Here is a 144,179-nt window from a genome sequence, read left to right as displayed (position 1 = left end):
GCTGAGCTTTTTATCAATCCTTTGCTGTAGGCACACTGGGGGATAGAGGGGAGGGGATAGAGTCTCTGTGAGTTTTGTTGCAGGGGTAGCCAATCTGGTGCTCTTCACAGGTAGGTAGCCGTGTTGGTCTGAGTCGAAGCAAAATAAAAAAATTCCTTCAGTAGCACCTTAAAGACCAACTAAGTTTATATTTTGGTATGAGCTTTCGTGTGCATGCACACTTCTTCAGATACACTCTTCAGTTATTCTTGGACTCCAACTCCCATCAGTATAGTCAATGGTCAAGGATGATGGGAGTTGTAGTTCAACAAAGGTCTGTAGTGCACCCATATTGCTATCCCTGCTATATAATCTAATATAGCTACTCTTTTTATGCTTTGAATGCTTGGTTATACTGTAAATCCATACTTCTGACTAAAAGGCTAGGTTCAAAGCCAAAATATGTGCTATGCTAATTGTGTGGAATGAAAGATGAAGATCACTCTCTCACAAACTTAGCTCCACAGCAGGTGGGGGTGGGGTGCCTGCAACCCTCCAGATGTTGTTGGGCTGCAGTTTCCATCAGCCCCAGCTACCACGGCCTAGAGTGAGGGAAGACAGGAGTTGGAGTTCATCAACTCCCCTCCCACAACGCAGCAATGCTAAACTGGCCTTTGCTGTTCTCTGCCCATCAAAGACTCACCCGCTTCTCTATGTATAAAACAAGAGCAATCGGTCCTGTTACGAACAACCCTTTCAATTCAATGGCAACATCCCTAATACCAGGCAAAACACCAAGAGGATCCACAAAGGCAGCAGACCTTGGCTGTGAATGGAATGGGCAGCAAAACACTGCTGATGGCTTCACGGCTGTTTTTTTTAAAAAAATTTAATTGCACCACCACCACTGAAAGTGGTGCCCATTCCTGAACTTTCAGGATTCGGTAAGGCTGAAAACTATAATTATGACACCGTTTGGCTAAGGGCATTGCCTGTGTAAATGGAAGAAAATCTTTGTTTACATTTTTCAGCTAAAGCTAGCAATGATGCTAAATGCCTCAGGTTTTCAAGGAAAAATTAGCTGGGTTGCAGCAAAAACCATTAGCATGAGAATCCAGGCTCATTGCCACCCCAGCTGCGTACACACCATTCATTTAAAGCACATCCCCTACCCCCACCCCTGCCAAAGAATACTGGGGACTTCAATTTGTCAAGGGTGCTGGGAATAGTAGCTTTGTGCAGGGTTAAGGTACTGTTCTCAAGATTCTTGGGGGCCAAGAGAGTGCTTTAAAGTTGCAGAGAGAATTGGCTGTTTTAATTTATTTACATGGAAATAATTTGTTCCCTCTCTTTCCATCCAGACATAAACAATGCACCTGTACCAAAAGAATGGGTGATAGCAGACAGAATGATTGGCAGAGTTAGAGGGAGTGACTGGTGTGGAATGTCTGTTGGGTTACACTTAAAGCAGAAGTTGGCAGCCTCAAACACACACACACACACACACACACACACACACACCAACTTTCTATCTGCCCCATGGGATTCCCCACCTCCCCAGGCAACACATCACCTCCTGAAGCCCTGCCCCTCAGCAGCCCTGCTTCAGACCCTCCTTGAGTGTCTTTGCCTGGCTAAACACCTTTAATTCTGATTATTGCTCCTGTTTCCTGGATGCAGCAATGCTTCTGAATGCCAGTTGCTGGAATCCAGAGGAGGGGCAGAAATGCTCTTGTGTTCAGTTCCTGCTTGTGTGTTTCCCACTTGCATCTAGATGGCCACTATGAGATCAGGATGCCAGACTAGATGGGCCACTGGCCTGATCCAGCAGGATCTTCATATGTTCTTATGTACAGAGAGCAACATACATATTTCTGTGGCCCAGTACAGTCGTACATGCACACAGACTCTGGGGAGATTGGAGGTCTTCCATTTCAGAAAATAAATGCATGTCAAAGGAGCCAAGAGGAGCAGGGGTGACAAAATCTGCTGAGTTCAACTTCAATTCCTGAGCCAGCAAAAGACCCAAGAATTATTTCAAAGCCCCCAAATGGATAAGTGGATTTAGATATTGAGATGAGCTCCAACTTCCACTCTGTGTGTGTGCCTCTCTCACACACATACAGCTCAGCTTTCGTCCAAAAAGATGTTCAGTCAGCTTTATGAACTAGCATCACGGTGTCAAGATTATGCGTGTTTCTCATAAAGTCCTTTTATCCAGAGAGGATTGAGGAATGATGTAAAAATAAAAAAAAATCCTCATTTAATTGAAATTTGTGCCTTGGATTCGCTTCCAAGGGCTGGTTACTAATCCAGTATGTTTGCAATGGCTCTGCTCTGCTTGTCCTTGCTTAAGCTCTCTGCATCTTTCCACGAAGAATTCATCGACTGCCTATACGCCATATGTTTAAAGCACCACCACAACACCAACAGGACACAGCATATACACCCTCCACCGTCTAGAGAAAACTCCTTAATCCCGATTTTATTTTATTCTTTGGTAGATTTCCAAAAGAAAAACACACACCAATAAATAAATGTTAGAAAGGGGCGAGATTAGATGCAGACACACAAAGCATTAAAAAAAAACCAAGACTCCTTGCGCTCCACTCCCTGCCCTCTGCTTGCCCCTCAGAGCTGGCATGTCATGAGCTGCCCAAGGGAGGAGGCCAGCAGTGGCAGCCATGGAGAGGAATCAGGATGCTCACACAGCTGCCACGGCTGCCACCACTGCTTGGGAACATTCTGGGATCAAATTAGAAGCTGGGATGGCTTTCATAATTCTGGGGCTGTCCCTGGAAAATCAAGACACTTAGAAGGTATGCCATTCGAGCAAGTGGAGCATTGCCCCACAAGGGTCAGTCTGTCCTCAGCCGGCATCCACTTGCCAACCTCCTTACTTGCAACCAGTCCAGGGAGTTACAGTGCCTGTCAGGTACCTCTTCCTTCGACTCAGTGTTGCCCTTGAGCAACAAAGAGGATGGGGGCAAAGATAATTAGTAGGTTCCACCCATCATTGGCTCTAGCTCTATCCATTTGCTTTGGTCCCCCCTGCTGTTAGCCTGCCTGCCTTCAGGCTGGAAGTGGTATAGTCCTCTCTGCCATCTCTAAATCCAACCACCTCATTCAGTGTGCTGCATGCAGAGACAAGGGCCACACCTACACCATGCATTTAAAGTTTGCTTTAGCACTTTAACAGTTGTTTAAGAATCCTGGGAACTGTAGTTTGTCATTGGTGGTGGAAACTGTACCCTTGTGAGGAATCTCCTAACAACTCTAAGCACCTTTAACAAAATACAGTTTCCAGGATTCATGACAGCTAAAGTGATATAATAGCACTTTACAAGTTTAGTGCAAATGTGGCCTAAGCCTACTTTTATCCCATATGGAACTAACTACAGTCATACCTTGTGTTGCATCCGCTGCAGGTTGCGTTTTTTCATGTTGCAAATGTGGGGGACCCGGAAGTGTTTACTTCCAGGTTCCGCTGCGCACACATGCACAGAGGCATTCTGTGCGCTTAGCGCATGCGCAGAAGCACTCTGTTGCGCTTTCGCGCATGTGCGAAAGCTCCGATCGGGTTGCGGACTTTTCGAGGTGCGAACACCACCCCCGAACGGATTGGGTCCGCAACCCAAGGTACCACTGTACTAATTTGCACTGCTTTGGAAGAGAGAAAAGGCTGAACTTTCACCACTACACTCACTCACTCTCTTTAGATAAATATTAATTGGTTCATTAAATTAAGATACTCCTAATAATCTACTCGTACTGTTCTCAAGATAAAGGTGATGTTACACTATATGAAGGCATACAAAAACTCTTATTGTCACCCGAAGAGAAAATATAGGCAGGTCATAAAAAGCAACAACTAAACTGTTTTGTATTGGCTTGCCCGACAGATACTGATGAGGAGAGGAGGAAAGGTGTGTGTATTGACATAATGTATTGATTTAAACTCTCCTTTTGACTCAATAAAATGGGAAGACCTCAAGGAGAAGTTAGAGTCTCGGGGCAATGCGAAGTTGCTAGGGAAGGGCCATAGCTTTGTGGGAGAACATCTGCTTTGCATGCAGAAAGTTCCAGGTTCAACCCCTGGCGTCTCCAGATAGGAGTAGGAGTCCCCTGCCAGGGGTTGAACCTGGAGATACTCAGTTGGATAGACCAGTGGGCTTGATTTGACTTAATGCATATGTTCTATGGAATGAAAGGGAATTGTACAAGAGCACTTGCAGGGCTTCTATTCATTTCAATGGGCTGAGGTCCCACTCAGTGGCAAGGACATGTGTCAGTCTGTGGCCTGTTTCAACTCTTATGCCACCTGTCCAATATTCCAGGCCTGGTTCTATAAGCTGCTTCAACTGCAGGGTTCGGGAATAGTGGGGCACAGAGCAGAACAAACCAAACAGGGGCTGCAACTAAGTGGAAGACGACCAGCAATGCATGAGGACGGTCATGGATTCAATCCCTGGAAATCTCCAGGCATCACAGGGACATTGAAAGCTGCCTTATGCAAAGCCAGACCACTGACCCATCTAATTCAACATTATCAACACTGTCTGGCAATGGTTCCCCACAGTTTCAGGCAGGAGTCTTTTCCCCAGTCCTGCCTGGAGATGTCAGAAATTGCATCCTGGTAATTTTTGCATGCAAAGCATTGTTCTACCATTCAGCACCTCCCCCACCTGTGATTTCCAGTAACTTGTATTCAGAGGCATACTGCCTTCAGCTATGGAGGTAGCTAAACAGTTAAAATTGGTGGCCATCGCTACATCCTATGGTACTCGTAACTATGTACTGATTTGTTGCATATCTCTTGAACAAATATATTATTATTATTATTATTACTACTACTACTACTACTACTACTACTACTAACCTGTGCTTCAGCTTAAGTTCCCAGGGCAGGGTTACAACATGAAAGCACAATATTAAAAACAGCTTAAAACAATTTGCAATCACAAACATAATATGTGACCTCAAAATATACATCTCAGGTGTCAAAAGAGCCAGGGTAAAAAGCAAATCACACACACCCCAAAAAAACCAGAATTCGCCAGAAGCTGCATAGTGAAGGTGCCACTATGTGGGGAGGGAGTTCCACAACTTGGGGGCTGCTACAGAGAAGGCCCTCTCCTGGGGCTGCCACCACCCCAAACGTCTGATGGCAGCGGAAGTAGCAAGAGGGTCTGCTTTGCCAGTCTTAGCCCCTGAGAGGGTCTGTAGGGAAGGAGACGGTATTTCAGGTGTTTGCTTTATGCAGCATATATAACTGTGCATTGCACTGTAAGCTGTTCTACATGCATGTCCTGGTTTTGCACTCTTGCCGATCATTGCAAGAGTCCAGGGCACGTCATCCAGCACATCAGCATCTTCCGCTGTCCACTTACACTCAGACTGCCAAGTGTACTTATTTGAAGGACATTATTTTAATGAAGTCATTTATGCCATTAAATATTAATCTGTCAAAGCAGTTAAAGTCTAGTGACTGTAACAAAACCAAATAATATATAATGGAGAAAGGTAATGAGGAAAAAGAAACACAGCCACAAGTCAAGGTTAAGTAGCTGACTAAATGAAATCGCAAGAGAGGCTGAGGAATGGAACCAGCTAAAATCTCCTTGGCACAACCAAGGGATGAAATATGGAGTTAGTGTTCATTGCAAATATTCAGGCACTGAGTGCAACGCCACAGCAGAGCTATAGTCAGTGGGTCTGGAAAGCCTTGAGCTAAATTAGGGATGTAAGAAAGCATAATTTTTCACTGCATTCTATATTTGTCATATGTGGTGCTGTTTCTGTTCTGCTGCAGCTTTTCTTCTGTGGAAAAAACCCACACACATTAGTCATCTCACTGTGCTATGGTGAATTATTATTATTATTATTATTATTATTAAAACATATTAGTTGCTCGTCATACTTGAGCACCTTGCATGTCTGAAGGGATTTGCCTTTTCCTAGTAATTTAAACTGAAAAATTATATATGCACATCGTATCTTTGAAAAGTGAGGGGGGATTATATAAAACAGTAATATTCCATACAACATATTGGGGAAACAAGCAAACAAGAAAACCACCAGCCCCCACCTAATGGCAGTAAAAACTCTTAGCAGATAATAACAATAAGCAAAGCAATACTCCCATGCACCAACAGGTAAAAGTAAAAATAAAAACCCAACAGCAACACCCCCACTTCCCGTCGGAATGCGCTCCTGGGGGGGGGACGGCAGGCCCCCAGTACCTCTGGGTGTATCTGGGAAGGCACGTCTCTGGAATGGCATTCCCCTTCACTCCAGAGTGCCTCTCTGCGACACTCCTCCTTGGAAAAGTGCACACAGTTCTTCTGGCATGTCGCAGCAAGAAGAAGAAACATCCATAGGGCTAAACTATGTTTTATTTATAATATATACAGTACAGAGGATCCATAAGCACATCTGTGTTCTCCAGCTCCGGAAGAACAAGACCTAAAACATACACTGCAGAAGTGAAAGTACAATCCAATAACACTCTCAGATGGAAGAGATAAGACAGTCTTCCATTCCCACACTTTTCTCAGACAACTCATGTGATTCATACCAATCACACTACCCTGCATCGGGTACACAAAATCCTAACACTTCCTAGTCCAGAAATAACTCACATCTACCTGGCAAACTATTTATTATTTATGTATTACATTTATATCCCACATAAGAGTTCATAGTGGCATGCATACGGTACTTCTCCTAGTCTGCCTTTTATCCCAACAACCCTGTGAGGTAAGTTAGGCTGAGAGGCAGTGACTGGCCCAAGGTGACTCAGTGAGTTGGGGTTCGAACCCTGGTCTTACACTCCCTCCCCACTACCCCATACTGACATTCTGTCATCTCCCCACACCAACCCAGAAGTGCAAGGCCAAGGTCAGCTGCTGCAAATCAGTGGTGGGATAGAAGATTCCCCCAGGGGTGGTCCAGCATGTCTTCCTCTCCTTGCACAGGGAACAGCAGCAAAAGTGCTTACATTACATTGCACTGCCATCACTTTTGCTCCACCCCATTCATTTCAATGCAAAGGGAACACAAAGCAAAGGATGCGTGTATGTGTAAAAGTAATTAGTTATGTATGGTTTGTAGACAGAAAGCAGCAGCAATAACAACAAACAACATCAACATCAACAAACAGCAGCAGTGAATACTGATCACATCCACTGCATTAATTTCTATTACAGACGTGGGACGAATAAGGGAGCATTGGCAGTTTCTAGATGGACCATTACTCTGTGTGGTATGGTAAATTGTGACTGAATGGGTGAGGGGCAGGGATATTACTTGAAGGGAAGAATGTTATTTATTTATTTTGTTTTTTAAAAATATCAGTTTTTCTCAGTTACATTTTTGCAAATAAAAACAAATACCTTTTCACAAACCTTCTCTTTGAAATTCTTTAAATCCCTGGACTTCCCTCCGTATTGCAAAAAATAAAATTTGCAAAAAAATAAAAATATATTTAAGATTTTTAGGATGGATATGTTCTGATCTCGAACGCGCAGCCAACCTTTGCTTTTGATAGGATGATACGCTGGGATATTGCAATTACAGGGTGCACCCCTGCTGATAAGGACAGCTGCATTCTCTAAACATTCAGATAAGAAACCATAAACTTAAAATGCATGAAGATGCAGCACACTTTGCCTCTCCAAAAAAAATAAAAAGGGGGTGTGCCCACATTTGCACAGCCTTCTTTATGACTGCAGCCAGCAATTTCGCAGGGAAAAGAAAATGCAGTCAACAGTTTTACAGCAGGTTGTCATCTTGTAACGTTTAGCACAATCTCACTGCATGTACATCAAGAGCCTGGAATGATGAACACAAAGAAAAGAAAGCATGGAGTGAGAGAAGGATCAGGAATTGCCCTGTCTCTGTATACACAGGGGGCCTTGAGCATGTGGTGGTTAGGAGCAGGGGCAGAACAAATGGACACAACTACACTCTTCCGCATGCACTCATTCAGAAATGTGTGTACCATGCTAAAAATAAACCTGGCTAAAAATTACATGAAGATACCAGTGTCCACAATTCCACATGATCATCTTTGTCCAAACTCCTGGTCCTTCTGATTTCCTCATCTTGCTGGTGTGCTGTGGCCAGGCACCGTTCCCCTCTTAGAGTACTTCCGCTTTTATAAGCATCCACTCATTGCTACTGTTTTGTTGGAGAACTGCATCACAAAATTCAGATGTGTGATTTCTGAAGGATAGCTGTATTTCAGTTTGCTTATTGTTTCAAAGGGTGGAGATTTGGCAGATTTCACCATAAAATGTGAACTAAAATTTCTCACCTATCCCTAGCTATAACACAGTCACTCTAGCTCAGGGGTCAGCAACCTTTGTCAGCTGTGGGCCAGTCCACCGTCCCTCAGACCATGTGGTGGGCCAGACTATATTTTTGGGGAAATAAAATGTAAAAACAATATGCAGGCCATACAAATAACCCAGAGATGCATTTTAAAGAAAAGGACACATTCTACTCATGTAAAAACATGCTGATTCCCGGACCGTCCATGGGCCGGATTGAGAAGGTGATTGGGCTGCATCCAGCCCATGGGCCTAAGGTTGCCTACCCCTGCTCTAGCTTAAGTGCATTAAATGCCATCTGCAGTGGGACAGGAAACTATTGTCCTGATTCAAGCCCAAACAAATAGAATCATACTAGTTTTGTGGAAGTTGTTACAGAGGCTCTCTAGATACCAAGTCTACTCCTAACTTTTGTGTGGGAGTGTGTTCAGAACCCTTGCTTGTGTGAGAGATGGCTATGAACATGGCAGTATTTCCCCGATCATTGCAGTCAGTAGCCTTGATAATATTTTAAGTCATTTTGAACTTTGTTTTGCCTGGCAGAATCAAGCAATAATTGCTCAAAATATATCAAACAGCTCATTAAACTGCCCAGTAAACTTGAAGGTTAATCTGAATCAAAGGGTGAGAACTCAAGTCATTTATTGGTGAGAAGAAGAATGGCTTAATCATTGGTGTGCCAAGCAGAAGCAGGCAGCGACAGGCGACACAGCTTAAAGCCAAAGCTGTTAATTTACACTTCTCAGAAAGTGGCAAGCGGGGAGGCAGGGCTGTTATACTGCAAGCTCCTGCGCTGGATGAATGAAGGTTCACTCTAAGTAACTATAATGCTATGGAACAAGCATTATGCACATCCTCAAGGCATCCTCATTCTGCACATTACTCAACAGCAGGGCTAGCCCAAGACATTGTGCTGCCTGAGGCAAAGGACAAGATAGTGCCTCCCCCTTTGAATGTGCAAAAGCTAACCAGTCTTGTAACATGGGAAACTGCCTTATACCGAGTCAGACCAGTGGACTATCAAGCTCAATACTGTCCGCACAGACAGGCAGCAGTTATTCAGGGTCTGAGGCAGGAGCTTTTCCCAAAAAGACAAAAGGGATTCAACTTGGGAGACACCACTGAGACACATACCTTCTCAACATACTGTATATAGTTCTATATGTACTGGCCACCTAAGGCCTGGAGAGCTGCCACCAGTTCATGTCAACAATACTCAGTCAAGATAGAACAATGGTTTGGCTCAGTGTAAGGCATCTTCCTTGGGGAAGAACACCCTGTTTATACACAAAAGGTCCCAGGTTCAATTCATAGCTTCTCCAGAGCTGAAAAGATCACAGAATCATGGAATCAAGAATTGTAGGGTTGGAAGGGGCCCAAAAGTCCCACCCCCTGCAATGCAGGAATCTCAACTAAAGCACTCATGACAGATGGCCATCCAACCTCTTCTTAACAAACCTCCAAGGAATGAGAGTCCACCAGCATCTAAGGTCATCCATTCCACTGTCCAACAGCTCTTACTGTCACAAAGTTCTTCTAGACATTAAGCTGGAATCTCCTTCCTTGTAGCTTGAAGCCATTGGTTTGGGTGCTACCCTCTGGAACAGGAGAAAACAAGCTTGCTCCGTCCTGTGACAGCCCTGTAGATATTTGAAGATGGCTATCTTATCACCTCTCCATCTTCCCTGCTTCAAACCCTGGAAAGTAGCTGCCAGTCAGTATTGGCAATGCTGAGGTAAATGGACCGAACAACCTGACTCAGTGAAAGGCATGTTCCTGTGTGTTTCCCTGTGTTCCTAAAATGTATTTGCCTGCTGACAGGAGGTCATCAAAGATAAGAGTTGGCCAGGCCTCCTTTGATGACCATCTCCTAGAGACAGATATGGGGAGCATAGAGACCTTATGCGCAGCTGCTCACCTTTTCTGTGAAAAATCCTGTTCTGACCCTCCTTCAGTCCAACCACTAGTAACTGTTACAAGGTCAGCACAGGACAAGCACCAGCTGTTCAGTTTGTGTGACTGTTGCCATGGGCTGTGTCAAGGGGACACTTCCTTCCTGAACATCTAATCCTAGCACCAAGAACATCTGTATGATGGTGCCTTTCCATGCCTGATGAAATCAAACTACTCTGGAGCAGAATTTTCTCCCTTCCCAACTGCACTTAGACTTTTTCTCCATTTGAGCAACTCAGAAGCCTGCCTCCAAGTGTAAAGACACTTCCCTCCCCCCTCCCCACTGGAACATCTGGGCTCAGGCTGGTGCACTCTGAGCTCCACTGCACATCGCCCCATTTTTCATAAGAGGATCCTGCTCGGGAACCTCATTAGAAACCAAATTACTACCTGCATCAGGTTTGCACTAATGTATTGACATCTACAGCAGTTGTTAAATGAACTGTAAATCCAATACACTAAAGTCATTTTCAAGTGAATCAAATCAGGTTGCAGTCAAAAGAATTGTGAAGCGTGAGAGACTTAATGCCTTGTGCTTTGCAAGGCATTCCCCAGCTAGATGATTTTAGACACATACAAAAAAGAGAATTGTAAAGCCATGAGAGAGTGTGAGCTAGATTGGATGCCACTGCAAGCATACTAAGCAGAGGGCTAAGAGTTTAAGGGCAATAATGGACTCTAATTGAGTAGTTGGTAAACCTACACAGGCACCCATGGCTGCTTGTTTACTGATCGCTTTCCACTGATCTGTTTCCTTCTCTGCCATTAATTTAGACCCTCTGATTTGAAGCGACATTGCTTGCGTTTTTGAGTGCTTTGCATTTAAGATCTCGCCACCACCACCACCCACCTCCCCCTACCCCATGTCTTCAAGGATAATGAATGAAAGGGCAAACGCTTTGGGGGTCATTTTGAAGTGGGAGAAAAGGAGAAACATCTGTTTGCTCTCCAGCATTTGCAGAGGAGTGAATGGCAATTATGCCTCCAATGTCTTAGGCAACAAATTGTGTTTCAGAGGGATCCTTTCCCAAGTTGCTGTTGTTGTCGTTTCTTCAACTTGGCCTTTAAAACAAATATTCAGCTAGCATACTTGAAGGGTAGGAGCACTTTATCCAACATGTTCTTTCTGACCTTAAGAACACCAGAATAGAACCACAGAATTGGAGGGCTGCTTGTGAAGCCATTTACTCCAACCCCTATTGATTGTAGGAAATCCTGAGCTAAAGGCTCCCCAGCAGAGAATGGCTGAAAGTCTCCAGAGAAGGGAAATTCTACCCTAGCCCAAGGGAATTGATCCTGCTATTGATCTGCCCTCACTGTTAAGAGGTTTCTTCTAATGTTCAGCCAAAATCCTGTATCTTAAGCCCATGAACTCTAGTCGTGCCCTCTGGGACAGCAAAAAAGGAAACAAAACAAAACCCAGATCTTCACCCTTTTCTAGTAGAGCCATTCATGAATTTGAAGAGTGTGATCATGCCTCCCTCAGCCCTCTCTTATCTGAGTGAAAGCTACTCGTTTTCTTCAAATTAATCATTTGGGTTGCGTTTTACTGCAAATCTACCTTATCTGCACTTCCTGAAAAAATATGCAAAATTAAGAATAGCTATCCTTAAAATTTTACACGTATTTTGTGATACAATTATCCAACCAAAACATGTGTACAAAATTGCATATTCTGGGGAAATGTGTGCATTAAAATGCATATTGTTGGCATCCATCTGTCTCGATGGGGGTGAAGTCAAACAGCTGCATTAGCAGTACCAAAGTGGCCTCTCTGGGGCACAAATCTTGGCAGAGTGTATGGAGGCCCTGGGCTGCCCAGATGTTGTGGTCCTAAGGAAAGCAGAGGCTGCCTTTCCAGGTTGCCAAGCCCCATTTGCCCCTCACTTCTCTCTACACACATGTAGAAACAGCAGTCTCCACCATTCAACCCACTTTTGGTCTCGTCCTCTCAATCCAATACAAAGATGAATTTTACTAGGCAAAATTGCATCCATATATCCATATATTTATATATTAGGAGAACTCTGCACTAAAAAGTTGGCGAATTTTCATGGGGATCTTTTTTAAAAGAGGGTTAAAAAAATAATGCAGAGATGTGGCAGACCAAATTTAAGATTGGGAAAGTGAGAAACTCATATTGACAGGTTCAGCTATCCCTGTCAGTCAGTGCAGACCAGGGGTTCCCAGACCACCAGTGAGCTTCATTCAGATGGTCTGGAGTGTCTTCTGTGAAGAATGGCAGGAGCAGCTGCTGCTCTAATTCAGCAGTCCACCTGGAAGGACAGCAGGATGGGTCAGTCGTGAAAGGAGAAGAAGGAACATGAAAGTAGTGGAGAAGTTTAGCCACAAAGCTAATAAGAGGCTAGAATTAAGAGGTTTGATCTTGAATCATGGAGATATATTTCTTACATTGTCTTTTTACTGCGTTACAATTTGAATTATATAGGGTGCAAACTGTAATACAAGAAAATGAACAAAAAACAAAAGAAGCCATTAAAAATATAATTAAAAACCACACAGCATCTAGCACAGCACATACCTCACTGTTTCTGAAAGTAGCAGGCTTGTGCAAAGCAGTGTCTGTGATCTGGAACTGGCCTCAGGTGCTTTGTTTGCTCCTATAATCAAAGTCCATTTGTAGCAAATCCTTCCCCAGCCTTTTATAAAAACTATTCTACAGAAGCCAAGCAGATGGGCAAAATGCTGCAGTTCCAAGTGATAGACCCTTAACGATTTACGAGTCTGGATTGGGTGGGAGAGGGAGAGGGGGAGAGAGCATTAACCTGTGCACACAAAATATGTCTGTTGTTATTATTCTCTGTAAACTTGTCATATGCTGGTGGAAATATGCACAGTAAAAACCCGGTGACTGATATACTGTGGTAGTAAACAGCCTGTTAAATAGAAACAGTATACTCAACAAAATGTACTTGATCTTGGTCAGCTGTAAAATACAGTGTGGGCTCAATGCTTGCGAGATGCACAGCTAAACCTTCTGAATACTGTCCACAAACCCCTGATGAAAAGGCAGGCAGGCACTTAGGAGCACTTTCTTTTTGAAATTGTGATATTTTTTCCAGCTCCAAGCATCTCTGCCCATTTGACTTCCAGAGAGCTTTTGCTCCTCTTCCTGCCACTGAATCAACTTGTTTGTGTCAGGTGAAGGTTCCCAAAGCTTCTCATAGAAAGCTGTTTTGATTGCCATTGGGTTGCATAATTGGTTTCACAACCTTCTCATACAAACTTGTTTTGGCCACAGTCATGCTGCACCATTGGCAGCACAAATCATTTTCATATGGTAATACGTGAATTTAGGGGCTAAATGCTCACAATTTCAGAAGTGATCTGGTAAAAGGAGGGGGAAAGTGGGGAGAACTATTTTTTAATTACAGTATTTGATAAGATTACAGAAGGTGTTCTGGACAGAGAATGTTAAAATATTTGAAAGACTCGGGGTGTTCATTGCCCTGGCAATCAACAACAGCAGAGGTCTTCTTGGGTGTTGATTTGTGCTTTGTAAAGTCTGCCAGCTGTTAGGGAACTGCATTCTGCTTCAGTGGAACTGCAAATTTCAAACCAAATTTGGAATTTGGCAGCCATCCTAATAAACTCACTCCAAAGATGTAAGAAGTGAAGGTTATGCAGTGCTTTAGGGGAGACTAAATGCCAGCTTCTTTTGAAAAGAGTTTGTCGGGATTGTTGCCAAGTTCCAAATAGATTTGAAATATAGATTAGGAGCTGCAGCTCATATCTCACCACTGACTCCTGGGGAACCCTTTTGCACTATTCCTCACCCACAACCCCTCATTAACCGGTATATGTCCAGGAGATCTGTACATAAAGAAGCATTCCAGAACAAAATGCTGGAAGAGTGCTGGTCAGAAGTGAGCAGCTTGCCCTGCTGGTAGAGGTCACACTGTGGCTGGAACAGCAATTGCACTTAATGTTGGCTAACAAGAAACCTTGTGACAGGTAGGTAGCCATGTTCGTCTGCCATAGTTGAAACAAAATACAGTGGTACCTCTACTTACGAATTTAATGCGTTCCGAACACACATTTGTAAGTTGAAAAAAATTGTAAGTCGAATCCCATAGGAATGCATTGGGAGAAAAAATTCATAAGTCGAAGCAACCCTATCTAAAAATTCGTAAGTAGAAAAAATCCTATCCAAACCGCATCCAAGATGGCGGACGGAGCTCCATTCGTAAGTAGAAAAATTCGTAAGTAGAGTTATTCATAAGTAGAGGTACCACTGTAAAAAATTTTCCTTCTAGTAGCACATTAGAGCTTTCGTGTGGATGCACACTTCTTCAGACACCTTCAGGTATCTGAGGAAGTTTGCATGCACACGAAAGCTCATACCAATAACAAACTTAGTTGGTCTCTAAGGTGCTACTGGAAGGTGTTTTTTTGTTTGTTTGTTTGTTCCAAGAAACCTAGTGCTCATTGTCCCCGGACAGGGAACGCCCCTCCCTAGTTGAAAGCTATCATATTGTAAATGCTATCAACTGACTCAGACTGTGTGGCAGGTACTGCCCTGGCCTCGACACCTCTGGATCCGAACTGGGGGGTGGGGGTGGGAAGAACACTTCCGGGGGGGAGGGGCTGCTCTTTATCAAGGCCAAGACACACATAACTGTCACTGATGGCAGAGAGGTGTTGCTGCCCTTAACTGCATTATACAAACTGTAACTTTCAGAGCATGTGCTTGAGCTCACTTTTGCCTCCTCCCACCTGCTAATTTTTTTCTTGCACATCAAGAGGGATAAAAATGTCTTTCCATCTACGTTCTTCACACTGTGCATTTTTTTTTAAAAAAAAAATCTTCTATCTTGTCTCCTCTTATTCACATTTTCTTTAAGGTAAAAAGCCCCAAATTCGGAAACCTTTCCTCAAAGGGAACTCGTTCCATCCCTTGATCATTCTGGCTGCCTTTTCCTGAACTTGTTCTGGCTCCACAACTTCTATCCCCAACATTTGCAAAGCACTACCACAGGTAGAATGCAAAATTTGCAGTTTTCTGTGTTCCATCTCCTAGCATGCAGAAAAGCGGAGGACAAGGCAAAGCTGTTGGCTTCTCCAAACTGCAGAGTCTGGGTAGAGAGCTCTTTTTTCCATTCCCTATAGCTCAAATCCCTTTGGGGATATTCAGAGCTCACCCTGCCCCTACTGGAACAAAAGGACTGCGGTCCCCAGGCAGTGCTGGGAGGCATCAGAGACAATCATCCTTCCTGACTCAACAGGTGAGAGAATCAAAAGCTCAGCAGGCCACCTTTTGAGTCTTTGTCCTGGCTTGAGACATCCAGCTGCTTTAGAAGGTTCACAGCCTTGGCAATTCAGTAGTCTTGGAAGCAGCTGTGCCTGTTTGCAGTGACCCACAAAAAGGTCAAGGAGGAAAATGTCTTACCTTATTTGAATCCTCCCTTTTCTTCACATGTGCTTTTGTAGGTGTCTGGAGGTAGAGCCACTTCAAGGAAGCACATGGAGAGGCTAGCCTCATGAAAACTCATCAGTACTTTAGTGTGAATCTCTCCCAAAATACACATTTTTGCAAAGTATATTTCCCATAATATACATTCATTTTTTAAGCACACTATGCCCCAGTATATACATTGTTGTACACATTTCTTGGCTTACTTGGCTGGAGAAATGTGTTTATGACATGTTATCATAAAACAGCTCTCTGTATGAAATAAACTGGGATGGCTCAGTCAGAGGTAGAGCATAAGAATCTTAATCTCAGGGTCGTAGGTTTGAGCCCCATGTTGAGCAAAAGATTCCTGCATCGCAGGGGGTTGGATTGGATAACCCGTGAGGTCCCTTCCAACTCAACAATTCTATGATGCACTTTGATGTATTTCAATATATTTTGATGTTTGGCATGTGTTTTGTTATTGTGATTCTTAGTTGTTTTACTTATTTACTTATTTACTTATTTACTTACTTACTTACTTACTTACTTACTTACTTACTTGTTTGCAGATATTTATTCAATTACAGTATGGTACTTAAAATGTGGACTAGGTTGACACTACAGTACACTGGTTCTCAACACTGGTTCACCATAACTCAAATATGTGTTTCAGTCAAACCCTTAAAGTGTCCCTATTTTCCAGGGACAGTCCCAGATTTACAGAAGCCATCCCAGTTTCTGATTTGATCCTTGAATGCCCCTCTTTTCCATATGATGTCCCTATTTTCATCAGAGAAATGTTGGAGGGTGTGGAGTTATGCAACCCCGAGCCAAGGAGGTAAGTAACTATACAATCTGGAAGCCGCCCAGAGTTGCTGGGGCAACCTAGTCAGATGGGTGGGGTATAAATAACATTATTATTATTATTATTATTATTATTATTATTATTGAAGGAGACATCCCTGTTTTCATCAGAGAAATGTTATTATGACATAGAAATATTCTGTGACCAGTGGCAGCAACTTTCCCAGGCAAGGACAACAGGTTTGTCCTCCATTGCTGAGAGTCACAAAAGACCAGATCTGCTTTCCTGATTGTGCTATCCTCTGCGGAAGAAAGTAACTTTTAATAACGTGCGCTAGAGCCAGGGAAAAATTGATCAGATCACGGTGCTGGTATAATAGGATTTAATTCTGCTTCAGATGTGCTAGTTTTAATAAAAAAGGATTGAACAAAGCTAAAATAAATTACACAGAAAGGTCAGGCTTATTGCTTGTACAGTTATGTTAACTCTACTAGGGACGTTTTTAGAGACTGTATTTATGAGACCTTTTGATTTTTGGAAGAGGGATATAAACCACATCTATGGTGCCTCCATTATTTGCTACTGTGATTCATTTGCAAGTGTCAGCCCTCCACACTTAAACACAGCATCTTTAAGGGGAGTTCATATATACTGATGACTTGTTTATAGAGCAAGTTTCCCCAATATATTAACTAAACTATCTTCCCTTCCACTGGAAAATTAGGAGATCTTAACTGGTTTGTTGCATATGAAATATGAGCTCAATTATGTGTCCATCTCATTCAGCAAATGTGTGCTGGTTTCAGTAATAATACCTCTTATATGCTAAAAATGTAACACTGTGAGTCATGATAGAGAGTGGCCATACCATAGAGATGGAGAATGTTTGTGGCCCTGTAGACATTGTTAGACTCCAACCCCACATGCCCCAGCCAGCACAGCCAACTGTCAGGGATGAGGGGGCTTGTAGTCCAACAGCACCGGAAGGGCACACATTCCCAATCACTGTGACAGAGGTTTATAAAAATAAAAATATAAATGGATAGGAAATGTATCCCCTCCCTTTCATTGTTAAAGAACTTGGGGTACAATTCCCAGAATGGTTTGACAATCATACTTCCCAGGGAAATCTGGGGATTTGTAGCTCTGTGAGAGGAATAAGGGGCCTCTATAACAATTCTCAGCACCCTTAACAAACTACAGTTCCCACTATTTTTGGGGGGGGGAGCCATAGCTGCTAAAGTGGTATCAGGGCGCTTTAAATGTATGGGGCAGGTAGCTTCTACCAGCTACATGGGAGAACGAGAGAAGATTGTATGAACTTGAGGTTTGTACTGGGCTTTCTTCTACCTCTAGCACAGAGAAATGAACACATGCAAACTTGCCTTGTGAAGATCACAAACTATACACTATGGAGATTGCTAGCTTTATACAGCCCATTCCTTTGGCCCTTATCCAAAACCCCAAAGCCTTGAGAATTCCAGGTAAGATCCGTATCTCAGTGGGAAAATAAAACAAACTAGCGCATGAGCAACATACTGTGAAAGTCATGGAAGCCACATTAGTGCATATGCTCAGCCACCTGCCTCTCCGAACACTGATGATTCATCTTGTCCCACTGGTTTCAGCTGTATTGATCAAATGAGAGTGTCTCTCCCCCCCCCCCCCGGCAGACTAAAGAAAGAATGGCTTTCTGTGTAAACGCCTGGGGTGGCTTTGGATGAAGGGTCCGTGGGTATAGAAAACCCTGCTTAGCCCATTAGTTTTTCTTCCTTTTTTCCAGGACCTGTGACTAGCCTGGGTGGCCACAGTCACTCTGCTATTTGGGAACAGTCCAGCTCCAGGTTTAGGGAGCCTTCCTTGTCCCCTCCTATATTCTTCTCCAAGTTTTTTTTTAAAAAAATTAACACCCATTATTGTCTGTTTCGACTGACAAATGATCTCCAAGACAGGGATAGAAAACCTCAGACATAGGGCCAAGTATGTACTTACATTCAATGCTCCACCCACATTCGTCTCTGGCCCCACCCACTACAATCATGTGGCTCCCAGGTGGTTGCCTAGAGGGGAAATGCAGCTCTCAAGGCTGTAAAATGTTCCTGTGCTACAGTGAGTCAGAGACCTTGATCAATATCTCTCTTTTTTTGCTGGAGACACTATACCCTTTGTATGGTGTTCTGCATGCCCACTGCATGCTCTGTCACTGATTTGCTATGATGGTGCAATGGAACAACCACATCACTTGTTCCCACTTGTTTGGAATAACATCATGGTGTCAAAAATGAGCTGCCCCACCCTGGGAGGCATTCGCATTGAGGCTTTCTGCTTCAGATCTCAATGTAAACTGTTGAACTGCTCAGTCATACGTAGGAATGTTGCTGAGGGGAGAGAGAAAGAGATTCTGTTTGCATTGAAAGCAGAATCCACCACATTCACACTTTCTGGAACAATACACGAACCAAAACAGCCGTTGTTCTAAATTTGCACTTCCCTGAATTTTGCAATGTAACTCTCCTGCCAAGCAAGGGTACAAAAACGTATTGTGTTAGGGAAAGCTGCTTTGCAAAAATGTGCATATTACTCAAAACTGCATGCAAACATGTGCATGGTAGGATAAATTTGAACTAAAATGCTGAATAATTTTCATGAAGGCTTTTAAAAAAATGCTAATTGGTGTAGAAATGTGGAGAGCAAAGCTTAATATTGGGGGTGGGAGCAGGAAATTGAAAGCATAATTGACAGATTTCCCCACCCCTAGTCGCACATCAGTTGGGACTATACTTAAACACGCATATAAAAAACTATTATAGGTTGCTCTCAGCATTCCTATGGAAACCCCACTGCATAGCTCAAGATGAATCGGGCATCTTTCATGTCTTTGATCTTGTGCTTACAGCTTCATAGATACTAGAATAATTTTTCATACTATTAAAAAAAAAACCACCAAGAAAAACATGCCATGCCAGGAAAATCTTATCCATTCTCTTGCTTCGTGTGACCACCAGAATCAATAATTCCACCAATCGATTGTGGACATAAATTCAAAGCATTAATTTACATTGAGTACTATAACCTAATAAAAAAGCAACAACTGAATTTGCCAAAATTGATTTCCCTTTTGTTTTCAAGAGGGGGGTGGAATCTCGAGGTCTGTGTGGAAAACAAAGCATCAATAAGTTGTAGCATGCAAAAGCAGTTAATTATCAGTAAATATCAGAAAGTGAAGAACTAAGCAAGAAGAAAATGTGTTATTCTTGGGTTGGAGAAATTTCACAGATTATGTAAGGGGCTGAGTAAGAAAATTGTTCCTTTACTCAATCCTTCATTCAGGGACAGGCAGTAGATCCAGGACTACTGGTAGATCTCTGGTTATTTGCAAAGGTTCCTGAAACCCAATCCTTTAACAATGTTATTTATTTTCAATTCAAATATTATACCGGGTAGGTAAAAAGCTAAAGTTAAAAGACCCCTGGACGGTTAAGTCCAGTCAAAGGCGACTATGGGGTTGCAGTGCTCATCTTGCTTTCAGGCCGAGGGAGCCAACTTTTTTCTACAGATAGCTTTCTGGATCATGTGGCCAGCAGGACTAAACCACTTCTGGCGCAACGGGACACTGTGACGGAAACCAGAGCACACGGAAACGCCGTTTACCTTTCCACCGCAGTGGTACTTATTTATCTACTTGCATTGGTATGCTTTCGAACTGCTAGGTTGGCAGAAGCTGGGTCACAGCAACAGGAGCTCACCCAGTTGTGCGGATTTGAACTGCCGACCTTCCGATCAGCAAGCCCAGGAGGCTCAGTGGTTTAGACCAGTGTTTCCCAACCTTGTGCCTCCAGATGTTTTGGGACTACAACTCCCATCATCCCTAGCTAGCAAGACCAGTGGTCAGGAATGATGGGAATTGTAGTCCGAAAACAGCTGGAGGCACACGGTTGGGAAACACTGGTTTAGACCACAGTGTGACACAAGGGCAGAGTACAGTCATACCTTGGTTTAAGTATGCCTCAGTTTGAGTATTTTCAGTTTAAGTACTCCACGGACCTGTCTGGAACGGATTAATCCACTTTCCATTACAGTGGTGCCTCGCTAGACAAATGGTCTTTTCTTATAATGAAAAATTCGTCTAGCGAATCCCATAGGACTGCATTGATTTTTTTTTGGATTTTTTTCCCCATAGGAACGCATTAATTGAATTTCTATGCATTCCTATGGGACACCGCGATTCGCTAGACGAATTTTTCGTAAAACAAATTCATCTAGCGAGGCAACCTCCACTAGAAAAAACCTTTCATTAAGCGGAAAATTCGTTAAGCAGGGCATTCGTTAAGAGAGACACCACTGTACTTTCAGTGGGAAAGTTCACTTCAGGTTAAGTACGCTTCAGGTTAAGTACGGACTTCCAGAACCAATTACACTCATACTTCGGGTTAAATACGCTTCAGGTTAGTACTCCATGGACCCATCTGGAACAGATTAATCCAATTTCCATTACTTTCAATGGGAAAGTTTGATTCAGGTTAAGTACACTTCTGGTTAAGTACAGACTTCCGGAACCAATTGTGTTTGTAAACCAAGGTACCACTGTACAGTCAAAATTTAAGCCATGAAACATCTCCCAACTACAAACCAAAACAACAATAAAAACAAAATACATAAGAACATTGCAAGCTCCAAGGCAGCAGCTCTCAGCCTTGCTTGGAGATGTGGGATTGAACCTGGGACTTTTGGCATGGAAAGAAGTTGTACCACTGTGCTATACTCCATCTTCAAGCATCTCTATGGATGCACAAATTTCTTAATTACTTCCTTGCAGTGTCGCAAAAATATGATGGGCACATATCTACTATATTTTAATAAGGTGCTTTTAATTTTCTGACAGTAAACATACCATTTTCTTGTAGTCACATGTGTTCCTCATTTAGGAGACCTTTAGGAGGCAACCCTACTAGATCATAACTGAGGGCTCAGTAGGTTTGGTCAAGTTGGTTGCCGTAGAATATGTCTTGATGGAAGTTAACGCACGGACCAACAGAGACACAAGCAAATGCCCTAATAATCTGAAGCCCAGCTTCCCACTTACAGATATTCCTGCGTTAGTTATCTTGCATACTAATAGCAAACTCATTCTCCCAAGTGAGAATCATCCATGCATAGCAGAGAAGTAGCAGCATGTTTGGAAGCCCAAGATTTGCAGAAATGCAAAACAAAAGAATCCTTAAGAGAGGGAAATCCCAAAACACTCCAGCCATGCTCAGAGGCTACATAGTCTGACTGTTGTAGAGGGGGAAATGGAAAACTAAGGGCGAGGGGAATAAAACGGAGTATCCTGAAGGAATGGCTGTCTACTCAGCTAGCTGGCCCCCTTTATAGGAGCACTCTGTGCTGCAACATTTTGTTGAATTTAGCTACAAAGAGCTATCATATTTTCCAACCATGATATTAAGATCTATTCAAGTAAGGCAGTAGATGATGGAAGCAATCTTAAAAGACAAACCCGACACAGTGGAAAAAGCACTGTCAGGTTTTTGAAAATATGCAGATGAAGAAAGGGGGGGGGGTGCACAGTCTATTGGCATAAAGATAATAAAAATGTTTTTTTAAAAAAGCTTATGGCTTACCAATACAATCATTTTACTAAGTTGCTGACTTTACTGTAAAATGCTAGCATTTTATATCCAGTTCCTCAATTGACTGACACATAATTATAATTTTACTAGGTTAAAACTTCTTGAAGAACTCTCAATTGCATTCAAGTCATTGCTTCAGCAAAGGGGGAGGCCAAATGTTACGACTATATGAAATGTAAGGGTTGATCATTTATTTAAGTTGTACAAATTGCCTGGAATGTGAAAATTTCAATGGCCATCATATTTTGTGTGCAAAACTCAAGTGTCCTCACATTTTGCCGCAATGGTTTGAAAGCTTTACAGTAACCAGTACTTCTGTTGTGGACTAAAGCAGAACATTAAGAGTGCTATACTTAAAAAGCATGTTGACCTTGCTATTACTTTTTCATAAAGTAAAGTAATAAAGTATGAAAATGTATTGTTACTGTAATTTAGTACTAATTAGCTTTTTTTCTTAATAGTCACACTGAAAGCAGAGACTAGGTTCACACAAGCACACTTGAAACAAATGGGGTTTGTGCATGACTGGTAGTTGAGCCAGACCACTGGTCCATCTAAACCAAATACTGTGTACTACTGAGAGCTGCTCTTCAAGGTCTGAGTTTCTGAGACTCGAGGTCCATGCAACTCCATATGGGTGCAGACAACTTTCAAGTAACCTGATCACAAGCCATTGAGGGCAGCCGTCCTTAACCTAATGCCCTCCAGATGTTTTTAGAGTATAACACTGATTTGCCCTGGCCAGCACAGCCAGTGGTCAGGAAAGACATAAGTTCTATTCCAAAACATCTGGAGGACACTAGATTGGGGAAAGGCTGGCTTAAGGTGTATAAATCAGCCCTTTAAATTGAACCCCAAACCATATAGGCAACCAATGAAACTACAGTGGTACCTCTACTTACGAATTTAATGCGTTCCAAACACACATTCGTAAGTCGAAAAAAATTGTAAGTCGAATCCCATAGGAATGCATTGGGAGAAAAAAATTCTTAAGTCAAAGCAACCTTATCTAAAGATTCGAAAGTAGAAAAAAATCCTATCTAAACCGCATCCAAGATGGCGGGCGGAGCTCCATTCGTAAGTAGAGTTATTTGTAAGTAGAGGTACAACTGTAGTACGGAACTGGAGCCCACCTGACTTCTTCAAACAACCTAGAAGGCTTTCTGTGGTAACTGAAGTTTCTGAAGTCTTTAAAGGTGGCCCCACACAGAATGCACTGCAGTAATTTAGCCTGGATATAGCCAGAATGTATGCAAGTGAAGCCCCTCAATGACCACCCATTCCTCCTGCCCACAAACTACAAACAGTTGACATTATACTTTTACTTGGGCAGGCACAATGAATGTTATTTGCAAACCCTGTCAGATGACATCTCATCAAACTAAAAGGTCCCTGTGTTTTCCAAACTCTGGAATTATTTAGTGGTCACTGAACTTACTTAATCCTTTCATTGCACTTGGGCAAGCAGCTTCCACCTGCAGAAAGAGCCTTTATCCAGCTCTGCCAACAGACGCTGTGCCCAATCACAAAGCCCTGGCAGGATGTAAAATATTGCCACAGCATGTTGCCCCAGACATCATCTCCCTCAGGGATGGAGGGGTCCTGATTAATTTGTTTATACTGTTGTGTTCACTCCCCATTTCAGAAAAAGAACTAGATCCTTTCTTGCACACCTCTGTGCAGCATTCACATCTAAGCAAAGCATAATGTTAATCCAAAATAAGAAAAACCACCTCAGCCGACACTTCATCTACCAATGAAGATCAGAAATATAAAGGGATCCCGTTGCTTCAGAAGGTTAGAAAGGAGCACACTGGGCTATTTCGTCTTACTTTATTTTGCACAACACCACAGTCAATTGTGTTAAGATTTTGCAATTATATATATAATAAATGTTGGGCTGGCTTTTGTGTTGCAAACACCAAAAAGCTAAGCCTGATTTTGTTCCTGGGAACATCTAAAGATTGTTTTCCAACACTTGTGTGAATTATTTGCTTTATGGACTATGAACTGTTGCTGTGGGAAGGGGTTTGAGGGAGGTAAATAAAATGCCTTCGGATGAGGGAGAAGGAGTCTAATCCAGCCCATTCTCTTCATGTTACCGGTAAGTTGTCTATTTGCAGGGAGCTTTTAACATGGAGAGGCGTTTTATAAAAACAAAAACCATACTTTTTGCACAACCTTTAGTTTGTAGTTTGTACAGCCTGTTTACCACCTACTTCTGCTTCTGCCTAAGAGATACCCAGGAAGTGACAGATCAAAAGCCAAAACGGGACCATGTTCACACATAAAAAAGAAACTTCCTCTTGTAGTCAATTACTCTAGCACAGGCATCCCCAAACTTCGGCCCTCCAGATGTTTTGGACTACAATTCCCATCATCCCAGACCACTGGTCCTGTTAGCTAGGGATCATGGGAGTTGTAGGCCAAAACATCTGGAGGGCCGCAGTTTGGGGATGCCTGCTCTAGCAGTAAATGTTATCTAAGCCACTGTATAGAAGGGGGGGACTACAAGATGGAGTGGGTTAAATAGAGAGAAAAAAACAAATTAAAAGTGTATTTCTCCTCAGGTCATTTTTATTCATTTTGGTTTTCCACGATCATATAAAGTAGGAAACAACAATAATACAACAACAGAATAATCAAGCTTTTTTTTTTGTCAAAGCATATAAAACATATGAAAGCTATAAGCCCCAGCACAAACTTCAGAAGAACAAGGACTGAGTAAAATTTTGCTCAAGAAATGCAAAAAAAGCATAAAATACAAGTGCACAAAAATATTGGAATGCATAAAATAAAAAACTACACATTAGGTAAAGCATTATAAAATATACAGGTTTGCAAAAATTGAAACGGGGGGGGGGTGTTGGGGGGGAAGGGGTATAATGAATACACAGACAGTGTCAATAACACTGGAATACAGGGAAGGGGTGAAATGGCAGTTTTAAACTGAGCTTCCTTTCCCAATTTTACGTCTTCACTTTCTTGGCATCCTTTTTTCCAGAGCTTTCTATGGCAGAGTCTGCTTTTCTTTTTTGTGACTGGAAAAAAGGTGGGAAGGGAGAGAACAAGTCACATTTTTGTCCATATTAACAATGCTTGATGCTAAATGTATATAAAGGTAATGAAATCCAATAGACCATGAAGTTGCCAGTTAAAATAACAACGGATCCTAGATTTCTCTGGATTTCATCCATGTAAGTTCAAAAGCAATCTAACAGAGGCATTGAAAGAAGATTTAGTTTTAAAGAGTCCTAACTTCAGTTTTAAGTCTTAAGTTTGCAAGGTAAGGTACCCAATTTGAGTATTGCACAGCTATTCCCAAAACCAGTAAGAATGGATGGCGTACAAAGGATAAGGTTAAGACTGATAAGGCAAGGAGTGGCTAACTTGGTGCTTTCCAGATTTGTTGAACTGCAAGTCAAATCAGCAAGAATACTGACCATGCTGGCTGATCAGAAACATACACCATGCTGTTTTATTGTTACAGATGCTGCTGCTATGTCATATGTGGTTATGCTTGTTAAGTGGCATTTGCCATTGACTGGGCAATGAAAGATCCATCAAGAATTCAGTTTCTAGGTGTCAGTGGTCTAAGTAGCACTAAGGAAAGTCACATTAAACCACCTGTGCTAGGAAAGGTAAATGTAAAGGATGGCACATGGGGTTGCCCCTGTCATTCTACTTTCCTATTATCCTTGTGGAAACCAGTGCGTTAAGAGAACTGAGGACAAGCCTTCACCAGTACTCTTGTTTCTGACTCTAGTATTTTATATATATATCACAGCTCTATCCAAAACTTTCCCACCTTGGCAGGTACACTGGGCTCAATGGTCTACAACTGCGGCAAGCTTTAAAATAACCAGGAATGCCTCCCCCAACCCCCCCCCACTTGCCTTATTGTCACCAAGTGGAACAGAGGAGGGGAGCTGGAGCAAAATAAGTGGGATAGGAAAGTGGCAAATGCACAGAGCTTTCCTCCCCCCATAAAACACTTCATAGTGAATCACCTAGCAATTAACTACTCCAAGTCAAAGATTCTTGTTTTCTCTAAAAGTTGGTGTCCATTCAACTGGTCGATTGGAACACAAAAAATGGAGCAAGTTAAATGCTATAAATACTTGGGTGTCACCTTTCACTATAACTCAAAATGGGTGACCCATCGCAATAGAACAGTTAATTTAGCAAGATGCTCGGTTGCTCAAATCAAGCGCTTTCACTTTCTTGGTGGGAATCAATTTGTACCTGCAGCAATTGGTGCCTATAAGGCAAAATCCGCCTCCCAGCTTCTATACAGGATCCCCTTATGGATATCCAGCTTTAACAACAAAGTAGGAGTCCAATCATCCTTCTTTCGGCAAATCCTTGGAGTACCAAAATGTGTGCCATACCTGGCTATCTGTGCAGAATTGGGCCAACACCTTCTTGAGACAAGAGGTTGGATCATTACTTTTAAATATTGGCTAAAAATTCATTTTAATACCGATCCAGATAGCCTGATATCCTATCTTCTGAAAGATAGCCACAGCTTTATATGGTTCTCTAATATTTCCAACAAACTTAGGCAACTAGGCCTTTCAGTGGACTCCCTCTTGACATATGAGGACTCATATATCTTTACTCTTATTAAGCAGAGACTGCTTGATATTGAATTCCAGAAACTTCATCCTGCCCAACCTCTAGTATGCTCGCCTGCCTTCTTGGGGCTGCCACCGCACCAAGGATTGATACCTAATTATTTATATGACCTGGTATGTCCTTTTTATCACAGAGTATTTATGTTGGCCCGCCTAAATGCTTTTCCATCCTCTGTGTTAGCCGGAAGACTCAAAGGCATCCCCTACTGGAATAGATTATACCCTTGTGGCCAGAAAGAGGTAGACTCTATGGCTCACATGATCCTGGACTGTCCCCTTTCCAATTTCTTTGACTTTGGCCCCCCTTTATCCTCTACGAGACTTGGAACCCTCCCCAACAAGGAAACAGTGGTCCAGCTCTTGTTGAGGGATGACTTCCCCGAAATTACCAGAATTATGGCCCACTACTTGTCCAGAATATATGTAATTAAAATCAATACATCTAGCCTTCAACAACGATAGCTGTGGATCCCTTGTGTGCCGTTTCCTCCTCCTCCTGCTCTCCATTATTTCTGTATGATGTAGTCACTATTTATACTAATGACCCATATGTGTTGTATGTTTTGTCCCTGTTTTTATATTATATATATATGCCAATAAAGGTTTTGAAATTGAAATTGACACTTCATAGCAGTAGTCAGCAGTTGGTTTTCCCAGAAACTATGAAGAGGAGTGGTGGACCAAGTTTACACAGAAGCCACCAATATGACCTTCATCTATTCCCTTTCTAGCAGAGACCTGAAAGCAAGCTGTGGCCTGATGTCATATCAGCAGGTCTCTTTCTGGCAAAGGAAAAGGAGAAGGAAACCTCTAAGCACGCTGTGCTATGATTAGTTTCTACCTCAGTAATTACAGTACTTTCAAAGTAAGTTATAGTTCATCTACAAAGCCTGAACCTTGAACTTGTAAAGCCTATGACCCACATACTTTAGAGACTGTCTCTTCTCCAAGGTGGGAAACTTGTGGCCCTCCAGATATTCTAGGAAGTGGAACTCCTGTCACTCCAAGTCATCATGGCCGAGGGTCAGGGATGATGGGAACTGCAGTCCAGCAGCATCTTAAGGGCCACAGGTTTCCCAGGCCCAATTCAGTTAACATCTACTCTGTGTAATCTGCCACTAAAATCAAGGACCCTGGAACTGAGGAATTATTCCACCTTGTTTTCATTCCAGAAGGACTATAAAACCTCCTCTCTACTCATCCTTTGGACTTCCTAAAGTGACTTTTCTCACTCATCTGCTGGCTATTTATGTTTTTAAAATCCTATTTATTTTTTAAGACTATTGTTTTATGTAGTTGTTCTCTGCATTATAAGCTACTTTGAATACATGTTGGAAAAGTACAATATAAGTATTTAAAATGTTTGGAGAGGGGTGTTGATGTTTGATTACCGCTGGAGCTTTTGTTCCCCGCTTTTTCTTTTCAGCTCTTTCCTTTTCCTCAATTTCCATATTTTCTTTTTCAATGAGTGATATGAGCGTATTGCAGCGTCTCTGGAGTTCCTGAGAAATAAGATTAATATATATGTATATATATATCAAATTCTGTGACAACCTAGCCAAACATACAGAGACATTAAGCAAGCAAGACATTCAGAGGAGAAGGTGCAGATCACTCATACCTGTCAAAATTTTAAAATGATACCCACAAAGTCCTTTGAAAATGTGTTTCATGTTAGCAAAACAAATTGTTGATTGTAGCTTTAGGGTGCAGTACAGAGTAATTAAAATCAATGGGTATTTAATGATTAAATTCAATAGGTTGTTAACTTTTTCTCTAATTATGTCCTATGAGATTCTACAGCAACTTAGAAAGAGAAGTATTATAAGGGCTTTACAACTTACAAAGAGACAATACAAATTGCCACAGCTACTAATTTCAGCAACTCTTCTAGAGTTTTGCACTTTAGACTTGCCGAGCTGGCTCATCTAAAACAAACTTCAATAAAAGCATGACTAACACCTAAATGCACATGAAAATGTGCAAAATGTTTTCAAAAAGTGCATGCATGCAAACACACACAAAGAAAATTCCGTTATTATTCATTTTATGGCAGCCTTTTTACCTTTTCATTCAGTTTCATATAAAACACAGTATCTCTTAAAATAATTAATATAAAATAACTCAGAAACCTTCTGAAAGAGCACTTCAAATCAGCAAGCAACACTTAATTTATATCCAATTTCAAGATACTGCTAAAATAAATTGAGATTATGTTTTAAAAAATGGGTTGATTCCACTGCCAGTGTGGTATAGTTCTTAAATCTGGAGACCCAGATTAAAATCAATCAGTCATTAAGTTCACTGAGTGGCCATGGTCCAGTCACTCTCTCTCAACCTAACCCACCTCACAGGGCCATTGCAAGGAAAACAATGGTGATGGTAGCAAGCTCCTTGAAGCAAAAGCATATACATGTAATAAGGAAATAAGTTTTAAAAACAATTAAGAGTACAACTGCTGTACACTACACCTGGGATCGTTTTGGGATGAAGCACGTTTATAGAAATTTAAATTATGTATAAATAAAATTTTCAGCCTGTTTTGGAGTACAGTACGAACACACAATATGTACATTTAACTTGCATGATCTCAACCATGTGTAGTAGAAGGCAGGCTGGTTGTTAAATTCAAGCAAGCCGGAGAGCTTAAAAGCTATTTACATGCTGGGTCTGCCTGCATTATCCGGCGTATAAAGAGCTCTTAGGCTCTCTGAGAAACATCTTGTAGGGCCATCAGTTCCCACGAGAGCATTCCTAGCCTCCAAAGTCAAGCAGGCCATGCCCAACAAGCAATGCAGAGTGCAATGAATCATCCCTAGCTAACAGGAGCAGTGGTCAGGGATGATGGGAACTGTAGTCCAACAACAGCTGGAGACCCAAGTTTGAGAAACATCGCCCTAAGCTCCAGGTGGTTAAGATACGTTAAGTGAAGATATCCTGAGTCTTACAATGTATAATGGATTATCACCAATAACATCAATCAACCAAAGAATATAATTTCCTATCGTATGTTAGGCCCATTAGGTTCACTGTTGTCTTTGACGGGCATGAGTTCTATGAGGTCTCTCTAGCAGAGGTCTTTTCCACTGCCTGCTACATGATCCTTTTCAAAAGTGATTGCCAAGGATTGACCCCAAGACCTATGGCATGCAAAACACATGCTCCAACTTTCCTCATTGTAACCCACAGAAAAGTTTTCAACTGCTTTTCTCTTCAACCTCTATAAGAAATGTCATTTGTAGGAAAAAAGGGAAAAGCAGGTAACCTAATGATCCCTTGAAGTCAGTCATTTTCAGCTCAGTCTCTGACCCCAGTGCTGTGGGTATAAAAGTCACACCGTTATCTATGCAGCTGTCTCATACAAAGGAGTTTTCTTAAAAGCCTCTATTTCAGGCAGAGGACAGAGAGGCTGTTCTCAGTTATTTTTGGCATCTTCTGAGTTTAAGAGCTGCACGTCCGCATCTTCTTTGCACTGAAGCAAACCAGAAACTGGGCCCTGCATGTACAAGCTATAGGATTCACTGGCTTCTTACATCTTTTCTTAGGAGGAAAGACCTCCTATTAGGAGTTGCTCTGTAACAATATAAAACTTTCTGGAATATCAAGCACTTCACATTGCCTCAAAAATTACCCACTGTTCTAAGCAAGAAACTCATTTTCAGTTGTATATTTCATACACGTAGAACAATCCCAACTGTCAAGGGGCGATGAGAGGAAGAACAGGATCAATTAGAGGCATGGGCACTTTCTCCAGTGAAACCAACATCCCAACAAAATCCCACTAATGTAATCTGTGAAATAAGGCATTAAAAAAACACCTAAAAGATTGTATTCTTTAAAATGCGACTAAAATTTGGGATACATGAGAAATGAAAACACATTGCTTATATTGTAAATGTCACATGAAGTTCACATTACAAACCTTTTTTTTTTAGATATGGTTATAAATGGTTGTAGTAAACTAAAACCTACTCAGAGCATACCAAATGAAATGAATCATGGTCATTAACTTCAATGAGTCTACTGAGTAGGATTAAGATAAAAAACCATCCATGGGGATGTAGCTAGCAGTATGCTTCCTGCATCATTTGAGGGTTTCACTTGATGACAAGACTCTTTTTCTGATTCTATGATTTCTCTGGACAACAAACGTTCTTCCATTGAAGTGATGTCTGCAGTTTAGAGCACAGAATCTTTCTTTTCTCTCTCTCAATAAAGCCACAACACTAATTTGCACCAAGGGTGTGTGTCAGATATGTAGGGAAAGCAGCGGGGGTGGTGGTGCAGAGCAGAAAAGTGGTCAGCAGAGAAAGGGTTATGAAACTCCTGTCAGTGGGAAAGACTTTGGCAAAAGCTGCTGAATCTTGGCTTAGCTTTTCTCACAGGACAGCTGTGAAGATACAGAGATTACAAATAGTAATCATTTGCTTTTGACTTACATAAGGATCAGAAGTGAAAGAGCAAGATTGACCAAAAACACAACCACCTCAAAACAACAAAGGGATGAAGGGGAAAGGAGAGACTAGGCAACTTATCTGCACTTACTGCCTTTAGACTTTTCTCCCGCTGAACACCAAGAGTATTGATACAAAAATCAGTTACAGCTGTTTCTTTTTGCCTCCCACAAATCTGTACCTGTGTGTTTGATTTTGACATAAGACGACATGGGAAGTACAAGCAGGAGCACCTTTGTTCTTCCTCAGAAAAACCAGAGTAAGAAGAAATTTGGTCTCCCCAATAGCTTAGAGCTGTTTTATCTTCCCATGTGCTTAACATCATATTGTCAGAACTGTTGCATTCAAAGTTATCAAAAGCAGAGAGGTGATAAGACTTTCTAGAATACTTAAGTTTTAAGCTGACTGTGTGACTGAAACATGCACTAGATTTTTTTGGGGGGGGTGCATGCATGATGGAAGCATTCTGAACTTGCATCAGAGACATGCATGAAATCATTTTATTCTGTGTAGGCTGGAATGTGAGAGTAAACACAGACAACACAATTTCTTTAAAATGTTGTGGTTTTCAGGTGCTCTTTCTCTTCCTTACTGGTATACCAACATATACACTGTTTGCGACAATGGATACATTATGTATGGCCAGGGAGAATTCGTGATTTACTGAAGATTACCAATGTCACTGATACCACCACAGCAATTTATGTAACAAAATCATCAATAATATCTGCTGGTGCTTCCAGAAAGCCTAACGCTCTGCCTCAGGAAAAGAATTTATGAGGAGCACTGAATAGGACACCAACTCCCAAATGTGCTGAAGTGCAGGGCTTAAGGACAGATATTTCATTCCAGTGCCAACCACAGTCTCCGTTTCCGAAGGCACTCTCAATTCAGGAATTTTCACATTTCCTAACTGTTAAAAAGTAAATACAGCACTACTTCTTTTGGTCCTCCTTGTGTGAATTAAACCTATGAAAACCATATTCCCTCCTGCTCAGCACTCCATAGTCAATGGAGTAAGAAGAGGAGGCATCATAACAGGCACAAGGCTTAAAAAAACATTATCATTTAACTTATTAAAAATTTGAACTTCCAGAAAATGCAGAAGTATAAAGTAAACCTCAAAGGAGGAAGTTCTGTTCTCCACTGCCATGGACAAAAGCCAGGGTAGCCAACCTGGTTCCCTTCTGATGTTGTTGAACTACAAACCCCATCATCCCTGACCACTGGCCATGCTGGCTGGAGCTGATGGGAGTTGGAGTACCACCACATTGTCTCTCTCTAAACTAAACCACCAATGAAACAGAAAGACAAAAGAACACTGAATCTTCAAAGGAGAAATCACAGCCCAATGATTCTGCACCAATGGAAAAGGAAGTATACAGAGAACTGTCATATGCCATGCCTTGAAGAGAACAGATATGCGATTCAGTGGTGCGCTTACAATTCCCCTCTCAATCAGTCACAAAGAAGGGCAGTTACGACAGCAGAACATCTAAATGTGAAGTACAAAGTCTGGTGCAGAAAAACTAGAATTTTATAGAAACTATCAAGCAATTTATGGGCTCATACTGTGTAAGCCATATGCTTGCATGAAAATAAGAAACAAAGAAGAATTTATATTGGCTTCTGAAGAGAAGTTTCCTGAAGAATTTTTTTCAAATAAATACATAAGAGGGGGAACATGGAAGAAAATCAATGTATTTAGGCAGAACCAGGGAGACATCTAGTGGCCATCAGAAAGTAAAGATGAATTTCTAAGTAAAATACATAGAAGTCTTGGTTTTTAAGTATAAGCATTTTCAAATACCGGTAATTGTAAAAAGATTCTAAATTTTCTACCTAGCAATCCTTTACAAAAAGAAAATTCTAGGAAGAACCTCCATTGTGATATGATATCATGGGTTAGTGAGGTGTGACAGACTAGGACGGGGACAGGGCAGGACCTCTGGTTACATTCCCTACACAGCCATGAAGATTACTAGATGGCCTTAGGCCAATCACGTATAAAATCAGCCTAACCTACCTGACAGGGTGCCTGTGGAAATAAAAAGTAGGAAATATATGCTGTCTTGAGCTCACTGGAGGGAAATTGGGATATAAATGTTATAAGAAAACAAAAACATACCGTATTTTGATTGGATAAAGAAGGTATGAACTTTAAGCCAGACATTTCTGACAAGTAAGAGATAAGACAACATTTTGAAAAAACCTACAAACCCAACGTTATCAGAGACCAGAACACATGGCTGAAAAACCATGCCCTGAAATGCAGTCTGTAAATCAGGTTAAAAATAAAATATATATTTTTAAAGTCCTTTTGCATCAGGCAAATGGTCACGCAAGTCGAGCATCCAGTATTCCCAGCAGCTAATTGGATGTCCACAAGCAAACTAACAGTCCTCTCCTGCTGCTGTTCCCCAGAAATTAGTCATTATGACTAGTAGCCACTGATGATCACAGCTTCCATTAATTTATTTACTGCCCTTTTACCATCTAAGCTAGTGGTCAGCTTCACATCATGTGGCAGTGAAATCCATGCTTTAACTACGCAGCATGTGATTCTATCTCCCTGTCCTGAATCTCCAGCCAATCAGTTTCATCAATGATCCCAATTTTTTGGGGGGGACGGCATTTCTTTATCCACATTCTGCATAATTTTGTATACCTCTTCCATAACCTCCTCGTGATCTTTCTGCAAAACCCAAAAGTTGCAACTCATAGGGAAGATGTTCCAGCCTCTTAACCATTCTGGTTGCCCTTTCTGCATGTTGATGATGTTGTTGTTGTTCTTTTTACATTCTACAAGATTTGAGCTGTGACCATGAGAATTGCATCCCATCATGATCAGGCTTGGAATTTCAAGTGGAAGAATAGTGACAGGCAGGACTGACAACTCCAACTGAAGTGGTATGTACCATGCATAGGAACTACTTGTCCGCAGAACATGCTAAAAGGTATACTGCCTGCCAGTCATAGGTGCTCAGGCACTACTAACCCTTTGGACATATTTGATCCTAAGCATTCTCAAAGTAACCCTTCCTGGAAGACTTTAGCCAATTAAACAGCATTGAAACCATCAATTTTCACACTGCTTCTCCAACTTTAAACCACCAAAACATTGGCCTTTTAAACTGTGGGGGGAGGGTTGTTTATTACTATGTTCTATATTTTTGTAATTTTATATATTGTAAATCATCTTGAGATCCTTGGATGAGGGCAGTATAGATTTTTTTTTAGTAATAATAATAATAATTTAAAAGATATTCCTGAACATTAGAGAAATCGTCCATGCAATAACAAAAGTGGACAAAAAACTCAGCTTAGGCTAAATGAAATGACTCTTGGGTGCAAAAAAAAGAAATTCTGCTCTTAATGAAGTGGCATATCTTTCCCTCAAGGCTTTAATTAATTACCACGAGAACAGTTGCTAAATTGCTACTGTGAAAAGTATGTCATCCTTGAAACAACTCTACCATACAGTCTCCCTTCAAAAAACAAAAACATTACAGGATCAACCACACATAACAGATGTTAGTTGCGCAGAACTGCATGCTTTTGGGAAGTACTCAAATTATAATAGCAAACCACAGAACTGCATCAGACACCAATTTTAAATTAGCACGTCTATTAACTAACTTTTTAGAGCATACCCTCCTACCATCCCAACTTCATGTTTTGCTATAAACTATTGGCTTTAAGGTCTATCTTCCTATTTTATGGTTTGTCAGTTTTTCTGGGAAGAATCATTCTATGCACCAGCTGATCCTGGAAAATGAGAGTAATTTTGTTTACTTACTGTTAGAGAGTGAATGTACAATTGTACCACCAAAATCGGTCTTTAAACTAGACACTGTATCTGTGACTAATATTGGGATCAGGACAAACTTCCAGATGGCAGCTTCTCCAGATATGGTAGTGCCAGAAGAGAAAGCAGCCAAGTGGTACTTCCTGTTCATGTGGGCTTGGTTTTATATTGTCTTCACATTACCACTGCTGCTGAATCTGTAGTGCACCTACTTGTCCATTTGTGTAGCCACACACACCCCATAAGACTTTGGGTGTCGCAGTACTTGCCAGCATCTTGACTGGACAGGGCTCTTAGGCTAGGGACATGCAAGAACTCTAAGACTAGGGTCACTAGTTCTCATACATATTTGCCCTACTCATTCTGGTGCTCTTGTAGAGTGGTATAATATACATATAGACCAGGGATGCAGAGTTTGGTATCCTCCAGATGTTGTTGGACCACACCTCCCATCAGTCATGATCATTAGGTCATGCTGTGGGGGTCTGGTTGGAATTGAGTCCATCAACATCTGGAAGGGCTCAGGTTCCCCATGACATAATGATTGATTTAATATCTCTACATTGCTTTGTGATAAAAGTTAACAAATTCAAAACATAAATCAGTTCCCCCTTTGGGGGGAAAAACCCATGCAAAAACTAAGCTCATGTAAATCAACACTATCTACCTACCATTGCTGTCCTAGATTTGATAAACCAGTCAAATCTAAATTGGGGTGCATTGCGTACACACTGTCTCAGTTCTTCATACACATTTTCTTTATCAAATCCCATTTTATGCAACATGCATATCAAGAATCTATCTTCTTCTTCTGTGTAGTTTTTGCCTTTGTTTGTTCCATACTGTATACGCAACTGATGAAAAGGTGCTTTGTATCTTGCAATCTAAAGGGAAAAGAGATTTTTTACTAGCAATGTGCATATGAATATTATTCAATGGCCATTTATGCTATTTTAGCTGCAGTGGGATTATACTAAAATCAGCAGCCATTAAATCAGCCCCTAATCAAGACTTTATTCAGCCAGTTGTAAGACTAAAATTGTTACAGCTGGTATAACAATCCTAATGTGTTTATACTGGGAATTTCAATCCATATGGCTTAATAAAGTTAAACTACTTATCATAGAAAATAATAACTTTGTTCACCACTGAATTAGTGTAAGCTTTGTACTGAAAAATTAGAAAAACTTTATCAGTGGGGAACATAACCATATGCTGGTTTCTTAGGGGGAAAATTAATCAGAAGAAATAAAAATTTGTGGAAAAATTACTTTGACATCCAGGGCTTTTTTGATGCTAATTCGCCTCTGTATTCTGGCCTCCCCTCGTTCAATCTGAGCCATGATCCTCTCAATGTCCTGTAGTTCATTGCAACGTTCCCAAAAAACAGCTGAAAATTTCAAGCATTAAAAAAACACCTTAAATGCTTTGTATTAAAATAACATTAATAACTACTTTTTCAAATAATATTTATTCATTTTATAAGAATAAAAATACAGAATATGAAAATACACAAAAAAGAAAATAAAACACAAAAAATTAAACACAAAAATACAATAAAGAAACAGAAAAAAGATATTCATATTTTGATTCTTATATCTTAACATTTGTGACTTCCTCGTGTTCCCCCTTACTGTTTCCTTGTAAATCATCTTTAGTAATTTATATATCATAATTCCAATCATCTTATATCTTCTTAACATTCATTTCACTTATTCTTAATTAACACTTATACCTAAATCCTAAAATACTTAACATATTTGTCCTCTACAACCTCTATGTACTTCCAAATCTAAATCATACGCTTCCAATATTACAATTCTTTTTTATATAAACTTTAAATTTCTTCCAATTTTCTTCCACCGACTCTTCTCCCTGATCACGTAGTCTCCCGGTCAGCTCAGCCAGTTCCATGAATTCAATCATCTTCATTTGCCACATTATTAACTACTTTTATATAATTAAAGCTTTTTCCCAATATTGCCTAACACAGTTTAAACAAGGTATATTATCATATCTATATTTGGGGGGGGATTTAAATCTTACAATGTAGTAAGTTGGACTTCATACAGAAAGTCTTGTTCCACAAAGGCTCTAAGACCCTTAAGAAATTTGCAACAGAAAGCAAATGCATAATCTGAATCTCCTACAAGAAGGAACTCCAGATGCTTGCTCCAGAAAAGGCCCACTGAAAACAACCAATGCTACATATAGAGCTAACTGAGTTGTTTCACAGGAAATAACCGGGGAGGGGGGGGGGAATTGAGCAGAAAACAGACAGAAGCAAACTGCGCCTTAGGAGTCCCCACCTCACTCTCAATCAAAGCCTCCGATTACAACTTTTCATTAAACATGAGCATGCAAATATACTATAAGCTCTGGCACAGGATGGCTATCATGTCATAAAATAAGAGAATTGTAGAGCTAGAAGGGAACCAAAGGGTCATCTAGTCCGAAGCAGACAAAGATGTACAGGTAAAGGTAAAGGGACCCCTGACCATTAGGTCCAATCTGGGGTTGCGGTGCTCATCTCACGTTATTGGCCGAGGGAGCCGGCGTACAGCTTCCAGGTCATGTGGCCAGCATGACAAAGCCGATTCTGGCGAATCAGAGCAGCACACGGAAACGCCGTTTACCCTTCCCGCTGTAGCGGTACCTATTTATCTACTTGCACTTTGACGTGCTTTCGAACTGCTAGGTTGGCAGATGTACAGATACAGGTTCAAATTCCTACTCAGCCATGACACTCACTGGGTGACCTTGGAGCAGTTTGCTTCCTTTCTTTTTTTCCAGTGCTATACCTCAGTGCAACAGGCAGTCAGTCAGCATGTGGTTTTATGTGCGTGTTTGTAGGGAGGCAGGAGCAATTTCTAGTGTTTTCCAATAAATGGCTGAAACTATTTAAAAACACACCTCACCCCTGAAAAGGTACGGCTGAGGCTGCAAAACACAATTATGTCTGCATACATTAGAACTGCATTTTGGGTTCTTCCAAATTCCTATCACTCAACAAAATCATTATCAGCATTATATTGCTGTCAAGAGAAGGGAAGAATAAATCCAGCCGCTCCGCCCCTGTTTTGCCATCCACAGCGGTGGCAAATGAAGCATGTCACGATCTAAAAAACAGTGCAGAATAGTAATGGCTAAAGGGTTACAGAGTAGCATTCTCAGCATAATCCCTCTGCAGATTTTAAATCTCTCCATGCGGGACCATGCATTCTTTCTACACTACACATTCTTCAAAATTACCAACCCCTGTAGAACTACAAAAGTAACCCAACAAATTTAACCATTTCGGAAATATTTTTTAATTATCCAAGGTATATTTGACAAACCTGAATATTCAATAACTTCTTCAGGTGACTTTCCTTCCACTTCACGGGCAATATTATCTATATCATCTCGTCCGTACTTTTCATTAGCTTTAATAAACTGGTTGAAGTCTCTTTTGTTCCAGTTTGTAAAACCCTGTTAAGCAAGAAGTTGCCATTAGGTGAAGGAGGAAATGTTTTGCTAGATCTTGCATCTTAGAAGGATACAGTTGGATTTGCTCGTTAATGCTTCGGTACAATGTCACATAATAATTACAGGGGTTAATGATCTTGCAGGATTTCCATAAACATCTATTATCCAGGGTTTATTACTCAGTCATAAAAAGTTGAACGAGTTATTTTTGCACACAGCTCCCCATGCATCAGGGAGAGAAGCTTTTTATTCACGCTTGTAAATGGCATTTCTTCGAAGAAACAAAGTTCAATTCAAATCTTAATGGATTTTCACTTATATCACACTTGAGCAAGCACAAGTAACAAATAAAATTGCAAGAGTATGAGGGCACTTGTCCAGATGTCACTGGCAATCTCCTGGGCATCCTGGAACTAAATGCAATAACATTCTGTTTTGAATACTTACAAAGCAAATGGTGAATGAAATGAACACCTGGATAGGAAGAAAATAGAGCCAAAACACCTATTTCCCTACACCTCCTCTATCAATACATTTGCAAGAACTTCTTGTAGCAATTGCAAAACAAAACAAAATACCCCAAAGCTAACATTGTATATTAAGTCAAAACTTTAAAATTCCTCAGGTTCTTAAGCCACTAGAAGCTGATTTATAAGTTACAAGAATAATGGCAACTTTTTAAAAAGAACTTCATGGAGTTTCTAGTAAAAAATATATTCATGGAGAAGTAAAGCTTCCAAATTTCATCTTTATCATTTTTACTCCTAGATTCCATAGATAACGAATGTCGGACTAACTGCAGACATGACACATAATTCACATGGTTGTAACAAACCAACTGTAAATTGTTTCTGACATTGTGCATACGAGAGAGCAAACTGTTCTATACAACAGATTGGATCCAAAGCTTCCTTTGCTCCAACAGACAGCCTTCCCCTGGTGGGGGGGAAAACTTCTTATGTCAACAAAAGCAGTTCTTCCATCAAATAAAATCTATTTTCATCAAAGGAAAGGAACGTTTGTATCCACCACAATTTAACAAGAAGGAATGCTTGAAAAGAAAACCAATGGCAATGAGAGGCTCCATATCTACATTTGGTTTTGCTGGTTTAATTCTAATTGCTTTTGGGTGAATAAGAAGTGAAATGCATATCTGTATTTCAAATATTAACAGAAACCCAGCAGCTCTTCTTTTTATACTCTATCCTTCATACGTGACAAAAAGAGGAGGAATGCTTTCAAACAGTGAAGGAGTAGATAGACTCATATGGTTTTGACTTGATCAAAGGTATTACAGAGAAATATGAAAAACTCCAGGTACTTTGGTAAAGCTCTACTTCCAGAGAGCAATACTAGCATTAAAGATTTTTAAACTGCCTACACAGAAGCTAAGAGCGATATGGCTGATATTATTGTACTTTCAAGAGATTCACTTCAATCAACACAAGGCAATTTAAATTTTCAAAGGACAATTACTAAAATAACCATTTAAGAACACCACTCAAGAATGTGACTACTTACATGCAGAAAAGTATCAGAGAATGTGAGCAAACCCTCCACTTCCTTCCTTATAATATTTAAAAAGTCAAGTGAGCTAAAAATGATCTTCAGAGTAACTCAAAAATAATTATGTAAGTGTCAACAAGACAAGTTAAATGCATAAAGTAAATCTAAGTTTTTAAAGCTGAAGTGGACAGATAAAGAATGCCTGATTTGAGAGTGCCAGAACCTATCCACTGTACTGTACACAACTGTGCTATTCAAAGGAAAATTAATAACGTAATCATTGCAAGAAGAAAACCATTCACTCCAAGAGAAACAATGTGATCTTTCCAAAGGAACTGTTGAAGGATTTGTGATTCAACTTGACTATTGCCGATTTCAGCTGCTCTCTTCTCTGAACTCTCGTCCACCTGCACCTTTTTGTGGAGAGAAATCACCTCACAAACCAGCGACAGCTTAGCAGCTGCCATTTTAAAAATAGAAGAGCCTAACCAACTTTGTCAGTTTCTACACACACACACACTCCAAAACAGAGGCACTGTAATTAAATCCCTTCAAATTAATATAACTACCATATGAGAGAATTTGTAAGCTCAGATGGCGGTATCTGCAGTTTTTCATAGGAAAACTACAGTTATCACTGCTTGCATTTACTGCACATGGCTGTTATCAACCTTTTTTCATCCCAATCTAGCATGTCACACAGTAAGCACACAAGCTTATAAATGTTGTTCTTTGTTTAAAGGTTCTTCTTTTGTTAAAGAAAAGAAATTTAAAAGCCATTTACCTGGGTAAGAAGTTTTTCTTTCTCTTCAGTTTCTTCAGAAGTAAGAGGAGCTGACTCATCAATCTTCCGCTGTTCCTCTTTCTGTACCTGAGCTGCATTTGGGAGGTCAGGGTTCCTGGGGACCTGAAATCAGTGGTGGAATGAATGTATAGTAAAAGAGCAATGATATTAAAGGTTCTGTATATAGTCCTATCCATCTCCCTTTACTGCCTTTTTGAGAAACACTAGTCGGGTGGGATTGATGCGCTTCTCATCTACTGAGTATTTGTTAGAGAAGGAAATATTTCCCTAGCATGTGGCCGCTGGTGGAGAAACATATTTTTACTTGTGTTTACAGTCCTCAGAAAGTTCTTCAGGCAAGGTGAATGTAGCATATCATAACTCATCCATCTACATGTGTCCTTTTATAGCTTGCAGGCTCTTGTCCATGGAAATGTAATGATAACTGCGACTAGCAAGTAACCACTGCACCTCAAGAGGATTTTCTTTAAGGCTTCCAGTGTTCCCGGATACGACAAACAAGAAAGAGAAGGGGGGGAGGAAATGTGTGTGTATTACTCCAGCGATTAAACAGTGAAGCAGACATTAATTCCTACAGTTAGGGTAAAATGGAATGAACACAAGTTGCAATTATCTGATATCAAAATAATGTTTAAATGTGTTTTTAGTGCTCTTTATTTCTTTTAATATTTCTAACTTTTCCCCAACTACAGTGATTATTAGAACCCCAAGGCCTTTTCGGCAAGCACCCACCTTTTCCACACCTGGCATCATTTATGATCACTATCACTGAAACTGATCTCATGCAACTGGACCTGTCAGTGCTCTGGACACCTCAGCTGAAACTGTATCAACAGTGATATCAAGTTCAGAGTGAAAGTGAACAACTTTACCATTGGAGTGCATAGAAAATTTGTCACAGCAAGATTCTGATGCTCCATTGCCCATAACCTTTGGGGCATATCTCAACAGTTCATTAACCACTTGGAAAAGCTCTCCTGGGCAGCTACCTGAGCATGTGAAGATGGTGGAAAAATAAGCCTACTTTGTGCCTACCATGTGGCAGCGATGGCAGCAATCATGTGCTCAGTGGTATTCTCTGTGAGATTTGTGGCACTCGCACCCCGGCTGTTACCTGTTCTGCTTCCTCGCCTGTAACTCTCCTGAAAACAGGGGCAGGGGGAGTAGTACAGGTTCCTTGTCACAAAAAAAGGGCATATAGGACTGTGTCTCCTCACCATTCCAAACTGAAAAAGAGCCTTGACAAGAGCACCAGCCATGTCAACTGGAAAATACCCCAGAGCATTCAGTCACCTTTTGGATTCCTTAAGTCTCCATGGGCAAACCATCTCATTAAGTCCCCCCACCTTGTGGGAATGGCCTGGCATGGGCAGGGGGGTGGGGGAGAAAGAACTGCCACTGTCAAGCCAAGCATTGCCAGGAAATAACTCATGCATGGCAATGGAAACACTAAAACACTCCCTACTCCCTACTCCACACTATAGCAAGAAGCATATCAAGGACCTATCCTGCCACATGCATTTGAGCTGTGATGTACTGAGACAAGCCCATGACATTGATTTACAAAATGATATTTCACTGATTTCAGCACATATATAATCTTGGCTTAATATAGAGCATGTTAGAGGCAAATTGTTACCATTGTAAAACCATTTTTAGAGGGCATGGAAGTAATTTTGCCTGTGACTATATAAATTAGCTACTGAATATTTCCATTTAAGCATGTCAGTCACAAAAGCAAAGTTTAGAAACATAGAATTAAATAGCTCTGATTTTATTCTTTGAAGATGAAAGACCATACCAACATATTGCTCTTTTCCAAGCACAATATTATTATTCATACAATCTATCTATTCTATGGTTGAATTTTTTTTTGACAATGTGCCAAAAATGCAAACATTTACCGGTAAAAGGACAAATTTGGAAGGCTTATTTGGAAACAATGCATATAAGTTGTAGGGGCAGAGCTGTCAAGCAAGACCAAAGGTGGCAGACAGTAGAACCACTACTGTGGAGGCCCAACCTGACAAAATAGCACTTGGAGCCCAACAGCAGTAATCCCAGAAGGGTGTAGTGAAGGTAGCTGGGGGACATCACTGTCACCACAAAATATTCACACAGCCTTATTGGCAGCACTCCTGCTGAGGCAAGTTCAGGGCACCAGAATGTCTGCTGTCCCTATGCCTTTGTGGGTTAGGATCAAGCTTTCTAATGTTTTTGTTTAATTTTAAAGTCAAGCAGCTGCAGGAAGCCAAAACTGAGATCAGAAGCTTACATAGGGAGGAGACTGCTCCTCCTTTTCCTTGTTAAAATCACTTTTGATTGTGTTTGCTCTCACTCCACTTCACCCTTGAGCACACAACGTAATTTATAATGTCCCCCATTTACAGACGAGCATGTCATCTAATCATTTTCAAAATGTGGATATATGGAAATCCATATTCCTGCCTCATATTAGGGAAGGGAAGGGAAACAGATCCTTACCTTGTAGCCTATGGTCTTGCGATAATAAAGAATCTCTTTTTCAAGGAGTTCAAACAACCGTGGGGGAAAGAACTGGAAATCTTGAATATTTGGCTGTTTCGGAGGTCGTGGAGCCTTTGAAATTAAACATATATACCATTAATGCTACATGTTTGTCTTCAGACATGTTGCAACATGTTTTTATATTTAAAAGGTTATTAAAGACTGAGGTTGGGAGGTAGGTGTAACTAGTATGAACTACCAAACTGTACTCTCACCTTTGGGATTTTTGGTTCACTAACTCGAAGTGCTTCTCTGAAATAGGCATCCACAGCATAGTTGGCTTTGCGTTCTCGTTTTGGAGGCTCTATCCATTCCATCATGCTCAGCTAGAAAACAAATAAGCTCAAAACTTTAAAAAATACTGAAAGATAATTCTAAGTAGCACATATTTAATTGCTCAATTGGTATTGTTGACAGAGGTGCTTGTTTTAAGACAAGACTAGAATGCAGAAGACTAGTGCATGTTTCAATAGATATTAAACTACCTGCATTGCTATGAATGGTTAAAATAGCAAATCACTTAGTTCAAGAGGGGTTAATTTAGAAAATCATTTCTTTCAGGTTTTATTTTTTAATTTCCGACTCCTCTTTGAAACTTGATCAGTTTTTGAATAAGCAGAAGAAATTAGTTTTGTATGTTTTCATGTTCCTCTTGTAAGCAGATAGTAGACTGGCTAACATTCAAACATGAATTATTATTACCAGTATGCCATCAGCGCAAATACCAAACTTCATTGCCACATCCTAATCTGCACTATTAGTGAATTTTTATATTAAAAAACCTCTCTCACACACAAGCAGAGAGAACAACAGAACATTCCAAACACATGAACTTGAAACCTGGCTCATAAACCTTGCCTCATTAAATGAAGCTGGTAGGACTTATGTTGCCCTGTTGCATGAACTAGAACAGAACTTGAACTCTAGAACAGAGTTCACTTTTCAGCAAGTTTCTTTCACTTCACTTAAGAAAACTATCAGTTGTTCTTTGCTTTAACGGAATCTTCCAATCCAAGGTCTGCACTTATTTGTAGGCTCTTAAAAGAATGTTAGATGTCTACCATGAAATAAATTCCTGCTCTTATAGCTTTATTGTCCCATTTCATACAGTGATAGATTGCTTTCATTCATTTCTTTTCTTCACAGTTACTGTATTATTCCCTCACATTATCGACAGAATCCCATTCTAGTAATTTCTGAACAGAGGCCTCTCAATCTGTCTACACAGCCTTTTAACTTATGTCTTACAGTATTTTTTCCCCTGCACGTGCAACAGTTCTACAATGTTCATGCTGAATACACTTTACATTATTATGGACTCCCTCAAATACTGAGGGAGTTTTCTAATGTGAAACATAGAATTATGTCTTGTTACAGCAAGCTTCATTTGTTTCCTCTGAATGTTCAAATTCCAGGCATCAAAAGAAAGATGTCTTCTCAGGACTCTTTCTTTTTGATAGATATACTCTAAGCCTGGTTAATGCCCCTACAAAGTGCTATAGGTAAAGTGAACCAAAAAGGGGGGAAAGTACATTGAAATCCTACAGCTTCCCTACATAACCTGCTCTGAATATTAGGAGTGTTTGTTGTTAACCTCTTTGAAGTGGAACTTTATTCACTTAACATACAATGCAAACACATTTATACTTATCAGTACAGCAGAAAGGTACCTTTTGTTTTCCTCTATAATCTTCACCTTCAAAATTGTACAAACTCACTTCTGTGTCCATAGTGAAGTTTCGGAGAGAGCTCTCACCCATTTTTTGCAAACGTTCATTCATTTCGGCTGTCTAAAGCAGGCCACCAAAAATAAAATGAAGTTAAACTTTAGAAAAGCCATTTTTCATAAAACTGATGTTTCAACATAAAAACTGATTTGACAAGTTTACTTGAAATGTTAACTCAGACATACTTGATTCTTTTTTCTTAATTCAGAGCAGATGATTATTATAGAGACAGAAGATGGGCAACAATGAAAGTAATGGTAACATACAGCACCATCCAAATCCTCTCACCTTTTTTTCACCTCTTTCTAAAATAGTGGTAATATCTTCATCAGTCAGTTCGCTGTCCTTGGAAGCAAATACATGTGTTGCTCCATGTCGGATCATCTGTAGCATTTCATCTTTTGCCAGTTTATTAGACTGCTGATCGATAAGTCTCCCTGATACAGGAAACAAAGTCACAGTTTTAATGCAAAACTTCTCAGCTTTTTCATACCAGTTATAAAGGGACTCCAGTTAGAACCTGTAGTAAGGCAGAGGGGTAAGAATGAATCCTAATACATGATTTCCAACCCAAAAATGCATAAGTTTTAAAAATAATTTCTACTGGTGCAGGTAATGAGCTATAATAAGCATCACATTAAACTAATGCAATTTTATAGATTCATCAAAGTAACTCTTGAGCATTTTTTCTTACTGCGGAGATGGGGAACCTTTTTGGCTCCATGGGTCAGAAACTTATCAGGATCAGCCTGATTTGACCTGTGGGTGAGGATGCTCACCTGATAAAATCTCTTTTGTCCCCTACAAGCCTGGCCAATCTGAGGTTTAAAAGGGAAACGTGGAGATTTGCAAAGGCTTTAAGACAGACCCTACACTCCCATTTCAGCCTCTTGAAACAGAAGTGTTCCGTTTCAGGCGCTTCTTCTTTAAGCAAGTGAATGGGCAGCGGCAGCAGGGTAGGTGCTCGCCCACCTCACTGCTGTCACTGCTCATCCACTGACTTTTGAAGCACAAGCTGGATCTGAAGATGTGTGCATGCACACGAAAGCTCATACCAAAATAAAAACTTAGTTGGTCTTTAAGGTGCTACTGAAGGAATTTTTTTATTTAGCTTAGACTCAGACCAACACGGCTACCTACCTGTTACTTTAATCCTTGTTCGTCAGATAGGAATAGGCATGCAGCCAATGCAGGATTAAATCCTTTCCTCCCACCCACTATCTGATGTCCCCAGTGACATCAGCTGATGGGAGTGGTGCAGTCTAGGGAAGATGGCTTCATGAGCCAAACTCAACTCTGTGGCGAGCCAAGACTGGTCCATGGGCTGAAGGTTTGCCACCTCTGCCTTGCTGTCACTGCTAAGGAACATAACATATTTGGAAGGCATAGCCTACTTGTTTGGCATTGAGGGGCACATCAGAAATGTAAGATAGAAGGATGCTGAGCATTCAGCATGTTTCAGCTGCATTACATTAACATAAGTTAGATATTTTTATGACCACAGTGGCCATTCAACCAACATTGGTGGACAGAAGCATTTATTTTGCAATATTCTGGTTCATATGTGAAATATATGAGACAGGCTTTGAAAATCTTTAGGACTTCAAAATCAGAAGAGATGTTGAGCAAAGAAAATAGTCTTCTTTTACAAGCATTCTTTGTTTCCAATCCCAATTATTTCACACAGTATTTTTAGAACATCCCCCTGGAATCCTTAAGTGCCTAGAGCATACAAAAGCTGACATTCTAACAAAGATGTTGCAGACTGCAGAAAAATCCCTTGAACTTATGTATGGCTTATGAGTTTTATGTTGCCCACCCAGCATTTATATATTTTATTTCTTTTTTAAAAAAACTTGATAATGGGATGCCTGACCTACATAATGTTTCATAGTCACAAAGTTTCAACTACTTCAATCGAGCTTTCACCAGCTGAAAACTAAGTTGTAATCTGCTTTACAAAATTAATCTTTGCTAACATTAAGTCAATATTTAGAGTAATACTTTACATATCCTAACCATAAAAGGCTTGTTGGTTTTGAGGCTCTTCTGCGTGAATGAGTAAAGAGTGGTCAATAATTATCTATGCTGAAATATCCTTGCTACAAAAGAGCCTAGTTTTATCTTAAATAATTGCTTTTTGTTTGTATAACAACTCACTCATCTCTCCAAAATAATTGTGTGTGGGATGACAACGGGGATTGTGACTCTTTTTTATGACACGAAGCAGAGGTGATCAGATAGCGGCTTGCCCAGCAAAAAAAATTAAAAGCTGGGTTTTCTAGGTGCACTGCAAAACACTCTACTAGAATATCTATCTAACTATCTATTCCTTTTCATGACAAACATTTGCCGCCTCAGGCACATGATGACCACGGCCGGTGCAAGGAGGGCCTCCAAAATGGACACAGGAGACTGGTATTGGGTTGAATTATGCCACAACTTTATTGATTACAGGAAAGGAGTAGGTTTGGCTATGGCAATGGGCATGTATCCAGCAACAGGCAGCCTGCCTGCTACCTGATAGGAACTCAGTGGGGTCGCCCTTGTGCTGTTAAGTCGCCCCTGACATGGATTGGATGCCATGACACTGCAGAGGCCGCAATTGGGAGAGTTGTATTGGCCCACTGGTCTCCCTGTGAACTCCCAGACAGTCAACCCTGCAGTGGAATTTGCTACCAAGGAGTGTGGTGGAGTTTCCTGCTTGGCAGGGGGTTGGACTGGATGGCCCTTGTGGTCCCTTCCAACTCTATGATTCTATGAACCCTCCTGGACCCCTCTAACAGGGTTCCCATGAAACAGAGAACTCACCCAATGCCTTATCCACCAAAGTTACGACGGATGCTATGAGATAGGCAAAAGCCTGCAAGCTGGCCAATTCGTTTGTAGGAGAAAATTCCTCCCTATCCCCAAATATGGCAACCGCATAAACCATAGCAAGCTCCATATGTCAACTTGCCCATTTTCCCCAACGGACAATCCCTTAACAGTCTGAGTGTGTGGGGAAATCCTGTGTCGATCTACAAAGAGGGTGGCCTGCACCTGGCCGCTCCCTTAAATGTGCCAGGGGCAGGTTGGGCTCAGCCCCCATGCTCTTCCCCTTTATGGGCCTTGCAGGCACTGACCACCCCTACCTGGAGGTCAATTGCAGCCGGAGGGGGTGGCACCAGGTGACCATCCCCTCCCCCAGCCACGCAGGAAGGTGACGGGCTCCCCGGACCAGCCATGGCCATGCCATGCGGCAAATGCCGCCCACCTGGAGCCCCAGGTGAGCGAATATTTAGCCACTAACAGTTAAACATTATGCAGTACCTTGCTGTATAACTATTGAGTCTAGCCTCAGTTTTATCTCAGCTCTCTCTACAATTCTCTCTTCAACAGTGTTGTCTGTGATAAGTCGGAATACTCGAACTCGCTTCTTTTGACCAATACGATGTGCTCGATCCTAAATCACAAAAATAGCAAATTTAAATAAAAGCATCCTGGCACATCTGTAATCAAAATTCTGACAGAAGAAAAAACCCACACACTGCCCTATAATTATTAAGATTAGCACAAATGAAAATATTTTTCATTGTTGTTTATTTTAATTGTTTACCCTATTTTTAGAAGTCCCTCAAAGCTGGCAAGTATTAACATAAGCAGCTTGTTATTCTGTTTTCTCTTTTTCTCAATTCATTTTAAGGGCAGCAGCTGCACCAAGACATGAACTGGAGCAAGTTATTTGCAAGATCTACTTATTTTTTTCTTTAACAGCATGAGAGACCACTTTAAACTTTTGCTTTTTCAGCAGGCCTTCAGCTTAGCTGAAGCATGGGAAACAGGTAGCCTTCCAAAAGATATTTACTGGGCTGCAACACCCATAGTCCCATATCCTGGCAGAGGCTGATGGGTGCTGGGAGTCCAACAACATCTGATGGCCAACATGTTCCCCACCACTATCTCAGATTGTTAATAGTGTTTTAGTTCTCCCAAATGATTGACTTCTATGTGCTTCTGTTTCAATATTTTTTTCTTTTTGTTACTTTGTTATGATTTTAGAGGAAATACAACAGCCTGAGTGCTTAAAAAAGTAGAAAAGTGAATATAGATATCCATTTTTCTATTTTTTAAAAATGGATTTCCTAGTCAACAAAGGCCTAGCAACTGTTGCATTGTGCATTGTCAGACATATTCCGTTAACTGTTCTCTTTTGGGTCTGTGCAATGTGGCTATGCCCAAATGCATCAGTGTGACAATGTGCTGCATTGCACTGGCACTTCTATGTGTTCCTATGTTCTGTCTATGAGCATTTGACAGACGCCTATATTAAGATGCAGACTAGTAGCATCACTTTATGCATGTGACATTTGACCCCTTCGCCCTTAAACTCCTGCATAAACAGCTATCCTGGTGAATAGACAGCTAATCCCTTTTTCACACTAGTCAACTAGTCTAATTAATTTTTTTGCAACTGAAGTCTAGAATCATTAAGGACATGGACTTAGTCTCTACAGTGTCTCCCTTACCACTGGGCAAAACGATAATCTGCTTCCAGTAAAGGGTCAGCTTTTACCAATCTCACTCCCATAAATATGTGAAGAATCATCCAGTTTTTAGTCACCTTGGAAACATCCAAGCAGGTGACCAAAGATGCTCTTACACTCTCAGAATCTTTCCTGCAAGTAATTTTGCACAAGCTCTGAAAACCAAGACTCTACTCCAGCAAGTAAAACACAGCAAACTAAGCTAGACCTGGCATCCTCAAACTTTGGCCCTCCAGGTGTTTTGGACTACAATTCCCATCATCCCTGACCACTGGTCCTCTTAGCTAGGGATCATGGGAGTTGTAGGCCAAAACATCTGGAGGGCCACAGTTTGGGGATGCCTGAGCTAGACTGATTTTGATTTGATTTGATTTTAAATGTGTTTCCCTTCCCCTACTTTTTCTACCTTTACCCTTTCCATACACTGACAGTTGACTTCAAAGGGATTTCTACTGAATTTCTCACTAAAATTGTCCCTGTGTTCTACATTACACGGTAACTACCTTTTTATTCTAAGAAGAGTTCACAAGGCTCTGTAAAGAATTGGTGTCCTCTGCCCTTTGGAAAAGTGAAAGTAAAGTGCCCATTTATTTTTCTCTAGAGATGGACTGAAGGGAGGGTCCTTATCTGTAGGAGTTAGGTAAAGGTAAAGGGACCATTAGGTCCAGTCGTGACCGACTCTGGGGTTGCGCGCTCATCTCGCATTATTGGCCGAGGGAGCCGGCGTATAGCTTCCAGGTCATGTGGCCAGCATGACAAAGCCACTTCTGGCGAACCAGAGCACCACATGGAAACGCCATGAAGGGAGGGTCCTTATCTGTAGAAGTTAGAAACCTCCAAAGCAGCTGGACAGTCTAGGGCAGTGTTTCCCAACCTTGTGCCTCCAGCTGTTTTTGGACTACAACTCCCATCATCCCTAGCTAGCAAGACCAGTGGTCAGGAATGATGGGAATTGTAGTCCGAAAACATCTGGGGGCACAAGGTTGGGAAACACTGGTCTAGGGTATGTTGGGAGGTTCAACCCAACTAAGAGAAGCCTGTCAGGATTCCTTTCTGGTGAATCCTACAGGGGATCCACCAGTAGGAAAAGATCCCCCCAAATCTATCACAAGACATTGGAAATTATTTGGTTGGAATGGTTAACTGCCACAAAAGCAATGGGGAGTCATTGATCCTGTTTACAGGCATATTCAAAGTCACCACTTCCACATCCCTCCCTAACCCAGTGCCTTCCAGTCCACTCATATTAAGACTCCATCTCCATCCTTTAACTCTTGCATAGCTCCTTGGGATAAATTCCCCAGCCCACTGCCAAATCTACCACAACTGAATAGACAGCTACTCCCCTTCTTAACAGGGAATAAATTGGACATTTTTTTTCTTCCCTGGATCCCGGCAGTTGTTATGGGCTCACAGCTGCAGGTCCTATTCACACCTATAGCTTGATGCTGATGACACCAAGGTCGCAGGTTCAATCTCCTAAGGGACACCTGCATATTCCTGCATTGCAGGGGGTTGGACTAGATGATCCTCAGGTTCCCTTTCAACTCTATGATTTTATGATTCTAACACCAACCATGGTTTAGTATTATGAAAGAGAGGCGCAGGTGCTCCCCCTTCCTCTTATGTTCACCCACACCTGTTCGTTATTACACGTGAAGCAAGCCAAAGCCAGCTTCCTAGGCTCTTGGCTCTCTGAAAGATTGCTCCAAGCCTGCCTCTCAGCTCCACAGACACAGCCTATCAGTTCTAACTATCCTGTTGTCACTACAGTAGGAACTCTAGCTTTGCTTGAGACATACCAAGAGTACTCACCATTGCTTGTAGATCGACTTGTGGATTCCAGTCAGAGTCATAGAGGATAACAACATCAGCTGTTGCTAAATTAATCCCCAGGCCTCCAGCTCTTGTACTCAGCATAAAAATAAACTTTCTGCTGTTGGGAGCATTAAAGGTGTCTATTGCTTCCTATAAAGGGAAAACAATTTAAAATTGCAGGGATTTCATGAAAATAACCTGTTTACAGGGTATTAAAATTGCAAAAGTTGCTTATTTCCCCTGGAAAAGCTGTTGGGCTAAATATGGACAAAGTAAGATCGCCATGAATCAAAATAATTTCCTTCAACTTCACTATAGTACCACAACAAGGCCCCCTGAACCAATGAATCACAGATAACCTTCTGGATGCTTATTCCTCACAGGTACTGTGTAAATGCATCTTTCACTTGACTGTTTAAACACAAATTAGAAGACTGAATGATATGAAAGAAACTCAAAGGACCATTTAATAACCCTAGATCAATCCCTGTTTATAAGGCATGCCATAAAAGAAATCCTTATTTAGCAAGATAGCACTCAGGGAAGCTTAAATGCCAACAGAGAAATGACTAGCCACCATATAAGAGCCACTGGACAGCTACTGTCAAGGCTCCAACCTGCCTCCAGGATAGAACGGAATGAAAATCCAATGAGCTACATAAATCCTTCTCACCTCTCTCTCTTCATGCGGTGTTTGCCCATCTAATCGACAATACTCATAGCCCCGCCACATACAATAATCTTCCAGTATATCCAGCAGACGGGTCATTTGGCTAAAAATGAGAACTCTGGAACCTGAGAGACGAATAAGTTATAAGAATACAATTAATCACACTGCTGAACTTACGCTTATCTATATATATAAAAATGTAAAAATCATGAAAATCCAGGTTCCACTTTTCTCCGTAACCGCTTGACCGATCGTCCTGAAATTTTGACACAACGATCCAGGCCACTCCCCGTGCGTTGTTGGGGACAAAAATCCCTCAAATCGCATACCTGGGCAGGTACAAACCTGGATTTCCACCAAGTCAAACAGCGCCCTCAAGTGGAATTCCTCCCACAGTACACCCCCTCCCTTCCTGTGAAATCTAAGCCACACCCACAAAGCAAATGACATCATCATCAACCAAGCAACTGAAACCACCAAGGCGGCCATGATCTAGGCCTTTGTTTTATGTAGGCCCCTGACAGGCCCGGGGGGGACGACCAACAGCAACGCACTTGGGGGCACGGCAAGGGGTTTTTACTTTACCATTTAGCACCACTACCCCCCCCCCAAAAAAACACCCCACCAAAAAACCAACATTGCCAAGTGGAGGTCGGGGCCTGCCTGGGGGGGGGGGTTGGCACAGACCGCAACACGGCCTTTGATTTATGTAGGCCCCTGTACGGCAAGGGGTTTTTACTTTACCATTTAGCAACACTACCCCCCCCCCCAAATCCACAAGACAAAAATAAATACCATCCTTCAAAACGTCACGAGATACACCGGTCATGGGGGGAGGTCAAGGCTCCATTTTACAGACTAGGCCTCAGCTCTACATCATCATCAACCAAGCAACTGAAACCACCAAGTGGAGGTGTGGGGGGGGTGAATAGAGGGCAGGGATAAGTAATGGGTCAGAACAGGGTGGGGGGAGACACAGGGATGAAACCTGCCCTCTCCACAATATCTCCCCTTGGCTTTGCAGACTAGGGCGCTTTCCAGACTAGGCCAAGTGGAGGTGGGGGGGCAATAGAGGGCAGGGATACATAATGGGTCAGAACGGGGGGGGGACACAGAGATGAAACCTGCCCTCTCCACAGTGTCTCGCCTCGACTCAGGGGGACTCTGAGGCTCAGGGGGATCTGAAGGGGGGCTTTTACCCTCCATTTCACAGACTAACGCACAGCAACGCGTGCAGGGCCAGCTAGTATTAAATAAAAGTGTGTTCTCTGTCCCATACACTGCCTCTCCATTTTACTCTATCCTTTCTTCTATAACTTCTGGTACTGCTCCTCCCCCTCTATAACTTTCTCTCAGTTCCTAAGCCCCTTCCCCATACTAAAAACTTGCTTCCCCCATTCCAACCTAATGTCTTCTGCTTCATTGGCATCTCCCTAGTCTCGAGAATTCCACCCCAAAGGTCTACAGCAGTAACAACTGACCTTCTCAATTTTGGATCCTGATAATTGCACCCCACTACTTTTCATCCATTTAAAATACCACTTTGTACACATCTATTTGGCTAAGGCATGGAACCCTGGGTCGGTGCAATGTGTGCCCCTGCAGAACACAGACATAATACACATCACCTTGGGCTGCCCTGCTAAAGGCCAGATCTTCTACAAGAGGGGTGGCAGGGTTTGTTCCCAGTACATTACTTTAAGGTCCCCATTTTTAGGCACTGTATTCTTTGCCATATGAATAGATGGATGAATTAAAAGGGATAGATTCATAGACCCACCTGCAGTGGGAACTAAATCTGCACTCTTCCCCAGTTGACCCCAGGTTTTCCTCCATCTAGGCTGCATCCAGAAATACATCCCATTTGCCCCTTCTCATTCAGTGGGATCCACCAGAGAACCTTAAAATTGCTTTCCCTCATAGTTTCACCCGGGGTTCTTTTTTCTTGGTCATGCCACAATTACTAGATACATTTCTAAATGAACAGTGACTTATAACGAGCCCTTCTTACCCTGCTCTTTGAGTTTTGATAGTAATTTATCCAGAGCAACCATTTTGCCACTGTTGGTCACAAGATGAGTATCAGTGGTATAGGGTGGGCCAGGCTCGGCACCATCAAAGAGGTATGGGTGATTACAGCACTTCCGCAGCTGCATCAGAATGTTCAACAGCCGCATCTTATCCATTTTTCCGGCTGAATTTAAGATATCAATATCTTTCATTAGGATCTTGGTATACCTAAAAGGTTATTGGACAATTTAAAAACAAAAACAAAAACTGTTTATTGTGAGGACCATGCCTGTACACAAATATCAACACAACAATAATTAAAATGTTAAAATTCATTGCATACTATCCCAACAAAACCTTCATCCCACAAAACAGGAAGAGAAGGAAAACAAGCAATGAGTTAAACAAACGATGAAGGGGTCTTTACTTTATCATCCATAAATCTTTCCCTGGCTTTCATGGCCTTCATCACAAAGACCGCTACCACATGGGTAATTCGTGGGTTAGCATCAACTAACAAAAATTTTACTCTATCTTCAGGATTGATTATAGAGTTGGGTATAATTTGCAGCATCGCATCTCTAAAGCCCGAGTAAATGGGACAATAGAGGAGGTAATATATAAGATCCTCTTTAATTTTCATGAAGCAAGGGCATAAACAGTGTTCTGCTGGGATTTCTGTAAATCTACCAGTCAGGTATGCAGTTGGCAATGTTTGAAATCGGGCCATAGTGAAAGCTCTCCAGAAGGTGGGATCAGTGATATCCACCAGGTAGTTGGCACAGATTTTGACTGCTTTTACTCGGGGAAACCAGTAGGAAACCAGTAAAACAACTCTTTGTCCTTGGACGTATGAAAGCATACAAATATAAAGGCATCTAAATCCCAATGCTTTACACATTTACACAGTGGCAACTGGCATTTATTTAAATGTGGCTTGCGTCTCTAAGATTATTTTATTTTTCAGCAAAATATGATTCCAAACAAAGATTCATTAGCACTAGCTGCACACCCATCAGATTTGACAGTGGTTGGGGACAGGGAGGCCACTCCAAGCACAGACTAAGAGAAAGATAGGAAAGAATTCGGACAAGTTTCTGCACATTCTGAAGCCCCCAGCTGAGTTTATCCTGAAGTGCTACCATGGGCCAAGCTTGGGCAGGAAGCCCTGCTACACGACCATAGTGAAACACAAATACCCATGTCCAGCTTAGCTCAAACACAACATTCTGCCCCAAAGCTACTGAATCTGGATACTAAAGTGGTAGCCAAGAGATACGCTGCCTCCTTCATCACTCACCCGCTAGCCAATTCCTGGCTTCCAGGGAGGGACTGCATCTCTGACACCATTCCACTCTTTCTCTGTATACAAATTTCCTTAGCTCCATGTTGGAACTGAGGAAAAAATGTTTTTATACCTAAGGTTCACACCATGTAGAATGGCCTTGCTTCATCTCATCCTGAAACCAAGCTTCTGTCTTCTGTTTCTCTGAGGTGACAGCTCACAGTATAAAACACAGATAGAATATAGGGAATTGGTTTTATTTTTTATCTACACAGACACCTGTACTTTATATAGTACATTTCAAATGCGCAAAGTGCTTCACATACATTGTCTCAGTAGTACTGTAAGGTAGGTCAGTACTGTTATTTCTCTATTACAGACTAAGGTGCGGGGTTGGGACAGAGATGTGGTAGCTTGCCTAAGGCAATTTAATGAATGTGTATCTTAAATCATACGTAGGTTTGAAGCGGGTCTATACTGTAAATATGTTATAGTTCCTATGTTAGGCCAGTATAATAGACTGATTTTAAATTAAATTTTAAAAAAGAATCTTACCATTCCCTCTGCATTTTGCTGAGTCCTAGATAAATTTTTACTTCTTTTTTAGGAGGCAAGCTCTTCTCCACCTCAGCTTTTATACGCCGTAACAAAAATGGCTTCAAAACCTAAAAATCAACACATCAACACATTTTACATATTGCTACAAGTCAGCGTTTCAAGTACAGTATTTGTTTTGCCAGTGTCCTAGACTTCTTATACTGCTCTTATGGTGCCTTTTCCTTTTTTGAGGCTACTTGAAGTGGGAGAGCATGCAGAATACATAAGCATTTCTCATGGTGTTTATAGGACCAACAGGAGCAACTAGGATCCCCTTACACAGAACATATCTCCTAAAGACCTTGTGAAAGGGAAGTCTCAATATGCGCCTCATTCTAAATACATTTACTGAGTGTATAGTATAAATAACTGGATGCTTTGCTTCTGTTGGGAAAAGACACATAGGCACACATAAGTAGTTATGTTAATAAGCAATAAACAAATGACTGCCTCGCCAGAATTCCACAAATTCTGGCTTATATCACATCACAATATACACAACACATAGCCTTCATTTCTCAGAAACATACATCAAGATGTTACACTAAGAATCATATACTGTTTGTACAATACAATGGGAGAGAAATAAAATTTATTTCAGAAAGCAGAATTGCCATACTTACTGCGTGAAGTCTCTCTACAAGTTTTTGATCACCAAGGCAATTTTTAGTGTCAAACCATGAATCAAAGTCCTGTAAAAATTATGTTGTTGTTACTGTGTTTGTACTTTCAAAACTCAAGGGAATTTTTTAGTAAACTAGAAAGGAAGCTGTCCACTGGAACAGTTCTTCCCTTCTTTAACATCTAGTAAAACATACCTATGCCCTGACATTATTTTATTTCTGCCACAGATGTGCATCACTAGCAGGAGGGCGTATGTGAACAGGCACAAGCATCCCTGTTTCTCATAATGCACAGATCCACCTTAAAATGTGGCTCAAGGTGGTTGAACCAACCTATCAAAGCAGTTGCACCTACCCCTCCCTTCAAATGCTCATGTAGAATACACTGACTAAAAACTAAGTCAATAGGAAACAATGCAGTTCAGATACACCAATACAATGAACTAATTCTACTTGGTTGTATTTGAAAGATGCAATGACGACTTAGTCCCTCTCCTGTAAAATGTTCTCTTCTCACAGTGACCATTTCAGTTGCTCGTTATGCAACTTCACTATGTAACAGTATTAAGAATCTGCTACATAATTTTTTTCTCACTTTCCTCTCTATTCATTTATCTTCTCTTAAGAATGTAAACCATTATGATAAAAAGACAACTTAAGTTATTGGCAAAAGTTAGGTTACCATATAAAGTGTGAAGGGAAAAAAAGGACTTTAACATAATGTACAATCTCACCTCTGCAGAATTGAAGACATCAGGCAAAAGGAAATTGAGCAATGCCCATAGTTCATGAAGATTATTCTGTAAGGGAGTTCCTGTTAATAGCAACCGATTTGTTGTCTTGAACTCACGAACAATTTCAGAGAGCTAGGAATTTTTTTAAAAGAGCACTTATTACTACTACATTACTACCATACTCCAGGATACATTTTTTACAAATGAAAGTACATACAAAGCATTTCAAAATGAAGCTCCAAACTCCCATAACCTAACATAATAATTACAAGCAATATTAATAGTTCAGATGTAACAGTTAGTGTTTTAAATTCTTCATTTTTTTTCCCTGCCTGCCATTCTGAAAGGAATTATTTTTTAACTTCCTATTTTTTCACTTCCTATTGTTTCCTATTTTCTGTGTACAAAAAGTTATCCTTCCATTCAAGAGTTACCAGATTTTTCCACTATCCTAGTATTCTGTAGTATTTCTCTAGGTATCTACAGAAATAAAACTGAGGCTCACCTTTGATTTTTCATTTTTGATTCGGTGGGCTTCATCAATCACCAGATATCTCCAGTTGAATTTTTTGAAAACAGACTTCTCTTTAATTACCATTTCATAGGAGGTAACACACACATCCCACTCTCCAGGCATCATAACATCGCGGATAAAAGCAGCCTAATGAAAAATGAACATTGTAAACACTTCTAGATAGGCAAGCTGAATAGGGCCACCTAACTCATTTGGAAGCTGCTGCTGCAGCCATATACTAATTATAAAGGGAAAGCATTTCACAAAAATGAAGAAGAAATGGAAGGTGGGGAGGAAATCAAGTTCCATAAAGGTTAATATGATGACTCATCACCCAGTAAATAAATCAAAATCAATGAGGACAAATGTATTTTTAAAAATAAAGGAGGGACGGATAAGTGAATGCCTTTTCTCAGATGAACCCTGGTGTGACATGTGTATCTTAAAATGAAGTATGTCATTCATTAATGCATACAAAACTTTTATATCCGCCCCTTCTCCAAATGGAGTCTGAGGTGGCTAGCAAGAATAAATAACAGAGCGCTACAAAATTTGATAAAAAGTTAAAAAAAACAAAATCATAGTAAAACAATAAGAACATTAGTGATGTGTGGTTTAACTGATGGCCTGTAAATTGCTGTGCACAATTATGATGCTATACAATGGGGGAAAGGCATCACACTCCCAACTTGAAAAGCAAGTCACTTCAAGTTAAAAAACGAGGAGTGGTATTTTATGCGAAAGAAAAATTGAATCCAAGACTGCTGTTCAAGGATGAAGAAGGGAGATATGTTGCTGTTGAAATAACGTTGCAAGGCAAAAGAATTTTAATTCTGGGAATTTATGCACCAAATGATGGAAAGGCTGACTTCTTTAAAAGACTCCATGAGGCTTTATTGGAATATTTGGACTATAAAATATGTTTGACGGCCGATTTGAACGGGGTCGTTTCAACATTAATGGATAGGTCACAGACAGAAAATTACAAATGAAAGAAGACTTCCAAAGTCTTTTTTCGAAATGACTGACAATTTGGTTTGATTGATACTTGGAAGTTGAAAAACCCATTGGAAAAAGACCAAACTTTCTTTTCAGATGCTAATCAATCTTGGAGCCGCCTCGACTACATCTGGATTACAAGAGAGTTAGCCCCGAGAATAAACAATGTGGAAATTTGCCCAAAAACTTCCTCGGACCATAATGCTGTATTATTGGACTTAAATACAGGTAGGTAGCCGTGTTGGTCTGAGTCGAAGCAAAATAAAAAAATTCTTTCAGTAGCACCTTAAAGACCAACTAAGTTTTTATTTTGGTATGAGCTTTCGTGTGCATGCACACTTCTTCAGATACACTGGAAACAGAAGTGTCAGACCCTTATATATATACAGAGGGTGGTGGGGGTGGGTGGGAATGGGTGATGGGCTGATGGGAGTGGTAAACCTGTGGATGGCTGTTAACGGTTGCTGATGGCTGCAATTAGTCCTGGGGGGAAAAAACAAGGGCTGAGACGCTAAAGAAAGCTTGATCATGCATAATGAGATAAGAATCTGATGTCTCTATTCATCCCAGGTGGCTCCATGGTTTTAAGCTTGGTAATGAGTTCCAATTCAGAAACTTCTCTTTCCAGTCTGTTCCTGAAATTTCTCTGTAATAAAACAGCTGCTTTGAGATCTTGTATAGAATGTCCTGGGAGATTGAAGTGTTCTCCTACTGGTTTCTCTGTCTTATGGTTCCTGATGTCATATTTATGTCCATTTATCCTTTGGCGTAGGGTTTGGCCTGTTTGTCTTAAAGTTGGACTTAAAGTTATCTTTGCAGGGTGCTTTTACATGGAGGATGAATGATGTACTGTTAAGAAATGAGAAGATTGTGGAGAAGGCCCAGAAAACCTTGAAAGATTATTTTGAAATAAATTTGAATTCGACAGTTGAAAAAAGGACAATTTGGAATGCAAGCAAGGCAGTTATGAGAGGATTTTTGATTCAACAAAATGCAATAAAGAAAAAAGAAAAAATGCAAGAAAAGAGAGTATTCTAAGTAAAAAAAAGAAAAAAAGAAATTAAGATGCAATCCCAAGAATAAACAGGTACAAAAGGAAATTAAAGCATTACAGATACAGTTCTCTCAACTGGTCAATCAGGAGATAGAATGGAAAATTAAATGGATGAAGCAAAGATCATTTGAATCTGCAAATAAATGTGGCAAATTGCTTGCTTGGCAATTGAGAAAGAGACAGAAACAGAATACAATAACGAATCTTGTGCAAGAAGGAAATAATCTGGAGCACCCAGCAGAGATTAGAAAATGTTTCCAAAAATATTATAAGCAGCTGTATAAAAAAGAAAAAGAAGATAAAGATAAAATTGAGCAGTTTCTGGACAAAAATGGCTTGCATAAAATTCCTGAAGATAAAAAATCCCTACTTGGTCAACAAATTTCAAGAGAAGTGGAAAATGCAATTATGCAAATGCAATTGGGTAAAGCACCAGGACCTGATGGACTGACAGCTAAATATTATAAAACGTTGAAAGACTGGCTGATTCAGCCTTTAACTGATTTATGCAACCAAATATTGGAAGGAGGGGAGGCACCGGAGACTTGGAGAGAGGCCTACATTACTCTGATACTGAAACCTGATACAGATAGAGCTCAAGTGAATTATCGTCCGATTTCCTTATTGAACGTGGATTACAAAATTTTCTCAAATATTTTGGCTTCTAGATTGAAAAACGTTTTAAAGGATTATATACATCATGATCAAGCGGGTTTTTTACCCGGAAGACATATGAAAGACAATATTAGGAATGTAGTGGACATTTTGGAGATGCTCAAGCAAAAGAAAAATACAAAAGCTGTATTAATGTTTATAGATGCTGAGAAAGCCTTTGACAATGTTTCTTTGATGTTTCTAAAGAAGAATTTAGAAAAGATGGAGATCGGCCAGAACTTTTTGGAGTAAATGCGATCTACTCTGAGCAGAAAGCAAAGGTAATTGTTAATAATGTGGTATCAGGGGAAATTAGAATTGAAAAAGGAACAAGGCAAGGGTGCCCCCTCTCTCCTTTGTTGTTTATATCTGTCCTGGAGGTTTACTCTCTATGATTAGAAAAGAAGATGAGATTAAAGGTGTGAGAGTGGGGAGAAAGCAATTTAAACTCAAAGCCTTTGCAGATGACTTGGTATTGACTTTACAAGATCTTGAATCCAGTGCAATCAAAGCACTGGATTTGATATATGAATTCGGAAGTGTAGCAGGATTTAAACTGAATAAGAGTAAAACCAAAGTTTTAGATAAAAATCTAAATATTAATGAAAGAAAGGAGCTACAGGAAGCAACTGGTTTGTTGTTTGTTAAAAATGTGGAATACCTTGGTGTAAATATGACAGCAAAAAAATTGAATTCATTTAAATACAATTATGATAAGTTATGGAATGAAATTAAGAGATTTAGAAACCTAGTCGAATTTGAAATTGTCTTTGTTGGGCCGTATTGCAGCTGTTAAGATGAATGTATTGCCAAAGAGGTTATTTTTGTTTCAATCATTGCCTATAATTGACAAGATGGATTGCTTTAAAGATTGGCAAAAGGTGCTTTCGAAATTTATATGGCAGGGGGGGAAACCCAGGATTAAATATAAGATTTTAACTGATAGTAAAGATAGAGGGGGGTTTCCCCTGCCAGATTTAAAGATATATTATGAAGTGGCTACATTTTGCTGGATGAAAGAATGGTTTATGTTGGAAAATACTGATGTATTAGATTTGGAAGGGTATGATAACGCATTTGGCTGGCATGCATATCTGTGGTATGATAAGTTGAAGGTCCACAAAGGCTTTAAGAATTATATAATCGGAAAATCATTGTATAATGTTTGGATTAGATATAAAGATCTGCTAGAAAGAAAAACACCTAAATGGATTTCACCTCTCAAAGCTAAAGCACACAAAAGATTGAATATGGAAACCAGTTGGTTAAAATATAGGGACATGCTGATAGAAGAAGGAGACCAATTTAAGTTAAAAACATATGAACAGTTGAAGAATAAGCTTGATGATTGGCTCCAATACTATCAGATTAACGAAGTATTTAAATTGGACAGGAAACTTGGCTTTCAATCAGAGAAGTCAAAGCTGGAAACAGAATTGTTAGAACCAAAAACAAAAATACTTTTCAGAATGTATAAGTTAATGCTTGAGTGGCATACAAAAGATGAACAAACAAAGAATGTTATGATATTGTGGGCAAAGGATGTGGGACATAATATTTTGATGGAAGATTGGGAAAAAATATGGAAACAGAATTTGAAATTTACTGCATGTAATCTTTTAAGAGAAAATATAATGAAAATGATGTATAGATGGTATCTTACACCAGTAAAATTAGCTAAGATTTATCATAATCAGGATAATAAATGTTGGAAATTTAAGAAAGAGGAAGGATCTTTTTATCATATGTGGCGGACTTGCCAACTAGTAAGGGATTTCTGGGAGAAGATTTATAATGAACTAAAGAGAGTGTTGAAAAACACCATTTATTAAGAAACCAGAATCCTTTCTATTGGGTATAGCTGGAAAAGAGATTCCCAAGAAAAATGTTAATTTTTTAATGTATGCTACAATGGTGGCAAGAGTATTACTAGCCAAGAACTGGAAGACCCATGAATTACAAACAGTGGACGATTGGCAAATGAAAATGATGGAGTACATGGAACTGGCTGAGATGACCGGGAGAATACGCGACTGGGGAGAAGAAGCAACAGAAGAAGAGTGGAAAGATTTCTAAGTTTATTTTTAAAAATATGGTAAAATTGTATATTACGATTAGATTTAGAAGTTTATAGAAACTGCGGGTTTGACAATTATGTGAAGTAAATTGATGTATGAGAGATTTGAAATTGTAAGGAGTTTTAAACAATGATTTGGAAATTGCTAAAGATAAAGGAGAAATGAACCGCAGATAGAGGGAACTCGAGGAAGTCCCCTCATACCGTGTTTCTCACATTTTAAGACGTGCCTATAAAATAAGACATGGCACAATTTTCATGCTTTGAAAAAATATAAGACATACCCCGAAAATAAGCCGTAGTGCTACCGTAAGTGCAGTTCTGGAGGCCCTCGCCAAAACAGCCAGCAGCGCGCGCCGCGTGGAGCCCCGAGCCAGCGGGACCCAGCAATGTCCGCAGCGCGCGCCGTGTGAGGCCCCGAGCCAGCGGGACCCAGCTGAAGCGCCGACAAAGCCTCAATCGTCCTGTGCTGGGAAACATTGTGGCTGTGGGGTGGTGAAGGTTACTCTGGCTACCCGGCACTGCTCCTTTCACCCTCCGCTGTTCGTGGCATGCAGCAGCAGCAAACTGGAAGGGCCAAGCAGCGCCTCGTGGTCTGCAGAAATGTTCACACAGTGCAGGATTGTTTTCCAATTATCTCGGGACAGTCGCTCCACGTGGAGCCATAACTTGCCTTGCTCTTTCGCCGTGTAGCACCAGCGATTATTCCCCTCCTCCCTTTCTGCCCGCTCTCTTTCCCCTCCTCCCTTCCTTTCCCCTTGGCATGGAAAGCAAAGTCCTAGCTGCTGGGGCTCACGCTGAAGTTTCCCTTTTCTCTTTCGGTTATTACTAATCTAATTTGAAAAGATAATAGGCAGGCGGCGAGAAAATGGATCGGCGCGGGGCATGCGTGCGCTCGCGATTGTGTGCAGTCGAAGTTGCGAGTCTGGGTCACAAAAGCGATTTCAGTGGCCCTCGGTGATGCACCCGGGGTGCCCCGCTTCTGCCGAGCCCGGGCATTGCCGTCGCCGCGCGCGCCGCACCACCCAACCAGTTCACTTCCTTCCTGCAGAGCGGCAGCGCTGGGCGGGGGGAACTCGTGGGGTTTCTTCCCAGCTTTGCCTTGGCAAAGCACAAAGTTTTGGGTTGGGAAGAGTTCGAACCATGCCTTACAAAACACACACATTCAGAGAGCGCCGAATCATTTTTTTAAAAATGATGGTAATAATACATCCTGTACAGAAAGGAGTTGTATTAGTGTGTGAAGCATGAATAGGACTGCAAGGCGGGGAGTTACGATGTCTTGCACTCCGGGCGGGTAGAACAGGCGATGATGGATCCCCTGTTGGCGAAGGAGGGCGAAAGAGAAAGAAGAAGAAAAAGCCCGGAGTGCGCTGCTGGGTCCCGCTGGCTCGGGACTCCACGCGGTGCATGCTGCGGGCCCTGCTGAAGCGCCGACAAAGCGCCCAGCAGCGCCATGCGGAGCACCCTGAGCCAACGGGGCCCAGCAGTGCTCTGTAGCACTTTGAATCCTCCTCCTCCTGTGGCTCGGGGCGCTCTGCGCGGTGCTGCCGGGCATTTTGTCACAGAGCGCCCCGAGCCGCAGCAGGAGTGGGTGAGGGTAACGGAAGTGGTGTGTCTGCCGCGCGCCTTTCCTCTATGGTCTCTACGGATGCCACGGAGGGAACATCCTGGTGGAATTGCGATCACCCCTGGCTTTGCATGGAGCGCTGCCGAGCGGGCGAAGCCTGAGACGCCCCGGGAGGGAGCAGGAGGCGGCGGCGCCTGCGGCGGAGACAGGAACAGGACGGCGGAGAGGCCGAGAACCACGGTGCTCCTCCTGCGGCTCAGGGCGCTCTGCGCAGCGCTGCCGGGAGCTTTGTCGGCGCTTGAGCAGCAACAGCAACTTACCGGTTAGTAAAAAAGAAAAAATAAGACACCCCCCGAAAATAAGCCATAGGCTTATTTTCTTGAGTAAAAATAAATATAAGACATGTCTTAAAATGTGAAAAACACGGTACAATGTTAAAGGAAAAGGATTTGGTATTTTGATTTTTGTGTTTGTTATTGTTATTTTTGTAATGTTGTTTTTTCTTGTCAATTTTATTTGTATATTATGTGTTTAAAGTATTGTGCTTTTTTCTTTGTAAAATCAATAAAAATTATTTTTAAAAAAGAAAAGAAAGTCACTTTTTTACATAGTGCTCACTTACCCTGGCATCCTTGTCTCCAATGAGACAAACGGCACGTAAAGATGGAACCCAGCGTTTAAATTCATTCATCCAGTTGTGCAAAGTTGATTTGGGGACCAGAACCATGTGTGGGCCAGGAATGTTTCGGTAATGTTTTAGATAGCCCAGCAATGCAATTGTTTGCAGAGTCTTTCCTAGACCCTACAATAGTATTAAAATTATTTAAAGTTATGCATCATTGTTAGCAGCACTGAACTGATTTCCATTTATAATAATGAGTAGAAAAGTTTACGAACATGGTAGTTTATGGAACAGAAATCTGCCATAATTTCAATATACTGCAATATGCAAATTACAACTCTGGTTAGAGTTTGTTTTGAGATAATAAAACTACAGCTTCTCATAAGCATTCCTCTGCAATATGCATGAATTATTGCAGAGAATGAATTTTTTAATTACATTTTGCTCTTAGCTATGTTACAACTGAATATTTGAGTCTCAGTCTGTACTACTGCTATGCATTATGCATCTTTTCTTTGAATTACACACAATTGTTATTCCTTGACTCTCTGAGTTCAGTAAATTTTCTACATACAGAAGAGAAAATGCCCACATAATAAAAGGAAATGCTAAGGGCAGGCCAGTTGTCACCATACTGAATTCTATTTCCACCAAAGTTCAACAGACTTGCTGCCGATGAACCCCTGAGAAATCTTTCATGAGCTCAGTCAATAGTACGTCAGTTTAGACCAGGCATCCCCAAACTGCAGCCCTCCAGATGTTTTGGCCTACAACTCCCATGATCCCTAGCTAACAGGACTAGTGGTCAGGGATGATGGGAATTGTAGTCCAAAACATCTGGAGGGCCGAAGTTTGGGGATGCCTGGTTTAGACATACCGGTAGTGATCTTCATCTAACACATCATGGTTTGTCAGAAAGAGCAAGTATTGTGCTGCCTTCTCTCATCTTCTATGCCACAACAGTATTAATTCTGCAGTTTGTTAAGTCATAGTTTCCAATTTCATCTGAACCAGGAAACTCTGGTTTATTAATCCTGAACTATAAAAAGAAAATGAAACCATGATCAGATCCTGGTCCGTAGTTCAAGATTAATAAAACCAGTTTCCCAGTTCAGATGTTATGGGAAAGTGTTGCTTAACGAACGCCAAAAGCAATGTATTGTAGTGCTCATAATACAACACTCTTGATCAAATAAACCATGATTTATTAGACCAAGATCATTATACTGGCAGCACAAGTCACAACTAAGAAAATGAATGGGACATTTACTATTTATTTCAATAAGGGTTGGGAACAGTTCACAACCATTTGTCCTCTTAGTAGCCATTAATTACTTTCATTACCTGGGGCAAGTAACAATCATGTAGAGGCAACCAGACAGAAAGCTCAAGTAAATTGAGGGTCAATTGGTTCTTCTTTCTTGTCACCCCAATCAGGCACTACAAATGACTAACATGGGCACATGACAGGATAAATTTGTTCTTCCATGAATGCCACCAGGGAGTCAGATTCTTCTAGCCAACTTCATCTGACTAGCTTATTAGGAATCATAGCTTATCAGAATCACAAAGATAGTAAGAAACACCATTGCTTTTAGTAACAGCTGCATGATATCTGAAGACAATGGATTTAAAATCTTACTCCCAATATTCCCCAATTAGCTAATAATTATGGGCTAAGTATGCTGAGGAGACTTATTCCCAAAGTTGTACTAAAACCAACTGGATTACTTGGAGCATAGGAAATGTGGACTCCAATCTTAAAACTGTTCTTTAAATTCATGAGGGTTTAAAAAGTAGTTTGACAAGGGAGACATAATCGGAGGTCCAGATCTGGCTTATGGCCACTGACTTCAATGAGAATTACATTTTTATTTAAAACCATTTTTCTCCGCTTTGAGAATTGTCTTCTTCCAAGAGACATACACTTCACTTCCACCCCAAAGATGTACTCAAAAAAAAAAGCTTTTTACCATTTCATCTGCCAAAATGCCGTTCACACCATTTTCGTAAAGGGAGATCATCCAGTTCAAACCCCTAACCTGATAGTCTCGTAACGTTCCTCCTTTAACATCTGCAAAGCACATAAAATGTGACTTTTTATCTATATGCTTGATTATGCTATTATTTCCTAACTCGTTTAAGAAAATGGAAAAAGATTTTAATAAATATACTCACACGAAGGAGATTCCTCAAATCTAATACACACGTTTGAGGTTTTTCGACTTTCTGAAAGTAGCTCTTCATCTTCCTCTTGCTCTGTGCGCCTGTGGCGATAACTGAAGAAAAAATGAAGAAACTAGTCAAACCTAATATGTGCTTTCCACAAGGACCTTTTTGTATGCCACAGAAGGCCTGCCTTTTTTCCTCTAGTAGAGCAAGGAATCTCAGATACCGGTAAGTAAGATACCGGAAGGACTATGTGAATATGAAACATACTCATTAAGGGGTGGGACAGCCCCTGCCCCAGTTCCTTCCTGCCTACTCAATCAGCCATTTCCTTGCACATTTGGCAGCCCTTCTTTTCTCTCTTCACTTCCTTTCGGGGCTACTCTTCATACATGGGACAGGAAAGGAGGATGAATTTAGACCAGTGTCAGGACATTATGCCTACCATCTTTTCCCCTCTCTAGAGCTGCTGAATTCAACTATCTTGGACAATACTTCAAGGCATGCATCAAAGCCATGGTGAGGAGGCACGGAGGTTTGAGGAGCCTCCTGGATGCCAAGACCAGCAAAGCAAAGACCATCCTCAGCAGTGGCTTTATCTCTCCTCTCCATACTTGAAGAGGGTATCATCCCGCTATTTAGTCCCTCCACATCGAATTCTACTGGAAAACAAAAACCCAGGATTGGCCAGAGCGAGGTGCTTCTCACTGGAGGGTAGACCTTTGTGGGCCTAAGAAGAGAAGTAGGCCCAGTGGCAGTGCACAATCCCAAAACAGTAAAGGGCAAAATAACTCCTCATTGGCTCCCTTCTCCCCATGCCTGAATTTGTTGGCCATCTCAGCTTCAAGAGATGGCACTTTCACTCTCTCAAACCACACCCCACTCTTGTCAGGCATAAAAGCCATGATTCGTCCAGCACAGAGCTGGAGAATAACACAGTCCTGAGGCAGCCAAACTGCAGGGACAGGCAGGGGAAGAAGCAGGCTGCAGCCCAAACTATCAGCTTAATCAGCTTCACTCTAGCCTAAGAAGCTAGCCCACAGGACCCCTTTTAATGAAGGCTCCAGCCATGGTCCTCGCCCCAGCAGTAAACCTAAATCAAGAGGAGAGAGGTTCTGAATAGTAGGTGTGGTCCAGTTGCCATGGGCAAGGAGACACCCCAGGAGCTTCAAGTAGAGCATCCTTCCATTCCAGGAGCATATTATGGCAAAGGTTCATTGCAAGATGAGGCTGTACCACAAACTCACAGTCACTGACATGGTGGCTTACTCTGTTTTTAGGTTTTCTAGGGTTTTTATGGCCGGCGGTTCGAATCCCCTCGAATCCCTTTGCTCGGTCCCAGCTCCTGCCAACCTAGCAGTTCGAAAACACGTCAAAGTGCAAGTAGCTAAATAGGTACCGCTACAGCGGGAAGGTAAATGGCATTTCTGTGTGCTGCTCTGGTTTGCCAGAAGCAGCTTTGTCATGCTGGCCACATGACCTGGAAGCTGTACTCCGGATCCCTCGGCCAATAACGCGAGATGAGTGCTGCAACCCCAGAGTCGGTCACGACTGGACCTAATGGTCAGGGGTCCCTTTGCCTTTACCTGGGGTTTTTATGGATTTCCGGGAGTGTTCTAGCTTTAGGCAATTTTTGCTTATATGTTTGATGGCCAGGAACGTAACTCCCATGTAAATTGCAAGTTAGCTGTACAGGTTTGCATATAAAAGATGCACTACATTAAACACACACAGCATTTAAGATAAAACAGTAATTTAAGTATTTTTTCAAACAGATTAAAAAGACATACTCTCCAGCCGAAAGTAAGCTCTGCTTTTCATCCTTCTTTACTCGTGGTCGTCCAAGTTTCACTTTCAGGGGAGATGTTGGTGATTTCTGCGCCGCAGGCTGAATAAAATGTGCAAAGAGTTCTGTCTGCTTCAACAGGAATTCAAATCTCTTGGCTCGATCAGTTTTCTATATTCAAGGCAACAAACACAGTATTTATTTCATTTATCTTTATTTTATATACCGTATTTGTATTCCACTTATTCAGAAAATATCCTCACAAAGTGGGCAAATGCAGTGTAGAAAAATGACCAAACAGAGTACAAAAATACATTTTGAAACTTTTAAAATACCTCAAAGCCTTACAATAATCCATTCATAAACAAGCATGGCAGCAAAATAATCTATCGAATCTAATATAAACTTTACTCTTCCTAATCAAGAATACAATCTTTTCTCAACTTCTCTAGTATAAACCTAAAGATCTCAGAAAAACCTCAGAAAAATACAAGATAAAAACACAAAATACGTAATAAAAACAACATAAACAAACCAATAACACACACCCTCCCATTAACACATTTAAAAGGATAGAGGATGTTAATCAGCCCAAGGTCTGATTGAAGAAGAATATTTTTGCCTGGCACCTAAAAGTGTATAATGAAGTCACCAGGTGAACCTTCCTGGGGAGAGCATCCACAAAGGGAGACCCACTGGAGAAAAGACCCGTTCTCATATTGCCACCCTCTGGACCTCTCATGGAGGAGGCCTGTGATTATCGCAGGTTCCCAGTAGGTTCTTTGGGAAGAGGTAGTCCCTGAGGTATTGAGATCCTGAGCCATGTAAAGCTTCATAAGTCAAAACCAGTACTTTGAATTGGGCCTGGAAACTAATTTGCAGCCAGTGCAGTTGGTCCAGCATTGGTGTAACATGATCAAACTGTCTTGCCCAGTGAGGAACTTGGCCACTGAATTCTGCACCAGCCAAAGTTTCTGAACTGTCTTCAGAGACAGTCCTACGTATAACACATTGCAGTAATCTAACCTAGAAGTTCCAAAGCATAAACAACAATATCATTGTCCAGATTATGGGTGCAGCTGGGCTACCAGCCAAAGCTGATAGAAAGCACTTCACACCACTGAGGCCACCTGAGTCTTAAGTGACAGCAAAACACCCCAAAGTACCCCCAAGTTGCTTACACACTTCTTCCAAGGAAGTATAGCCCCATCAAAAGCAGGCAACCTCCCATCCATCCAGTCTAGGGAACCACCCACTAAGAGTGCCTCATTCTTATCTGGATTGATCTTCAGTGTGTTGTCTCTAATCCAGTCCATTATCAAGGCAAGACAACAGTCCAGCATATCCACTGCTACATTTGCAGATGTAAAGAAGTAGAGCTGTGTCATCAGCATATTGCTGACAACATACTCCAAAACTCTGGATGACCCCACTCAGCAGTCTCATGTACAGGTGAAACTCAGAAAAATTAGAATATCGTCGAAAAGTGCATTGATTTCAGTAATGCAACTTATTATTTTTTATTTTCCGATTAATTTTTACAAATGCTTTCTTTTGGAAATTCCACAGGAATAAAACAAATAGTTACAATCATACAAAAATCAAGAAAAATCAACATCGCTATGACATTTCATTGATGACGTTCCATTTATAATTGACCTGCCTAACAACAAATAATGACAATGACAACAAATCAAGGCTTGACACATCTTGCTTTGCATGTCATGCATCTATCCCATAGACTGGTTTTGCCTTCTAAGTTGCATTACTGAAATAAATGCACTTTTCAACGATATTATAATTTTCCAAGTTTCACCTGTATATGTTAAACAGCACAGCAGATAAAATTGAACCCTGAGGAACCCATTGAAGGTTCCATGGAGCCAAAGAGCAGTCCCCATCCAAGTAGAAGCGGAACCACTGCAAAGTGGTGCCACCCAGGGAACCAATATGGCTCTACGAAGCAGGAAATGGCACTGAGGAGTGATCACGTTAATGACCCAATCTATTCAGATGTTCCAGAGGTCAGCCAGTGCTTTGACAGGAGCGTCCTTCATACCAGCCAGAATATCCCACAGAACTGTCTTGAAATCCACTGGCTCCATTAGCCGCTGAGGGCGGACCATTCCAAAAGGTCCAGTGCCTCTGCAGAGAGGAAAGGGTGCTGCAAGTCTAGATCTCAACAGGAAGTGATCTGAACATGACAAGCAACTGATGTCAATATCCCCCATCTTCAGATTACCCTCTTTCTGCCCAGTTGAGAAAACAAGATCCAGAATGTGACCTGCAACATGCATTGGACCAGTGACATACTGTGACAGCCCCATGCTTTCATGGCATATGCTACACAGTTCTTTTGTAAGGATGGCCTAAGTAAGAAACAGCTGGTGAATTGTAGTGGCTATGAAAACAAAGCTGCAATCCTATACATATTTACCTAAGAATAAGCCCCATTAAGATGAGTAATAATATTTTTTTATTTGTACCCCACTCATCTGACTGGCTTGCCCCAGCCAACATATATATAAAAGCATGCTTAGGAGTATACATGCTTATGATTACACTGTGAACCAAGAAGTCCAGAGTTCAAATCCTGTCTCTTTCACAAACACACTAGGTGACTACTGTACTAACAAGCCACACTTTCTCTGCTTCCCATCTCCAGCATGGTAGCAATATTTATCATTACCCAGCTCTACAAGTCCACCTGTAGCTGCTTCTGTCCCCTCCCACTAGAGAGCAAAGCCTGGAAACTGGACTATGACAAATGTCAAACTAGAACAGGGAAGATCTGGGCTCAAATCCTCATTCAGCCATAAACCCACTGAATGACCTTGGATCAGTCACCCTTGGGCCATCCATGATCTTTCTCTCCCCACCCACTATGGTTTCTTCCTAAAATGGCTGCAGCCAACCTGCAAATAAAAGAGAAAGGAAAAAACTGATTTGTCTGATTTTTCCTGCTCTCTGGGCGATCTCTCTCCCCACCTCCCTCTATGTTTTCCATCTGAAAATAGTTGCAGTCAACCAGCAAAGCACAAACAAACAAAGATGTGGGGAAACTCCGGCTATCTGAATCAGCCATGCATGTCGTGGGGTTTGGGCATAATTTTTTATATTTGGATAAATAGACAACAAACATTCGGATAGCGGGACCTGCATGTATATATAAATGCTAAGCATTATTATTTTTATTTAAGCTAAAAAGGAGAATAGCATAACATTTCACCACATGAGGGCAACATAACACAGCATAAACTTTCTTGATGTCTTGAGGCCTTTTGCGGGGGGGGGGGGGCATTTAACATCATACACAGGATTTGAAAAAGAACAGACTGAAACTGAGCATAGCTCTATTTAGAATAATATGCAAGAGCTTCCTGTATTTTCTGGTTACTTTTTCCTTTGCTTTTCTGTTTTTTTGAGACACTGCTCAGGAACTATGCTGAAGCTAAGGTTTTAAAGAATGAGCAAAGGGGAGACACAAGTTTCTTCAATTCCAAAAATAACATACACTCTGTAGTAGGCACACAATAATATCCTACGCATGTCTACTTAGAAATAATGCTCCCAAGTAAATGTGTATAAGATTATAACCACACTATCTTTATACAAACTTGGAAGCAACAATATTCAACTTCTTCAAAGAACCATGAAACCAGCCAAGTGTCAGCTGTTTTGAAGACTGTCTTATTGTTTGTCTCCTTACTTACAGGAGTTCTTGAGGCAGATTTTGAATACTGGCTAACTGAAAAGTCTGATTCTATTAGCAGCTTTGAGAAAGTGCAGGATTGCTGCTATAATGTTATCATACTTGGGTAGCTGAAGTTAATTCTTGATAAAGATTTCATGGAAACAAGTGAACGATTAAATGTCAGTTATTGTTCAGTTTCCTTTTCAATGGAATCTGTAGACTTTCAGAGCTAATTATTATTTAGCAGGATTATATTAATAATAGTTTCTAATATGGACATTTTCTTACGTTGTACTATACTTTTGCTTGACAGATCCTATGCATTAGGTCTTTCTATACCACAATAGCCAACATAGTGCCCTCCAATTCTCATCACACCAGCCTGCATGGCTAGTGATCAAGAATGGTGGTACCGGTAGCAGCAGTCCACACAAAATCTGAAGTGTAACACCCTGGCTATCTCTGTTCTATACTATACAAATGTGACTCTTTCTATTTTCTATTTTATTAAAATTGTTTAACTTTATTGTCACCAGTGATCTTCATCTTTAGGAGTTTTCACTTTCAAGGGAAAATCTCTTCTTTTTCTCTACCAAGAAACATTCTAGCAATAGTGAAAAGCTACTATAAATTTCAAACATAATTACAGATTTGCTTGAAATACAAAACCACTGAGTGCTGCCAAAAGTAATGTAATGAGGCTGGAATAGTAACTATGGTTAATGGCATCCAAACAAAGCAGACTCTGGAAGCCAACTTGAAATCATGGCTTCATATTCTGGCTTGTTTGGAAGATATTAACCATAGTTTCCCAATTCTGATATAATAGAAAGCTATTGTTAACTGTAGCTTCCTGGCTTCTCTATTCACTCAGCCAAAGGAATGAGCAAACTGGTTGTGCATGAAGCTTGTTCCTATCTCATCTTATTAAGCTAATATTTGATTATGCAAATACAGTCACTGTTTGAATAACAGAGAGTAACCCAATCTAACAGAGGACAATGGTACTCTATACTTTTAATGTGTGGAAGAGAGAATTTCAGAAGTGCAACTTTCCTCACTTTTCTGACAAACTGCATCTTCCACATAGTCTTTAAAAGTAGTACAGAAGTCTACTCTTCTTTTCTGTATGGTCATCCTAAGGGAAGATCACTAGAACATTAAAAAGAAGATTTGTTGAGCATCAGTTCTAGAATCAAAACAATGATTTCTCTCAAGGCTATTGACACGAGAAAATGTTTTTACTTTTTAAGCAGTAGTAAAAACTTCTCACACCAAATGATGGAACCTCGAATAGATGCTGCTGTTTGGATTCTAAAAGACATGTAAGGCAATTATGTGTAACACACACTTACTCCATTCACATATAAAATGGGGGTAAAGGGATCTAATTTTAAAGGAGCACAAAGGAAAGTGGACCGAAACCTTGCCTTTTTATTGGCTTACCTTATTGCACTCTGTAACAGGGATAAATTTGCTAAAATCTATGGAAAGCAGTACAGTAAGATGGGTCTTACACCCCTCAACCACATGCTTCTTTTGGGTAACAGCAGACTCCTCCACCTCAGCTTTATTATATGTGAAGATACAAACAAATGCCTCAAATTTAATTGCAGTTACTTGGGAGCAAGCCGGGGTTGGGGTGGGGGGACTGAATTCCACGTAAAAATGCACGGGATCAGGCTGCACATACTACATACACAAACTTGTTCTAGTGATTGATTTGGTGTATTAAGGATCCCCTGAATGGGTTATAGCTTGCTGTTTTCACTTTGGCATATATGTACACCAGTTAAATTATCCTAATTTTATTCAGATACAAGTGTATTATTTTTTTATTTTACTTTACATATTGCTTAAAAGAGGAACTTTAAAGGGGGGCACATGTTGTGATCTGCCAGGAAAATTCAGCATTTTAAGTTCATTTATGATGTAGTTTTATTTGGGTCTAGTACTAGGTTAATTTCAAATGATGCTATCTTGTGTTACTCTTGGACTGTTAAACATTTGTTTTGTGATGGTATCATGAATAAATAATATTTTTTAATGTTTACATATACAGTATGCACTTTAAAGCTTCCTAAAACTGTCTAGAAAAACAATCTAGTTTATTAGTATTATGTATACCAGGCATGTCCAACAGGTAGCTTGTGATCTACCAGTAGATCACTGGACATCTGCGGTAGATCACTGGTAGATAATTGGCTCCCCCCAAAGAAGCTTAACAACTGTGGCTCCCCTAAAAAAGCTCAACATTTTACCTTCTCCCTGAAAAAACTCAACAACTTTGACCCGACCCCCAAAAAAGAGGGTAGATCACTGCCAGTTTTTAACTCTGTGAGTAGATCACAGTCTCTTGGGAGTTGGCCATCCCTGATGTATACTAATATTTTTACTTCTTTTTTCACCACAACCAAAGCTCAACAAAAACATAATAAATATATTATCAGATAAACTGCTGTATCAGAAAATTTACCATCTTTTCTTCATACTCTGGATCAATGTCTTTTTCAGATTTAGATGCCTTTGGAGGGGGCTTTAGTTGAAATGGAGGATCATTTCCCTGTAAACAAAATGACAAATTCTATTATTACTGTGTGTAGGACCAAATTTCCCATTCAACTCACCTCCCCCCCCCAAAAAAAACTGCCTCTGTAAAAATCAAAAAATACGACTTCTGAAATGAGGTGAAGAACTTGTTTGTGCTTTCAAAACAAGGCATATACCTCCACCACCCACACTGTGAAGTTTCCTGCACTCAGATCCCACAACAATTGCTCAGGATTCAACGAGTGATACAAGTACCTGTATAGTTACAGGTAGGTAGCCGTGTTGGTCTGAGTCGAAGCAAAATAAAAAAATTCCTTCAGTAGCACCTTAAAGACCAACTAAGTTTATATTTTGGTATGAGCTTTCGTGTGCATGCACACGAAAGCTCATACCAAAATATAAACTTAGTTGGTCTTTAAGGTGCTACTGAAGGAATTTTTTTATTTTACAAGTACCTGTAGTTATGCATACCCTATGGGCATCTGAACTTAAGATTTTCGAACAGCAACACATCCCTGTGACATATTGTGCACTGCTTTTAAAACTGAGGGAAATTTCAAAAACTCATGGGTGTATAACAAGGGGAGACATGTGGGCTGTTGAAAAAGGGAAGTCAAAATTGCACTGGATATGCCTAAAGTTGCTCTTTAGGCTCTTACACATAGTGACGTGGGGCAGGGAAAATTCCAGTGCTTTATTTTTTCCAAGGAACATTTTCCATTCCATAAGGTCATTAATAGCAGTGAATGGATACTAGTTACAAATATATTAGGCACACCTTCCAGTTTCAAAACTTTCATCTTTGTTTACTTAATATAAGTAAAATAAATAAATAAATTAGATCACTCTCTAGGTCAGGGGTTGGGCTAGTTTGACAGGTGAGCAGGAATGGACAGGTGGGCTGGGAATGAGCAAAACTTGAGCAACTGCAACATGCTCAAGTATTGCTGCTTGTTCCTGTTGCACCACGATAAGCCAACAATCATACTTTAAATAAGTTATAATTTAGGTGGATATACAAGAACAGCAAACTACGGTAAGATGATCATCTGCTCTTTTCAGGTCTCTGTGCCCATAGTGGACAGAAAGTAGGTAGAACCTGGGCCACTGGCCAATGATGGTAACTGCACCTAATGAAAACTCCTAAAGAATGGAATCTGCCTGGCTTTTTATGTTTTTAGGTTATGTTAGTTATTCTTCCGATTGTATGTTTATTTAACTGATTGTGGTATTGTTTGTTTATATTATATTGCTGTAACACACTCTGGATGGTTAATAAAAATCATAACCAACCTGGTGGTCTACAGATGTTGAACTCCACTCCCATCAACCTGGGCAGCATAACCAATAGCCGGAGAATAGGGGAGTTTCAGTACCAACACACCTAGAGGATCACAGCTTCACCCCTCCTGCTCTCAACCTGTCCTGTGGACAGCCTCAGTGCACAGCTGCCACCATTGCATTCAGGCATAAGCAAGAGAAGGTCAAGAACTTGCAAGGAGGACTGCTCGTTTCTCCCACCATAACTGAACTTCACAGTCCTGCTCCCAGGACCTTTCGTTGCTCTTCAAGCAATCTTAAACCAAGGATGGGGAGATTGTGACCCTCCTGAAGTTGCTGCACACCATCAGCCCCAGGCAGCACTGCCATTAGCCGAGAAGATGGAATAGCCACGGATATAGAATGTTGGACTAAAACCTGGGAAACCAGGGTTCAAATCCCCTCCTCCTCAGCCATGACGATCATTGGGTAACCTTGGGCCAGTCCCTCACTCCCAGGCAATCCTACCTCACAGGGTTGTTGTGAGGATAAAACAGGGGGAGAGAAATACATTCAACACCTTGAGCTCCTTGAAAGAAAGGAGCCTGAGAACCACAAGTCCCTCACCCTTGCTCTAGTCCTGCCTCCTACAGCAGCCAACCAAGTGCCCCTGGGAAGCCACATAAAACCTGCACATGATGGGCTGGCACCAGCCCTCGCAAAGTCAACCCCTCCCTCCCACACCACGAGTGGTATAAACATGTGCCTGGAGAATATACACTTCGCCTGAGGGCGTTTCTTCCATACATTAAGTATCAAACAGCAGATTACTCAGGCAAGCAAGGGCTCTGCATGATAAACCTTCCCAAGTCCCTGACCGCGATGAGCGTAAAACTTGGCTGATGAGGACCAGAGACCCTCCATTCCAGATGTGCTGGACAGCAGCTCCCGTCATTCCCGAGCACTTTTGGGGCATGCTGGCTGGGCGGCTGATGGGGAGGACACACCTGGAGGGCCGCTGGTTCTGCAGCCTTGGTGTAAACGAAAAATAAATTAATGGGCGCGCGAGGGTAAGGTGGGGGTGAAGGATGGTCTCTCAAAAGGCCGGCTGCAGTTTCGTATGCTGGCTCCTCGAAGCTTAGCGCACCGGGTGGGGGGTGTTAAAAATGAAAATAAAGTGTTCCTCTGAGCATACGCAGAGGTTTGAGGTTATTGTGGCGCGCGATCTAGAGGCCGCCGCTGCCGCCCTCGTCCTCCTCCCCGTTTCCCGCGCCGTACCTCCTCTGGGCCGCCGGGCTCCTGTGAGGAGGAAGAGAAAGCGGCCGAGGTGGAGGGCTCCTCCTCGACCTCCTCGCAGCCCGGGCTGGCAGCGGCTGGGGCCGGAGTCGCCGTCAGTGCGGTCGCCGCTGTCACCGCCACCGGGACAACGACGTCGGCCTCGGCAGCGTCCATTTTGTGTCTCGGCAACCGCCGTCGGTAGAGCAGGAGTTGGGGGGGGGGGGTAGGAGGGGGGCGGGGTAGGGACCCCCTCAAAACCCGCCCCCCTCCTTTGGCTCCCCCTCCTTTTCCTCCCGCCGCCCTCCCTCGGCAGCGACGGGTATCGCAAGAAAACGCGAGAACGACGCTGGGCGCCTTCCCGCGCGCGGGAACGGAAAGGCAAGGTTGTGGTTGTTGTGGTTCGGAGGAGCACGTGACGCAAGACAGGAGGCTCCTCCCCCTTTGGAAAACTGCAGAGGCGAATTTTAAGGGTTGCTTGCAATGGCATCGTCGCGCTTTTAATAATCAATACCGGTTAATTAATAGCATTTAGTCCCGCTTGAGCATTTTTATTTTTGGTTCTAGGTTCCTTCCTCGCTTTCTTTTTTCCGTATTGTTTTTTTTTTCATAAGGAGCGCGGGAAGCTGCTTAAATCAAACCAACGTCCACCTGGCTCAGTATTATTGTCTACACTGGTCGGCAGCAGCTTTCCAAGCTCTCTGACCGGGGGCGGGGGGTGGGGAGGTGGCAGACATTGCACCTGGGTCCTAATGCCCCGCAAGGGATGTGCTGTTGATGCTGTAGCGCTGACCCACAGCCCTCACCCACCCTCCAAAAACACACACAAACGTCCTATTTCCATTTTTGAATTTCACTAGCTGTCTTTTCCTTTTCTTTGTGAACAGTCCGGTCTTTTGATTTTATATAGCACATATATGTATGTAATATATATTATAAAGACAATAAATACCAATAGTCGGAAGGTGTTGCTTTCAACGTTCTTGTTATGACTGCCTTATCTTTTATACATTTACAGCGCGTTTAGGTGTTAAAGCAGCAACAGATATCTGTCGAGAGGTGGTGGGGCTTTTTCCTATTAGCAACTTTAAAAGTGGACGTTTGCAAGGGAGGGGGAAGTTAATAAGGAATCTTCAAACCATTGCCACACTGCATACCGATCCCTATCCAGACAGTCTTCTTAACTCATGGCTCGTTGTTTTCCTCCCTTAGTTTGATTGGAAGTTTTAAATTTCCGACACTTATCATGATGATGTTATCATACTGACGATTAGTATAAACACCAAACTGATTGATTAATTAATTACTAATGCTCGCGAAGGATGAAGATTTGTATTCTCCCCCCCCCCGTTCCCAGTTCCCCGCTCTTTCCCAGCGCTCATAACAGAACATGCGCGAGTGACCCCGGAGAGAGAGAGATTCTATATCACCCTTCAGCCGAGGAAATCAGAAAACTAATCTTCACAGTATTCAACTATAAAGCACGTGTCGTATCTATTGATGTATGCAGGGGAAAAGTTCAATACTCCATACATATTGATTTTTTAAAAAATTGTTACTTGTCTTAATTTTTAAAGCAAATTTCATGTGTAGGTTTCAACATGGTCAGGTACTAATGCAATTTATTGTGTTATCCTATACATATTTTCCCAAATGTAAGTGGGTCTTACTCCTAGGTAAAAGTTTAGGCCTTGATTTCTCACCCAGCTACTTAGTCCATTAGGACTGGTAGGGCCAAGGGCTGAGAAGATAAACGGAGTCAGGAAATGATAGACAGAGCTAAATAATCCTAGTTTTGTTCCTGTCCTCCTCTGAGAAAGCTCTGTTGGCAGTGCATGACATGACATTAACATTTGAAAACCTTCCTTTTGATGGCACCCCAGTCATACCTGCCCTCAGAAGGGAGCTGTCACAAGATCTTGCATCAGTGATTTAGATAAAGAAAATGGTGCAAGGAAAGGGTCAAACATTATTAGCTTCCATGCCCTGATCCAGCTGAGGAAAGGAGGGACATGCTTTCAAATATAGTACTGTAAAAGTAAATATGCAGGATGTCCCATCATAAAATCTCCTACATAATGTACCCGGTATTTGGCCTCATAAAACAATGGTGGGCTGAAGGTATTTATTATTATATTTAGATCCCACCTTTCCTCTAAGGAGATTCTTCCCCCTCCCCCAATTGTTTCTTCACCACAGCCCTTGTGACATAAGTTAGGATGAGAGACAGCGATTTATCCAAGCTCACTCAGGAAGCTTCATGGCAGAGTTGCAACTTGAAGCCTAGTCTCGCAGTCCAGCATTCTAGATTAGGATGTACTAGTATAGCTCCTTGAAGATTGTGTGGCTTTCTACCTCCCAGTGGTTTTCCAATACTGACAATAATTGTCACTCTTCTTCCTCCTGCCCTCACATGCTAAATTGGGCCGCATATGTGAGCTCCCGTTGCTCGGTCCCAGCTCCTGCCAACCTAGCAGTTCGAAAGCACGTCAAAATGCAAGTAGATAAATAGGAACCGCTACAGCGGGAAGGTAAACGGCGTTTCCATGTGCTGCTCTGGTTTGCCAGAAGCGGCTTTGTCATGCTGGCCACACGACCTGGAAGCTATACGCCGGCTCCCTCGGCCAATGCGAGATGAGCGCGCAACCCCAGAGTTGGTCACGACTGGACCTAATGGTCAGGGGTCCCTTTACCTTTATGTGTGTGTGTGTGTGTGTGTGTGTGTGTGTGTGTTTAGGGGAAGCAGTAAAAGATATGTGGTTGAAAGGAGTGAGAAAGAGAGTTTTAATATTTGGGCACGGAAAATAAACTGCTGGGCCAAGCATGCATTCAAGAGACAGCTTGTTCCAAAAATTTTATGACCCCCTTCCTGAGTCAGTATTTTCCACCTCGCTTCACTTTGTGGGTGTCAGCATTTCAGAGGGAAACAAAGTACTGTAGATCCCACTGACAAGCCGAAATGTTGCCCACTCTTGAAAGACCTCTCAGAAGTTAGTAATAGTAGTGGTGCTTCCTTCCTACCACTAGAGAGCACTAGATCCCTACTTAACACGAGCATGGGATTTTTAAACCGTATTAAAAGATGGCATTTTTGCCTTTCAGTGAAACATCCTACATGGAGGCTGCTCTGTTAGGACAAATGGGGCACTGCCCCACCAACTTCAGTCCACCCTTAGCCGGCCCTCAACTGCTTACCTCCTTATTTACCTGCAACCAGTCCTCGGGGTGGCATATAATGTAATGTAATGTTTAATAATCTATATTAAGAGACCACGAAACAATACGGAAATGAAGAAGATGTTGAAGCTAGCAGGGACGAAATCACCTAACTGCACTCCTGGTGTCCTGGGAGGGGACAGTACACTGCACACACACCGCATACTATTTGTAACCAAAAGAAAGAACATGAAAGAGGGAAGAGAAAATAAGAATTAACAGGTAGAAATAAGAAAGTAGGGGAAAGAAGGAAAGAGAAGGAAATGCAAAGTAAAGTGAGGGGAACAAGAAAAAATAGCAGTGCCTTGAAAAGAACAGGGGAGGGATGTCCCCCACTTATCTGGGAAAAACAATTACCTCCCTTCCTTAAGCAATAGTGGGATAGTGAGACTCCCTCCACGCCCCACACAAAGCATAACTATGAAGCTGAGCTCCCACCCCCAAGCAGTATATAAATTTTATGAAACTAATAATATAATAAAATAGCAAACAAAAATACAAAACATTATGACATCACCTGGAGTACTGCATCCAATTCTGGGCACCACAGTTTAAGAAGGATATTGACAAGCTGGAATGTGTGGAGAGTAGGGCAACCACGATGATTAAGGGTCTGGAAACCAAGCGTTAGGAGGCAGCTGGGTATGTTTATCCTGGAAAAGAGGAAACTGACAGGAGATGCAATAGTCATCTTCAAATATCTACAGGGCTGTCATGTGGAAGATGGAGCAGGCTTGTTTTCTCCTGCTCTGGGAGGGTAGGACTCAAACCAATGGCTTAAAGTTAAAGGAAATGAGATTCCAATTAAACACCAGGAGGAACTTTTTGACAGTAAGAGTTTGACAGTAGAACAGTCTCCCTCAGGAAAGTTTTTAAGCAGAGGTTGGATGACCATCTGTCACAGACGCTTTAGTTGAGTTTCCTGCACTGCAAGGGGTTGGACTACATGACCCTCAGGATCCTTTCCAACTCTACAATTCTCTGATTCAGCAAACTGAAAACATTGCAACCCAAGCCTCACAAGTGATCGATACCAACAAGGGGGGGTGGAGAGGAGGCACCACCACCTTCCCCACCACCACCACTATCCCTTTAGTTATTTATCCTCGACTGCCAACGCTGCCCTTCTCCAGACAGCCAAAGATAGAAGCAGGGCTTTTTCCTTTGCCTTCAATGTTGCAATGTTTGTTTGCACAGACCGGCCAGCCCAGCCCACCTTAGAGGGAGTGTCGCTTGTGCTGTCCCCTGCGTCCAGCCCAGGTTTTCCCGCCTGTTGCTCGCTCCTTGGGCGCGCGCCACACACACACACACACACACACACACACACACACACACACACACACACACACACTCACACACGAGGCATAGAGTTCTGGCCAAAGGGCTGGATGCTGGAATCCAGGCCGGGTTTTCACGCCTCTGCAGCCGGGCTGCTTGGTCTGGTCTGGCTGTGTTGGGAGGAGGAGGAGCGGAGAAGCACAGAGGGCGAGCGACGCAGAGGTGGCTGCGCTTTTGCCAAGAAGGCTGGTCGCCGGCGGCAAGCGCCAAGGGTGTTCTTGCGCACTTGGGAGCGCGCGTCCGCTCCTGCTGCTGATTCAACCCACCGAGCTGCTGCCTCCCCGGCATCGGGAAGGTCTGGCCGGCGACGGTAGCAGCAGCAGCTGCTCAGGTAAGGGAGCAGCGAAAGGGAGCGCCCAGCTTACGGTAGTTCAGCCTGGCACGGGCGAAACTTGCCGGGTAACTTTCTAGCCAGCTCGCCTAGCCCAGCAGGGGTGCATTTGCCAGCTTGCTCTCCCTGCCCCCACTTCTTTCTCTTGTTTATTGCATTTATAGCCCACCTTCGCCTTCAGTGAGCTCGAACTGCTGCGCCTGGTTCTGCTCCTTCTCATTTTATCCTCGCAGCAACCCTGTGAGGTAGGTTAGGCTGAGAGAGGCAGTGACTGGCTCGAGGTCACCCAGCAGGCTTCGTGGCTGAGTGGGGGATTCGAACCCTGGTTTCCCTCCTCCAAAGCCATAGTCGCAACACTCTTCACTGTTACATTGGCTCTCCTTTTCTTCCATTCAGGACCATGTGTCCCACGTTACAGAGACGGTCTTCTGTTTGAAGGGCAGCTGGGTACAGACCCGGTTTTAAAGTTCAAGCGGACTTCCTCCCTGTTTTCTCATGACGTTCCGTCTATTTATTGCACATTTTCATCCTGGTTTGTCTGCTGCAGGGGCTAGACCATGTTGCCTAAAGCAGTTCTTATACATACAACATCGTTTCCCCATCGTTTTCTTTTATGCAAAAAGTGATGTATTTATTTTAATTTTTGTGGTGGACCGGGTTTGTTGTGCAAGAGGCACCCAGTCAGTTATAATTAGGCAACCTGAATTTTCAGGTATATATAAATTGTTTATTTATTTATATATTTTCAAGCTAGATTCAGTCTTGAAAGAGTGCATAATGTGAAGTTTCATTCAGCTATTGCAAATGGCTTGTTGGCAACATGTCATATCAAAAATTTCCCAGAAAATGTAAATTTGGATTAAAGGGGTGGGTGGGAGCTGGGTGCAATACAGTCTGTCATTTTCACCCCAAGGACTTTGTGTAGTTGTTGCAAATAAAAAAATGTATACACGAGGAGCACCCATCCCACAATACACACTTGCTTGGAAGCACCCCTCTCCCTCAAAAAGAACCTCTAAAAAGGAGAGTCTTGAAGTTGCCCATCACCAGGGATCACCTGGGCAGCAGATAGAACAGGTACACAGATCATACGCTCACAGCCATCCCCAGAGTGGTGAGATATTGGGTGTTCAAGTGGCTAGTATTATTACTTCAAAATTTGCATGTATTTAAAAATTGGCATATGAACAGCATTTTTATCCCCCTTCAGCAAAAAAGTGGGGCTCCCAGAGCAACTTGTTCTTAAGAATACAGTAATAAGAAAATCCCACTCAAGCTTACAGTTTGAAAGACACAGAAGAAAAGGGAAAGGGAGTGGGAGGGGGGAGGAAAAAGAAAACCCCAGGCACTAGTTCTTAGTTACAAATATGCTCTTAGCCAGGCATCCCCAAACTTCGGCCCTCCAGATGTTTTGGACTACAATTCCCATCATCCCTGACCACTGGTCCTGTTAGCTAGAGATCATGGGAGTTGTAGGCCAAAACATCTGGAGGGCCGCAGTTTGGGGATGCCTGCTCTTAGCTCTTCATGCAGATTGTTATCCTTTTGGGGGGCAGGTGGTGATACATTTTTCTTTCTTTTAGCAGTGCTCAGGTGTGAACTATCTTTCTTCGATTGCTTCTGGGTTGGGGACAAATACGTGATTGTCATGCGGGCAATGCCAGGTATGTGCAGTCATCACACATTGCAGGTTTGTTTGCTCAAGGGAAATATGACTTAATATGCTTTTAAGCCTGCACATCGAATGATCCAACTGCTTATGCATGTGACAGACACTCGAATGCAAATGTGCAAAGACTAAAGTAGCGCATGTGGCATTACATGTGTGACTACAATTAACGGGTCTAATTTTTTAGAAGTTAAAGAATAGCTGTGGAATGAGAAGTGATCAGGAGTAGGGCTTTGAACCACAGGGAGCAATGTTTAACCCTATCCCCTGCAGTCATGGTCCTGGTGAAAACCACCCCTTTAAGTTGCTCTTAAACCTTAGTATGTCTCTGAATACCAGGGAAGCATTGTGCCTTTGAATACTAGTTGCTGGGAAATCACAAGTGGCGAGAACACTGTACACAGTCAGGTCCTGCTTGTGGACTTCCCAGAGGCATCTGATTGGTCTCTGTGAGAACAGAATGCTAGACTAGATGGGCTCCTTTGGCCTGAGCTTCCACCATACATGTACAGGTTACTGGTGGGGGAGCTGTGATTGCACTAGTTCTCACAACCAAATCAGAAGGGATGCAGAACCGAGCCAGTGTGGTGTAGTGGTTAGAGTGCTGGAGTAGGAGCCAAGAGACCAGGGTTCAAATCCCCACTCAGCCAGTGAAGCCCACTGGGTAACTTTAGGCCACTCACTGTCTCTCATCGTAACCTACCTCACAGGGTTGTTGCGAGGATAACAAGGAGAGAGAGAGAGAGAGAGTATGGAGAAAAGGTGGGATGTGAACATAAGAGTAGAGAATAAATGAATAAATATTACTGCAGCTGTAAGGGGTAGGGGGAAATTTGGATAAGGAGCATGACACAAGGTTAACTCCCATAGTTATGCCTCTGTAGCTGTGCCCCTTCTATGACTAGGGTATGCAACAGAATTGAAACATTGACCAATGCAGACATTTTGGTTTCAGTGGCAAATCACCTTCTTATCCTTCCTGCCCCCTCTACCCTCCTTGTTAACATTCACCTTGAATAGAAGTTCTAGTGGAGTGAAAAGATTGCACACTATTTTGTGATTATTTTGATTGAACATAATAAAGAGATTTTGGATTATTTTTTCCCAAAATAAAACTTTCAAATTATGATGATGATGTAATGTATGGGTCATCTTATACTCGAAGGTCTCAAGGAAACATAGATCATAAACAAGTAAATGCAAACAAATATTATGTACACACACACACTGATCATAAGAGTGATCACACGAAATGTCCTTCTAAGTACATATTTCCCAGCATAAAATGGGGCTGGGGTGTTTTTGTTGGGGTTTCTGTGTTGTTGTTGTTGTTGTTGTTGTTTATGTGGAAATTGTTCATTTTGGTTGTGTATTTGTTGATGTTTTATTTATTGTTTATGACTACTTTTGTTATGTTGCAGTTATGTATTTCTTATGTTGTAAGCCTATTTGAGCTCAGTTTGAACTGTGTGTTAGCATAACCTCCCTTGCAGGAGTTGTTCAGGTTGTTGTAAAGATAAAATAGGCATAGGGAGGGGAACCATGTATGCTGTTCTGGAGCTTCTTGGAGGAAAGGTGGGATAATCAATCCATCCATCAATGCAGTTGGTTCCAGATAGGACTGGTAGAACCAATGTTCTGACTAAGCATAAGGCAGCTGCCTATATTCTTATGTACCATTCCCCTTGACTTTGGGTAGCACTTGCTGATCTGTCTCAGGCAGCAAAATGACTTGGGCTTTCACCGGTTACAAATTACAACAGAACCATGAACCTGAAAATTAAACTACATCTCTAGTCTTCCTAAGTGTGCTTACTTTAAAATTTTCCTCATCAAAATCACAACTGGAGCAAAAAATGTTCAGGATGGGAGTTTCCATCTGAAATACGCAGTTATGTCTCTTCTTCCTGAAATCTGATGTTGAAATGGCCGGGGGAGTACGAACATAGTTATCGTGCCTTTGGGATAGATTTGTGATGGGAAATACCAGAACAAACCAAGCAGCAAAGCTTCCATTCAGAAAGGGCATTCCTGAATGAAAAGCTTTGCTCGTGGAATGCATTCCTAAGCGCTTCCTCGCAAATCTTTTCTGAGACAGGGAGGCAAGAGAAGGCTTCATGCTGAATGATAAAAGGAAGAGGGTGGACTTGGTCTGAAGGCACCTGGTTTGGTCAAGATCTGGATGGGAGACTGTGCACGAACTCTATATATGCTGCTATGGGTTTGTTTCAAGTTATATAGAAAAGTAAAGATAGCTGTGTTGGCTCATAAGAAACAGGAAATAAACAAACAAACAAACAAACAAATAATCAATCCATGTTAGGGTAATACTTTTATTAGGCCAGTCAAAATGCTATAAAACAATGTGCAAGCTTGGGAGTTCTCCAGAAATCATACCTTTGTTTACAGTCTAATCTGATGAAGCATTATGGGAAACGCAAAAGCTTGCAAGCTATTTTGTGACATATTTTGACCAATTTTCATTGGCCTTATAAAGGTGCTGCCCTCATATGGATTTGAGTTTGTTTGAGTTTGTTTCTCTTAACCTCTCTCTCCCTTTCCCTGCCGCCTAACCTCTTGTGCATTTCTTTTTCTCATACATAACTTCTTTTTCTTCTCCTACCCAGCCTCTAACCTTGCTCTCTCTCTTAGCCACCACCATCACCACTACAGTCATACCTTGGTTTACGTCCGCTGCGGTTTGAGTACTCTCGGTTTGAGTACTCCGCGGACCCAGAACTGTTTACTTCCGGGTTCCATGGCGTGTGCATGCACAGAAGCGATCTGCACGGCACCCGCCATTTTTCCTTGCTGAAAGTCCCCATATGATGTACAGTGGTACCTCGCTAACCGAACGACTCGACTTCCGAAGGTTTCGACCTCCGAAGTCGACAACCCCAGAAGTCTTTTCGTCACGCGCGCGGTCAGCGCATGCGCAGAACGGGCACTTCGAAAACCGAAGACTTTGACTTACGAAGACGGCCGTGGAATGGATCGTCTTCATAAGTCAAGGTACCACTGTATCTTATATGCAACACATCATATGGGGACTTCCAGCAAGGAAAAAAGGTGGATGACACGGCAGTGAGCAGTGAGCAGCTCCTACCAGGCTTGCTCCGGGCTGCTGGCTGCCATCGCCACTGCCAAGGGGGGACCAGAGACGTCCGGTGGTACAGATCTCCTTCCCCCTTCCCCCTTTGTTTTGACCGACCAGGGGAGGCTCGGGAGTTGTAGCCAGCTGGCCGTTGCCCAGTTGTTAAAAAACACTGCACATTTATGTTTCACAGGGTGCGAAAGAAGGGCTTTGCACTTTGCCTGGCAGTGTTACCACGCCCCTTGCACTCCTCCTGGGCAATGGCACGCCACCCGCCCGTGACTCCCGAGCCTCCCCCGATCTGTCAAAAAGGGGCAGGAGATCGGGGAAGGCTCGGGAGTCACGGTTTGCCCAGTTTTTTGGAACCTGCACATTTATGTTTCACAGGGTGCAAAAATAGGGCTTTGCACCTCTATACAATATGCATGTGTGCTTGGGCCCAGGGTCTTTTGCCTCACTATCCCCACTACTGACTCCCTGTTGCTACTCAGCTTTAAAAAAAAAAAAAAGTGTCCCCGGATTCATTGAAAAAAAAATATGGTAACCATAGTCAAGTGTGCTCTCCTGCCTACCCCTAGCTTTTAGCTGCCCTGCCCTCTGTCCTGTCTTGCATTCCATCAGCCACCACTCCATTCAGGCATAAGCACTTCTTGTTGTCAAAGGAGTTAAGCTCCTGCCGTGAGGTTTGTTTGATTCTGCCTTCCTTGCTCCTTCTATGAAAGTGGAGCATCACAGTCCAAATAGAAGATTCCAAAGTTGCGGGAGGCTAACAGCCCTGCTCCCAAGATTTTTCAGTACGTTTGGAGGGCTATGATAAGATGGAGCACCTGTGGTCTTCCAGATGTTCTTGCGCTCCAACTCCCATCAGCCCTACCCAGCTTGGCTAGTGAGTACTTTGTGATGGATGTTGGGAGCTCGGCAATGTCTGGAGAGTCACACGCTCTCCATCCCTGGTTTAGTCCTCCCTCCCAGCTCAGTACTTGCAATGCATCAGTCAGATTGCTCCCATTTCCTGTCAGATTGCTCCCAGAGGGTTAAAAGTGGGGTCATATATGTCCACAGCTCTTAGCCTCAACACAGGCTCCCCACAGGGTTGTGAGACCCCTGCTCTATACCCTCTACTACACGTATGATTGTACAGCTATCCATTCCAGCAACAAAATCATCAAGTTTGCTGACAATACCACTGTGGTGGGGCTCATTTCTGGGGGGGGGTGAGTTCGCCTATCGGGACGAGGTGGAGTGGCTCTGTGTTTGGTGCGGAGAGAATAATCTGGTCCTTAATATCACCAAGACCAAGGAACTAGTGGTGGACTACAGGAAGAAAAAGGCAGACATTCAGCCCCTGTATATTGGCGGGGACCGGGTGGAGAGGGTCGCTGTATTTAAGTTCTTGGGAGTTACCATAGAGCAGGGTATGACCTGGTGCGCCAATACTACTGCTCTGGTAAAGAGGGCCCAGCAGATACTTTATTTCCTCAGACTTTTAAAAAAGAACAAGCTGAGTGAGAGACTGCTGGTGTCCTTCTACCGAGGCTCCATAGAGAGCATTCTTACATACCGTATCTGTGCTTGGTTTTCCAGCTGCACAGTCATGGATAGGAAAGTGCTCCAGAAGGTCATAACCACAGCCCAAAAGATCATCGGTCATTCCCTCCCATCTCTGGAAGAACTATACAATTCCCGTTGCCTTAAAAATGCAAATTGCAGAATTCATCTCACCCTGGACATTGTCTTTTTGCACTGTTGCCTTCGGGCAAGAGATATAGAATAATTAAATCAAGAACAAATAGATTAAAAAACAGTTTTTATCCAAGAGCTATAACCATCCTAAATGCTGTAACTAAATAATCTTGGGGAGTTGTGATGTGTGCGTATGTATGTGTATATGTGGCTGTAATTGTGTTTTTGTTTTCATGGGACGGCATTCAATTTTGTTGTACTATGTACAATAACAGTAAAGTTATATCTATCTCAGTCATACTGTGCACAAGGAAAGCTTTCGTAGGATTGTAGAATTGTAGAGTTGGAAGGTACCATGAGAGTCATCTACTCCAGCCCTTTGCAATGCAGGAATCATTTGCTCAATGTGGGCCTCAAATCCACGACCATGAGACTAAGTGCCTCATCCTGTACTGACTGTACTATCCCAAGTTCTGCTTGACTTCTTTATCTGAACGAGGTGCTGTTTAAGCCCCAGTCTCTCTTCCTTTCCTGTTGTTCATTACGGAGCTCATTTCATGATTTTCTTCTTGAGAAAATGTATTCTCCATGCACATAATTAATTTTCTCCGCCCGGCAAAGACAATGTGCTCGTTGTGTCGCTGCCTCACTTTTGATTGCACTATAAATCAATAGAGTTATCTGTAACTCAGAAAGATTGTAGCACAACCAAACGAGCAGCAAATTATCTTGAGTAACCTTCCAATAAAGTCACACGAGTGAATAAAAGCCCATTCTGACCATTGTCAGCATGCTGTAAATACACCTTGGGGAGTAAAGCACAGGTCCCCTTGAACTGAGAAATCAAATAAATGTTTGGAGGTGATGCCAAATGGAGCCATTTGTCTTTCAATGAGCATGTGAAATGATACAGATTGGGGCAACAGTTTACGGAAGCTGCCATTTGGCAGGCACCACTATTACGCTGACTGATGTGTGGCTGGTGCTGTTGAATAAACTGGCTTGTTTCGGATTGTTCACCTTGAGCAACTGCAGATTGTTACACCTGTGCAACCTTTTCAGGCTTTGATTAATGCTATGTAAAACCATAACTTTTAGCACTAGTTACAGTCGCAGTTTGTTCTTTTTTGCTTGCCAAAGGTCAGCTCCTTTGAACCTATGAGGTGGAAGTGCTGAGTGGCTCAGAGGTGGAGCCAGTGATTTCACATACATGCCTGTTCAGCCACTTCCAGTTGCAGGACATGCACCTTTACAGGTGTGCTACTCCAGTGGGTGCTCCCAGGAGCTAGTCTCCTGGTCGCAGGTGATGTGAACTTACCCATAGGCACCTCGAGCTTCTCTAATCTCCAGTAACTCAACCACTGAGGGAGATCATTTGCATATTCCAGACAATGTGTGTTTTGTATGCAAAACAGAGGCACGGGAAATAGAACTTTCCAGTTTCCATTGTTGCGTAGGACAACAGCTTGGAGAACTGTGCAGTGTCTCATTGTTCCATCTAACAATACGGAAAGTGAAGAGACTACATCCGGTGGCCTAGGCTGGTTAAACATGCTGCACCTATAAAATCAACACTATTTCCAAATATTGAAACTACAGCAGTTAAGTCTCTTAATGTTCCACTGTCATTATGGGTTCTGAGTAGTGTTTTGCATCCATGCCTCTAAATGCAAATGGTGTAGGAATGAAGTCCCTTGCGAGGAACCTTCAGAGGAGTGTGTTTGTCACATGCTGGTGTTGGATGAGGCAGGGGGCAAAAGTAGACAGAGGAATGGATGTAGTTCTTAATTTCTATTGTAGGGTATATTCCAGCCACTAAAGTCCAAGTGATCAGCATTTCAGATCTACACCCCTCTCCTTCCACCTTTCGTCCATTAAACAAGAGGGGTTGTACTGGAACATTTTATTGCAGGTTCCACCTGTTGTAACCTAATAAGAAGTCTTGACAGCTTGGAAGTAACAAATTGCTTCTTCTTCTTCTTTTGCATTGCTTCCACCTTGAAGCTGGAGAAATGGAACAATAAAAGCTTTCAGGGGAGCATTTCTGAAGGGTGAGATTATTTCTTGATATTGACAGAGTCAGGCCTTGACCCTCGGGGTGAAAAAACACAGGTGGAATGGGGAGAGCTGCTGTTTTGCGATAAACCACACAGCTCTCTTTGTTTTCTGGTGAGTATGTGCCAGCTCAGCAATTCCTTCTACTTTGAGCTGGAGTTTTAAGGCATTTGAAGCACACCTCATTCACTTTGGCCAATAATGGACTTTTTCACCTTTGGTTGGAGATGATGTGGCTTTTCACAATTTGGCCTGTCTTGGGTAGGATGCAATAGATTAAATGAGAAGGTTTTTTTAACCTCTGCTCAGAACTTTTGCTGGATATATTAAGCATGAATTGATTTTGCTGCAGTGTCATAAACTGATATTATTAATTTAAAAAACAAAGCAAAACACATAGTGCCCGGGACCAGCCAGGTTGAGTCAGAAAATCTGAAAATTGCCTTTTCCTGGCAGTGAAAATGCAATAATAACTCTTTGCTACCTTTTCATTTGGGACACAGGTGGTGCTGTGGGTCTTGGGCTTGCCGATCAGAAGGTCGGCGGTTTGAATCCCTGCGATGGGGTGAGCTCTCGTTGCTCGGTCCCAGCTCCTGCCAACGTAGCAGTTTGAAAGCACGTCAAAGTGCAAGTAGATAAATAGGTAAGGGAAGGTAAACAGCATTTCCGTGTGCTGCTCTGATTCGCCAGAAGCAGCTTTGTCATGCTGGCCACATGACCTGGAAGCTTTAAGCCAGCTCCCTCGGCCAATAACACGAGATGAGCGCTGCAACCCCAGAGTCGGTCACGACTGGACCTAATGGTCAGGGGTCCCTTTACCTTTACCTTACCTTTTCATTATTCCCAGAATCACCCGTTGCACCCTACCTAATGGTAGGGCTGGCCTTATATATCTAGGGGAACACTATTGTTGTCGTTATATAATGAATTAGTAATTATTATAATTTTACTCCTGCAAGTGGCATAAAGTTTCAGAATCTGTTTCTGCATCAGTTTTTGCTCAGTCCCTGCTGGGAACAACTTGATGTTTCAGTGCAGAATGGATTGTACTATGTTTTCAAGTAATTCCATTGTTTCACCATTCATACTGCTATACACTCATGGCAAGCCAAACTGTCAAGTGACACAAGAAGGACATGGGGAGGTAAATAAGGAGCTACTTAGCAGCATGCAGGATCAAAATGTATCTCAGCATGGCAGGCAAGATTAAAAATGTCTTCTCTTTTGAAAGGCAATTATTTATTAACTCTGCTAGAATGAGCTTTAGAACAAAGTAGTATGTATTGGTTTCGAGGTCTGTTTAAAGAGAGATGTTAGGTTGGCCACTGGACTGAACATCTTATATAGCTGCTCTGTATTTACTTTTATAGAAATATTTATATGTCACTTAATTAAAATAACCTCCTTAAGTTGTCTACATAAACTAATATAAAATGTATGTAATAAAATTATCAAAATATACATCATATCAACAGTTTTAAAAACAAATGCAATACAGTGGTACCTCGGTTTGCGAACACAATCCGTTCCGCAGAGGCGTTCGCTCGCTAAGGTATTTGCTTGCCGAAGGCACGCTTCTGCACATGCACGAAGCGCCGATAGAGCACTTCTGCACACGCACGCGTTGCGGCGTTCATAAACGGAGGTTTTTGTAAGCGGAGGTAGTCGTAAACCGAGGTTCCACTGTATGCAAAACATTGTTATGGGGTGGAGGGCTGGTCTAAACAAAACAGTTTTTGACAAGTGTCAAAAACAGGTACCCATATGGTGCCTGCTTAATATCAATAGGCAAAGAGTTCCAAAGTTGGTGTCGTCAAGATTGAACAAGTGTGGAACAAATATTATGTGGCATTTATAAAGTACAGTATAAGTTCCACAAACTGAAGTTGTCAAGTGGGCCCATATGGAGCAAGGTGATCCTTAAAATAAACTGGTCCAAATCCGCTGAGGGCTTTAAAGAATAACACCTTGAAATTTGCATCCTTATTTATACGAAACTAGTTGTGGGAGTGATAAATGCAAAGGAATAGTGACCTGAGTTCTGGTGGGTCATCTGAGGTCCCTGGACGTTTGCCCCACCATGCAAAGGGGTGATGTTGAGCCTGGAGTGGAGTCCAGATGGTCCAACAGGTATGTGGGTCCTGTTGTTAGGGGTGCGAAATGTCAACACCCAGTGCTGCCTCAATACAGCTGTGCGCTTCCATCACTCAGCTCAGTTGAAAATGGTTTCTCCATGTGAATCAGGAAGTGACTTCTCTAGACAATGCAACAACTATTTTTCCTTTTTCTCTGCTAATGTGATCTCCTGAGTGGCATTGACACCGTTAGGCAGTAGAATGCTCATGCTTACTCTGTCTGTTTCCCTCCCTCTCACCCAACCCCTCTTCGCAGCCCTGGGTGCTGGCAACCCACGCTACGCCACTGACCTCTGCTTTGGAGACAGTATGTTTCTGGATACCAGATGCTGGAAACCACAGGAGGGGAGTGTGCTATTGCACTCAGGTCCTGCTTGTGGACTTCCCTCAGGTATCTGGTTAGCCACTCTGAGAACGGGATGCTGGATTAGATGGTCCTTTGACCTGATTCAGCTGAACCCTTCTTATGTTCATCTTAATCAGGGCCATCTTAAGCATATCTGGCGCCCTGGTGCAAAGATCCCTCCGGCGCGTGCCCCCCGGCCCGTTTCCCAGTGCCCGCCGCGCGGGCAGCGGCGCCCTGGCGCCCTGCGCCACCCAGCCTTGCCGCAGGGCCGGCCCTGATCTTAATAGAGATAAGGCAGGGAAGGAGGAATATTCACTTTGTGAGATTCTCATTCGCCATCCTATTTGAAGTGGGAATTTGCTTGCTTGCTTGCTTGCTTGCTTGCTTGCGTGGGATGTGAAACACAGAGCAGTCAAGTACAACATCCTTAGAGTGGACATAAAAAGGGGGTGTCTGGACTAGCCAGTTGGAACTTCCTGTTTCCTCCTTGGCTGAGACAGACTTCCTCTACATGTGACCATAGGTGGGCATGGCCTCACCTGTGCAGGTAACAAAAGCATAGGACTGGCCGCCATCTCTCTCTCTGACTACATTCGTCAAAGAAGCAACATCTGCTTAGCCTAAGATGCTCTCCAACCAAGAGAGGACAAAGGAGCTGTCTCTTTATGGGATAGTTTCCAGGTATATTACTTTTGTAACTTAAATCTGCCTTCTGGGATCCATCTGTGAACAGAATGAGTGAGTGTGTAAACTCTTTTTATACTTTTATAGAAGACTGTGTCGTGTCTATTTCTTTTATGAGGGATTAAAGGGGAAATTACCAGGTAACTTATTTTAGAGGTTATAGTGAGCCTGAGCAAACGCGTCCGCTGTGCAAGTTTAAAAAGGGAATGTTACTCTGCTAAATTGTAGAACTTGTTAACACAAGTTGGAAAGGATATTATCAAACAATATACCCTCTCCTGCATCCCTGAACATTCCCACAGTTTGTTTGTTTGTTTGTTTATATGCCTGCCTTCAAGGTGGACTTCACAAAGTGATTTGCATGTGATTTATCAGAACAAGAAGCACTGCTTTTTTTAAAAAAAGATTTAAATGGAAAGTACAACAGCTGTTTGCTATGTTGTCACCATCGTCCCCCCACCCCACTGTGCTGAGAGTTGGAGAAGGGAGATGTGACCAGTGGGAGTTGGATGGTGGCAGCCCACTAGGCTGTTTTCCTTTCTTCTCCCCTCCGCTCAGGGCAAGATTTCCCCTTCTGCTGATCAGTACAGTTTGCAGTGTTAACAAAATGAATTTATACCAGTTTCAGTGGCCACCATCTTCTGCCACAATAAAGGCCATTATAGTATATTCCCCAGTGCAGCCAGGTCACCTCCCCAGGTGTTTCCCCATCCTGTTTCCCCATCCTTGCTTTAGAGGGAGGGAGAGAAGATCCGGACTGCAGGTTCCAGACCTCTCTGCCTGCTGTCTGTACTAATATGGAAGGAAATGGGACAAAGCAAGTACCTTGGTGGAGCAGATGCCTCCTTTACCCAAGCTGGAATGACTCTGCTGCTCCCACTGTGACTGCTAGACAGAAATACAGTTGTATTTATGACATTTGCCGGGTGATTTTGTCCTGTAGGTGCTATTAAGTCAACAGCATGCGAACGGGAGATTGCAATGGAAACTTTTATGGCTCCTTTTATTTTTTATTTTCTGAGGCCTCTGGAGGCTCAGAAGCATGTAGAACAAATATTGCACAGGAAATGCACAAAGTGTACAAAAGCGTCATCTTTATGGCTGAATGCACGATATGTACACCAGACTGGCAAACAGCTTCAGACTCTGTTTACTTTTGCCAGCTGGATACTGTGAGCTTAGCAGCACTGAAAAGAAGGGCCCAAAAGATTGGTTTCCTGAAACCCCAGCATTGAGTTTTCTCAGAATTATGTATAGAGGGACCTTTTTTTGCACACACAGTTCAGACCTTTAATGGAGCCAGTTGCTATCTAAATAAATAGTGACAATTTAAAATAATATTGTAAAGTATTGCAGCTTGTTACAATTTTTAACTTAAACTGAGAGCTCTATATTTGATTAAATTTACCCAGAAGTAATTCCCCTTTTGTCCAATGGCACTTAGTCCTGGAAAAGTATGTTAACATGCATAGAGTGAAATCCTGTCCTCAGAAATAAATAGAATCATGGATGAGTGAGAAATATAAAGGTGAGCCTCCTTCATTTGCAGTTTCCCAAACAGCCATTGAAATGTTCATTGCCTTTTTTTATTGCAATTTTCATTGCAATTTTTCTCCAGCCAAGAAACGTGTACCAAAAAATGCATGCACTAGGGTAAAGTGTGCACTAAAAAACACGTCAGTGAATGTAACATACAACAGTGAATTATATCAAGGGAAATTGCTTTACAAAATTCCACACAAAAATCTGTCTTTTAGGATAAATTGTTATTTATCCTAAAGTGTGGGGAAGTGTGAATTTTGAATTGTGATCGTGCTTCAGTTTGCATATTGTTTTGGAAAGTGTGAATCGCCTTCAGATGTGAACTGAACTGAATCCCCCCCCCCCATCCTGAATTGCAATACAACAAGGAGTCTTGCAGCAGTTTACAAATTGACATATGCTAGCATTGTGTCATAATCACCTAGTTATCCTTTTGACTACAAGGCTCTTCTTGGTAATCCTCAAAGTGAGCAGATGCCCTTTCCTCCTTTTTACAGTTAAGTTTGATCTGGCTGAAGCAAACGAGTCCTTCTTCTACAAAAACAAAACATTAAGGCAGTTTGTGATGCCTGCCTACTCACTTGGGTTTCTCCATGCAACTAAACTTAGGCTAAGATTATATCTCATTCTCAGGCTGCTACAACAGAGATTGTTTACAGTTAAACACACACACACAGTGTTGCTTGCTCGAGGCTCATGTGCTCAGGAGTAAGTAAACATCCTTGATGTTCGCATGCTATCACTGCATTGATCTAAAAAGGCATCTCATTGGGTTTTTTATTATTCCTCTCTTCTCAGGAGCAACTGAACCAAACTGACAGACTTCTCAGTTGAAGGAAGCAGATGCTGGAGCAGCTGATCGTTTTTTGTCCTCTTAATTCTCTCCTGCATCCAACAGCTGCCCTGTCTTCTCATTTGGCTGCCTAGGAAAGCTGACTCATTTACACTTCCACCTGTGCGTGGACAGAGTGAAAGGGAGAAAAACTCACTGGGGGCTGCAATTGTTTTGGTTGACACAGGCATGCCGTATAGAGGACCAGAGCCTGGAAGAACAGATCGGTGCTTTGAAACGGTAGCCTGGATCCTACAGGGGGTTCTTCCCCAAGGTATGCCAGAGTAAAGTGCTCCCTGCACATTCTGACTCAATACATAAAAACTGTATCGCTTCAGGCTATCTACTCAGGGTTTTTCATGAGCCCCTCACCATTGTAGCTGCTGCTTCCAAAGTGCCAATGCTTTGATTGCCCAGAAAACACCAAGGGAAAGATGCTGGATCTCAGCTTTCTCACAGAAGAGGAGTATGGGAAGCTGATGAAGGTACTGCAGAGGGATGCCGAGTTGAAGAAAAAGGATGGAGATCGTATCAGGTAAGAAGTCAGGGCTGTAGCAAAGTATTTACAAATTCTAAGTTTCCTATAGTGATGATGATGATGCAGGGGTCACCAGCATGGTGCACACAGGCACAGTGGCACCCTTAATATTTGCCCCTGATCCCTCCCACTCACTTCCCCCTTGCTCATGAGTTGGTGAGGGTGGTTGCTTCCTCTGCGCCCTGAAAAGTACTGCTCAAGTGATGCTCTTTCTCAATTTCCTCTTTTATTTCCATGGGCTCAGATTAATTCCACTGGATTTGGATTTAACCCAGATCCCCTGGTAAGATTGTATATGTGTGTGTGTGTGTGTGTGTGTGTGTGTGTGTGTGTGTGCATGTGTGCACATGGTTTCTTCTGTCTTGGTGGAGATCTCATCTGGGGGAAGTGGGAGAGAAGTGACCAGAGCAGGTGGCACCCATGGTACCTGCTCAAAAATCTGTATGTGCCCCAGAACCTGAAGTTCAGGTGTTCTTCCTGTGACAGCAGGTTTGCTTTCTGGAATGTGAATGAAACAGCATACGGCACTGCGAGAAAAAGAACATTTTCCCTTATTCATGATTGAGAAGCTGTCCATTTTTGTAAAATAAATCTCCAAACTACTACTTTTATGCTTCCATCCTTTCCAAAGAGCTTGGGGTAGTGTATGTGTCTCCTACTTTTATTATCACAACAATCCTATTAGGTAGGCGTAGCTAGCTGCTTGGGCGCCCGGGGCAGTGCAAATGCCCTGCACCCTCACAAATCAGGGATGGAGCAACTGTGCTCCTCCAGATGTTTGTTGGGCCAACTGCTATCAGCCCCAGCCAATATACCTGATAGTCGGGGGTGATGGGAGTTGTAGTCCAAAGTTCCTGCAGGGGACCAGGTTGTCAAAGGCTGCTCGGGGAACGGAGGGAAGTTTACTTCTACAACCTATTTGTTTGCTTTCAAAAACTGAATTTTTCTTGTTGGTGGGAAAATATTTGTTGGACATTCTTCCAATAAAGTCTAATATCTGCACACTGGTATAAAACAGTGAAACACAAAATAGTCAAGCAGAGGAATAAAAAAGTCAATAAAAAGTCAATAAAGCAATAAAATCAGCACAGAAAGTGGGCGGAGGGACGATGAAAACCAACTGACATGCTGCACGTCCTAGACAAATCAAATGTTGGGTTTTTTTGGCGCCAAAAAAACCAATAAAGTTGGCCCCAAAAGACTCGTGCAAAGGATTTTACAGCAACTGTAGTACTAAGTTAGCAGTGGGCTGGGAATTTCTCCAATTTCTTTTCAGCCATTCTCCAATTGGGCCACATCCATGCTATACAATCAAAACACTATTATACCACTTTAACTATAATGGATTCCCTCAAAGAATTTTGGGAGTCTTAACATAGTCTGCAGGACCAGACCAATGGTTCATCTTGTGCAGCATCCTGTTCTCAAGGGGGCCAACCAGACGCCTGTGAGAAACCCACAAGCAGAGGTACAATTCCCAGAGTTCTCTAGGAAGAGGGATTGATTGTTAAGCTGCTCTCCTGGATTGTAGCTCTAAGTGATCAGAGACGTGGTCTGGAATATCCCTCCAAAGGCAAAACTCTCCCTATGGCTAAGCTGTTCATAGTGACTTAGTAAACTCTGTTCTGGCTTAAGAACACAAGTTATAATTCACTGACAGACGTTTTCTTCATGTAGAATGAATGTACATACAAGACGGAGCGGGAGTGGCTTCACAATGGCAAGCTTCACTCCCAACCATCCCCATATATTTTTCATTTATTTTATTTAGCAAGCCCTATATACCACTTAATCAAAGAGTATCTCTGTTGCATACAAACAATGGTGTAAAATGTTCATTCAAAATTAATAAAATCAGACTGATATGTTGTTGTGTTCAGGATTTTGGCTTGGCCAGTAAAAAAAATAGAAATAAAACGATTTGTTACTATTTGTTCCTGGGACAAATTTAGGGTGATGCTAGTAACATAAAGCTTGCCAAAGCTTGTGACCACTTGATTTGAAGGATTTTCTTACCATATATATTTGCCCACTCAACCACTTTCATCTGCAGAACTGGCACTTTTACAAGTGCAATGTTATGTTCTGTGAGAAATACATATTTGAGTGTGGGAGCACATGCTCTCTGGAACTCCCTGCTTATTGATAATAGGCAGGCTACTTCTATGGATTATTTTTGATGCCTGCAAAAAAAAAAGGTGTGGGTGTTTTTTTTTAGGCAAGACTGGATGCGGGTGGCGCTGTGCGTTAAACCACTGAGCCTAGGGCTTGCCAATCAGAAGGTCGGCAGTTCGAATCCCCGTGACGGGGTGAGCTCCTGTTGCTTGGTTCCAGCTCCTGCCAACCTAGCAGTTCGAAAGCATGTCAAAGTGCAAGATGATAAATAGGTACCGCTCCAGCGGGAAGGTAAACGGCATTTCCGTGTGCTGCTCTGGTTCTCCAGAAGCGGCTTTGTCATGCTGGCCACATGACCTGGAAGCTGTACACCGTCGGCTAATAACACGAGATGAGCGCCGCAACCCCAGAGTCGGTCATGACTGGACCTAATGGTCAGGGGTCCCCTTTACAGGGGCGTAGCCAGGATCAAAACTAGGGGGAGGCAAGCCATGGTCGTTCAGGGGCGGGGCCAAGCCATGGAAGGGGAGGGGCCATGAAGTGGGCGGGGCTAAAGGGCCAGCGGGCCTGATGATATCATGGCGGCGGCAGCAGCGGCCACCTTGTGCTTCTGGGGCTGGTAGCGTTGGCGGCTACCCTGCTTGGCTGGAGAGAACGGGAGGGTCGGGCAGGCGAGAGGGGGTGGCAGGGCGGGCGAGGGCGAGGCAAGACACGGCCGCAGCCACGACGGCTCCGAGGCGTTGCTGCATATCAGCATAATATTTCAACCATGGTTCAAGCCCCACCTTAGGGAAAAAATCGTGCATTGCAGGGGGTTGGACTAGATGACCCTTGTGGTCCCTTCCGACTACAATTCTATGATTCTATTGATATATTACCATAGCATATGCATCATTCTGCTTTCTTGAATTGTCCTACTCCTAGGCATAGCAGCCAACTCCTAGAGGCCTAGGTGCCTCTCTCCCCCCCCCCAATTACTGGTAAATACCGTATTTGAAAGAGTCATCCCCCCATGTTGATGGGCTTTCTATGTGGGGCTTATCTGCCCCCCCCCGTATTTTATTAAGGATGGAAGAGGGAGGGAAGGAAGGAAGAAATAGAGAGAGGGATAACTCATATTTGTGGGTGCCTCTGGGTGACGCTGTGATGCTGGAACTCTACATGTACAGGAGCCTTGTAAGCAGCTTTCTCTCTGCTTGATTTACAGCAGGCACGTCCAACAGGTAGATTGTGATCTACCAGTAGATCACTGGATGTCTGTGGTAGATCACTGGTAGGTCACTGGCACCCCTAAAAAAAGCTCACCCAAAATTTTCCTCCTCCCTCAAAAAAGTTGAACTATGACCTGAAGCCCTAAACAAAAATGGGCCTCCCTCCCTCCTAAAAGAAGCTTCCCTTCCTTTAAAAAAAACTCAACAGCTTTGCCCTGAACCCCCCAAAAGGGGGTAGATCACCCCCAGTTTTAAACTCTGTGAGTAGATCAGAGTCTCTTGGGAGGTGGCCACCCCTGATTTACAGTATACAGATGCAGGAGGAGGGGCAGACTGGAACACCAATGCTTTTTATAAACATCACTGTGTCTGTCAAAGCTACAGCCTCCCCCCTTTCTTATTCACTTCTTTTTAGCCTTGCAGAGCCACCTTAGTCAAATTGAATCCTCTGAGTCTGCACCCTCATTAAATCGCCAATAGAACTCTTAATGCTCCTGAATGCTCATTAACAACTCCCACTTAAGAACAATAGGGTGAAATGGTCAGCTATCGAATCTTGCCTGGGGATATATGCTCCATTGTCTTAACTGCTTAACTACTGGTAGCCACTTTGCTTTATTTATTTGATGTGTTTTTGTTACTTCTGTGTCCCCCCCCCCCCAGCAAGCGGAGACTTAGCTGCTCTTGCTAAAGCAAAGCCCTTTCCACTTCAGTTTTTGGAGGGGAAAAGTGCTGGTTGTGGTCTGTAAAATACATTAATTTTTTTTGCTTCTAGGGGGGGCAGCTGCCCCCTCCTGCCCCCCTGCCTACGCCCATGCCCCTTTACCTTTACCTAGACACATAGGGCTCATCCACACTTCATTTTGTGCCCCTTTTCTAGACACACGTTCATGGCTGCCAGATCTGTATGCAAGTGGTTTCATTTTGGATTATTTTGGTCCTGGTGCTTTTCCTTGGGGGGAGAGGGGGAAACAAGGTGTTTTGCTACTGGATCAGAGCAATGGCAATCAAGTTTCCTACAGATAGCTGTTTGCTCCAGTTCAGCAGTAAAATGCAGGTTTTCTCTGAGTACCTCTGTGCACTGTGTAAATGCAAGGCTCTGCCACTGATTTTCATTTTCATTTTTGCTAAGGAGATTGGAAGGCTCGCTGAAGGATGAAAAGAAGAAGAAATTTGTGACTGGACAATGGTTCCATGAGGTGAAGGCACAGCGCTTCCAGGAGGGATTAGAAGGCTCAGAACTACTCCGAGCATCGATTAAAAAGAAAAAGAGCAACTCTGACCGTAAGTACACAATAGAAAGCCAGAGGCACAGTTCAAATGATCCTATAAACCAGTGTTTCCCAAACTTCAGCTGGTTTTGGACTACAGTTCCCATCATTCTTAGCTAGCAGGACCACTGGTCAGGGATGATGGGAATTGTAGTCCAAAAACAGCAGGAGACCCCCCCATTTTGGGAAACCCTGCTCTAAACCATGGTTTGGATGGCAGAAAGACACCACAGGCTCATGTCCTTTCTTCTCACGTCTTACAGAAACCACCTTCATAATTTCTAATTCCTATTGTTGGAGCACGAACCATAGTTTGTCATCATAGCAATCTGTGGTTAGGAAGCATGCTAGGTATATTACCTGTAAGTCACCTTGGGTCATTTTGAGAAAAGTGACTAAGAATGTAATAATAGTGACAGTACAGTACTACTTTTATTATTATTACTATTGTTATCAACATTATTATTTCTTTATTTATTGTTATGGCCAAAGAACCTCAAAACAACATACAAGAAGGTTTAAAATTCAAAGTGATGTTTTGGGTGCCTGAAGTTTGCTTCATTTGCAGCTCTAGAAACCATAGCTGCCAAGTTTTCCCTTTTCTCGTGAGGAAGCCTATTCAGCATAAGGGAAAATCCCTTAAAAAAAGGGATAACTTGGCAGCTATGCTAGAAACCCAAACGCATGGATAATGGTTTGGGGTTTTTGCTGGCCCCAAAAGTAGGAAAGAGGATGATATATGTCAGGTTCCTTTAAACAAGATGGAAACAGTTATTCCTGCTCCTGCTTTCTCACCTATACCTTCCAGCTAAAATCAACATGCATTAACTTTCATTCTCATATTCTGGATGTGCTTTAGCACATGGAATATTTTTTGGAGTTTAGTCATTCGTATTTTCCAGTGGTGTAGTGGAGGCAGACTTTTTTTTCCGGAATAGGGGTAATGACATTATCTACCTCAGTGTTAGGGTAATTGACAGGCTCTCCTTGCTCTAGCACAGGGGTCAGCAACCTTTTTCAGCCATGGGCCAGTCCACCGTCCCTCAGACCATGTGGTGGGCTGGAATATATTTTGGAGGGGGGGGGGAATGAATAAATTCCTATGCCCCACAAATAACCCAGAGATCCATTTTAAATAAAAGCACACATTTTACTCATGTTAGAACACCAGGCACGCCCCACAAATAACCCAGAGATCCATTTTAAATAAAAGGACACATTCTACTCAGGTAAAAGCACGCTGATTCCCGGACCGTCCGCGGGAATTGAGAAGGTGATTAGGCCGCATCCAACCCCTGGGCCTTAGGTTCTTTACCCCTGCTCTAGCAAGTGAAAAAGGAGATAACAAGGCTTTCAAGTCTGTTTGCATCAGGTTAGCATATGGAAAGTCAGAGTGAGGAAAACAATCAAGCAGTGGCTGAATACTTCAGGTTTTCTCTTTGATAGAGTTCCTGCTTTCACATGAGCAGGGTCAACGGCAACACTTTTTTTTCTAGATGATTTGCATTTCTAAATTAAAGCGAAAGGTGGCATTTCAGCTGGCTCAACATCTTTGGTTAAATCTCAGTATGTTTCATAAGTTGTGCAGTCAGAAGTAAGCCCCAATGAGTTCAGTGACTTTTATTTCCAGGAAACAAAGCATAAAACTGCAGGCATAGTAATCCTAATAATAGGGTATTCTACTTTGCCCTTAAACACTTTTGGGTATGTGTATGGATCAACACAGAACACATGAGCTACATTCAAGGTGCTGGTGTATGAAGGATACCTGACAGATTATCTCTCACCTTGTATAGCCAGTCGATCACTGCATTCTACAGGCGAGGGCCTCCTGCAGATACCGTCTTATCAGGAGGTCCATTACACAAAGTGTGGGAACTGGGCCTTTAGTGTGGTGGAATTGCCTCTCCTTAAATATTGGACAGGTGCCATCTCTCTTGTCCTTTTGGAACCTAATGAAGACCATCCTCTTTCAACAAGCCTTTTAAGTTGAGGTCTTTCCCATTCTGCATCTGTATGGGAAGTGTGCTTTTAAGATGTTTTTAGCATTTCTCTCTTGTTGTTTGCTGCCCTGGGCTCCTTTGGGAGGAAGGGTGGGATATAAACTAGGCAGAGGACCTTCTCGGTAGTGGAGCCCCTCCCTGTGGAACACCCTCCCATCAGATGTCAAGGAGATAAGTAACTATATAACCTTTAGAAAATATCCGAAGGCAGCCTTGTATAGGGAAGTTTCAAAATGTTTATTTTTTATTACGTTTTTTATATGTTGGAAGCCGCCCAGAGTGGTTGGGGCAAGGCAATCAGATGGGCAGGGTACAAATGTTGTTGTTGTTGTTGTTGTTGTTGTTGTTGTTGTTGTTACTACCACTACTACTATTATACTGTTGCCTACATTTTTGGACTCCCTTTGAGATCATGGTTCTAGGGGCCATTAATGCACTTCAAAATTTACCACAAGTATTGTCACCTTATTGAATCTAAATGTAATCTGTTTTGAATACCAGTGTAATAGAGAAGATGGATGATGGTGGTGATGATTTTATTACAACATTTATATCCCACCTTTCAATTCCTTCAACAAACTCAAGATAGTTAGTGTATATGGTTCTCCCCCTCCCCATTTTACAGTGGTACCTCGACTTATGGACGACTCGACAACTGAATTTTTTGACTTATGAGTGGGGCAGATGGCCGCACGCTTACGAATTTCTCGACATCTGAACAGAAACCGCGGCAGTTTTAGATAGGGTTTTTTCGACTTACGAATTTTTAGATGGGCTTGCTTCGACTTACGATTTTTTCCGTTTCCAATGCATTCCTATGGGAAATCGCGTTTCCAATGGCGCTTTTCGACTTACGAATTTTTCGACCTACGAAGGTGCCTTCGGAATGAATTAAATTTGCACGTCGAGGCACCACTGTATCTCCACAACAACATTGTGATGTAGGCTAGGCCTACATAACTGACCTAGGAGAGCTTCCTGGCTGAACAGGGATTTGAACTCTGGAGTCCATTGCCCTAGTCCAGAGCTCTAACCACTGAACCAAACTGTGTCTACTTCTGAGAGCAAAACGAGTGCAAGTGAAGTGAACACTGAAGGGGATCCGTATTGTACTCCTCAGCGGCATTCTGGGACCTTGCCTTTTTTACAGCAAAAAAGAAAGAGGGGGTTATTGCCTTGTACTTTGCTTGGAAACACACAGCACTTTCTGAAAGAGAACAAATCCGACCTGACGGAGCTTTTGTGAGGTAGTTCATTAAAGCTGGGCTTGAATCCAAATCCCGCCAACCTGTATTTGGCTCTTTGCTATCAGGGTGCACTGGTGGGTAATAACACTTTGGGATGATTCATATGATCACAGAGGCAGACCAATTAAGCCTTGGCTGGAATATTACAGGACTGCTGAGCAACGCTGCCCAGCCTCCAGACAAATTCATTTTCTTTCTTTTTAGTGAGGATGGAACACAGCAGAATCTGAAAAAGGTTAGGTGTTGATTCCAGGAATCTAGAGCCCTGCTAAGTACTCTGGAGGGAGGTTTTAGGGAGGATACTACTTTTTGCCCTGTTCTCCCATAGCATATTGTGCGCTGTGGGAATCTTGTCTACACATGATGTACAGTAGTTCTATTTTCCAGCATCTATCTTCATTTGCCTTTTTCGCAATGAGGAAATGTGTGTTATTTATACTCCACCTTCCCTCCAAGAAACTCAAGGAGAGGCTTGTAGGAGTATTTCATTTTGTAGGTTCTGACTCACAATAAAATCAAGTTCCTCTGAAGCCAGGGAGATGTAGGCCTCTGCAGGATAAATGCAGACAGCAGAGACGCCTTCATAGACCTGACGAAGGCCTATGACCTCACCAGCCGAGAAATACCCTTCACACTGCTCAACAAGCTAGGGTGCCCACCTAAGCTGCACAAGAAGATTGTGTCCTTCCAGGAGAACATGCACAGCACCATCCATGATAACGTCCATTCATCCTTTGATCCCTTCCCTATAAAGAGCAGTGTTAAACGGGGCTATGTTCTCACCCCAGTTCTCTTTGGCATATTCTTCTCCCTAGTGTTCTCCTATGCTTCAGCTCAATTGAAGATGGTATGTACTTTCATTCAAGGAGCAACAGGGCATGTTTCTGCACCATGACAAAAGTGTGGTGGGTCCTTATCCTTATTCTTTGCAGATGTTGCAGCCTTGACAGTGCACTCCAAGGAAGCCCTGCAGAGACTCATCAGCTGTTTTGCCCAAGTCTGCAGGGAGGTCAGTTTTACCTTCTGTCTGACAAAGACCAACATCTAGGTTCAGGACGCCACTAGCACTCCATGCATCAGCATTGGTGACCACACACTTGATGGGGTGGTAGATGATTTTGTCTTCCGTGGGTTTCATCACAACCAGCAACCCCTCCATTGATGATGAGTTGGACAAGCATATTGGCAAGGCAGCTATGGCTATGGGTTTCCTCTCCAAAAGGGCATGGGAGAATGTGATGTTAATACTAAGATGAAGGTCTACCAGGCTTGCGTGTTGAGCACCCTGCTTTATAGAAGTGAGTCATGGACAACTTATAACCATCAGAAGCGGTGCCTCAATGCCTTTCACATGTGCTGCATCAGGAGGATTTGAGGTATCACATGGCAGGACAGAGTTTCAAACAAAGATGTGCTCTCCAAAGCCCACAGTCCCAGCAGGTTCACACTCCTGTCAACGATGTCTACTCTGGCTTGGTTATGTCCACAAAATAGAAGATGCCAAGATCCCCAAAGACATGCTCTACAGGGAGCTGGCTGCTGGCCCCAAGCCAAACTGGAAGACCAACTCTGTGTTACAAAGATGTCTGCAAGCATGGCATGAAGGCTGGCAACATTAACCCCGCCGTATGGGAATCGCTTGCAGACAACCACAGTGCCTGGAGACAGGCATGTTGTGCATCCATAGTGGTGACCAGAGGAGGAAAGGCCACTGGAAGGAGCACAGAGAAAAGAAAGGCCATGGTGCATCTGGAGTAGTATAACTGGCCACCATCTCCCCCAGCTGCAACAAAATATGTCTCTTCCGTATCAGTTTCTACAGCCACAGCAGGCACTGTGACTCCAGCGATTTGACTTCCCTCCTCCATTGTTTCCTGAGACAAGACGGATACTAACAATGGCAACAACCTGGTATCACAGTGATGCTAGATACTTAAAAGATCCAGGATTCAGCCCCTTAGCACAAAGTTGCACAATAGTTGCACATTTTACTTTTTACATAAAGGTGCAAATTTAGACCGCTTCCTGGCTGGAAGTGGAGACAAATTCTGGCTTTTGCTGTCAGGGTTTACTTCAGAGCTATGGATTTTCTGGATGTACACAGTATGTGAATTGAGCCCTCCACCCTACCTGCAATCTGTTGTCAACTACTGCTTGTGTGCATATATGAAGTTTACATACATAATAAAACTGAAATATTGTAACTGAAAGAAGTGTTGTCCAACATCTCACCTAACTTTTCTCACTCACTTTCACTCTCTCACACATATATAGTTCATTTGAGGGGGCAGTTTGCATGGTCCTGGATCCAGCATGGATTAAAATCTACTGCTAATGGAGGAGTCTATTTTTGAACTAGTGGAACAAGTTCCTTTGCGAGATAATGGCCATAGCTTACCAGCTAAGTACTGTCATTAGTCCCTTCATCTAAGCAATTACTGTTGGTCTGAGCAATTAAACGCCATAATCACAGGCTAATGGGTGGGCTTTACACACACACACCTGGTTAGTATATTGAAGTTCAGGGGCCAGTGTGTGGGTGTTAGCTGAGCTAGAAGCAGGCAGAAGCCAGAGAGACTGAACTGTGTTTGATTTATGTTTGATTAAAAGGCTGAAACTTTGAGAGAAGCAAGGCTCTCTTGGCATGTTAATGCTGTGAGCCCCTCCATTGTAGGCTCAGTTTAGTTTGTATGTGTGTGTGTGTGTGTGTGTGTGTGTGTGTGTGTGTGTAAATAAACCATATATCCTAAAGATACCACAGTCTCCACTGACCCTCATTCCACGGAAACTGAACCCGGTGTAAGCGCTTGGAACCCCTGGAATCTCTCACCTGTCAGAGATTGTGGTGGCAGGTAACAATCTCTCTCCCTCCTGCTCCATCCAAGTATTGCACAAACTTCAGGGCAAATTAATGATATGCATGTATTTTGCAGGGACGCAGGTGGCGCTGTGGGTTAAACCACAGAGCCTAGGGCTTGCCGATCAGAAGGTCGGCGGTTCGAATCCCTGCGACGGGGTGAGCTCCCGTTGCTCGGTCCCTGCTCCTGCCAACCTAGCAGTTCGAAAGCATGTCAAAGTGCAAGTAGATAAATACCCGCTCCAAGCGGGTATGGCGGCTCCCTCGGCCAATAACGCAAGATAAGCGCTGCAACCCCAGAGTCGGTCACGACTGGACCTAATGGTCAGGGGTCCCTTTACCTTTACCTTTATGTATTTTGCAATACATTCTGGACGCAGTAATAGTGCATTAGTGATGAATATTCTGCTTTTGTTTTGTTTTTTATGCTTCCTCAGGGCAACCAGATTATTCCTGTTCAGAGAGGCTGCAGCACAACAAAAGTGGGACAAAAATAAACCCAACCATTTGTGTTATTAAAAGTTCTGAGAGTTGTTAGAAGATCCCTGTTCTCCTCACAGAGCTCTAATTCCCAGAGTGGTTTAATAATCAATTCCTCTTCCCAGGGACCTCTGGGAATTGTAGCAATGTTAGAAGAATAGCAGTTTTGCCTAATATAGTGCATTTTACCCTAGAACATGCATTTCTGCACACATCTTGCTGGTGAACTGCATTGCAAAACTTGGAGAACTACAAATTTAGAAGGAAAGTGCAAATCAATCCAGTTCGCTAACCACAAATGTGTGCATAACATCATAATTATGAAAAAGTATGCATCAAAATGAATATATGTGAAAACAACAACATACAAAAAGTGCATTATACAGTGGTACACCGGGTTACAAACTTAATTCGTTCCAGAGGTCCGTTCGTAACCTGAAACCGTTCTTAACCTGAGGTACTACTTTAGCTAATGGGGCCTCCTGCTGTCACTGTCAAACGATTTCAGTTCTCAGTTCTCATCCTCGGGCAAAGTTCTCACCCGAGGTACTATTTCCGGGTTAGCAGAGTCTGTAACCTGAAGTGTTTGTAACCTGAGGTGTTTGTAACCTGAGGTACCACGGTACTGGAGAAAATTTCTTGTATGTATGTTAGGAGAAAGGAACGTAAAAATGTGTGTGACCTTTAGAAACAGATGCAGAAATGAGGCAAACCAAAACTGCTAATCCCTGACCTTGGTTGATGTGGGAATAGGTATTCATTCATTCCTTCAGGTAGTCAGGTCCCAACCATGTTGTGCTCAGAAATGGATACCGGTAGTTAGGCTGCATGAAAAGTTTCATTCAGATATTAAGTGTACTTAAATGAAGTCATCCTGAACTTTTTCCACGTTTAAATAGCTCAGCAGATAGGAATGCAGCTCTTTTCAAGGTCAATAGCATTTTCTTTGTCACATCACTGATACCTCCGTGCGGCGCTGCTTTGCGCTTTATCGGCATTGCCGCCGCCGCTTCCGGGCACCGACCCGACCCGGCAGGCTTCCTCCTCCTGTTGCAGCCAGCTTCTTCCTCCTGCCGCGGCCGGCATTGCAGGAGCTGGGTCCTGCTGGCTTGTGCCCTTGGTGCTCCGTGCGGCACTGCTGCACGCTTTATCGGCATTGCCGCCGCCGCTTCAGGGCCGCCGCCGCTTCAGGGCACCGACCCGACCCAGCAGGCTTCCTCCTCCTGTTGCAGCCAGCATGCTGGGTCCCGCTAGCTGGTTGGGGCGCTCAGTGGTCTTGCTCCGCACATCGCGGAAGTATGGCTTATTTTCGGGGTATGTCTTACATTTCTCAAATGATTAAAAACCCTGCCATGGCTTACTTTTTGACTACGTATTAAAAAGGGGGAAACACGGTAATAACCCAAAGGTCACTTGAAGGGATTTTACTGTCAAACTAAACTGCAGCAAATGTTGCATTTGAATCCCCAGCCCTTCTGTTTGCCCAGTGGTGCAATGGTATTTCATTTTTTAAAAAAAACAAAGCTTAACAGCTTTCATAGTAATTATTGTTCAGTCTTATTTCATCACTGGCAATGGGGCAGGGTCTTCCACCCTGAATGAAGACAGCAGGCAAGTTTAGGAACCATATGGCACACCAGCTCTTGTTGTTGTTTAGTCGTTTAGTCGTGTCCGACTCTTCGTGACCCCATGGACCATAGCACGCCAGGCACTCCTGTCTTGCACTGCCTCCCGTAGTTTGGTCAAACTCATGTTCGTGTCAAACTCAAACACCAGCTCTATCCTCTTACTATTTCACCACTGTTCCCTACATACTTTTAGAATTTGAAGTTGACAGAGCATAACAAAAATAGTAAATGCAACTTGAATTACTTGGAATGAAGCATCTCTAAAGTTCTACTGTTCATCAGGCCTCTGTTTCAACTGGATACTAAAATTGTTAAAGAGGATATAGTTTTTGAAGAGCTGGACCTTTAACACAACAAAGAACTAAGCAAGTTAAACTGGTTGGGCAACTGTGAGCCAGAGTGTCACTTGCCATTTCATTCTAGCTGTCTTCCTTCTATGACACTATTTCCTAAGGCAAGTTTAGTATTCTGAAAGCACCTTCTTTAAACAAGCAAAATAGCTCGTGGAAATGCTTTTAGATACAAAACTTACCATAAAAGGAAAATCCTTCTCATCTCCAACCTGATATGCTTTAAAGTTTTCCCAATGTGTTGCTGATCCGGTGAGTTGTGTTTTAGTTCTGTAATGACCCCAGGGAGGAAAATTACAGTAAAGGACAAATATTGTGCAATGCACCTGGAGTATTGTGTCCAGTTCTGGGCACCACAGTTCAAGAAGGATACTGATAAGCTGGAACGTGTCCAGAAGAGGGCAACCAAAATGGTCAAAGGCCTGGAAACGATGCCTTATGAGGAACGGCTTAGGGAGCTGGGTATGTTTAGCCTGGAGAAGAGAAGGTTAAGGGGTGATATGATAACCATGTTCAAATATATAAAAGGATGTCATATAGAGGAGGGAGAACGGTTGTTTTCTGCTGCTCCAGAGAAGCGGACACGGAGCAACGGATTCAAACTACAAGAAAGAAAATTCCACCTAAACATTAGGAAGAACTTCCTGACAGTAAGAGCTGTTCGGCAGTGGAATTTGCTGCCAAGGAGTGTGGTGGAGTCTCCTTCTTTGGAGGTCTTTAAGCAGAGGCTTGACAGCCATCTGTCAGGAATGCTTTGATGGTGTTTCCTGCTTGGCAGGGGGTTGGACTGGATGGCCCTTGTGGTCTCTTCCAACTCTATGATTCTATGATTCTATGATTCTAAGATCAGTGGCACATTTTTGATTGGTGTGGTGTAAACCAGTCTAGACGCATTGAGTATTTACACAGGGGTGGGCTGACTTCAGTGTTTATGATTAGTTTTTATGATGGTTCATTGCTAATTTTATTAGCACCACTAGCAACCTGCCCATTGTGTCTTGGAAAAGATGCAGAATAATAAATAATAGCAATAACTCAAGTTTGCATATTTGAAATCTCTTTACTGGTAAGACATAGCTGACCTGAGTAAAGCACTCTTGCCAAAGAACATAGCAACTGCACCAATGCATTTAATTCAAGGTGTGCATCTTAGTGTTTAAAGCCCTAAACGACTCAGTCCCCAAAGACTGCCTCCTTCCCTCCATATATCCTCTCAGGTGCTAAGATCGGTAGAGGAGGCCTTTTTGGTTGTTCCTCCATCCTCAGAAACTCAGAAGGTGGTGACCCAGGAAAGAGCATTCTCTGTGGCTGCCCCTAAGCTGTGGAAATCCCTTCTGACAGAGGTGCATTTGGCAGCTTCATTTCACAGCTTTCGACCATGCTTCTCACTGGCTCTGCTTTGAACCCCAAGTGTTTCTGCCTGGATGAAATGTATCCCTGAATTCTAATAATGCCTTTTGCTTGGTTGGGTGGAGGATAGAAAGTAGTGTGTGTGTGTGTGTGTGTGTGTGTGTGTGTGTGTGTGTGTGTGTAGTTTAAAGGTAAAATTTACAGGGATTGCTCTGCTCACACTGGCCCCACCCACCACTGGCATGTGGCCCTCAGTAGGTTGCCCGGAGTGGAATGCAGCCCTCAGACTGAACAGTGTTTCCCACCCCTTTTCTACACACACTCTTCTCCATCCTCCTTCCAGGCAAACAAGAGTTCTAGGACCAGTTCCAGACAGGCAAAAACACTCAAGGAGGGCATGCAACAGGGGGGTTGAGGGGTGTGTCTGGGGCATAGCTGCCAAGTTCTCCCTTTTTTTAAGGGAAATTCCCTTATGCTGAATAGGCTTCCTCGCGAGAAAAGGGAAAACTTGGCAGCTATGGTCTGGGGTGGATGGGATGTGTATACTGGGGAGAGTCCTGAGGGTCAGATGGAAGGCTTAGAGGTCCACATTTGGCTGAAGTTTCCCTACCCCTGGTCTACTGCCAAACATCCAGTTGGCACCTACCTGGGTAGTTTTGATGCCTCCATGTTCCCTTAAATATTTGTGTGAACTGCATTGTTTTTCTTTCATCTGGTAGGTACAACACAACTCTCAACTCACTGCTTCTTCCTGTGCCAGAGCAAACAAAGGGGGGGTCCTCCTTTTATTAGCTCTCTTTGCCTCCTCCTGTGTTTGCTAAGATCAGAAGACTTTGACTCAAAACAGGAAGTAGCTACCTTAAAATCCTGGAGTGGATTAATTTCATTGACAGCTCTCTGCCACGTCCTGATTAACTTTCAAGCTGGGTTTGTTAGCTTGCCAACCTAGGGAAAAAGGTGGTCTGTGCCTCTGGTTATGGCTGAACCCTGTAAGGCAGTTTTCACAAAGCTGATCTGCAAGGGTCATATGCCACCCACTCCCCAGTTGATATCTGTGTCCCTGCCCCCTCCCACGTAGCTGCCATACACTGAAGTGTTGCCCACCAATCACTGCTTCCTTGAACAAATAACTCCCCTGCTCCCTGAACATCAGCACATTCCTCCAGTCCTTTCAGCCATTGCTGTTGTTTTAAGCCTGAGCCATAGCTGGAGCTAGGAGCTGTGTGCTTGGAGTTGGGTCAGAGCCAGTGGGAGGGGGCAGAATCTAGCAATACTCCGTATGGAGGAACTAAGCCAGGCACTAAACCAAATAAAGTCCTACTCAGGAAGACCACAGTTGCTCAAGCAAGGTTCCAGCCCAGACAGGAAGTCTTACATAGTTCTCCCTGTCTAGAAGGGCCCAATGGCCAGCCCAGGTGGGCAGGGCCAGTGCAGAGCATGAGAATACTTCACTGTGTGTGCAGGAAGTTGCTCCACACTTCAATATGGGGCAGTTGCTCACAGAATCCCAGTTCTAGCTCCAGAACCCTGGGAACTAGTTTGTTAAGGGTGCTGGGAATTGTAGCTGTGGGGATAAACAACATCTCCCGGGATTCTTGGGGGGAAGCCAGGTGCCTTAGCTTGGCATTAATCATACAGAAAACTCTTTCTTATGTAAAATACCACAGAAACTATAGCAGCCATCAGCATTAAAAAAATAATTGATTCAATCTCACTGACTCCTTTCTAACAGGTGAGAGTAATGAACATGTCCCAGAGAGTCCGGAAGACAGGGAATCATCCTTACCACCAGAAGCAACAGTTTTGTCTTCCGCTATCTCAGAAGAAGAAAGGTAATATTAACAAAAGAGAACTACTGGTACACACATGGAACTCATTGTCAACGAAAACTGTCACAGTCAAGGAATTGGTGTGATATTGCTTGTTGAGCACTGACCGTCAAAAGGGAGGTCTTTGCCCCAAGCACCTGCAATTTAAATATAGATTTGGGGGGGGGGAGAAGGCAACACAGAAAGTCAAAAGCAACAAGGGGTGTATGCTAGTCCAATGCTTCCCAAGCTCCCCCCACCCACCCACCCACAAACCACTTGAAAATTGTTGAGGATCTTGGTGGACCACTTAATGGGGGGGTTCCTTTTTGCCTACTGCAGCAATTGTGATGTGATGTGCTAGAATCGGAATCATTTCAAAGTGCATATTATTAATATTAATATTAATATTAATTAAATTTGTTTACCACCCTTCATCCAAAGACCCCAGGGCAGTTCACAACAGAAAAACACTAAATGAGAATACAAAACACGCAAAAAAACAAACCAATACCCCCCCACAATCACATTTAAAATTATTTCGTACATATTGTATTTTAATTTGAATTCCATAGGATTCAAATGGGTAGGTTTTGTTCACAGACATACACACTGCAGACTCCACAAATGAAGCAGTGGGCCATGGACCACAATTTGGGAACCCCTGTGCTAGCCAGTGAAATTATACATACTTAGAAAAAGGAGACAAGTGGCACCACATTGGTCTGAGAAGGTCCAAAATTGATCTGGCATCAGTGAGAACACCCAAAGAAGGCTTGCAGTTAAGGTCTTTCCCATAGGTCTCCACCAGAAGGTCGAAGCATTGAAGTTCAGAGGCCAGCACTTCAAGACCTCACAGTTGCCTGGCCTGGCAAGTCTGTTGTCATCTTGTATGAACAGCAGGAAAAGCTATTATGTATTAAATACATTAGGACCATCCTCTTTAACTGAACTGCCAGTGCCTTTTGATAGCAAGTACCCTGTTTCTCATATTTTAAGACATACCCATAAAATAAGCCATAGCAGGATTTTTAAGCATTCAAGGAATATAAGCCATACCCCGAAAATAAGACATAGTGATAGGCGCAGCAGCAATGCCGGCCGCGGCAGGAGGAGGAAGAAAAAAAATAAGACACCCCCTGAAAATAAGCCATAGTGTGTTTTTTGAGGAAAAAATAAATATAAGACATGTCTTATAATATGAGAAACACGGTAAGGTATATTTAAAGCCCATTATCTCTCTTCTCTAATAAGTGTCTGATTATGTACTTATCAAATCAAGATTATTTCCTAATATAATTCTGAGAAAGTTCTGGGGATTTTTTTTTTTACTTCTTTTCTGTTTAAAAAAGGAAGGAGGAAAACTAATTATTTCACCATTATTGTTCAGATAGATAATATTAGATGAAGATATTAGATAGATATTAGATAGATAATAATAGATAATATTAGACACCAATAATGATGAAATTTACAATTAAGTATAACTGTTACTGGGCTCCCCAATGGGGAGCACATGGGTACCACCATATCCTCAGATACCCTCCTTTGAGCCCACCAGGGCACCTTGTGCCACCCATTCATTTCTTTTTAAATGAAGGCTTTTGTGTTTGGTTGATGAGGGGTGGTCCGTTTTGGGGTGAGGGCATGCCAGTTCTTTTGGGCGGGAGGATGTAGTTTTGTCTGTTGTGTTTTTTGGTGGGGGTTCCTCAGCATCATTGGTGTTTCTTCTGTGAAGGGAGTAACTTGCACGAGTCCACAACAGTTCCTCTGATTTCCAAATGTGCCCCTAGGCCCAGGAAGGGTGGATATCCTTGCTCTAACATATGAAGTTTTGCAATCAAGCACTATAGAAAACCTCCTCCTCCTAGCTTTGTTTTTGAAAGTCTTGCCACTTTTCCTGGCTATTCACAGTAAAAATGGGCCTCCTTAATCCATGCTCTGAACTTAGGTTTGAACCTGCAGACTGTCAGGTCCTGTTTGCAGGCTTCCCAAAGGTTGGGCACTGTGGGAGCAGGATGCTGAACAGATGGGCCTTTGGCCTGATCCAGCCACAAGGCTCATGGTTTGCTGTTATGTTCAGAAGACATCTACCCGTTGAAGACTTGGGGGATAGTCACAGCTACTTTCAGCTATTTGAAAGCTAAAAATAAACCATGCAAGGAATTTTCTGTTGATTGCTTCCCCATTTTGTCAATTGCAAATACAACAATTCCAACCAAATGTTAATCATTAAACAGGCACTAGCAGCTGAGGTGCTGAAACAGGTGGATGCCATTTGCCAAACTGTTTATTTAAGGCTGTAACTGCTTCCTTTTTGCAAATTGGTCTTTTTTGCCAGTTAGTGCAGGGTGAAGTATTTTGAACTTCAATCAGCTGATGGAGAAACATTGGGGGGGGGCAGTTCTGATTTGACTATGTCTGGCCTCAACCAACTAGTCCAGACTGTCCCCTGCTAAGGAGTCAACTCCTTCACATCTGGCTGCTCCCAAGATCCAAAACATTCAGAGAAGGCAGACTGGAAGCAGAGTAAGGAACTATTTCACCAATGGCACTTAAAGTGCTTATGAGCCTCTTTCTTGCTGTTGGTGTCTCTCTCTGTTTGTAAGACAGAAATGCAGTTTATAATGTGCTTGAATGCAACTTTTTAAAGTGATGAACAAACACAAGAGAAGTTTGTTATAAGCTCCCACTATTTTTGTGCTGCCTGTTACTTGAAGCCTTGTAACCACTGCCAGAAGCATTATCTTCTAAATGAGGCCTGCCTGACACCAACATATTTTTGGTGCCACATTAAAAACCTTTTCACCCGGGTGTTGGATGGAATTTGATCCTGCTGGGACAAGCTTTGTTTTAGTGACTCTCCATATTGATGATTGGTTGTCCCCCACCAGTAGAAGCTGGTGTTTTTTATGTTTTGTGTATTTTATTTTATTTTTGTTCAAATTTTGAACCTTGTTGTTTCTAACAAAGGGGCATAGCTTTGCATATAGAAGGTCTCAGGTTCAATCCTTGACAGCTCTATGTAGAACCGGGAACCTGTCTGAAACCCTGGAGAGCTGTTGCCAGGCATTGTAGACAATACCGATGTACCAGTGAACTGCCTCAGTATAAGACACCTTCCTAGCTTGGCAAGATGCTGCTGGTCACTGTAGACAGTATTGAGCCAGATGGACCAATAGTCTGACTCGGTGATACACTACATGTGATATACCTTGTGATAGACCCCATGTTGACACACAACACACCCACTCAACCAGCAAAAGTAACAGCACCCAGCATCTTCATTGAACAACATTGTTTGTATCTTGGCCTTTGACACCTCATACTATTATATGATTTAGGACCTCCTCTATTCTTCTGGCTGTAAATTGTTTTTACTTATTTCAATCTTGTCCGTGTCAGAATGTCATCACTCAGCTCCCATTGGAGGATTCGTAGGGCTGCATCACAATCCTGTATTTGCATGAAGTCAGGCAGGGGGAGGGGAGCAGAAGAGAAGGCAGGTTTTAGACAACAGTGGAGGTTTCAATAAAGGAAACTGAGCAGTGGGGGAAGTGGTGATTTTAAACAATGGCAGAGGTGTGAGTAGAGTGAATTTGGGGCGGGGGTGTGTGTGTGAGTGGCAGTTTAAGACAAGGTTTGACTACTGTGAGAAGTGAGCCAGGAAAGGCTCTGTTGTATTAGCCTCAAATATTCCAAAGCACCTTTGCACAAAAACTGTTTTGCTCCTGGTACTGTGAGTTGCCTTCAACATGAAGTTCAGGATCCATTGTTGTAATTTAGAAGAGATACTTTTATAATGAGCAGACCCCCATCTTTGTACAACACCCATCAACTGACGTTAACCTTCTGTAACTGAACAAGCTGGCAGGATTCTGTTCACTTTCAAGACACAGTAGCATGCTGTATATCAGCATGGGGTGGTTGGGTGCAAAGGTGGCTGCAGAATAGGAGAGTCCAGAGGGGATTGCAAAAAAGAGGGAGGAAGAAGCATGAAAGAGGGAACATCAAAGTGTCTGGAGAAGAGGAAGGGATGGTGGCTTCATAACTGAGCAGAAGGCAGGGTCGGATTTAAATGAAGGGAGGCCCTAAGCTACTCCACTTGAGAGGCCCCTTCTAATCCCCCACCCTCACGACTAGAAGAAAATGGAAGAGTGTTATAAACAAAATGGAGTGAAGCCAAGGATGATTATAGGTATTTAAAATTCTGCAATTCTCAATTTCTCCTCTGAAGGACATTAGAAAACTTCATCAAAATTTGTTTGTCTAAGTTTGTCACTTTCAACGTACAGAATGCTCAGTGCGGACAACCTCTCGAGACATTGTGGCCCTTAATTCATTTTTAATTCTTTTGAGTCTTGAAAAACTCCTCTCTCCCGAGCAGTTAGTGACCATAAAGCTAAGAAATAGCTGCAAGATTGGTTCCACATTAGGAAAGGCCATCTGAATTTTTTCCTTGTATACAATTTGATAAAGGTCTGTATGAGACAGAGCGTGCTCTGCTGTAACCCCATGGCTTTAGCTCACATACAGGTGAAAGTGCAAAAGTTCATCAGTAAGTTTCAGGTCAATATCTTCTGGGTATGCTTCCATCAACAGTTCAACACCTTGCTGAATTTCTTGCTTAGATGCTATCAGGATGGCAAGAATGGAAAACAATTGTGCAACATTGTGCAACACAGTACACTTCTTTTTAAATTGGCTCCAAGTGCATCTAATATAGGAATATAGGAATAAAGGATTTTATCCTTAACTTTATCTCTTGAAGAAAGTACATTTAAGGCATCAGGTGCACTTCTGTCATTTCTTTGCCATTCCCTCACTCTTTGTCTCCTTGTTTTGTAGTTAACATTTAGCAAGGTGGCTTTTGCTTGTTTCTCAGGCTCATCAAAATCTTCTCTAATTTTCCTTTAAAAATCTAGAAGTGAACTTGCACAAGAACTCAATAACAGGCCTGATTTCTGAAGGGCTTTGCTGACCTTGTGAAAATGACCTAGCACACGGATTTATATCTCTAAGACTTTGAGTGTGAACTAGGGCCCCACAAAAAAACTTTCAAGTTGGGCCCCAGAGTTTCAAATTGTGCCCCACTGGCTGGCTCTGAGTCTCATAGTTGCTGGGCCCAATTTGCCCTGCCCTCTCATGAAGTCTTGGGTTTGCAATTTGGGGAGAGGGGAGACTGCCCGCTGGGAGGATGGGCGGGCTGGGGAGGCCCCCTAGATTTAGAAGCCATAGGCTTCAGCCTACTTAGCCTATAAATCTGGCACTGGCTGAAGGTGAAAAGGGGTTCTTAGTAGTTGTAGTCTGTGGGAGGAGGAAGATGCATGAAGTTACTGCAAGGGTGGTTTGCATGCACAAAAGGAAAGGGAGGCAGAGACATGAGTGTGAAGGCAAAAATGGTTGCAAAGTGAGGCTGCAGAATAGATGAGAGGAGTGGCTTCAGAAACGTGGCTGGGAAGGTGAAAAGTGAGCTTAGTAGTTCTATGGGGTGGGAAGGGGAAGCTCTAGGCCAGGAGTTAATATGGGAGAAATAGTGGGGGTGGGGGTGTGAGTAAGGCAAGCAGGGTCACAGTCCCTAGGATTTTCATACTGTTGTAACCAATACATGATCCAGTGAGATTATCCTATACATCATCATCATCATCACCATCTCAGGATTTGTGTCTTTGTGATAAAATGTTGTTCTTTCTCTGCAGATCACGTGAACCTTCTTTGGATTCAGCAGAAGGACACAGATCCAAACCAAAGCCAAGACTGAGGTTGTCTACTCTTCCATCCTCTGCAGAAAAGGTAGTGTGTCCAATGGAAGTGGGATTGGCATTGACTGGCATCTGTAGTTCTAGAACAGGCAAACGAAAGTCCTCTTTAACATACCGGTAGGTAGGGATGGGGAACCTTGTTGAACCTGCTGCAGCTCCCATCATTCATGGCCATTGACCATACTTGATAGGGCTGGTGTTAGTTCAGCAACACTTGGAGGGCCAAAGGTTCCCCACATCTGGCATAAAGGATTCAGAACGTATGGAATCTGCTGTCACAAGGTGTGGTGGCTTAGATGGGGAGGCGGTACGCAGATTCAGGGAAGGCAGGTTTTCTTTTCTGGTCCCAAGGTGGAGCTTCCAAAGCACAGTGGGGCAAGGCAGCAAAGAGAGAGGTTCTCCTGGGCAATGTATTTCATTCATATAACACTTGATTGGAAAAAAGCCCCTGGACATGGTTTACATGTCAGGCTCCCTCCCAAAACACAACAACTGCACCCAAATGGAATGTGTGTGTGTGTGTGTGTGTGTGTGTGTGTGTGTGTGTGTGTGACATGCAGCAGAATTGTAGGGCGATAGGGAGAGTCTCATGAGTGAGCTCACATCCACTTTGTTTTTAAAAGCGTGGTGGGTGGGGTATGTCAACCATTGGGGCATCTTTGTAGCTTCTGTTTCATTATGAATCTCTTCCCTTGGAATAATGACTTCTGCTGCTGAGCCTGTACCACTTTTAGCCTGAATAAATATCTCTGTCATCTGAGGGCAGCCATTCCCCCCTCGGTGGGATAGCTGGGATTTGGAGCTTTGTTGGAGGCCCAGCTCCATCAGGCATCTCCTGCCCCTGAACTGTGCCAACTGGTCGCTACAATGCAACTGCTTAGAAATTGGGGCCTGAGTTGTGAATTTGATTTTCCTCTTCCCTCTCTTCCATTGGTTCTTTTTTTTAAGGTTGTAAGCCTATGGGTAAGGGCTGTCTGTCTGGTCTTGATCGTATACAAGCTGCTCTTGAGAGCCTTTTTGGCTGGGGAGCAGGGTACAGATTCTCTTAGTAAATAAATAAATAAGTCATATTTTCCTCTTCAGAGATCGAGCCTAGAAGATATCTCTCCAGCAGACAGTGGCGTTGGTATAAGTCCTTTCCTGGTTACAAGAAGCAACTCGCAAGGGTATGGAAAAGGTATGTTTCATTTCTTGAAGTTAAGCATTGGGGGCTTCTTTTCAGGGAGGCACATTTACAGGGGAGAATCAGCAGGTGAAGGAAGGGTAAAACATTCTCCCTCCCACCCAGTAATTCTTCCTGGCCCATATTCCATCCCTGCATTGCCATCTGAGGTCAGGTGGTAGGTGAGTGTAGCAGCTTACCTGGATGGGGCCACTGCAAGGTCTAAACCCTGTGAGTTGAACCAGCAGAAGTACTAAATTGGTGGCCCCACCGATGCCCCACTGATGCACCCATACAGCCCCAACTTCACCTCTGCTCCAGCCCTGCCCAAGTCAGCAGCAGCAAATACTGGTCTCAGCTCCACCATGCCGTACACACTGCCATTGCAATTGGGAATCCCAGGTTTGCTTTGCAATGTGTAGTTGCACACTGCTTTCTCCAGAGCCAAAAGAATCATAGAAGAGCACAGAATGAGGACATCCACATAGCCCAGTTGGATGGTATGCACTTCCTGATAACAGTCAGTTGCCCATAATGAATTATGGGGTTACTGTATTTGCTAAGTAGGCTTTCCCCAACCTGGTATCCTCTAGATGTTTTGATCTTCAGCTACCATCATTTGTGAGCATTGGAAATGATGTTTGGGGTTCATGGGAGTTTGTCACAGTGGCCGGAGTGGACTACTTCAGAGTAACGACGCTACGCAGCTCTGCATTTTATTCTTTTATTGGTGCTGCGTATTTACAGTGCTCAAGTCATTGCTATTTACACGGAGCGATGTTGTCAGTCGGTTTCAGAACCTCCTAATGGCTTTTGGCGCGTCTTTCTCCAACACAAAAGCTTTGGCAGACCCATCCTCTTGCCCCTCCTCTTCCTGCGTAATTCTGGAGTTGGAGGGATGGGTCTTCCCCCCTTGCTTGCCCCTTCCTGTCCCACCTGGGACCCTGTCTCCTCTACCTTGCCTGAGCCTCGGACACGACTTCCTGCTTCCCCACTGGAATCGGAACTCTCCCTGCTTTCCCCTTTGCTCGGGGACGGGCTTGAACTCAGGAGGGGAGGGACTTCGCGATATCCCCTGTCCCTCACATCCACCCCCCTCCCAAGCTCTCCTTCACCCCTCCCCAGGCCCCCCCCATGTGTCGGTGACGACTGGAAGCCTAAGAACTCAGTGCTCTCCGAGCCCGTTGGTGTGAATACCTCCCCCCAGTCCTGCGAGCCCCCCCCTTCCGCCTGGGCGGACGGGAATCCCAAAAAGTCCGTGGCGTCAGAGCTGGTGGGGGTAAAAACGTTCTGCCAATCTGCTCCTTCCTCTGACTGGGTGGATCTCGGTGACACCCATACCTCATCCTCTGGTTCCTCAAACTCCGCTTCCCAGCGCCATGGTGAGCTGCTCTCCCGTGCCTCCTCCTCCTCCCCCTCCCTTTCCATGTGCCAGGGCTTGGGTCTGTGGGGAAAGAGGGCGTGAAATTCTTCCACCAAGAATTCCTCCTGTATCTGAGTGGCTGGGACCCATTCATTCTGGGACGGTGGAGCATCCTCCCATGCCATGAGGTACTCCAGTCCCCCCACCCCCCACCTTGAATCCAGGATGGCCGTGGCCTCATTGAGTTGCTCCCTGCCTTCCCTCTCCCCCCCTCCCTCGGGGGTTTGTTCGCTGTCTCGGAGCCTGCTGCTTTCCCTGTACGGCGACAGCAGCGATCTATGAAACACTGGATGCACCCTCATGTCCTCTGGCAGTGCCAGCCTGTATGCCACCGGGTTTACCTGTTGCGTGACCGTGAAGGGGCCCAGCCTTTTGGGTGCCAGCTTTTTGCACCTCCCTCTGGTGGGAAGGCCCTCCGAGGACAACCACACCTTGTCCCCCACCCTGATGACCTCCCCTTGTCGCCTGTGGCGATCTGCCCCCTTTTTGTACGCTTCCTTGGCCCTCTCCAAGTGTTCTCTGAGCTGCTGGTGCACCGTCTCCAGTTCCTCTGCCCAATCCTCAGCCTGTGGGCCCTCCTCCTCCTCCTCCTCCCTCTCCCTCTCTGGGAAAGATCTGAGGTCGCGCCCGTAATTGGCCTTAAAGGGCGACACCCCTGTGGAGACGTGCACTGCATTGTTGTAGGCAAATTCTGCTAGTGGCAAGCGAACCACCCAGTCCGTTTGCCGCTGGCTGACGTAGCATCTCAGGTACTGCTGCAGAATGGCGTTGACCCTCTCCGCTTGTCCGTTGGTCTGCGGGTGTCTAGCCGTCGACAAGCTGACCTCCACCTGCAGGAGGTTCATGAGCCGCCGCCAGAACCTGGAAACAAATTGGCGGCCACGATCCGAAATAACCCTTAAAGGTAATCCATGCAGTCTGAAAATGTGATCAACAAACAGTTTGGCTGTCTCTTCTGCCGAGACTGCCCTGGCACACGGTATAAAGTGACACATTTTGGACATAAGGTCCACCACCACCAACACTGCAGTCTTACCCCTGGACGAAGGCAGATCTGTGATGAAGTCCATGGACACCACTTCCCACGGCCTGTGTGGTGTGGCTAAGGGCTCCAGCAACCCTGGTGGCGCTGCACTGACCACCTTCGCCCGCTGGCAGGTGGTACAGCCCCTTACATAGTCTCGAACATCTTCCCGCACCCCTGGCCACCAGAAGTGTCTCATGACTAGGTGAGCGGTTTTGTCCCTTCCAAAATGCCCCGCTGTAGGGTTGTCGTGCATCTGCTTGAGGACCGTACGTCGAAGCTGGGTGGTGGGTAGGTACAGCGCACCCTTGTAGAAAAGCAGCCCTCTGCGTTCTGCAAAGTCTTTTGCCTGCTCCCTCCCCCCTCTCAGTTCTCTGAAGATGCGGTTGGCAAATTCATCCGCTGCCGTCAGTGCTGTGAGTTCTGCCTCGCTCACCACAGCTGCTCCGCAGGACCATGCCGACGGGGGGAAAATGTGCCTCGGGGCTGGTGGCGCCTCCTCCTCCATGTACTCTGGCTTGCGGGAGAGGGCATCCGCCCTGACATTCTGCTCCCCCGGGATGTAGTGGATGGAGAAGTTGAAGTTCGAGAAGAACTCTGCCCACCGTATCTGCCGCTGGTTGAGCACCCTGGCAGTTCTCCAGAACTCCAGGTTCTTGTGGTCTGTGCACACCTGGATGGGGTGCTTTGCGCCCACCAGGAAGTGTCGCCAGTGCTGGAACGCAGCGTAGATCGCAAGAAGTTCCCTATCAAACACTGTGTAGTTGCGTTCAGGCTGTGTCAGCTTCCTGGAGAAGAAGGCACAGGGTCTCCACTCCCTGTTGGCGTCCAGTTGCAACAAAATTGCGCCCACAGCTTTTTCAGAAGCATCTGTCTCAATGCGTAGGGGCGCGTCCTGCACCACATGGAACAGGTTTTGGTCTGAGGCGAACACTCTCTTGAGGCTTTCGAACGCTGCTTGCGCCTCTGGTGTCCACTTGAACTTCTGCTTGCCTCTCAGGCAGTCCGTGATGGGAGCCGTAACGCGAGAGAAGTTCTTGATGAACTTCCTGTAGAAGTTAGCGAAGCCTAGTAGGCGTTGGGCATCTTTGCGCGTCCTGGGGCTGTGCCAGTCCAGGATGGCCTGCACCTTGTCCTTGTCCATCGCCAGCCCCTTGTCTGACAGCTTGTAGCCCAGGAAGTCCACCTCTTTGGTGTGAAACTTGCACTTCTCCAGCTTCACATACAGGTGGTTCTCCTTCAGGCGTTGCAACACCTCTCTGACATCTTTCACATGCTGCACTGGGTCATTCGAGTAGATAAGGATGTCATCTAGGAAGACCAAGCATTTCCTGAAGAGGAGGGACCCCAGGACGTGGTGCATGAAGGCCTGGAAGCATGCTGAGCCCCCTTGCAAACCGAAGGGCATCACCAGATATTCAAAAGAGCCCAGAGGCGTGAACATCGTGGTTTTCCATTCATCTCCTTCCCGGATCCTGATCAAGTTGTACGCCCCCCTTAGGTCCAGCTTGGTGAAAATCTTGCCCCTGCGTGCCGCTGTCAGGAGATCATCCACTCTGGGCATGGGGAAAGCCACGGGCTCTGTCACCGAATTCAGCCGTCTAAAGTCCACCACAAGACGGCGCTGTTGCGTGTCTTTCTTGTCCACCCAGAAGACCGGGCTGCCCCCTGCTGCCTTGCTTTCCCTTATGAACCCCCGCTTGAGGTTCTTGTCGATGAAAGCGCGCAGATCCTCCAGCTCCTGGTCTGACATGGCGTACAGCTTGGCTGGGGGTATCGTCGCCCCTGGCACCAGGTTGATCTGGCAGTCAAAAGGCCTGTGCGGGGGTAGGTGGTCGGACTCCGCTTCGCTGAAGACCTCCTGCAGGTCCCAGTACTGCTTGGGTATTGCCTCACCCCCTTTGATATGCATGGTGGCCACCGTGGCTGTCGGAGGCCCCTCCCCTGGTTGGTGCTGCATGCAATGTTCCAGACAAAAGTCTGACCCAAACGTGATGCACCTCTGGTGCCAACTGATGGAGGGGTCGTGGCGCGCCAGCCAGCTCATGCCCAAGACGATGGGGGGGTCTGAGATGGTGGTGACGTTGAATGCCAGTGTCTCTGAGTGCCTTCCCACCGTCATTCTCATGGGGGGGGTTTGATGTGTGATGGCCCCTCCCAGCAGCTCCCTGCCGTCAATGGTTGCTACGTGCAGAGGAAAATCTAGCTGCAGAAGCTGGATCTGGTGCTCTTCTGCAAAGTTTCTCGAGAAGAAGTTGGCTGACGCCCCACTGTCAATTAAGGCGAGGACCGTCAGGGGATAGCCATTTGGGAGCGTTAGCGTCACTTCTAGAACCACTCCTGCTCTGGGAGGGGTGGGCTGGCTCTGCACCTCTCTGTGCGGGTGGGCGGGCTGGGGCTGTTGTCTGCTGACTGTGCCTGGCTGCTGCCCCTTGTCTCCTGCAGCCAGGCTCTCCCGTTTCCCTGCTGTGGTGCTGCGTCAGTGGGGGAGGGCACCACCGTTCCCCGCCTTTCCTTGCCACTCCCTGCGATGTGGGCAGTCTCTGACGAGATGCTGGGGTGAGTTGCAGAGAAAGCAATTCCCGCCCCTTCCCTCCTTGCGTCTTGGCGCCGCTGGGGTTTGAAAAGCCCGCGCGCGCGCGCTATCAATCTGCATGGGCTCCTGGTCCTGGCTGGCTCCAGGCGTGGCCTGAAAGGGTTGTTGAGGGAGTGGCTTCTCCTGCGACCGTGGGAACCAAGCCCGCTTTGCGCGCGTCGCTTGCTTGTCGTTCCACCGGGATTCCTGCCTCACCCCCACCGCCAGAGCTGCTTTGCTCAGCTGATCCATAGTACTGGGCTTTGGACCTCTCGAGAGTTCATCCTTCACCTCCTCGCTCAAACCCAAGTAAAACGCAGCTTGCATGGGAGGCGAATCCAAAACCCACCCCAGTCTGTGCACCAGCATGGTGAATTTCGCCCAATATGCGCGAACTGTCATATTTCCTTGGCGTAAATTATGCAGTTCCTCCTTAGTCTGGTCCAAATGACTATCGGACGAATACATCGTCCTCAAACCTTCTAGAAATTGTTGGACATTTTTCATGCAAGGATTCTTGGTTGCGATTAATGGTCTTAGCCACTCCCTGGCTGCTCCGGTGAGATGTTCCACAATAAACGCTACTCTGTGCTCATCATCGGGGAACTCATTCTGGTGCAGCTCAAGAGCATACACGATCTCAGTCTCAAAGCCCTGAAACTCCTTCGGGTCTCCATTGAACTTGCTTACAAGGGTCCCTGCTCTCCTTCCTGGCAGCACTTGGACTTGGGGAGCCCCTCCCGCCTTGTTTTTCTCTGCATCCAGCTTGTTTTGGAGGTCTACCGCCACCGCCCTTAAATGCTGCTCTTTTTCCTGGAGCTCTCTCACCTGTTCCGCAAGTTGTAGCCGGTCGTCCTGGACCTTCTTAGTCTCCTCTTTAGCTGCCTTCAATTCTCCCTGCGCCTGCAGCGACAGCTGTTGCAGTTCTAGCTGGGCTTGCTCAGCGATCTGCCGCCACTTCTCCGCCTCGGACACGCTCATCCCGGCAACTCCGAAGTAGCCCAAAAATGATTAGGAGGTTGCTGTCACAGTGGCCGGAGTGGACTACTTCAGAGTAACGACGCTACGCAGCTCTGCATTTTATTCTTTTATTGGTGCTGCGTATTTACAGTGCTCAAGTCATTGCTATTTACACGGAGCGATGTTGTCAGTCGGTTTCAGAACCTCCTAATGGCTTTTGGCGCGTCTTTCTCCAACACAAAAGCTTTGGCAGACCCATCCTCTTGCCCCTCCTCTTCCTGCGTAATTCTGGAGTTGGAGGGATGGGTCTTCCCCCCTTGCTTGCCCCTTCCTGTCCCACCTGGGACCCTGTCTCCTCTACCTTGCCTGAGCCTCGGACACGACTTCCTGCTTCCCCACTGGAATCGGAACTCTCCCTGCTTTCCCCTTTGCTCGGGGACGGGCTTGAACTCAGGAGGGGAGGGACTTCGCGATATCCCCTGTCCCTCACAGAGTTGTATTGCAAAACCTCTGGAGGAAACCAGACTGGAAAACACTAGTTCAGAACACCTTGTAATTGCAAAGCAGTTGGGTGTAGTTCTGTCAATGATGCTCTGAACAGACTCTTGGGGTTCTCTTTTTGTTGCAGGTCATGAAATACCCTCAGCAATATCCACAAAGCTTTCTGAAAAGGATCTTGATGATTTTTCTTACTCAACTGGTGGGGATGTTGCAGATGCTCCTTCAGAAAGCCGCACATTCTTACCAGTTCCACAGGAAGAATTTAGCCCTTCCAGCAAAATACCCGTGAAGAAGGTGTCCAACAAAGGACCATTCCAACCCAGCACAGTTATAGCTAATGGAGCTGAGAATCCCGAATTTGGTCTAGCAAAGAGTTCAAAATTACCCACTCTAGATTGGGAAAACGGCTGTTCTGTCAAACAAGGAGCCAATTATACAATCTCATCTAGCAACAATAAAGATGAGGCGATTGGTCTGGATCGGGAACACTTTAAGAACCTGAAGAGCTTTTGGGAGAAGGGTGGGGAGCCACTCTTGGCTAATGATGTATCTGAAATCTCAGCAGAAAAGGCCAGCACCACAGAGGTCAATGGAAGGCCATCAAAACTGAACCGACCTCTCTCAGCCCAGTCTAATAACAGCCAAAATGGTGACGACAAGGTCACTTCTAATATACACCCCAAAGCCAGAATCCCCTACAGGAAGCCAGTCACCTTGTCTTCCAGTGAAGATGAGCCCACTTACGTAGCTCCCCCAAGGAAAGGATCGGGATCTGCAATCCCCCGGTCCACGTATGGCAGAAGCAAAGGGGCAATGACCAACAGAAATAGCCTAAGTGATGGGAATGGGAAGCAGTCTCCAGTGGAGGAGGAGAAGAAGGTACCACGTTGCACAAGGAGATCAAAGTTGCCAATTCGAGTGCCATCAGTCAAAATAGAGGCACCGGCTAAAGAACGGACTGGCATCATTTTTGAGCCAGAGACCCCTGCTGATGAGTTTGTCATGGCTGACGAAAGCAAACGCAAGACTGATTCATTAGCAGGTAGGGTTCAGATATTGATAGATTCTGTATCTTCAGAGGATGTTGATAAAGTTGGTAGCACTGTGGAAATAAGTTCTGACTTGGGCTTTCAAGACAACCTGGAAATGGTAAAGAAGCAACTTAAAGATGGGCCTAGTAGCCTTGCAGAGGACCCACTACAAAACGAGGCAGTAGATGAAAGAGGAGTCGCTCCGGAAGTGGATTCTTCCATGCTTTCAGGTACTGATGCTTTGCTAGTTATACATAGTTTTGTGCTGTTCGATACAAAACAAAAACAAAAACCTGATGTTGTACCCAGATAAGTTAGAGTAGACTCATTAAAGTTAATGGGCCTAAGTTAGTCATGCCCATTAAGTCCAGTGGGTCTACTCTGAGTAAGACTAACATGGGCTGCAACCCTGTACCAACATGCACATATCACATTGCCAATCAAACGTAGAAAATATTAAGTAAAATATTGTCATCTGTTTAAAAACATCTAGGATAGTAAGCCACCATCATATACATCTTAAACAACAATTAAGCTACAAGTTGGTGCCTTATCTCAGCTTACTTATAAACAGCCATTTTTATTTTCGGAAATCCAACCACCATAATTATTCCTCCAGTGCAGTTGCCCATTCTCTAGGCTTGTCTTTCCCAGGGGCTGGGGAGCCTGTGTCTCTTCAGATGTTGTTGGACTCCAACTCTCACCAGGCCAGCTGGTGAGAGACAATTATCTACTATCTACAATCAGAGACAATTATCTACTATGAGGACGGACCCTGAGTGTTCCATCAGTGGATGGTCCAGGAAGATCAGAGTTGTAGTCTAACAACATCTGGAGAGCCACAGGTTCTCCACCCTTGGTCTGCTTAGCTATGGACAAAAAAACTGGAATCAATATTACAAACAGCTCATCTTCATTTGCAAGCTGGCAGCAACTGACCTGGGTGGCCAGCAGTGTGTTAATACAAACTAACCCAGGTCTGGAGAGCTGCTGGAGCAGAACAATGTAAGCCAGAAGGCCCAGCTGTGTACACAAGCTCCAGGACCACAAGCCATAATCTCTAGATCAAATAAACAAAGAATAGGAGGGGAAAGCTTAGGGGGAGGTGGAAGCCATCCTGTTCAAACCTTGGTTACAATAATGCCAATGTCTTACATTGTTTAATACACACCTACTTGTTTTCCAATTTATTCCAGAGGGAAATGAACATCATTCTCCGGCTGCCAAGAAATTAATACGCGCCAATGGCTATAGCCTTGCGAAGAGCATGGTGAACATTTACACTACCACAGAAAGTAAGTAACAGCTTGCTTCAATCCACTGGCCTGGCTTTTTCTAACAAAGCAAGCTGGCAAAAGTTGTAACACACGGAGCTGAACCTATCAGTCATACGCAGCAGGCTTGACAAATCTCCTGGTTTTGCTGCCTGCTGGAGAATAAGGAAACAGAATAGGGTGGAGGAGCCCAACCATCTGGAAGGCCTTTCAAGACATTTGCAGCCCACCTGCCTTTAGGTGTTCAAAAGGAAAATGCTCTTAGAGTGGAGTGGGGGTTGTGCATGTTAGCCCTACTCCTTCCCTGCCCCCCAACATTGCTGTTCCTGCTGGAGGAAATTGTTTGTTTTGCTAAGAGCTACGGCCAAAGCTAACATTATTAATTACGTAATTAATTTCAGTGGAAGGGGAACATCAAACACAGTGCAGCAAATAACATAATTATTAATGTAACAATTGTGAAGTTAAAAAAAAAAAGCTACATCAAATATCGGTCATACTCACCTGATTTCCATTCCTGACTTCAAACGAACATGTGCATTGCAATGATTCCTGCACCCGTTTCCAGCAGAATTCTGTATCACCCAGCTGACACTGGCTTGGCTAAAACACCCCTGGTCTGTTGTAAGATTGTAAGTGCATTTGGCTGAACACACCTAAAGGATTCTTCAAGAATAGAGTGTGGGAAACCAGTTTGTGTGTTGTTGTTGTTTTTAAAAAAATGTATTAAATTTGTTTTATTTTGTGGCTGATTTGGTAAAATTTGGAAAATCAATAAAAATTATTTGGCAAGGGTGGGGAAGGATTCCTGAATATTTGGAATCCTTTCTTATGAGCTCCCACACCAGTAGTCAACTTATAAGGGGTTGTTTTTACTTACCAGTGAAATGCAGAAGTAATACAGGATGACACTTTGATGAAGACAACACGTGGACAATGCAACAGCAACAACCCCCACTAACAGACTCCTAACTACACAATTTATTAAATCTACAATCTACACAATTTATTAAATCCTTTGCCTTATTTACGGTACACTAATTTCACCAACTGCTTTTGGCAATCCAGCAATTTTGATTTCAACCAACAGATGGCGCTGAATCCATGTGTAAACACTGATACAGTACATATAGTGGAACCTCGGTTTATGAACACCTCGGTTTACGAATTTTCAGTTTACGAATGCCGCGGACCCATCTGGAACGGATTAATTAACTTTCCATTACTTTCAATGGGAAAGTTCGCTTCGTTTATGAACGCTTCAGTTTATGAACAGACTTCCGGAACCAATTACAGTACACCCATGCTTCGGGTTAAGTACGCTTCAGGTTGAGTACTCCGCGGACCCGTCTGGAACGGATTAATCCACTTTCCATTACTTTCAATGGGAAAGTTCGCTTCAGTTTATGAACGCTTCAGTTTATGAACAGACTTCAGGAACCAATTGTGTTCATAACCCGAGGTACCACTGTACTGTATTCCTCTTTAACTGTTTTAGTTGCCATGCTTTTGTCATGGGCTTTTTAAAGGCAAGAACTCACTGGAACCCAGTTCCAGTGACTTTCAGGTGGGCACCATTTCTGTTCCAAGAGAACGGGGGAGGTGTTCATGGTGAGTTCCAGCACCTCTTTTTCTAGAAAAATAGAAAATGGCTAATGATATTTAAAAAAGGAAATGAAACAGGCTTAAGAATATGTGAGTGCAATCTAACACATATTTTTTAAAGCTGCTTGGTTTGCCACAGTCTCTATATCTAATGGTTTAGACAGATAATAAAACTGGTTTTCTTGCTTCAGAGAACAGGATACAATCTTTATGTTAATATGTTTTCTTTTATTGTTTCCAGCATACACTAAGCCCCAGGTGCCAAACCACCAGTATCTTGAGCCTGAGAGAGCCAAAGACTTCAGGAAATCCACTCCTCTCCTGCTGTCTGAGGTAGGACTATGTTGGTCTGCCTGTATCATGTTTACTAAGTCCTTTTGCTGCTCAGGCTGCAACTGCACCAAATATTTACAGGACTTTTATACTACTTTAACAGTCACGTCTTCCCCGCAAAGAATACTGGGAGCTGTAACTTAGTTTAAGGGTGCTGAGAGTTGTTAGGAAACCCTTATTTCCCCTCACAGGACTGCAGTTCTCAGAACTCCCTGGGTAGTGGGGTCGGAAAGTTGGAAAAATTCACATGCAACCAATGAGTCCCTCCTAGCACGAGGCTTAGTTTGGTCAGAATTGAGCATGCACTTCCAGAGTTAAGGATAAATACATTACTGCTGGTAAATGGCCCACAGTAGCCACTAGAGCTATTTGGGACACAGGTGGCACTGTGGGTTAAACCACAGAGCCTAGGGCTTGCCGATCAGAAGGTCGGCGGTTTGAATCCCTGCGATGGGGTGAGCTCCCGTTGCTCGGTCCCAGCTCCTGCCAACCTAGCAGTTCGAAAGCACGTCAAAGTGCAAGTAGATAAATAGGGAAGGTACAGTGGGAAGGTAAACGGCGTTTCTGTGTGCTGCTCTGGTTCGCAGAATCGGCTTTGTCATGCTGGCCACATGACCTGGAAGCTGTACGCTGGCTCCCTCGGCCAATAATGCGAGATGAGCACGCAACCCCAGAGTCGGTCACAACTGGACCTAATGGTCAGGGGTCCCTTTACCTTTACATTACTTCTGGTAAATGGTCCACAATAGCCACTAGAGGGCTAAGAAAAGGTTGAGAGAACCACTTTCAAGAAAATGGACTTGAAGATGAAGTAGGAACTGTTCAAAGTTCTACCCGAGATTAACTTAATTCACATCAGTGCACCTGGCAATTATGACAACTGCTTTCTGATGTTTTTGAACTAAAACAGTTAAACTTCATTAAACTGAACAACTTTATTCCAAGCCCTCTCTACTTTAATAAGAAAAATCAGGTGGATATCCCCCTTCCCACAAAAAGCATTCTGATGCAATAATAAAAATCAGGAAGTCAAGAACCATAGTCATTCAAAACCATCTTCTGCTTGTGCTTGCATCAATCACATCCCTCCATCCTTTCCAATTCCCATTGCAGCAAAACACTCAAACATTCCATGACCAATAATTAATATCCACCTTGGCTTGATTTGCAGACGGAATCAGACACAGCTTCAGAAATCAGCTTCCAGTTCAGCAGACACAAGAAGACACCCAGTGTGGGGAGCCACTCCTCTGATATGGCCTCCGTCTCCTCGGTAAGCAGAGACAGATTTAGAGGAGCACGATTGATTCGGTTGCACTGGGCATGAAGCCTCAGGGGTGCCGCAGGAGATGTTGCAACTCTTATTTAGAATTGAATGGGGGGTTGCTAATTCTGGCATCACACAGGGTGCCGCTGAAATTTGAGACCCCTAGGACCAAGATCTGGACCAAGATCATCTAATGAAATTCACGGCTGAGAGAGGATTTGAACCCTGGTCTCCCAGGTCCTAGTCTGATACTCTAACCACTACACCACACTGGCTCTCAGTGTCATTTGTTAAGAATGCTGGGAATTGTAATTCTGTGGAGGGGGTAAACTACAGTTCCCAGGATTCTTTGGGGGAATCCATGTGTTTTAAAAGTATGTTGTGTACACAGAACCAATTTGGGTCATTTCTCCACATTATAAAGCAATCCTGAACCTATAGACCAGGTATCCCCAAACTGCGGTCTTCCAGATGTTTTGGCCTACAACTCCCATGATCCCTAGCTATCAGGACCAGTGGTCAGGGTCGATGGGATTTGTAGTCCAAAACATCTGGAGGGCCGAAGTTTTGGGATGCCTGCTATAGACCTTCTAACAATGAATGAATGTCTCTCTTGCACCTTGGACAGGTGAGTGGCAGCGTCCTGAGTGTGTACAGTGGTGATTTTGGGAGTGTCGATGCCAAGGGACACGTTCAGTTTGCCCTGGATTATGATGAGAAGAACCGGGAATTTCAAATTTTCGTTTCTCAGTGCAAGGACCTGGCCATTGTGGATGAGAAGAAAGGAAGGACAGACCCGTAAGTGGAAGTTAAAATGTTGTAGCAAAGCATACATTTCATAAATGTTGCTGAGGCATTCCAGCAGTTCCTCTTGGGGACCTGGTGCTAAAATTCTAAACTCTGGAATTGGGGTGGGGAGGGAAATAGCACTGTCATTGCCAATTAATTGTAAGAGATTTTTAGGACTAGGTTGGACAGTATCTCCCTGGTGGGTCTCATAGATATGGAAGGGGACCAGAGCATAGCTGCTGACCTTGATTCCATTACATGCCTGCCTCTGGCATCCCTGGACATCTGCTCAGGACCATAAGATTCAAATGTTGCCTGTACAAATAATATCTAGTACATGTAGGAACAGCCTGCATGGTCAGTTACCAGAGATTATCTGGGAAATTTGCCATGTGCTTTGGATTATCCACATGTAGGTGGAATATTAGCCACACATGGACATCCCAGGAGGGAAGTACCGGTAATCAAGCACTCAGAGCGTGCATAGAGGGCAGGTGTGCTATAAATCCATCTTTAGCCCTCTGTCCACAGATGTTCATAACATTATAGAACTGTAGAGTTGGAAGTCAACTAAAGCATCAATGACAGATGAGCTTTCAGCCTCTCCTTAGAAACCTCCAACGGGGATCAGCAGACTTTTTCAGCAGGGGGCCGGTCCACTGTTCCTCAGACCTTGTGGGGGCCCGGACTATATTTTGAAGGGAAAAATGAATGAATTCCCATGCCCCACAAATAACCCAGAGATGCATTTTAAATAAAAGCACACATTCTACTCAAGTAAAAACACACTGATTCACGGACCGTCTGCAGACCAGATTGAGAAGGCAATTGGGCCAGATCCAGCCCCCGGGCCTTAGTTTGCCTACCCATGATCTCCAAGGAGGGAGAGCCCACCACCTTCCAAGGGAGTCAGTTCCACTGACGAACAGCTCTTCCCATAAGTTCTTCTTCCTGATGTTTAGTTGGAATCCACTTTCTTGTAACTGGAAGCAGTTGACTGTTGGAGTACAACTCTCATCATCCCCAGCCAGTTTAGAAATTGTAGTCCAACACAACATCTGAGGATCTGGACTGAATAATACTGTGCATTTAGCTCTTCTCCATGGCTGGTGGGCTGGGCTGACAAGAGCTAGCACCCAAACCAGCCTTCAGCTGACTGAGTAGTCCAGCAAACTTTGCATAACTTTGCAAATGAAACATACTATACTTCATTTTCAGAGGAAGAATGCAGACATTCCTTGTAAAATAACACTCTACTTTGTTGCCCTTCCCCAGTACATATCTCTTTTGCCACCTCTCTCCCAGGCATACAAAAGCCTTTTGATGTCTCTTGAGTTCTGGCATGAACTGGTGTCTCCAGCCTACTTACCTGCATATATATCCTTTTTCTGCCTGCCCCCTGCCCATCACAATCTCTGCCCAGCAGGTCACAGGCAACAGGAAGTCATGAGGGACCTCAGATGGGAGATGTGTCAGGATCTTTATCCACCATGAAGTTCACTCTTCCAAACTCTGCTGCAGGGCATATCAGGCTTCGAAGATAAACTCCCTAACCCCCAAATGAACAAAAAGGAAAATACGCATTCTCCTTTAATACAGAACTGTCCATATAAAAGCATAGTCCATACAGTCAATTTCAGCAAATTTCAATTTCAGCAAAAAAAAAAAAAATTAATAAGCTAAAAACATATTAAAGCACAAGTCAACATGCTGCATATCTGGGTAGGCTTGCCTAAGCAAAACTGTTTATCACAGGCACCATAATGAAGGTGCCTGCCTATTGTCAAATAGACAGGGAGTTCCAAAGTCTGGGTGCTGCCACACTAAAGTACCAATTTCTTAGAAATGTGCATTGAGTATTACTATGTGGCACCTGTTATACTGCCAGTTCTGTAGATCCAAGTGGTCGAATGGGTATATATGGGGTCTAATCCCTTTTTAAGGCCATTTAAGTTGGTGACCAACCCTATATTTGACCCTGGCTCCATCAGCACAGACACCATGTTGACAAGCCTGCAGTAGCTGACTGTCAGGCGTCTCCTGTTTGTATGCAAGATCCTAAAACTGTATTGAATGTTAACTCAGTGGCTGCCTCTTCACAGGTACGTCAAAACCTACCTGCTTCCAGACAAAGCACGGATGGGCAAGAGGAAGACGTCTGTGAAGAAAAGAACTGTGAACCCCATTTTCAGTGAGGTGTTGCGGGTAAGGAATAAATACCTAGGAAGGATTTGTGGGAATGGAGGAGGTGGAATTGAGGATATAATTCTGAATCCAATCTCAGGCTCCCATCACACTAGAGCTCAGGACCACTACTGAGAATATCCTCTAGAGGGCATGGCTGGCTGCTGGCTGGAACCATGAACAGGAATTAAGAGGTGATGATACACTGAAGTATTTAGTTTCAGGTCCCATTTGTTGTTTATAAAACAAATGCATAGCAGGGCGAACTACAGTGTGTTCCTCTTTTTATTGTGAGCAAAAGCTGTGTTTAGCTTCAGTTGAATGGGATAACAATGATCCATATCTACATATGCGTCCTGTTCTTCTGTGAACTGTCTGGTGGTCTCCTATCCAAGCGATTACCCAGCTCAGTGCTGCTTAATTCCATCAATACTTTGCCCCTGCCCCCAGAACCCTCCACTCAGCACTATGAGATGATGACCATTAGGAGAACAGAAGTAAAAACAATGTGTGCAAAGTGATAAAAGTCCGTTCTCCTTTCTCCTCAGTACAAAATAGAGAAAATGGTCCTGCTGATTCAAAAACTAAACCTCTCCATTTGGCACAATGACCCTTTGGGACGCAATAGTTTCCTGGGCGAGGTGGAAATAGACCTTGCCAGCTGGGACTGGCAGAACAATAAACTGAACTGGTATATGCTCAAGCCACGGGTAAGTATGGTTCAGCAGGGATCCTGCTAAATATAGGTTCTTATATAGGGTGAAGTGTTTAATCATACATTCACATTTTTCTGTTAAGAAAACTTCAGTCATTCACGCATGGACACACACACCCATTTCTGGAACGGAGACAGTGTGCTGTAGTGGTTAGCATGGAAGGGCTAGGACTTGGGTGACCAAGTTCAAATCCCCACTTGGCCATGAAGCTCACTGGGTGACCTTGGGCCTTCCTGCCACTGCCTCTTGGCCTAACCCACCTCACAGAGTTGCTGTGAGTATTAAATAAAAAGGGGAAGATCCATATACAGTACAGTGGTACAGTGGGTTACAGACGCTTTGGCGTTTTCAGGCTGTGTACCACGGGAAACCCGGAAGTACCGGAAAGGGTTACTTCCTGGTTTCGCCGCTTCTGCATGCGCAGAAGTCCCAAATTGTGTCACACGTGTGCGCAGACGCAGCGCTGCGGGATACGAACGCTGCAGGTTGCTGATGTGCCTCCATCACGGATTAAATCCGCAACCCGAGGTTCCACTGTACGACATTTTTAGTTGCTTGGAGAACAATGTGGGGTATAAATGGAGTGGGGGTGTTGCCTAGCAACCAGTCAAAATAGCATGATCCTTGCTGAGGTAACTCATGCTCTGATTGGCTTTGTAGCTGTGAGGGGGTTTTCCTCAGTACTGTATATGTTGTGGAATTTCTTAAGGCCAGTTCTAAGAAAGGCAAACTCTCTCTGTTCATTTCTCTTCAAACTATATACAGTGGTACCTCAGGTTAAGAACTTAATTCGTTCTGGAGGTCCGTTCTTAACCTGAAACTTGTTTTTAATCTGAGGTACCACTTTAGCTAATGGGGCCTCCTGCTGTTGCTGCACGGCCGCCGCACAATTTCTGTTTTCATCCTGAAGCAAAGTTCTTAACTTGAGATACTATTTCTGGGTTAGTGGAGTCTGTAACCTGAAGCGTCTGTAACCTAAGGTACCACTGTACTCTTGTTCAGCTTACCCTAGATCAACAAGGAGAATTTCAACATAATGTTAAGCAAGTCTCTCCATTAGTGCAGCCAGCATTTCTACTTGCTTACTGTCCTTTCCTTCCCTTGTGTGCTATTCTGGTGGCTTTCCTGATCCTCCTGAGCCAATTTAGGGACGACCCAAAGCCCTGTTGTGCTAGCAGAAGTCCTTGTGTAGGCTTCTAGTGGTGGAAACAGTCAAACCTGACCACCCTGCTTTTATGCTTCTACTCCTGATCACAGCCTACAAGGGCTGCATTTCATTTAAAAACTACTCTCAACTGCCATGGAAAAGAGATCAGCATTGCCCCTTACAATCTAGTTTTGCCCAGAGGCAATTTTGCTGATTTTGATGGAGAGAAATTTGATTGAATTTTCAGCATAGGTTTTCAGGATTTGTTTGGATCCGATCACCAGCTGATCTGAAATCCCTCACTGTGGTTTTCCGCACACCATGCTTCTCAGAGCCCTTTCTCTTTCAGATCCTCTCAGCCATCAATCATGTCGACCATCGGGGTGTGATGAACCTCTCCATCAGGTATATCCCACCAAGCAGTCCAGGTAAAAACACAACAGTGCAGATTTCAGAAAGCATCTCCATGTTACTAGAGGGTTGGGTACTGCACACCACCCATGCTCGTTATTATATATTATTTTGAATCAGAATGGACCCCTTGCCGCCGCAAGTGACACTACATATATCAGGGTTTCCCAAACTGTGTTCCATGGATCACCAGTGGTGTTTGAGCTTCATTCAGGTGTTTCACAACATGTCAACATTAAATATTCATTTTGATTTTTTATTTATTTACCTGCTTCTTTTATTTCTTACATACTTTCTTTTATCGTATTGCAATTTGAATTCTTTGGAACACAAGTTGTACTAAAAAAGGTCACCCCAGGACAGTGTGTGGAGTGAGAAGAGCTGAGGACTGAAATTGAATCCCTAAAGATCTCGAAAGAGAGGAGGAGAGGAGGGAATTTGAGAATTCTCCCCCCAGCCCAGCAGCACTGAATATTGGACAATTAGGAAGAGTAGTTGGACCAACTCAGAACAGAATCATAGAGACCTATGGGGTCCTTTCATGCTGAGGTCTATGTTGTTCTCCCCTCTTAATTCCCATAACAGTCCTGTAAGGTAGGTTAGGTTGAGAGGGAATGGCTGGCTCATGGTCACCAGCAAAGCAACCCTATGTGTGTGTAGTCAGAAGTAAACCTCATGCTATGGAACAGGCCAGCACCTGGGGGAAAGAGCTGTAGCTCAATGGGGTGAGGGCCATAGCTCAGTGCTTTGCATGGAAAAGGTCTCAGATTCAACCATTTGCATCTCAAGATAGGGCTAAAGAAGACCAAAGACTGCTGTCGGTCATAATAGACAGTACTGGGATAGATGAAGCAATGTTCTAACCCAGTCTAAGTCAGCTTCCTATGCTGGGCCAGCTCTACCATTAGGCAGAGTGAGAGAACCCCCTCAAATGGCATGTTCTGGTGGTTAGCAGCAGTCTCCTAGCTGTACACAACTGTCTCTGCAAGGTAGAGTTGCTGGGAGACAGCAACTGAGCCCAGGTCACCCAACGAGCTTCATAGCTGAGTGGGGGTTTGAAATATCCTTGTCCCTAGTCATAGGAACATAAAGAGCTGTCAAACCATTGGTCTCTCAATCCCACTATTGTCTACAGTGACTGGCAGTGGCTCTGCAGGATTTAAGGCCAGGCATCCCCAAACTTCAGCCCTCCAGATGTTTTGGACTACAATTCCCATCATCCCTGACCACTGGTCCTGTAAACTAGGGATGATGGGAGTTGTAGGCCAAAACATCTGGAGGTCCGCAGTTTGGGGATTCCTGATTTAAGGCTGTGGTCTTCTCTCACCACTGTACTTGGAGCTGCTGGGGATTGAATCTGGGACCTGCAAAACAGATGCTTTCCACTGAGCTACAGTATTCCCCATACTTAATGGCACCTTTCCTAGGCCCTGTCCACCACTGAGTCCAATATTCTGGCCACTCCATCGCATTTCACTCTCTGTTTAGACCTCTTTTATTATAACTATGAAGTATTGGCACTTGCAAACTTATAAGTTTAAGGATTTCTATGCCTACTTCATGGCAGCTCATAAAAGTCCTGCATCCGGAGAGGTCCATATCTGGGTGAAAGACACTAAAGACCTCCCACAGTTACGTCCTTCTGGAGTGGATTCCTTTGTGAAATGGTATGTATGTCATTTGCCGTGCAGCTGTGTGCGCGTGCATGCACACACAGATGTATTTGTAGTTAACATAAATTCCTTTTCTGACCATGGACATCTATAATCCCAGTGCAGAATTAGGCATATTAGGAACATGCAACCCCTTAAATAATATTTTAAGGCTGGACTGAGACAGAGCCAGTGCTGATTGGTTCTCATTGGGCGGAAGGCAGGGAGACCAACCATAGGTGGCAACAGAGCCAAAGACAGGCAGGCTCAACTAATTCAAGTTTTGTCCCCATCCTCATGCCTGCTAAGTTCTGCAAGGGCAACAGGGAGATTAAAGAGGGGGAACCTGGCAGGCAGTGCCACCCCCTGGACATGCATGCAAGAAGCAGGTGGGAGCCAGCCAAGCTTAGAATAAAGTTGATGGGGGCACCAAATGGGCCAGCCTCCATTGGATAAAGCTGAGAATAAGGAGGCCCATGGTTTGAAGCTCCCCTCCAGTGTGAACTCGCTTGGTGACTTTAGGTAACCCCCCTCTCTCAGCCTCAGTAGTTTCCTCCCCTCCCCCATTACATTATGGGGGATATTAATACCAACTTCCCTTACAGGATTGTGTTGTGAGGATTACAGGAAGATTAGGGACTGGAATCCTGTGCCCCTCAACCTAATCTCATGTGGCCACTAATTCCACTCAGGTGAAGGGAAGCCCAGAGAGGGTTAGGGTTAGGGGATTGGCATTGCAGGGGATTGGACTTAGATGACCCTCAGGGTCCCTTCCAGCTCTAGAATTCTATGGACTATGCAGGCGATATACTTTGAACTATCGAAATAACTATTCCAGTGTTAAGTATTACTCAGCATCATCACATGGAGTGTTCAGAATGAAAGCAGCATCCTCCTTGCTGCAGTTTTGCTACCCCTTGCCAAGGCAGGGAAAGTTTGGGGGAGCTCTCTGTTGGTGACATTGGTGCCCTTCAGGTCCTCCTGACCTCACCACCCCCACCTTATCCCGCCCCACCCTGGTCACAACAAATGCAGCTATACCCCACTAGGAGGGCGGTCCTGCTTCTGCTGCTCTGCCCCCTTACCCTCAGGTTCCACTGCTGCTGTAATTACTATTATTGTTATTTGCTTGCAAGAGAGGGGTGGTATTTGAAGGAACATGCAAATAAAGAACTGCTGGCATATATGTCATGAAACATTGCTTCTTTTTAAGCTACGTCCTTCCAGACACCAGTAAGAAGAGTTATCAGAAAACCAGAATTGTCAAGAGAGATTCAAACCCCGTCTTCAATCACACCATTGTGTATGATGGATTTCACACAGAAGATCTGAAGGATGCGTGTGTGGAGCTGACCGTCTGGGATCATGAAAAGCTGACCAATCACTTCCTTGGTGGCATTCGACTGGGACTAGGGACAGGTAAGTGGGCCACTTGCTCTCATCCTTTGATTTTCATTTATGGAAACATGGAACACAGTCTGTCATCAAGTAATTACTATGAATACAAAGAGCTGGCATCAGAATGTTAACCCTGGAGTGTATTTAAATAAGAAAGAAAATGTGTGTGTGCTGGGAAGGCTTTTCTTCAAAAGGAGGGCTTGGCTGAAAAGTAGCGTTTTTTGTAAGATTCAGTTGGCTTCCAGATTTTGGGGGTGGGGGCTTAATTTGAAAGCTAGTGGTTGCAGTGGGTTGCTTTTATTCTATTTTTTACTTATTTGATTGTCTCTGGAAAGGGTAAGTCTCAGATAAACTGGAGTGGGTGAAAAGAGTCTGGTATCCCATCCGGAAGCTCTCTCCATCTAAACTTGTTACCTGTTACAGTTTGCTTTCCCTTTAAGAAGATTCAGCAGCTTTTAGCAACCTAGGTTCCTTTGAAGCTCCAAGTCTGCCTTGGTGTTTTAGAAGAGATCAGGAGAGGCTGTTAAACATAATGGAAGCCCCAGCCCGTTCTCAGCACCAAGAACTTAATTTTCAAATAATTCTAGTTACAGGTAGGTAGCCGTGTTGGTCTGCCGTAGTCAAAAATAAATAAATAAATTCTTTCTAGTAGCACCTTAGAGACCAACTAAGTTTGTCATTGGTATGAGCTTTCGTGTGCATGCACACTTCTTCAGATACACTAAAAAGGAAGAAACTTCTGTTTCAGTGTATCGGAAGAAGTGTGCATGCACACAAAAGCTCATACCAATGACAAACTTAGCTGGTCTCTAAGGTGCTACTGGAAAGAATTTTTTTATTTTGTTTCAAATAATACTGTTAAAGAAAATAAAAAATACTTATTGGTGGCCACCACTGTATCCAGTTCCATAGTTTGACTACATATTACGCGAAGAGCATGTCCTGACTCCTGAATCTTCCAACATTCAGCTCCATTAGTTTTCAATGAGTTCTTGTGTTATGAGAAGGGGGGGAAGCTTTACCTACTTCCTCCATATGTTCATAATGTAATTGCTCCTTATGTATATAACAGTCCTGCAGAGAATGCAGGAGACTCAGAAAAGAAACACTTTAGCATGGGATAGGGCCTTCCTGCAATTATTTCTACAGTGATTCACCACCACCACCCCTCTCTCTCCCCCCCCCCCACCACCAAAGGTTCTAGCTATGGGATTGCTGTTGATTGGATGGATTCCACACAAGAGGAGGTAGCCTTTTGGCAGGAAATGATGATGACACCAAATGTATGGATTGAAGGATCACTGCCTTTGCGCTCCTTGGCAGGGAAAAAGAAGTTTAAATGAAACTCTGGGAACTCTGGGAATCACCTGAGGTGAAGTTTTGAGTACAGGTGATAGACAGGGGAGGACTATTGACTGCCAGTAAGCATAACGCTATGTGACATACTCCAAAGAAGCTAAGTATTGTTTTTTTATTCCAAGAGAGGTCTGAAACGATATAATGCTGATATCACATTTCAGCTTAGGTAAAAAGCATGGAAGAACTACTGTATACCTCCACAACATTATGTACTACAAATTAAGTTTTGTTTTGTCTTTAATTCGATTTTGGAAATGTACACAAAGGCAAAGAAGAAGGGGTGTAAATATTTTATAGGTTTTTGAATTTTCTGTTCTATTACTATTCCCATGATGGTTTTGTTTGTTTGTTTTTCTGGGCAGAGGAACTTATAATAAAAACTGTGGTGTGGCATCCATAAGCGAGCACAATATCTCTTTTGCTGAATTTATTATATTGTTCTGTCCTGGTTCAAATGGTTTGTTTATTTTTCATAATTGGAACAGCTTGGAGTTGTATCTGGCAAAGGTATCCCGTTACCACAAGGACTTCCACTTCAGCAACGGAACTTCCCTTTGTGCCCTCAGCTCCTAAATGATGGTTGGAACCTTAAGAAGAGATTTGGGGGCACACAGGGGAGGAGAGGAAGGAGAACTTCCATTGAGCAAGTGGAAGTCCTTTGTGCCATCACAGGAATGACTTTGTTGAATAGAATCTGTTGAATACAATCAGTTTTTATAACTTTATGTTGTGATTTTGAAACCTGTTGTGGGAGATTATGAGGATAGGCAAGTAAGAAATATCACAAATAAATATAAATAACTTCCCCTTTTCAGTGTTGCCATACTCTTTATGTTTCACTTTAAAAATGGGAAATGCTCCCCCCCCAAAAAAAATAAAATAGGTACTTGCCACTATTTTTCTTGGGTGGGTCCAGAAGGCCTGTAACAATGTAAACTTGTGTTTCATGGTGTGCAATGCTTGTGAATGTTACCTGTAAGACAGAAATATCTCTTAATGCTGTAGCCGCTCCTTATATGGGTCTGTGAATATGTGCCTTGAATGTTAATTATATATATAATAAACCTGACGATTTTGTTTGTGGTTGCTAGCTGTTGTTTTGCTGCCATTTATTTAGCCCCATCAGTGGGCCTCATGCTTTCTAGCAGTGTTGGGGAGGGGGGCTTTTTCACCTTGAGGGCTGCATTCCCTTTGGGGCAACCTCCCAAGGGCCACATTGGAGTGGTGGGTGGGGGCTGCTATAGAGGGCAGTCCCCAGGGGTATGCATGTATGATTTGGGGTGGCCCAGAGGTTATTGTGAGATGCAGACCTCTAGGTTGCTATTTGTTACTGTCACCGGGGATCGTTGCAGATATAGACTCTCCCAGCTATGGGTGGTGTATCCACACCTGCCCAATGGCACTTCCTCCTTCATTCACCAAGGGAATGTGCAGAGAGGAGGAAAGTATGGGTAGCCTAATCAAATGCATATCAAGTAACAAGTAACTGCTCCCTCACTTGTGGATGGCGGGGTTTAGAATCAATTTAGACTGAAAGCAGCACATTGAGGAAGAGCACAAACAATTTTGGGTTGAGAAAGCTACTCTTGTGCTACAAATGAATGAGTGTGTACACACAGCCATAGTACTGAACACCTTCAGCTCATGATTCTTGAATGCGATGGTTACAGCCTTTTCCAAGATGTTCTGGGAACAGAGGCGCTGCTGTTGCATAGTGACATCTGAAAAAGAAAACGCATGTTGCAGTTCAATTGATTTATTGTTTCTGTCTCCCAGGTAACGCAGATGCAAGCACTGTTGCATGCATGGCGTCCTACAGCGCTTGTTGTTGTAGTCTTCTTTTCAGCCAGGAGATTGCTAAAATCTCCGGCTGCTCATTAAACCAATGAATTTTGCATCCTTTTACTCCTCTCAGGTTAAAATGCATCTATTGCTCTCAGTGTAGGCAAGTACTGCGCTGCAGCAGGCAACCCCCACCTGGAACTGACCCCAGACAGACATCTTACGATTTTTCCTCTTTGGAGTTCATGATATGACTGCAACGTTTAAAATTTTGAGGTCCGTTTTATTTTATTCTACACTACATTTATTTTTCTATTTTGCCCTACTATAGACACCTGGAAAATGTGTTCCATGTGCTTCTTATTTTGCTTCTTTAATGCTGGTCATTGACTGCAACAATCAAGTTTTGGGACAATGTGAAAGACATTTCCCTTCTATGCATGCATATAGAAGTAATGGTAAAACAGGAATTGGGAAAAGGTTTTGCACTATCAAGTAAAGCTAGCT

The 144,179-nt window shown here is 43.3% G+C and overlaps 2 protein-coding genes across 6 annotated transcripts; one reads left to right on the top strand and one right to left on the bottom strand.

Moving 5' to 3' along the window:
* Nucleotides 1–24,331: 24,331 nt before the first annotated feature.
* SMARCA1 (SWI/SNF related, matrix associated, actin dependent regulator of chromatin, subfamily a, member 1) lies at nucleotides 24,332–77,750 on the bottom strand. The gene is made up of 24 exons (XM_060270546.1): nucleotides 77,538–77,750; nucleotides 74,926–75,012; nucleotides 68,760–68,926; nucleotides 66,979–67,079; nucleotides 66,774–66,874; nucleotides 64,801–64,980; nucleotides 57,816–57,971; nucleotides 57,311–57,442; nucleotides 56,577–56,645; nucleotides 55,912–56,021; nucleotides 54,073–54,299; nucleotides 52,065–52,186; nucleotides 51,389–51,541; nucleotides 48,360–48,492; nucleotides 45,336–45,484; nucleotides 44,991–45,110; nucleotides 43,536–43,646; nucleotides 43,279–43,392; nucleotides 40,774–40,896; nucleotides 38,354–38,486; nucleotides 36,287–36,405; nucleotides 35,687–35,899; nucleotides 28,145–28,255; nucleotides 24,332–25,157 (listed from the first exon to the last, which is right to left on the bottom strand). Exons 1-24 carry the CDS (start codon nucleotides 77,709–77,711, stop codon nucleotides 25,086–25,088), a joined length of 3,177 nt encoding a protein of 1,058 aa, XP_060126529.1. The 5' UTR covers nucleotides 77,712–77,750; the 3' UTR covers nucleotides 24,332–25,085.
* Nucleotides 77,751–82,120: 4,370 nt separating this feature from the next.
* LOC118078202 (synaptotagmin-like protein 4) lies at nucleotides 82,121–142,980 on the top strand. Of its 5 annotated transcripts, none has more exons than XM_035101961.2 (18): nucleotides 82,121–82,419; nucleotides 84,003–84,083; nucleotides 96,426–96,994; nucleotides 101,459–101,607; nucleotides 113,242–113,341; nucleotides 119,017–119,110; nucleotides 120,163–120,256; nucleotides 126,852–127,985; nucleotides 128,952–129,050; nucleotides 130,876–130,967; nucleotides 132,139–132,240; nucleotides 132,863–133,032; nucleotides 135,126–135,228; nucleotides 135,756–135,917; nucleotides 137,420–137,498; nucleotides 139,049–139,148; nucleotides 140,347–140,552; nucleotides 141,729–142,980. In XM_035101961.2, exons 3-18 carry the CDS (start codon nucleotides 96,894–96,896, stop codon nucleotides 141,872–141,874), a joined length of 2,931 nt encoding a protein of 976 aa, XP_034957852.1. In that variant the 5' UTR covers nucleotides 82,121–82,419; nucleotides 84,003–84,083; nucleotides 96,426–96,893; the 3' UTR covers nucleotides 141,875–142,980. The 5 variants fall into 5 exon arrangements, with proteins under 5 accessions (XP_034957852.1, XP_034957847.1, XP_034957846.1 ...); XM_035101956.2 differs by having other exon boundaries at nucleotides 82,122–82,419; nucleotides 84,006–84,083; nucleotides 101,456–101,607; XM_035101955.2 differs by having other exon boundaries at nucleotides 82,122–82,419; nucleotides 101,456–101,607.
* The last annotated feature ends 1,199 nt before the right edge of the window (nucleotides 142,981–144,179 follow it).

The sequence above is a fragment of the Zootoca vivipara genome, chromosome Z (assembly GCF_963506605.1).
Source record: "Zootoca vivipara chromosome Z, rZooViv1.1, whole genome shotgun sequence".
NCBI classification, from domain to species: domain Eukaryota; kingdom Metazoa; phylum Chordata; class Lepidosauria; order Squamata; family Lacertidae; genus Zootoca; species Zootoca vivipara.
The sequence above is the reverse complement of the archived record's forward strand: the minus strand, read 5'-3'. Positions and strand labels throughout refer to the sequence as shown.

Excerpts from the sequence above, each read along its gene's own strand:
- SMARCA1 (XM_060270546.1), bottom strand. The coding sequence starts at position 77,711 with ATGGACGCTGCCGAGGCCGACGTCGTTGTCCCGGTGGCGGTGACAGCG. Across the intron at positions 57,972-64,800 it reads TTGGAGACAAGGATGCCAGG|GCTGCTTTTATCCGCGATGT; the intron begins GTAAGTGAGCAC and ends ATTTTTCATTAG. Across the intron at positions 57,443-57,815 it reads TCAAAAATGAAAAATCAAAG|CTCTCTGAAATTGTTCGTGA; the intron begins GTGAGCCTCAGT and ends AAAAATTCCTAG.
- LOC118078202 (XM_035101960.2), top strand. The coding sequence starts at position 96,894 with ATGCTGGATCTCAGCTTTCTCACAGAAGAGGAGTATGGGAAGCTGATG. Across the intron at positions 119,111-120,162 it reads TTCCATCCTCTGCAGAAAAG|AGATCGAGCCTAGAAGATAT; the intron begins GTAGTGTGTCCA and ends TTTCCTCTTCAG. Across the intron at positions 130,968-132,138 it reads CTCCTCTCCTGCTGTCTGAG|ACGGAATCAGACACAGCTTC; the intron begins GTAGGACTATGT and ends CTTGATTTGCAG.